Source organism: Cervus elaphus, chromosome 4 (assembly GCF_910594005.1).
Source record: "Cervus elaphus chromosome 4, mCerEla1.1, whole genome shotgun sequence".
In the NCBI taxonomy this organism is placed as follows: Eukaryota; Metazoa; Chordata; class Mammalia; order Artiodactyla; family Cervidae; genus Cervus; species Cervus elaphus.
Window position 1 is genome coordinate 63,376,815 of NC_057818.1, and position 144,179 is coordinate 63,520,993.

A 144,179-nucleotide genomic window follows, 5' to 3' on the forward strand; every position below is an offset into this window, starting at 1 on the left:
TAGTCAAGAATACAAGGGAAGAAAAGAGACCTACAAAATCAAGCCCAAACAATTAAGAAAACGGCAATAGGAACATATATATCAATAGTTACTTTAAATGTAAATGGATTAAATGCTCCATCTGAAAGACACAGACTGGCCAAATGGATGCACATTCAAGACCCATGTATATGCTGTCTACAAGAAACCCACTTCAAAGCTAAAGACACATATGGACCAAAATTGAGAGAATGGAAAAATATATTCCATGCAAATGGGAAGCAAAGAAAGCTTAGTAGCAATCTTCATATCAGACAAAATAGACCTTAAAATAAAGAATATTGCAAGAGATAAGGAAGGACACTACATAATGATCAAGGGATCATTCCAAGAGGAAGACATAAAAGTTGTAAATATCTATGTACACGACATAGGAACACCTCAATACATAAGACAAACACTAACAGACATAAAAGGAGAATTTGGCAGTAACACAATAAAAATAGGAGACATTAACACTCCACTCACACCAATGGACAGATCATCAAAACAGAAAATAAGAAAATACAAGTCTTAAGTGATACATTAGATTTGATGAATCTCATGGGTATCTTCAGGACATTCCATGTAAATACAGAGGAAGACACCTTCTTCTCAAGTGCACATGGAACATGCTCCAGGACAGACCACATCTTGGGTAAACAAATCAAACCTCAGTAAACTGAAGAAAATTGAAATTGTATCAAGCATCTTCTCCAACCACAACACTATGAGACTAGATATCAATTTCAAGAAGAAAAAAAAAAAACAAAAAACTGTAAGAAACACAAACACAAGGAGATTAAACAACATGTTTCTAAATAACCAACAGGTCACTGAAGAAATCAAAAGGGAAATCAAGAAATTTCTAGAAACAAACGACAATGGAAACAGGACAACTCGAAACCTATCGGACACAGCAAAAGGATTTGTAAGAGGGAAGCTTATAGCAATACAATCCTACCTCAAGAAACAAGAAAAACATCGAATAGACAACCTAACCTGACACTTAGAACAACTGGAAAATGAAGAACAAAAAAACCCCTAAAATTAGTAGAAGGAAATAAATCATAAACATCCGAGCAGGAATAAATGAAAAAGAAACGAAAGAAACAATTGTACAGATTAATAAAACTAAAAGCAAGTTGGAGAAGATAAACAAAATTGACAAACCTTTAGCCAGACTCATCAAGAAAAAGAGAAAGTGAAAGTGAAGTCACTTAGTGGTGTCCGACTCTTTGTGACCCCATGGACTGTAACCTACCACACTCCTCCGTCCATGGGAGTTTCCAGGCAAGAGTACTGGAGGAAGAGAGAGAGGAATCAAATCAACAAAATTAGAAACGAAAAAGGTGAGGTTGCAATAGAAAATGCAGAAATACAAAGGTGTATAAGAGATTATTATGAACTTAGAAAAGTTCAGTCTTCCAAGACACAAACAGGAAGAAATAGAAATTATGAACAACCCAATTACAAGCTCTGAAATGGAAGCTGTGATCAAAAATTTCCCAAATAACAAAAGCCCAAGACGAGGTGGCTTTACAGGAGAATTCTATCAAACATTCAGAGAAGAGCTAATGCCTGTCCTTCTAAAATTCTTTCAAAAAATTGCAGAGGAAGGAATACTTCCAAACTCTTATCGACGAGGCCACCATCACCCTGATACCAGAACCAAAGACAACACAAGGAAACTACAAGCCAATATCAGTGATTAACATAGATGCAAAAATCCTCAAAAAAGTTTTAGCAAACAGAATTCAGCAACACGTCAAGAAGCTCATACACCATGATCACGTTGGGTTTATTTCAGGGATGCAAAGATTCTTCAATATCCGCAAATCAATCAATGTGGTATACCATATTAACAAATTGAAAGACAAAAATCATATGATCCTCTCAATAGATGCAGAAAAAGACTCTGACAAAATCTAGGACCCATTTATGATTAAAACTATGCAAAAAAAGAGCATAGAAGGAATCTACATCAATGTATAGGATAAGCCTACAGCAAACATTATTCTCAATGCTGAAAAACTGAAAGCACTGCCCCTAAGATCAGGAACAAGACAAGGGAGTCCACTTTCATCACTATTATTCAACACAGTTCTGGAAGTCCTAGAGACAGCAATCAGAGAAGAAACAGAAATAAAAAGAGTCCAGATCGGAAAAGAAGTAAAGCTCTCACTGTTTGCAGATGACATGATACTGTATATAGAAAACCCTGAAGATAGTATCAGAAAACTGCTATAGGTAATTTATGAATTTAGCAAAGTCCAGGATACAAAATCAATACAAATGAAATCACTTTCATTTCTATATACTAACAATGAAAAATCAGAACAAGGAATCAATCCCATTCCCCATTGCAACAAAAAAAAATTAAATATCTAGGAATAAACCTATCTGAGGAGACAAAAGAACTGTGCACAGAAAATTATGACACTGATGAACAAAATCAAAGATGACATACACAGATGAAGAGATATTCCATGTTCCTGGGCAGGAAGAATCAATATTGTGGAAATGACTATACAACCAAACACAATCTACAGATTCAATGAGATCCCAATCAAATTACCAATGTCATTTTTCACAGAACTAGAACAAAATATTTTACAATTCATATGGAGACACAAAACACCCCAAATAGCCAAAAGCAGTCTTTAGAAAGAAGAATGGAGTAGGAGGAATCACCCTTCTTGACTTCAGATTATACTACAAAGCTACAGTCATCAGTACAGTATGTTACTGGCACAAAAACAGAAATATCCACCAATGGAACAAGATAAAAAGCCCAGAAATAAACATATGCACCTATGGGAACCTTGTTTTTGACAAAAGAGGCAAGAATACACCATGGGGCAAAGGCAGCTTCTTCAGTAAATGGTACTGGGAAAACTGGACAGCTACATGTAAAAGAATGAAATTAGAACACTTCCTAACACCATACAAAAAGATAAACTCAAAATGGATTCACGACCTAAATATGAGACCACAAACTAAAAAAACTCTTAGAGGAAAACAGAGGCAGAACACTTAATGATATAAATCAAAGCAAGATCCTCTATAACCCACCTCCTAGAGTAATGGAAATAAAAACAAAAGTAAACAAGTGGAACCTGATTAAACATAAAAGCTTTTGCACAGCAAAGGAAACTTTCAGTTCAGTTCAGTTCAGTCGCTCAGTCGTGTCTGACTCTTTGTGACCCCATGAATCACAGCATGCCAGGCCTTCCTGTCCATCACCAACTCCCGGAGTCCACTCAAAGTCATGTCCATAGACTCGGTGATGCCATCCAGCCATCTCATTCTCTGTCGTCCCCTTGTCCTCCTGCCCCCAATCCCTCCCAGCATCAGGGTCTTGTCCAATGAGTCAACTCTTCGCATCAAGTGGCCAAAGTATTGGAATTTCAGCTTCAGCATCAGTCCTTCCAATGAACACCCAGGACTGATCTCCTTTAGGATGGACTGGTCGGATCTCCTTGCAGTCCAAGGGACTCTCAAGAGTCTTCTCCAACACCACACTTCAAAAGCATCAATTTTTTGGCACTTAGCTTTCTTCACAGTCCAACTCTCACACCCATACATGCCCACTGGAAAAACCACAGCCTTCACTAGACAGACTTCTGTTGGCAAAGGAAACTATAAGCAAGGGGAAAGACAATACTCAGAGTGGTAGAAAACAATAGCAACTGAAGCAACGGACAACATATACAAGCAGCTCATACAACTCAATAACAGAAAAACATACAACCCAATCAAAAAGTGGGAAAAGACCTCAGCAGACATTTTTCCAAACAAGACTTACAGATGGCTAACAAACATGTGAAGATTCTCAACCTCACTCATGACTAGAGAAATGCAAATCAAAACCACAAGCAGATATCACCTCACACCGGTCAGAATGGCCAGTGGGGGTGGAGCCTCGCCTCCTCTCACCCCACTCCTTTCGGTTTGGGGCTCTGTTGGTCCTTCTGCCCAACTGTGCTTCCTTTCTCTGCTTTTCGCTGCCTTTAAATCTCTTTGATTTCCTCTGGAGCAGAGTTGCTTCCTGCCTGTTCTAAGTTAGTGTTTCTAACAACTTAAGGCAAAAGAGCAAGAATTTTGAGAGCCGCCTCGATGGGAAGCCAAGATGTTTTCGGCAAGGTGAAGAAAGGCAAAATTCAACAGCTCTTTGTGCAAGTGTGGGAAGATGGGTGTCTCATAAGTGCTGAAAAGTTGAATATAATCCCTCAGATGATCCGTTGGGAGGAAGCCTCAGTAATTGTAACCAGAGACCTGCTTACAATGAGGCAGCTGGCTTTTCCCTTAGGAAGTGATTCCAGAAAGAAACAGGGAGACCAGAATCCAGTGTCATCTATAACATAACCACAGAAATGATATGCCGTTACTCCTGCCACATTCTGCTGATACCAAGACTATTCTGGTAATTGTTGTCGCTGCTGGTGCTGCTGCTGCTGAAGAAACCGATTGCCCTCCTTCTAACAGAACTGAACAGGTTTCCAAGAAGCAGGACTTTTTATGCTAAACTGGGCAGGAAACTAGCCCAGAGGGGTGCGTCGAACACCTCAACTGCTCTGCCGTTCCCTTCCCAAGCACCTTCCCCCCTGCTGGCTTTCTTTCCTAACCTCCTTTTCCTCACCCAGTCTCTGAAAGGATATTCTGGAGAAGAGCAAACAAGACAGGAGAAAGAGAGTGCAACAGACAATCAGATCCCAAGAGAGTACACCTTTCTTCTTAAATGTGAGATTAGCAACTTCCCTGGTAGTCCAGTGGTTAAGATGCTGTGCTTCTTTCCACTGCAGATTATGTGCGTTCGATCCCTGGTGGGGGACTTAAGATCTCAGAGTTGAAATTCAATCATTTCTTACAGAGAAAGCATTAATCAGTACAATATAACGGTAAATGTATGTCAAGTTAATAAATTACTTATTAAAGAAAACGTGCTTAGGAACTTCCCCAGTGGTCCAATGGTTAAGACCCCACCATTCAATGCAGTGATTGCGGTTCCTTCCCTAGCAGGGGAATTAGGATCCCAAATGCTTTGGGCTGTGAACAAAAAAGAAAATATGTTTTTGAAGTATCTGTGAGTGGGGACAAATTCTAAGTAGGGCATATTGATACTGATTTTCATGATTAAAGCATCAATAGCTCAAATCTCATGGTTCCCTCCTGGAACCTCTGGTTCTGAATATGACTTTGGTCACTAAGAACTAGGAGAACATTCTCTAGGGAGTTGGCACTAAGGTGTACCTGCTCTTGCAGACTACAGTGGAAATTATGCGGGAATTTCTGTCTAACAGACATTGAGTCGTAACAGTATACACAGGGAGTATTTGCCTCAAGATACTTCTTGAGAAGTTCTATGACATTTCAGGCAATGTGGTATGAAAATTTCACCTCCATAAAATGACAAATGGAGAAATTCCCTCTCATTTTGAAAATCCCTCAAATTGAAAATCCTTCTCAGGTACTTTGGCTCCATTTCACTACTCATAATCTAAAGGGAGGCACAGTTCAGTGGTAAACTAATTTTTGGTAGAAAGACGTCTCATGGAGACAAACTACACAAGCAAACACATGAAACTCCCTTCCTTTCTTAGACCTCAGTATTTCCTACTGCTTCCATGTGAATCCCTGTCTGTCTCCAGGGACCAAGGGGAATAGAACCTTCCTCAAGCATTTCAAGAGTCTCTTTGGAGATGATCGGCATAAACTTTTAAATGTTGTTTTATCACTAGCAACTGAGCAATAAAGGTTTTCACATACAATCTCAGTTCCCCAAGCCTGTGTCACATCGAAGCTACAGGTGAAAAGATAATTGCAGTTCTGAGGGGATGTGAATCGCAGGATGACAAGCCCTTACCTGGGGGTCTGACTGCCTCCCTCCCTGTCACAGGGGCAGCTTGCCATGACCAGAACCATGAACCCACTATCCGGGCAATGGGAGGATGTCGAGAGAGTAGTTTCTCTTTCAGCCTGAGGGCAAGAATCTGCAAGAAACAGGTGCTTTGGGGAGTCTGGGTTCCTGACCATACAAGAGAAAGAAAGTGTTCTGACTCAAAGTAATCCAGGGCCGAAGCAACACGGGAAGGAGGAATACTTTTAAAAATTCAATGGAGCTATTAAAGAGAGATTAGGTGCTACACCAGATGTCAGTCCCCAACGCCTCCTAATGTATCTTAGTGTAATTCTTTTTGGAAAATATTTATTTGGCTGTGCCGGATCTTACTTGTGGAATATGGGATCTAATTCCTTGATGAGGGATCAAACCTAGGCCTTCAACCCCAACCTCCCCCACCCACCACCCACATTGGGAAGGAGGGATCTTAGTCACTGGGCCACCAAGGAAGTCACAGTGTAATTTTTGTGACAGTGATTTTTACTGTTGAATCCAAGCCACATGAAACCTGATGTTTAATGTAACTAGTGACTGGAATTGCATGGACAGATCTGAAATCATGGAGTACCTTACAGAAAACATGCATTTTTACGGTTACTATACGTGTGCCAATAGCAGCTCCATGATTAATAAAAAGAAATTAAAACTATGGGTTTGATCTGTCTTTAATAGAAACAGTGGATACAGTTCACAATTTTCTGCTTAGTCGATCAGTCGTGTCGGGCTCTTTGCAACGCCACGTATTGTAGCTCGCCAGGCTCCTCTGTCCATGGAAGTCTCCAGGCAAGAATACTGTCTCATTCTTCATTCAGTTCAGTTCAGACACTCAGTCATGTCCGACTCATTACAACCCCATGGACTGCAGCACGCCAGGCCTCTCTGTCCATCACCAACTCCCAAAGTCTATTTAAACTCATGTCCATTGAGTTGTGATGCCATCCAACCATTTCATCCTCTGTTGTCCCATCTCCTCCCACCCTCAATCTTTCCCAGCATCTGGGTCTTCTCAAATAAATCAGTTCTTTCCATCATGGGGTCAAAGTATTGGAGTTTCAACTTCAACATCAGTCCTTCCAATATTTAGGGCTGATTTCCTTTAGGATGGACTGGTTGAATCTCTTTGTAGTACAACGGACTCTCAAGAGTCCTCCAACACCACAGTTCAAAAACATCAATTCTTCAGGGCTCAGCTTTCTTCATAGTCCAACTCGCACATCCATACATGAATACTGGATAAACCATAGTCGTGACTAGACATAGCTTTGTTGGCAAAGTAATGTCTCTGTTTTTTAATATACTGTCTAGGTTGGTCATAACTATTCTTCCCAGGAGTAAGCATCTTTTAATTTCATGGCTGCAGTCACATCTGCACTGACTTTGCAGCCCCCCCAAATAAATCCTGCCACTGTTCCCACTCTTTTCCCATCTATTTGCCATGAAGTGATGGGACCAGATGCCATGATCTTAGTTTTCTGAAGGCTGGGCTTTAAGCCAAATTTTTGACTCTCTTCTTTCAGTTTCATCAAGAAGCTCTTTAGTTCTTCTTCGTTTTTTGCCATAAGGGTGGTGTCATCTGCATAGCTGAGGTTATTTTATTTCTCCCATCAATGTTGATTCCAGCTTGTACTTCTCCCAGCCCAGCATTTCTCAGTATGTACTCTGCATATAAGTTCAATAATCAGGGTGACAACATACACACCTGACGTACTCCTTCCCCTATTTGGAACCAGTCTGTTGTTCCCTGTGGAGCTCTAACTGTTGCTTCCTGACCTCTATACAGATTTGTCCAGAGGCAGGTCAGGTGATCTGGTATTCCCATCTTTCTAAGAATTTTCCACAGTTTCTTGTGAAGGTTACTGTTGGTTGTGGGTTAACACTTCATTCATTACAACCAACTGAAACACTAAAAACCATTAACTTCTACTAATAGCCTTGTGTGAATTTCACACATAGTTGACATAAAACCTTTAATAATCCATGATATGATCCATGATTAAATACATATCAAAAGTACAGAGAAAGATATTCTTTTTTCTGATTTTTACGGTGTACAAACAAAGCCTAGGAAACAATTAGTAAACATGATACACAGTACTTGTCTGCCTTTTCCAGGAAGGGTTTCCAATACATTTCTAGGTTATCCCAGAAGCTGTCTTTATTGCAACACTGTCAAGTAATATTCATGACTTGTGCTGAAATTATAAAGGTACATCAGTATTGTAGTGAACTGTGATGGTGTTCCTCTTTCAAATCAATTGGTAGACCTATTGAAAATTTATAACCAACTTCTGCCTTCCTTTAATACTTGAAGACATTCCATGATCACTTACATCATGGCAACCTCCCGATATTTAACATCAATGACAAACACCTCCATTTAGATGTTCATTGTCTACTTTACATTGTGGTATCCTTCATCTTCTAATGGAGGATAGATAGAAATGGTTGCAACACAATATGAAAAGGCTAATCTTTCAACCATAAACCATCCAAAACCCATGTTTGCATACACACTATAGAAGCGAAGCATAGTATGGATTATTTGAGCGTTGAATTACATTCACTTCTAATAATCTCAAATCACGTCATTATAAACAAGCATACATTGCTAAGAATTCTAACTTTCGTACCATCAATCCACATCTACGATTCATGCTGATATATCCATTTTCTGTGAGTTTTCACCATGGAGTACTCCCTACAGTAGTTCTCCTTCAGAGAAACTTCGGAAAAGAGGATTGATGAAATACTTTCTAATAAGCAGTCTCTTATGTTTCTTTACATTTGAATTTTGATTAAATATTTTCTACATATTTGTTACATCATTTTCATAGGTTTCTTGTATAAACTCCCAAGTTTTCTGATGCATGCTTATGACAAACCTTTCATCACTTCTTCCATTACCGGTGTGTGTTCTCAGCTGTTTAGTGAGATGACCCCTATGACTAAAGCCTTTGCCACAATCTTCATGCTTTTAAGGATTCTCTCCAGTATGCACTCGCAGATGTGCAATAAGATTGACGTTCTGATGAAAGGCTTTGCCATTTTGTACATTTATAAGGTTTCTCTCCACTATGAACTCGTAGATGATTAGTCAGAACTGAATTGTGATTAAAGGCTTTGCCACATTCTATACACTTATACGGTCTCTCTCCAGTATGAACTCGCAGATGTGTTGTAAGATTGAATTTTTGATTAAAGGCTTTGCCACATTCTGTACATTTATAAGGTTTCTCTCCAGTATGAACTCGCAGATGTTTAGTGTGTTTTGATTTGTCATTAAAGCCTTTGCCACATTCTATACACTTATACGGTCTCTCCCCAGTATGAATTCGCTGATATCCAGTAAGAGCAGAACTGTTTATGAAGGTCTTCCCACATTCTGGACACTTATAACGCTTCTCCCCCATATGAATTCGGTGATGTTTACTAAGATATGAACTCGCAATAAAGGCTTCCCCACATTCTGAACATTTACAACATTTCTCTCCAGTGTGAGTAAGCTGATGTTTAGTAAGAAGTGAGTGATGGACAAATGTTTTGTCACATTCTGTACATTTGAAAGATGTCTTTCCTGCATGAATTTTCCTACGTCTACTTAGATTGGATGAGGTACTAAAGAATTTCCTATGTATCTTACATTGGTGTCCTTTCTGTGAATTTTGAATAGTTTGCTCTTGTACAAGTTCTGAAGACTGATTAGAAGCTTTACCATATTCACTACAATTATAAGTCTTCTCTCCGGTGTGAATACTCTTTAGAGAAAGAACTGACATCTGATAAGAGATATTTCTGCATTCATTACTTTTAGAATCCCTGTGTGAAGATTCAGATCCCTGATGTTTCATAAGGTATGAGTCTCCGTCAACCTTATACCCAGTTTGATTGCTTGAATACCTTCTCAATCCACCATAAATACCCTTATAATTACTGGGGCTGGAACCCTTACTTAAGGCCTGACTAATTTTATTACACGTAGAAAGCTGTTCCGTATTAGTTATATCATGACATACATTGAACAATGGCGGTTGGACTACATCTCTTCCAATATCATCAACTCTATACATTGTGCAATGGAGAGGAAATATCTTTTGATGGAAGAATAATGACTTCCTGCTCACAGATCCCTCAAATTGAGTATATGGTGAGTTTTGTCCCTCATTTTTAAATTTCAGGTGTTCAGACATGCTTGAACCTATGTTTAAATGAAGGCTACGTTCAGAATTGTTTGAATGAGTATTTGCAGTAGAGACTAAATCACCTTCAAAATATACCACGTTTCCTTTCAGAGAACATGTATGTTTCTCAAGGTGAGGTGAATCTTCTCTTAAAAACTTACATTTCTCAGCAGATATTGAAGACTGAAATTGGTTTTTTCCACACTTTGACTCATGTTGCTCATTTCTTTTTGCACTAATGTTTGCCTTATGCATCACTGTTTCAATTTCTTTATGTCCATAAAAACATGTTTGTCTTTCATATGCCCTCGTATATTCCCAGTGTTTTATTAAATTGAAATTTCTGAGGTGAAATCTTTCATATATTCCTAGGTTTGCTTTTGGATACAAATCTTTTATCCTTGGCTTCTGTGGCATCAAATCACAGGTGTCTTGTGGAGACACACCTGAAAGATAGCAAATAATAAGTGATTTTACCTGCTCTTCCCAGGGAATATCCTTAAAGATTTAGAGAAAACTGATGAAACTTTCATTAGTTCAAAAATGAAATAGAGAAGGGAGGATAAACATGCCAGAGGATTAGGAGGACATGGACTTCTCTCTCCACAAAGGCATCAAGAATACATCAGAAATGGAACACTTCTCACAGAGCCCAGCTAGACACTAGCAGAGGCCCTTGGAAATCTACAAGGACAGTTACATTCCTGCTGATCCAGGTAGGACAAGAGAAAGAAGAAGGAAGAGGAGAGGACGTGGGATGGGGCCTGCAGCCCTGGGGGGACATGAAAGTGAGGAGCAGTCTGCACATCCAGGGAAGCCTCTCGTGGGGAGCTCAGTTTGGACAGGAGGAGAGCCTCATTCTCTGTGGGAGAGAACATGGCAACCCGCATGTGGCAGCAGGACAGGGTGAGACCTGCACACGGGGGCCTGACCCCAGCCCTGCCCACCCAGCCTGAGAGGCACGCCCACCGCTGCAGACAAGGGCTGGGTGCTGGAATGTGGGGTTCGGACAGCAGACCCAGGTAGAGGTCTGCGGTTGGCAGTGAGGAGACATCCTGAGGGGACGGGAGTGAGGGAGGGCTCTGTAAACGGGATGCTTGTGGAGGAAGCCTGAACCACCACAGAGCAGAGCACAAATCTCTGGACCAATCTCTGCACCAAGGTGTAGGCACCAGAAGGATGACTAACGAGGTGCCTGTAGCCTTCAAAACAGAGACTACAAGCAGAAAACTGGACAAAATGAGATGGCAAAGGAATGTGTGACAGAGGGAGAAGCAGGCTAAGAACCTACAGGAAGCACTAAATGAAGAGGAGACAGGCAATCTAAGGATTACTTCTCGCTTTAAGTCATCTGAAGTGGAGACACCAAACATTTTCACAAATCCTAGCTGCCTAATAATTCTTTAGTCCACTTCTTGTCCAACATGTTTCCAAGAATGTTCTATTAGATGCTTCAATCTAAAAATAATAAATGATATTGACAGAGAACTATTCATAAAGTGAAGGACACTTTATGGAAGAAAGGACACTTTGTTATAGGAAAATATCTGAAGAAGCTCATTACACATAAGAGAAACTTAATAATTTCTTGAGAAATTAAATGAGAGACTTTGAAAATATGCTTGAAACACTGGGAATTCTACTCATTGCTCTGTGGAGACCTAAATGGGAAGGAAATCAATAGAATGGGAAAGACTAGAGATCTCTTCGAGAAAATTAAAGATACCAGAGTAATATTTCATGCAGAGATGGGCACAATAAAGGATAGAAATGGTATGGGCATTACAGAAGCAGAAGATGTTAACAAAAGGTGTCAGGAATATGTGGAAGACCGACACAAAATATCTTAATAACCATGATAACCAGGATGGCATGATCACTCACCTAGACACAGACATCCTGGAGTCTGAAATCAAGTGGGTCTAAAGAAGCATCATTACCAGCAGAGCTAGTGGACATGATGGAATTCCAGCTGAGCTATCTGAATCATAAAGATGATGCTGTGAAAGTGCTGCACTCAATATGCCAGCAAATTTGGAAAACTCAGTAGTGGCCACAGGACTGGGAAACATCAGTTTTCATTCTAATCTCAAAGAAAGGCAATGTCAAAAAATGTTAAAAAGATCACAAAATTGCACTGATGTCACACACTAGCAAAGGCAGGCTCAAAATTCTCCAAGTAAGGCTTCAACAGAATGTGAACTGAGAAATGCCAGATGGTCAAGCTGTATTTAGGAACGGTAGAGAAACTGGTGATCAAATAGCCAATATCCCTTGGATCACTGAAAAAGCAATAGAGTTCCAGAAAAACATCTGCTTTGGTTTTATTGACTATGCCAATGCCTTTTACTGTGTGGATCACAACAAACTGGAAAATTCTGAAAGAGATGGCGTTGCCAGACCACCTTACCTGCCTCCTGACAAATCGCTATGCAGGTCAAGAAAAGACAGTTAGAACCAGACATGGAACAACGGACTCGTTCCAAATTGGGAAAGGAGTATGTCACGACTGTATACTGTCACTCTGCTTATTTAACTTATAGGCAGAGCACATGATGCATGAGCCCTGGGTGATCCCAGGGTTGGGGAGATTCCCTGGAGAAGGGAAAGGCTACCCACTCCAGGATTCTGGCCTAGAGAATTCCATGGACGGCATAGTCTGTGGGGTCGCAAAGAATCGGACATGACTGAGCACCGTTCACTTTCACTTTTCATCATGCTAAATGGTGGACTGGAAGAAGCACAAGCTGGAATCAAGATACAGGGAAAATATCAACAACGTCAGATATACAGATGACACCATGCTCATGGCAGAAATCAACGAGAAACTGAGGAGTCTCCTGATGAAACTGAAAGAGGAGAGTGAAAAGCTACCTTCAAACTCAACATTCAAAAAACCAAGATCATGGCATCCAGTCCCATCACTTCATGGAAAATAGTTGGGAAAACAATGGAAACACTGACAGACTTTATTTTTCGGGGCTCCAAAATAACTGCAGATGTTGACTTCAGCCATGAAATTAAAAGATACTTGCTCCATGTGAGAGATTCATTTTCTGGGTAGGTTGATAAGTCTAGGGATCCCCAAGGAGAGAGAGGTCTGGAATACTCAAGGAGGAAGAAAGGACAAACTTTTTACTTTCTTTCCTCTATATTCCTTAGGATTATGTAACAATAATATATTCTGCCTGAGCACAGTCTCTGCATTAAACCTTCTGGCTAATTCTGATCTTAAAATTTAAATTATGAAATAGGTCTGGTGAGGCCTTTACAAGCTCCAGACATTCTTTGGATTCATTGGAAAGTATGTAACTCCATTGCTAACACTAGCAACGGGGTATTCTCACTGCCCCCTTCTGATGTCTATGTCAGAAGCTTTCTCTATCTCCTTTATACTTTAATAAAACTTTATTACACAAAAGCTCTGAGCGATCCGGCCTCATCTCTGGCCCCGGATTGAATTTTTCTTCTCCAGAGGCCAAGAACCCTGGCGCCTTTGCATGATTCAGCAACAGCCTTTCACTTGGGAGTAAAAGTATGAGCAACCTAGACAGCATATTAAAAAGCAGAGACGTTACTTTGCTGAAAAAATGTCTGTCTAGTCAAAGCTATGGTTTTTCCACTAGTCATATATGGATGTGAGAGTTGGACCATAAAGAGAGCTGAGTCCCAAAAACCTCATGCTTTTGAACTGAGGTGTTGGAAAAGACTCTGAGTCCCTTGGACTGCAAGGAGATCACACCACTACATCCCAAAGGAAATCAGTCCTGAGTATTCATTGGAAGGACTGATGCTGGAGCTGAGGCTCCGATAATTTGGCCACCTCAGGCAAAGAACTGACTCACCAGAAAAGACCCTGATGCTGGGGGAAATTGAGAGCAGGAGGAGAAGGGAACAACAGAGGATGAGATTGCTGTATGCATCACGGACTTGATGGACATGAGTTTGGCCAGGCTCCAGGTATTGGCGATGGAGAGAGAAGCCTGGTGTGCTGCATCAATGGGGTTGCAAAGAATGGGACACGACTGAGAGACTGAATGAACTGGCTGATCGGTATAATTGATTCTTCTTGGTGTACAGTAGTACAAAATTATAAAGCAGCTGTATTCCAATTAGAACTTTTTAAAAAGATTTCTTTATATAATCTAGAAATTCTTATAATTGGAATCAACCGTTAAGAATATGGGTGGAAAATGTGTTAAGCTTTTATGCCAATTTATTTTAAAATTTGATGAGGTAATTGAGTATATTAACATACTTAGTATTTTAGAATGGGGCCAAATGCACTTAAGATATTTTATATGAAATCATATAAGGAAAAGAGAAACTTTGAAGTAAACCTTTGATTTTCAGCAGGTTTTGCTTTCTGCCGTGAAAAATTACTTGAATTTGAAATTTATTTAGAAGGTCCTATATCTAGCTCCCAGTGGATAGGAAGTTATAAATCAGAAAACAAAAACCTGTCCCTAGTATTCCTAGGAGTTTAGCAGTTTGTCTACGACTTCACTCACACATTTTTGTCTAGAGGTAGAAACTTTAAAAGGACCGTCATACAGTTACTCATAAATGGCACAGTTTTCCTAGGATCCCCAAGAAATGGAAGAGCAACCAATGAATGCAGTTTGTGACAAGCCAAGAGGAGACTTTTAGCTCACACTGTGACGGAAAAAAGGAATCACTGGAGATCAATTCATGAATGATTTCAGAGACAGAATGGGGCAGGTGATCCATTTCTTTGACAGTAGCAGAAATAAACCTAGGTTTTCCCAAATCATTTCCAGTGAGGCACATCTTCCTAAACCATGTGACAAAGGCTGACTTCCTCACTGCTCCTTGGACCTCTCATCTGACTCATCATCTCCATCCACTCACACCTACCTGGGTGTATGGCTGCTGTCTCCACTCTCCTTGTACTCCTGGGATTGTTCAGTTGCTCCAGAAAGGTGACCGGATTCCGCCCAGAGACTACAAGTCCTGTTCATCAGAGAAAGGAATGTTTGTGTTCTTAGAGATTCATCCGTGCCCAATCCTATATGTATTCAGGTGAGACGAGAATGCATGGGAGAATGTTAATACAGCCTAGAAAATGATTTCCCCAAATACTTTATTCAAAGCACCTCTAGAATACTAATAAATACATAACAATCAAATCCTGAGATTTTGGTCACCTGCTGCTAAGGCAAAAGTAAGTGTGTAAATGTGAAATTAACAGAGCGTGCAACTATTTAATCCCACAGAACGTATACAATTACCACTCACCTAGAACGAAGCAGGCAGAGTACATCAGGGAAGACAAAGCTGACCAGCATAGCAAACCATCATGAAGCCTTCCTGTCTAAATTCACAGACACTCACTTCGCCCTAGAGAGCAGAGATCTGAAACCACTGTGGGAAGCAGACAATTTCAGAAGACATTCTAGAAATGAAGGAACCAAAACCTCGTTGGTAGGTAAGCGATTCTGGAAGGAAGTTCTCCTCACCCAAGGAGGCCAGGTTCTTGTAGTTCTCTAACATCACCTCCCTGTACAAGTCCCGCTGACCGAGGTCCAGGCATTCCCACTCCTCTTGAGTGAAGTCTATGGCCACATCCCGGAACGTCAGCCGTCCCTGGAATACAAAGTACAGATGCCATGGAGCCGTGGGAAGACTTCTTTATGTGACCCAAGATGGAAACAGCAAGTTCAGAGACCTGGTTTTCCTTTACGAAAGTGCCTGCTATTACACAAGAATATAATTTTTACACAGTAGTATCTTCACCATATTTTTAACCCCAGAAAAAGAGGATGACATATGACCCATAAACTACTACAGAAAATATTATGACTAGGAAGAAGAATTATAAAATAATCAAGAATTATAAAATAAATATTGGCATACTTATTTTTGACTGTTGTACTCATGTGACACAGGATAAATTGTCTATTCAAAAAAAAAAAAAACAAAAAAACCTGGAAATATTTTTAAAAAACACATTCCAATCCAAACATTCTGGAGTGGGACCAATGTGCCACATTTTTAACAAGCTTATTTCAACTACTAATGCTGAAAATTCTGCTCCATGAATGACCAATTTGAAGAGCTATTAGGTAGAATAGTAAGGAAAGAATTCATCCTTAACTTTGAACTTTAAGTGTTCTACAGATTTTACAGGTCTCATAGTAGTAACCTTGGTAGCAAGAATAATTTTAACTATTTAGTATCTACTATATATGCAGGTCAGGAAGCAACCGTTAGAACTGGACATGGAACAACAGACTGGTTCCAAATAGGAAAAGGACTACAATATATAGTCAAGGCTGTATATTGTCACCCTGTATATTTAACTTATATGCAGAATACATCATGAGAAATGCTGGGCTGGGAGAAGCACAAGCTGGAATCAAGATTGCTGGGAGAAATAAAACAACCTCGGATATGCAGATGACACCACCCTTATGGCAGAAAGTGAAGAGGATCTAAAAAGCCTCTTGATGAAAGTGAAAGAGGAGAGTGAAAAAGTTGGCTTAAAGCTCAACATTCAGAAAACTAAGATCATGGCATCTGGTCCCATTACTTCATGGGAAATAGATGGGGAGACAGTGGAAACAGTGTCAGACTATTTTTTTCGGCTCCAAAATCACTGCAGATGGTGATCGAAGTCATGAAATTAAAAGATGCTTACTCCTTGGAAGGAAAGTTATGACCACCCTAGATAGCATATTAAAAAGCAGAGACATTACTTTGCCAACAAAGGTTGTCTGGTCAAGGCTATGGTTTTTCCAGTGGTCATGTATGGATGTGACACTTGGACTGTGAAGAAAGCTGAGCGCCGAAAAATGAATGCTTTTGAACTGTGGTGTTGGAGAAGACGCGTGAGAGTCCCTTGGACTGCAAGGAGATCCAACCAGTCCATCCTAAAGGAAATCAGTCCTGGGTGTTCATTGGAAGGAGTGATGCTGAAGCTGAAACTCCAACACTTTGGCCACCTCATTCGAAGAGTTGACTCACTGGAAAAGACCCTGATGCTGGGAGGGATTGGGGGCAGGAGGAGAAGGGGACGACAGAGGATAAGAAGCTGGATGTCATCACCAACTCCCGATGGACCTGAGTTTGAATAAACTCCGGGAGTTGGTGATGGACAGGGAGGCCTGGAGTGCTGGGATTCAAGGTGTTGCAAAGAGTCAGACTCCACTGAGCGACTTAACTGAACTATCTTTCTGGCAGTTTTTCAGAGTCTTCAATGTGCAAGAGAAATAATTTAAAATCAATAATGTTGCCCTTGCACCCTTTAGAAGATATTTTAACAAACAATTTTTAAAATGGCAGAGCTGAAATTTTACATTAGTTTATGGACTCTAGACTGTCATAAAACACAGCCAAATATAAAGAGACAACTCTACTGAAAGTTTACAGAAATTTCTGTATTCCTACATAGTACTAAAAGCAAGAAATTGTTAGTCACCCAGTCATGCCCTATTCTTTGAAACCTCAAGGACTGCAGCTTATCAGGCTCTTCAGTCCAAGGGAATCTCCAGGCAAGAATACTGGAATGGGTGGTCATTCCCTTCTCCAGGGAACCTTTTAGAAGACAGGAAAAAAAAAAGAAAGAACTTCATAGCATGGGAATCTCACAGAAGCACAGGAGCCAATGAACATCTGAGTTCATGGTGTAAGAAGTACATGGGAAAATGTATTACCACTGCCAGGTATTTTGACAACATTATGAAAAGCATGATCTCAATCTACTATGAAAAATATTCACTTTATGCTCTTCCACTGCATATATTGCTCCCAAGATCTGTAACCTAATAGCATACGTCATAGTAAGTTTTTCTTCTTGAAGCAGGAGAATCTCTGGTACTTTTTTGATTTCTGAAAATTTTTTGAGAAATTCTGGACCACTGAGTTCATTCTATTTATAAGGGCATTTTTTTACTCCTGTTCTACAGAACTGAATTGCATCTCCACCTAAACTCATCAGGGCATTTCCCTACTTCCCTGGGACCCCAACACGAACTACATTCCAATGGGAATCTCAGATACCAGTGAATTCCCGTGTTCATTTCTCACAAAGGGAAGTCATTAATTCTTCTTGAGAATTCATCATGCTGTACAGAAAGCCAGAATAGAATGAAGAAAAGGCTGTGGGACACAAGGGAGAAGCAGCCTAAGAGCCGGGCTTCACCGTTATAAGAAATAAAGGAAAAAAGACGTTGACAACAACAAACCCCCCAAGGGAGAAAAATTAGAATCGGAGAGTAAAGGTGTGCAGCTTCTCAGCCCAGCCCTTTCAGGAGGAAAAGCAGACACAGCCCCCGACCCAGGACAGGACGTTCACCTGAGAAGCTGCCATTTCCTCCTCTTCTTCCTCCTGCTCTGCATCTTCTTTGGGCATATTATGTCCCAAACTCGCATACATGCTGAGAAAATACCTTTAAAAGCATCCACACAGCTCTTTCACCTTCAGCTGCTGCCGTGAAAAAGAAGAGAACGTCTTCTTTCTCTCTCCCTTTTCTGAGCTCTTTTCTGGCTTCCTTGGTCCCAGAGCTGTAGTGGGTAATCAAGATTAAGCTGATATGCTAATCACCTCCTGGGTTTGGTGCTCACTTTCCCCAGAATCTTTCCAGACCACCCGGAGAGTTCTCTTTCTTTTCGCATTAGAGAGACCAAGCCCCAGAACAATTGACAGGAGACAAGGGACCCAACTTCTGGGCTACCTGACTCTGCCTCTGAGGGTCTTTGAAACAATGCAGCAGGAAGACCCGCTTCCAGGAGCCCTGAGCTTGAGCCATCAGCTCTGCCTGCCCCAGAGCTCCGGAGCAAGTGTTGAGAGCGGGATCTTCTAGAAACAAGGAACTTCAGCCTGATTCCGGGGGAGGGGCTCTTTCTCGGATGGGTGTGGCCCTGCATGGCCTGTGCCCTTGGTGGAGGCGAGGGGAGGGGTGAGTGTTTGGTGGGAATCACCTGGGGGCCCTGGGTTCCTGCAAGGCTTTGCTCTCAGGATTCTAGGAAAGATGGCCTGAGTCCTTAGTTTTGATTTGTGTCTTACTCCCCTCTGTAACATGGGGACACAGGTTTGCACAAAATGATTTGCACTCTGACCACCTCTCTTCAGGTGGCAGGTCTGCTACAGCAAGACCAGGAGCCGGGAGGTGTTTCCATTACAATTTCTTTGAGAATAAACCAGGGGCAGCAGTGGACGTTGGGTTAACAGTGTGTATGTGCAGGGACAGGTGCATTTGAAAATGATGCCCTAAAGTCTATCCGGTGACCAACCAAGGAAACAATGATGGGTATTAAGTCATAAGTGAACTTACCCATAAATTAACACATGAAACAGATTCTCTGGTGGCTCAGAGAGTAAAGAGTCTGCCTGCATGTGGGAGACCCGAGTTTGATCCCTGGGTCTGGAAGATGCCCTGGAGAAGAAAATGGCCACCCTCTCCAGGATTCTTGCCTGGAAAATCCCATGTAGCCTGGCGGGCTACAGTCCATGGGGTTGCAAGGAATCAGACATGGGCTCAGCGACTTCACCTTCACTTTCTTCACCAACAGAAAAATGTTGCTGCTCTACTTCATGTTTGTATTTCCAGGTTTTATGAATCATTCGCTACAGTTTCTTCTCTGTTCTTTATGGAGAGTTCTCTTTTCTGACATCTTTAAAGGATAATTGACTAACGAAAAATTAAAGATAGGAGCATATCCATTTTTCTAGTAGTATATATTCTAAAAAATAATCACTGTGCATGCACCAGTACGACTATCTTAGATGATTTAGTTTCACAGCAGAATTGAGACTAAGGTACAGAGATGTCCCATATACCTTTTGTTCCCTCACGAGGACAATCTCCCTACTTATGTCCCCACCAGTGTGTACATTTGTTACCACTGATGAATATACATAGACATAAAATGAAGTTTCTAGTTTCACCCTATGTTTCTCTTCTAGGGGTGTTCACTCTAGGGCTGGGCAAATGTATGTGTCCATTGCAAAACCTGTGTCCATTACAACAGTTTAACACAATCATTTCATGATCCTGAACTCAGGGTATTCATAGCCCCTCCTTTGCCACAAAGAGCAACCACTGACCATTTTAATCTCTACAAAATTTCCGAATGAATTCTCAGGTGGCTCCAGGTAAAGAATCCACCTGCCAATGCAGGTGACTTGAGTGATGGGTTCAATCCTTGGATAAGGATCCCCTGAAAGATCCCCTGAAAGAAGAAATGGCCTCCCACTCCAGTGTTTTTTCCTGGGAAATGTCACGAACAGAGGAACCTGGCAGGCTACAGTACATTGGGTCCCACTCAGACATAGTGGAACACATAAGAACATTCACCTACACCAAAATGCCATGTTGTAAAAATCCTACTTCTTGTGGCATTTTCAGATGGACTTCCTTCACTTAGTAAAATGCATGGAATTATTGTCTATGCATTTTATACCTTGAAAGCTTAATATAAAAAAGCTTAATATCTATGTCTGCAGCTCTAGTCCTGTTCATTAAAGAGTATCATCAATAACATTTTCTAGATTCCATATGTACATATGTCAAAACTTTTTTTCACAAATATAGAGATTAGACCTGTGGACACAGCGGGAGAATGAGAGGGGGCCCAATAGAGAGAAGAGCCTTGACATTTATTCACCACAATGTGTAAAACAGGTAGCAGGTGGGAAGCTGCTCCATAGCACAGAGAGCTCAGCGCGGGGCTCCGTGATGGCTAGAGGGGGGAGACGGAGATCGCGGGAGGGAGGTTCGAGAGAGTAAAGTTTGTTCTGGATAAGGAAGATGAAAGTGTTCCTGTGTATTTCCTCTTATTTAATTTTTTGTGTGCAGTTACAGTGTATAATGTGTTTGTTTAATTATGTCCTGTGTTTGTGGATTATAAGGAATGTTTGTAATCTGTTTAATAGAGAATGAATGTAAAAATTGTTTGAACTACTTAGAAATATAGGCAGAGCCATTGACTGCTTTTATAGAACTAGGTGTTCTCATTATCGCGAAGTAAGTTGATAGGTGGGTTATAACATGTTGTGTAGTTTTACCTTAGAGAGGTGTTGCCCCTAGAAAAGAAGAATTTGTATTGATCGAGACATGTAAGAAGGGAGAGGTAGAAAGTTCAGGACATTGAGTTACATTTATTTGCCATAAAATTTTCTTTCATTTGTCATAAACCTTTTTAATACTTTTGTATTCATCATTTCATTTGCCATTTCTTATACCTTTCTATTAAAAGCATATATTTTACTTTTCTTTAGCAACTATGAAGTGTCTTGTATGTTAGTATTTTATAGATTGTTAAATATGTTTATTAAATCATATTATATTATATACATAAATATATATTTATATTTATATTTATTAATAGCTTAAAATCTTTTTAGTTTTTCTCTAAGAAAAACTTTTTGTAAGAGTAAGTTAATGTTCAGAAATTAATGTTTTAAAATCTTACTTCATTTGGAAATGACCTAGTTGTTTAATAAACTTTTATTATTTAGTTTCGTATAACTCTAGAAACTTAAGTTACTCCAATCTTAAGAGATTGTTTTAGATTATAATAATAGATTATTCTATTAAAAATATAATTATTTTTAATAAAGCTTATCTAAAAGTTTTCATCTCACTTATATATTTGTATATATATATATATATATATAAAGACTTACCTTTTTGTTGACAAATTTAGCTTACCTTAAACCAAGGCATAATAAAAGTATTATATAATGTTATTGACTTAAGACATGTCTTAATTAGATTAACAAATAATTATATTTAAATAAACATATTTAATATTGAATATTTTTCAGTTCATGTGAAGTTGAATTTAAATAGAGCTTATTAACTTCATATTATCCAAAAACAAAGACATATATTGAAACATAGATAATTTTAGGTAGATAGGCATAGTTCTCCATTTGAAATTTAAAATATCTTTCTTTTTTTATTTATTTATTTTGAGTTCCACCAATTTGTTAATGGCTGGAGTCCTAGATAGAGTGGGCTGTGTATCCCAAGGACATGATAAGAGTTAACTTAAGGCTTTTTCTTAGGCCTATTTTTGTTTCTCAGGCAGAACTGGAGCTCCAAAAAAGTATTTTAACAAGTTAACCTTTTCCTAACTGCACGTGCAAGAAGAACCGGTTTTGCAATTTCAAAAAAGATTTTATTTTAGTCAGCTTTCTCCAGAGTCTAAAGAACATCATGGCCATTCAGTGTCAAAAATATTATTTCTCCTTTTTGTAGCTATAGTATATTATTAATGATATGTACATGAGGGAATTGCTGTCACATAGGAAGTAAAGCCTTGGCTACAAAATTTTGACAAATACTAGGACTGTTATGGAGAAGGCAATGGCACCCTATTTCAGTACTCTTGCCTGGAGAATCCCAAGGATGGGGGAGCCTGGTGGGCTGACATCTATGGGGTCGCATAGAGTCTGACACACCCGAAGTGACTTAGCAGCAGCAGTAGCAGGACTGTTAAGCATACCTTGAGGTAACAGAGTCTACTGAAATCTTTTATGAGGCCCGATATGATTAGGATAAGGGAGAGAGAAAGTGAATCTCTCCCGGTCTAAAGGGTGTAAAGGTATATTAAAAAAGCAATCTTGTGAATCAGTAATAATAATGTGCCAATTTTGAGGAATAGTAATAGGTGATGGGATCTCTGGTTGTAATGCACACATAGGTTTCATAAAAGAATTAACTTTTCTAAAGTCTGTTAAGAGACACCATTTGTTAGATTTCCTTTTTATAACAAAAATAGGAGAGTTCCAAGAAGGGCAAGATTCCTCAATATGTTTCAATTTTAATTGTGTGTTTATAAGTTCTTTAGTAGCTTGTAATTTTTCTTTCACAAGGGGCCATTGCTTTGTCCAAATAGGCTCATAATTTTTCTCAGTTGTTTTAATAATTGTTTTGTTTGTTAAATGAGCAGTGGCCTCTAGGAAAAATGTGGAATGTATATCTGAGTTTGCCATTGCATAAGTAAGTCCTTTCCTATTAGATTAAGGGGTGCATCTATCACATAAGGTCTTAATGTTGTAGGTTGGCCTTTTGGTCTATCATATGGGTAGATTTGAATATTTTGATAAATTTCTTGAACTTTGGTTTGAGAAATTCCTGCAATTTGCAAGAGACCTTTTGTATAGGTCAGGATTTGGGCCATAAGTGTTTGGAAATAATAGTAATATTAGATTCAGTGCCAAGGAGACCAGAAAATCTTTTACCATTAATTTTGATATTTATATTTGGTAGGGCATATTCAAATACCAATGATGTCCATAAGGATTGTTTTTGACCTGTATTGCCAAATCTGCCTGTCCATACAATATTAGAGGAGTTAATAGAAATGTAAGGCAAAAGAAGTAATCGAGCAATTTTGTCCCCCCTTTGGAATTGCCATAGAATCTGAGCTGACATCATAATTTGAATCTCTCCTTTATAATTTGAATCAATTATTCCAGGGTGAACAGTAATTCCTTTAGAAGCCAAATTAGATCAGCCAAGTAAAAGACTGAAGGTTTGTGGGGGCAGGGGTCCAAAAAGTCCAGTAGGTACTCTAGAAGGGACTGCTTAAGGGTAAAGGAAAAAATCATTTAGGGCTGGCATATTAATGGCAGCACTGCTGGACGTTGAGGGTTTGAGGGAAAAGATAGAATTTGACCCTGGTTTTTGTTGTAGGGGACCTAGGGGTGTCCCCTGTTTGGAGTCCACTATTCCAGGAATGGAATAGGTTTTCCTTCAATATCAAATTTAAATTTACAATCTTTGGCCCAATGCATTCCTCTATGGTAGCAAGGGCGAATTTTTAGAGGTTTTTATTAGCCTTCTTAGGGCAGTCCCTTTTTAAATGGTTTTTATCTCCATATGTAAAGCATCCTTCATTTCCCTTTTTAAAAGGTAGTAGCCATTGTTTCAGCTAGTAGTTACATCTTTTGAGTTTTTGATCCTAGATTGTGACAAGCCTTCAAATAATCAGTAATAGTCCTAGTCTCACAAATTGCAGCTATAGCTCTTTGACATTTCTGATTTGCATTCTCTCTCTTTTTTTTTTTTTTTTTGATTTGCATTCTCTTAAACAAGTAATTTCTCTAGCTGTTTCTTGGTTTCTTCTCCGGTTATAGCATGGGAAATAGCAGCTTCTAATCTAGCTAAAAAATTAGCATAACTTTCATTAGATTCCAACGAAGGAGAGACTTTTGGAGTTGCAACCGTTGGCAGAGGAGGAGCATTTGGAGCAGCCGGGGCAGGACTAGTAAGAAAACTTTGAGATATTTTGTATTATTGGGCCTTTTGTAAAGTTTTATCATTTAATTTATACTTATGTAATAAGTGTTCTGTCTGTTGCTGAATATTGGAAGGGCTAGAATGTACCTTGAAATGGCAGAATTACAGCTTTAATGAGAGCCCATGGGGGCTAGATATCAGCTGGAATATTTTTTCCTTGTTTGGCGGCTCATTTAACATTTTCTTTGACGCGGAGCCAAATTTCTAAATCAAAACTGCATTTATCAGGGAACTAAGGATTATGTTCAACTACTGTTTGAAGGCAAGCCTCTATTCATTGGCGTGAAACCAGAAGTCCCTGAACTTTAAACAAATGGTGAAGTAAAGTATAAAAATGATGGGGCTTTCCAGCTGTTTGACCCATGTATTAGTACTTACCGACCTCAATAGGTCCCTGAGTCACTCCGCTCAATATGCCACGTATACCAGTGTCCCTGTTTCTTGGCGCCATTTGTTGTGGTCCTTTAATGGACCAGAACCTGGTGGTATGGAGTCGATGATAAAAAAGTAAAAGAGAGAAAGAGGCTGATATTCCCTGGTTTACGCAGAGGACCAATAAAGCCCTTGACGCAGGACTTGCATCGCTCATGAAGGTACCAGGCGCCCTCTCGAGGGGGTCTTAGAAGCCCGGGCAGAAAAGTGAGCACGATGGGTCTCCACGCTCCGGAGAGTCAGCCAGAAAAAGAGAGAGAGAGAGAGAGAGAAAGAGAGAGAGAGAGAGAGAGAGAGAGAGAGAGAGAGACAGAAAGAAAAAAGACCCGGGAACCTAAGCTCTGATGGAGCAAAGGTGCTTTAATGGTTTTTCTATGAATATATATAGGCTGTGGTACAAGAAACTTCTTTCGGGAATGATAGAGATCAGAAAAGCAAACGTACAGCAACCGTTACCAAGGGAACAAGGGGTAATGTTAGTCACAAGGTCAGGAGACAATCCAGATCTCAAGAAAGGGGAGCAAGACTAAGCACTTTTGTCCTAAAATGAATGTTTACTAAAGGAGATGCAAGCCTGCCTCACACAATGACCTCAGTCCCTGGGAGCAGCATGCTGTTCCGCTTGAAGAGGGACAAAGGACTCATGAGAGACAGCAAGTAGGAATCCTCCCATCAAACATTCCCTGACACCGGGAAAAATATCAATAACCTCAGATATGCAGATGACACCACCCTTATGGCAGAAAGTGAAGAGGAACTTAAAAGCCTCTTGATGAAAGTGAAAGAGGAGAGTGAAAAGTTTGGCTTAAAACTCAACTTTCAGAAAACTAAGATCATGGCATCTGGTCACATCACTTCATGGGAAATAGATGGGGAAACAGTGGAAACAGTGTCAGACTTTATTTTTTGCACTCCCAAATCACTGCAGATGGTGATTGCAGCCATGAAATTAAAAGACGGTTACTCCTTGGAAGGAAAGTTATGACCAACCTAGATAGCATATTAAAAAGCAGACACATTAAGAAAGCAGGAGTCGCAATACTCATATCAGATAAAATAGACTTTCAAATAAAGGACGTGAAAAGAGACAAAGAAGGACACTACATAATGATCAAAGGATCAATCAAAGAAGAAGATATAACAATTATAAATATATATGCACCCAACATAGGAGCACCACAATATGTACGGCAAACACTAACGAGTATGAAAGAGGAAATTAATAGTAACACAATAATAGTGGGAGACTTTAATACCCCACTCACAACTATGGATAGATCAACTAAACAGAAAATTAACAAGGAAACACAAACCTTAAATGACACAATGGACCAGCTAGACCTAATTGATGTCTATAGGACATTTCACCCCAAAACAATCAACTTCACCTTTTTCTCAAGTGCACACGGAACATTCTCCAGAATAGATCACATCCTGGGCCATAAATCTGGTCTTGGAAAATTCAAAAAAATTGAAATCATTCCAGTCATCTTTTCTGACCACAGTGCAGTAAGATTAGATCTCAATTACAGGAAAAAAATTGTTAAAACTTCAAACATATGGAGGCTAAATAACACACTTCTGAATAACCAACAAATCATAGAAGAAATCAAAAAAGAAATCAAAATATGTATATAAATGAATGAAAATGAAAACACAACAACCCAAAACCTATGGGACACTGTAAAAGCAGTGCTAAGGGGAAGGTTCATAGCATTACAGGCTTACATCAAGAAACAAGAAAAAAAACCAAATAAATAACCTAACTCTACACCTAAAGCAATTAGAGAAGGAAGAAATGAAGAACCCCAGAGTTAGCAGAAGGAAAGAAATCTTAAAAATCAGGGCAGAAATAAATGCAAAAGAAACTAAAGAGACCATAGCAAAAATCAACAAAGCTAAAAGCTGGTTTTTTGAAAAAATAAACAAAATTGACAAACCATTAGCAAGACTCATTAAGAAACAAAGAGAGAAAAACCAAATTAACAAAATTAGAAATGAAAACGGAGAGATCACAACAGACAACACTGAAATACAAAGGATCATAAGAGACTACTACCAGCAGCTCTATGCCAATAAAATGGACAACTTGGATGAAATGGACAAATTCTTAGAAAAGTATAACTTTCCAAAACTGAACCAGGAAGAAGTAGAAGATCTTAACAGACCCATCACAAGCAAGGAAATCGAAACTGTCATCAAAAATCTTCCAGCAAACAAAAGCCCAGGACCAAATGGCTTCACAGCTGAATTCTACCAAAAATTTAGAGAAGAGCTAACACCTATCTTACTCAAACTCTTCCAGAAAATTGCAGATGAAGGTAAGCTTCCAAACTCATTCTATGAGGCCACCATCACCCTAATTCCAAAACCAGACAAAGATGCCACAAAAAAAGAAAACTACAGGCCAATATCACTGATGAACATAGATGCAAAAATCCTTAAGAAAATTCTAGCAAACAGAATCCAACAACATATTAAAAAAAATCATACACCATGACCAAGTGGGCTTTATCCCAGGAATGCAAGGATTCTTTAATATCTGCAAATCAATCAATGTAATACACCACATTAACAAATTGAAAGATAAAAACCATATGATTATCTCAATAGATGCAGAGAAAGCCTTTGACAAAATTCAACATTCATTTATGATTAAAACTCTCCAAAAAGCAGGAATAGAAGGAACATACCTCAACATAATAAAAGCTATATATGACAAACCCACAGCAAGCATCACCCTCAATGGTGAAAAATTGAAGGCATTTCCCCTGAAATCAGGAACAAGACAAGGGTGCCCACTCTCACCACTACTATTCAACATAGTGTTGGAAGTTCTGGCCACAGCAATCAGAGCAGAAAAAGAAGTAAAAGGAATCAAGATAGGAAAAGAAGAAGTGAAACTCTCACTGTTTGCAGATGACATGATCCTCTACATAGAAAACCCTAAAGACTCTACCAGAAAATTACTAGAGCTAATCAATGAATATAGTAAAGTTGCAGGATATAAAATTAACACACAGAAATCCCTTGCATTCCTATATACTAACAATGAAAAAACAGAAAGAGAAATTAAGGAAACAATACCATTCACCATTGCAACAAAAAGAATAAAATACTTAGGAGTATATCTACCTAAAGAAACAAAGGACCTATACATAGAAAACTATAAAACACTGATGAAAGAAATCAAAGAGGACACAAACAGATGGAGAAACATACCGTGTTCATGGATTGGAAGAATCAATATTGTCAAAATGGCTATTCTACCCAAAGCAGTCTATAGATTCAATGCAATCCCTATCAAGCTACCAACGGTATTTTTCACAGAACTAGAGCAAATAATTTCACAATTTGTATGGAAATACAAAAAACCTCGAATAGCCAAAGTAATCTTGAGAAAGAAGAATGGAACTGGAGGAATCAACCTGCCTGACTTCAGACTCTACTACAAAGCCACAGTCATCAAGACAGTATGGTACTGGCACAAAGACAGAAATATAGATCAATGGAACAGAATAGAAAGCCCATAGATAAATCCACGAACCTATGGACACCTTGTCTTTGACAAAGGAGGCAAGGATATACAATGGAAAAAAGACAACCTCTTTAACAAGTGGTGCTGGGAAAACTGGTCAACCACTTGTAAAAGAATGAAACTAGAACACTTTCTAACACCATACACAAAAATAAACTCAAAATGGATTAAAGATCTAAATGTAAGACCAGAAACTATAAAACTCCTAGAGGAGAACATAGGCAAAACACTCTCCGACATAAATCACAGCAAGATCCTCTATGACCCACCTCCCAGAATATTGGAAATAAAAGCAAAACTAAACAAATGGGACCTAATGAAACTTAAAAGCTTTTGCACTACAAAGGAAACTATAAGTAAGGTGAAAAGACAGCCCTCAGATTGGGAGAAAATAATAGCAAATGAAGAAACGGACAAAGGATTAATCTCAAAAATATACAAGCAACTCCTGCAGCTCAATTCCAGAAAAATAAATGACCCAGTCAAAAAATGGGCCAAAGAACTAAACAGACATTTCTCCAAAGAAGACATACAGATGGCTAACAAACACATGAAAAGATGCTCAACATCACTCATTATTAGAAAAATGCAAATCAAAACCACAATGCGGTACCATTACACGCCAGTCAGGATGGCTGCTATCCAAAAGTCTACAAGCAATAAATGCTGGAGAGGGTGTGGAGAAAAGGGAACCCTCTTACACTGTTGGTGGGAATGCAAACTAGTACAGCCGCTATGGAAAACAGTGTGGAGATTTCTTTAAAAACTGGAAATAGAACTGCCATATGACCCAGCAATCCCACTTCTGGGCATACACACTGAGGAAACCAGATCTGAAAGAGACACGTGCACCCCAATGTTCATCGCAGCACTGTTTATAATAGCCAGGACATGGAAGCAACCTAGATGCCCATCAGCAGATGAATGGATAAGGAAGCTGTGGTACATATACACCATGGCATATTACTCAGCCATTAAAAAGAATTCATTTGAACCAGTCCTAATGAGATGGATGAAGCTGGAGCCCATTATACAGAGTGAAGTAAGCCAGAAAGATAAAGAACATTACAGCATACTAACACATATCTATGGAATTTAGAAAGGTGATAACGATAACCCTATATGCAAAACAGAAAAAGAGACACAGAAATACAGAACAGACTTTTGAACTTTGTGGGAGAATGTGAGGGTGGGATATTTCAAAAGAACAGCATGTATACTATCTATGGTGAAACAGATCACCAGCCCAGGTGGGATGCATGAGACAAGTGCTCCGGCCTGGTGCACTGGGAAGACCCAGAGGAATCGGGTGGAGAGGGAGGTGGGAGGGGGGATCGGGATTGGGAATACATGTAAATCCATGGCTGATTCATATCAATGTATGACAAAACCCACTGGGAAAAAAAAAATAATAATAAAAATAAATAAATAAATAAATAAAAATAAATAAATAAAAAAAAATAAAATAAAAAGCAGACACATTACTTTGCCAACAAAGGTTCATCTAGTCAAGGCTATGGTTTTACCAGTGGTCATGTATGGATGTGACAGTTGGACTGTGAAGAAAGCTAAGCACCAAAGAATTAATGCTTTTGAACTGTGTGTTGGAGAAGACTCTTGAGAGTCCCTTGGACTGCAAGGAGATCCAACCAGTCCATCCTAAAGGAGATCAGTCCTGGGTGTTCATTGGAAGGACTGATGCTGAAGCTGAAACTCCAAAACTTTGGCCACCTCATGTGAAGAGCTGACTAATTGGAAAAGACCCTGATGCTGGGAGGGATTGGGGCAGGAGGCGAAGGGGACGAGAGAGGATGAGATGGCTGGATGTCATCACTGACTCAATGGACACGAGTTTGGGTGGACTCTGGGAGTTAGTGATGGACAGGGAGGCCTGGTGTGGTGCGATTCATGGGATTGCAATGAGTCGGACATGACTGAGCGACTGAACTGATGACTTATTATCAGATAGATAATCCAAAAGGACCTACTAAATAGCACAGGGAAGTCTACTGAACAAAGTGAAAGATCCTACATGGGAAAAACCCTGAAAAGGAATAGATATAGGTCTATGTATAACTGAATCAAGTTCCTGTAAACCTAAAACAAACACAACAATGGAAATCAACCCTACTTCAATAGAAAATAAAAATTGAGTTAGCCAAAACAAACAGACAAAACAGGAAGCGGGAAAAAATGCTACTAACCTGTGGCCACTTTTGGTTACTGAAAAACACAGTCAATACTGAATACTCCAGGCTAGGGGTAAAGAAGGAAAAAAATCTGTCCTCAACAAATATCCTCAGGTAGGCCCTGGAAAAAGAATCAAAACAGAGCAGGCCACCAAGAGGCTACTCTTGAGAGGTCAGTTTTACATTTCTTAAATATATATATATATATATCGAAAAAGTTTCAACCTCCTGAAATCTTAGAAAAATGCAAATCAAAATTACAATGAGGTATCACTTCTCACTGATCAGAATGGCCTTTGTTAAAAAGTCTACAAACAGTAAAGTCTGGAAAGGCTGTGGAGAAAAGGGAACCCTCCTACACTGATGCTGGTAATGTAAACTGGGAACAGCCACCAAGGAGTATGAGGCACACGTTCCTTAAACAAAGGAAAAGAGAATGAAATTATGACAACTGCCTAACCCCATACAAAAAAAGGAACTTGAAATCAATTAAATATCTAAATGATGGGATGATTACTCTAAATCTCCTGAGGAAAATAAATGCTTTGATATAAATCACAGCAAGTTCTTTTTGGAACTACCACTTAGAGAAATGAAAAATAAAACAAAAGTCAACAAAATGGATCTCATTGACCTTTAGGAAACCCTAAAGGAAAGAAAAAGTCAACCCTCAGAATGGGAAAAAAATGTAACAAACAAAGACCTATATGGACTTCATCTCCAAAACATGTAAACTGCTCATACAGCTCAAACTCATATGGAACAGCTAAACAAGAGAAATTTTTTTGCCCAAAAGTCTGAATACAACTTATATGTTATTTTAAAAAAGAATCCTTCTAAATTATATTTTTTAATTGTGTCTGTGCACATGTAGAAAGCAACTATTTTAGACCCTGGCATGGGTTCCAAGCCAGGAGATAAACACAGAAAATGGAAAAAATCATTCCTAAAAAGCTCTAATGAAAAATTAAAATGAATAAGCATTTTTATCCCAGTTGAGAAATTTAGCATGTATTAACAAATTGCTTATATATATAGACAAGATAGCAAGGCTGTAACCCTTTCTTTCAAACAAAAGTAATCTTACTTTATAAGTAAAGAAAAAAAATTAAAAGTTGTAAAATATTCAAAGACTCACTGACATATCAACTAAACCTTTGTGATTAAATTATACCATGGTTCAAACACCCCTTGAAGGAAGTAGACAAAAAACCTAGCGATTACTTTTTCTAGAAGTAATCTGAAATATATGAACAAAGCATTTTCATAGATCTGGGATACCTGCTAATTATCTCCTTCTTACCAAATATATGTTCATTCAAGCATGTTATATTATATCTTTTAGACAAAGTCATAGATGATTTTGATATAAAACTGATCAGAATGTAAAAATATAGGAGACCAAGGATTTTGGCTCCTATGGAGTTGAAGGAGCCAAATCAAGCTGAATTCTAACTACATATCTGGTTCATAAATGGCCATTGTGAATGGCACAGAGGTGAAACAGCCATGTAAGAAATCTTAGTGAAGATTGAACTTAAAGCATTATACAGATTTTACAGGTTTAATAGATTACAGATTTTACAGGTTTAGTAGATTTGTAAACCTAGAAAAAAACAATCCTTTAGACTATTTATATACTATATATCTAACAGTTTTTTTTTTACTTTTCAATCTTGAATGAGCCATATAAATAATTTTAGATCAATAATAATGCTATCCAAAATTGTTTTGAATATTTGGTCAAATATTCAGGAAATGGTAGAGCTTGGGACTTACTTCAGTGGATCTGAGCTTGAGTTTCTCTAAAAAGAACAAAGGCAGCACACAGATAATTCTAATGGATGTTTTACCCAAATGAGGTAACCGGCAAAAATATCAGAAACAGAAAAAACGAATCATTTAATGTTAACATTTTCATGCACACATACATACACTACTTAGGAACTATATACATATTAAAAGTGATAGAGAAAACCTATTCATGTCAATAAAATCAAGAGTAGATTTCCCTGTTTGAATCTTATAATTTATTTCTGGTTGATTCTTTTTTAAACATGCTAGGGCAAAAACACATGATGGTATGATATAAATTAGAGCTCTTGCTTCTGAACGTTTTATTCTTTAGAAAATCTCTATCACTAGTGTTGAGTGCTATTTTAGATTTAACAGAGTTGAACATATATTAGTAATAAGATTCTTGTAAATATTATAGAAAATACAAAGATGTGAAAAGAATTCTATTTTGGGAATATGTTGTTCAGTTGCTCACTCGCGTCCGACTTTTTGCGACTCCATGGACTGCAGCACGCCAGGATTCAGTCTGTCACTGTTTCCATTGTTTCCCCATCTATTTGCCATGAAGTGATGGAACCGGATGCCATGATCTTCATTTTTTGAATGCTGAGTTTTAAGTCAGCTTTTTCACTCTCCTCTTTCACCTTCATCAAGAGTCTCTTTAATTCCTCTTTGCTTTCTATCATAAGGGTGGTGATACCTGCATATATGAGTTTACTGATATTTCTCCCTGCAATTGCGATTCCAGCTTGTACTTCATCCAGCCCGGCATTTCGCGTGCTATACTCTGCATATAAGTTAAATAAACAAGGTGACAATATACAGTCTTGATATACTCCTTCCCCAATTTTGAACCAGTCCATTGTTCCATGTCTGGTTCTAATTGTTGCTTCTTGACTTCCATAAAGGTTTAGAAGGGGGCAGGTAAGGTGATCTGATACTTCTGTCTCTTTAAGAATATTCCACAGTTTATTGTGACCTACACAGTCAAAGGCTTCAGCGTAGTCAGTGAAGCAGAAGTAGATGTTTTTCTGAAATTCTCTAGCTTTTCCTATGATCCAGTTGGTGTTGGCAGTTTGATCCATGGTTCCACTGCCTTTTCTAAAACCAGGTTGTGCACCTGGAAGTTCACATACTGTTGAAGCCTAACTTGAAGGATTTTGAGCATTACTTTGCTGGCTTGTGAAATGAGTGCAATTGTGCAGTAGTTTGAATATGAGTGCTGAGTATATTAAAAATGGAAATAATCAGACCTGAGCTTAAGTAATGAAAACTCACAAAACTCAAGAACCCTACTAAACACAGGTGAGTGTTCATTTTTCCAAAGCAAACAGAAGAAAACACGGATTTCTCATTAACTGTGGCAGCTTATTCACACTCCTCACTAAATCGTTCAAAGATTTTTATTAAAGATAAAGAGAAAAAGTATGAACATTTAGTGCTGGAATCTCAGAGAACCACCTGAACCAATGGAACATGAGGTGTAATGGGATAAATGTTAGCAGTGATCTGAATCTCTCCTGAAAAAATATCAGTTTTATGCAAATTCCACTTCATATATAACTTCCAATGTTCTGTATATTAAAAGTACAGTTAAGCATGAGTCCTTCCTACCAATATAGAGAAGAGTATCTCACATTTTTCTTCTCCATTTTCCCCGCAAACTTTCTGTAGAATTCTGAACCACTGAGGCAATTCTATTTATAAGGACATTTTCTTAATCCTTTTCTAAATGTCTGAAGTTGCGCCTGCATGTAAATTCATCACTAATTTCCCCCTACTTCTCTAAGATCCCAAGACTGAAGCACATCCCAATAGGATTCTCAGAACCTATGCCTCCCTGGGTTGATCTCACACAAAGGAAATGTTTTCACCAGTTGAGAGTCAATTCATGTTGAGAATCTGTCATACTCCATAGAAAGCCGGGATACAGACAATGCAGAAAAGACTCTAGGACCAAAGGAGACGTAGTCTAAAGAGCCGGTCTTCACTACTATAAGAAAAAAAGGAAAAAATAAGTTGATAACAAATGCCCTGGGCAGAAATATTAGAAGCAGAGAAGTAAAGGTTTGCAGATTCTCAGTCCAGGAATTTCAGGAGGAAAAGCAGACACAGCCCCAGACCTGGGACAGGACATGTACCCGAGAAGCTGCCATTTCCTCTTCTTCCTCCTGCTCTGTCTTCTCTGGGGATGTTATGCTGCAAATTCACACCTGTGTCTTGAGATACGTTCAAAGGCATCCGGACAGCTCTTTAACCTGCAACCACCTCACCTAGACAGAAGGACCTTGAAAAGCTGAAAAGACGCACCTCTCCTGTTCTGTCTCAGGAAATATTCAGGAACAATCACTTCCTACCTGGAGACCAGCCTGCGAATTTACTTGTTGAACACTCCCCACAGAGAGCTCCTAACCCTCTGCTCACACAGACCATGTGAGCTGACTGACTTCCCTGGTCCAAATCCAGCTAGACCAATGCTGCTGCCTCTCCTCGGACTGAAGCCGGGCCTCAGCTCTCACAAATGGACCAGGAGCCACGTTCTTAAGCCGGGCTCCCCCTCAGAATCCCCTGGAGCACTTCCTACACACCACACTGATGCCCCCACAGGACCAAGAGAACTCTGTGGGGAGGTCGCTTACTGACACTGGTCACGTGACCCTGATGGGAAACAGATGGAAACCACTTGGCTAAGGATTCTTTCTGAATCATTTCAGTGAATACAAATCACTCAACAACAGGGCCCCACTCTAAGAAGCTACGAATCTGCAGGTCTGAGGCGCAGAAATGAGTCTTTACCAGGCTTCCCATGTGTTCTGATGTTTCTTCCCCAAGCCCACATTCAGACACCCAGAGCTCAAGCCCTCACACTCAGCACACCTGAGACCTCTCTGTAGGGGAGGATTTAGAATGGGAACTTCTGAGGGAGGTCAAGGCTAGAATCAGGCAGAGAAAGTTCCAGTACTTGGGGTAAGTGACCCTGGGTGAAGTGCTGTGGGTTCCTCAGGCTGAGTGTGGATGGGTCCATTCAAACCAGAGGAGCAGGATTCTGGTGAGCTCTGAGGGTGTCACTGAAGGGGGGCCTGTGCAGTAGACACTGGGGTTCAGCAAGACTGCTGGTCTCAAGGAAGGGGGTGATCTAGGGCAGGTGCTCCCAGGACTGGCTGGTGTGAGTTCAAGGACCTGCAGGCTGCCTGCTCCCCAGACAGATGCTGAGTACAAAGGATGAGAACAAAGATGCTGAGAACAAAGGACAACTGAAGCAGGTGAGTTCATGACTCTGGGTCCTGAGAGAATTCACAGCAAGCTCTGAGTGACGTCATGGATAGAAGTGAGCAGAGAAAGAGGCAGTAATTGGGGCTCAGGTTTTTATAAGAGGCCCTGGGTGAAGTGCTGTGGGCTCCCCAGGCTGTGGGTGGATGGGTCCATTCAGACCAAAAGGACTAGGATTTTGGTGGCTCTGTGAGGGTGGCATTGAAGGGGAGCTTGTGAAGTAGCCCTGGGGTTCAACAAGCCTGCTAGTCTTAAGGAAGGGGGTCTTCTGGTGCAAGTGCTCACAGGACTGGCTGGTGTGAGTTCAAGGACCTGCAGGCTGCCTGCTCCCCAGACAGATGCTGAGGCAGCAACAGCATGGAGCAGTTCAGGGGAGCTCTCAACAGTACTGTGTATGATCCTTCTTATTAGAACCATCACAATGTCCCTGCAGTTTCAGAGAGAGGGAAAAGTACAAAGGAGAAATGATGGGAAATACATGATCAAATGATTTGAGGCTTAAGGGCAGTAAGGAAACTAACTGTTACAGATGCCATCCCACTGTGCTACCAAAGATTTCACTGTTATGTGCTCTTCCCTGCAACCTTAAATAAGATGGGAGAGGTTAATGGTGGAGGTAGGTTAACACTTCATTCATTCACACCAACTTTACCACAAGAAGCCATTCAGTTTTATTGATTAACATGTATGAACATCACACACAGTCAGAATAAAGCCTTTTATACTCCATTGTGTAACTTTGATTAAAAGACAGATTGCAAGCATAAACAATATTCATTCCTCTGATATAATGATCTGACAACTGTGATTTCTATGGTTACAAAATGGAGACTAATCATTTAAGAAAGAAGACTTACAATAATTACAGGAATTTTCTGGGAAGGGTTTCCCATACATTTTAGGGTATCAGAGGTTATTTGAAATATGTTAAACTTTCATAATTTCTGCTGATATTATAAAACACATCAAGATTTCAGTGAACTGTCATTATATTAACCTTTAAAAGCATAACTTAATAATTTACATCTTTAGTATGTGGAATTATTCCCTGAACACTTACATCATGGTGACCTACAGGGATGTGTGACATGGATGACAAACACCACCATTTAGATGTTTACTGTACATGTTACATTACTGTGTCCTTAATCTTCTAATGGAGAATACATATAAATGATTTCTCCCTAGATAGAAGGGCTTCTCTCATCTTTGAGGTACCAACTATCAAAAACATAAGTTTGCATGCACACTAGAAATGAATCATACCTTGGAGTAAGTAGAGAGTTGAATTACATTCATTCTCAAATAATCACAAATCATGTCAGTATAAACAAGGATACATTGCTAATAATTGTACCTTTATAAACATCAACCTTTCATCTTGTGATCCACACTAACATATCAATTTTCTATCTGTTTTAACTGTTGATTACTATCTATAGTACTTCTCTGTAAGAGGAACTTCGGAAAACAGGATTGATGTAAAGTTTTCTAGTATGGATTTTCTGGTATTTATTTAGATTTCATTTTTCATTAAACCATTTTCTACATTTTTTTCTTTTACATTTCTACATCATTCCATGTCTTTCTTATATAAATGGTCTCGTGTTTTCCAACGTGTATGTTTAGGACAAACTTCTTCCATCACTTATTTCATTATGAGGGTTTCTCTCCAGTATGTGCACTGAGATGCCTAGTGAGATGACTGCTATGCCTAAAGGCTTTTCCACATTCTTTACATTTATAAGGTTTCTCTCCAGTATGAATTCGCTGGTGTTTAGTAAGAGTTGAGGATTGACTAAAGGCTTTTCCACATTCTTTACATTTATAAGGTTTCTCTCCAGTATGAATTCGCTGGTGTTGAGTAAAGCCATAGCACCGGCTAAAGGCTTTGCCACAATCCTTACATTTATAAGGTTTCACTCCAGTATGAATTCGCTGGTGTTTAGTAAGAGTTGAGGATTGACTAAAGGCTTTTCCACATTCTTTACATTTAAAAGGTTTCTCTCCAGTATGAATTAACTGATGCTGAGTAAAGCCATAGCGCTGGCTAAAGGCTTTGCCACAATCATTGCATTTATAAGGCTTCTCTCCAGTATGAATTCGCTGGTGTCTGGTAAGAGTTGTGTTTTTATTAAATGCTTTTCCACATTCTTTACATTTATAAGGTTTCTCTCCAGTATGAATTCGCTGGTGTTTAGTAAGAGTTGAGGATTGACTAAAGGCTTTTCCACATTCTTTACATTTAAAAGGTTTCTCTCCAGTATGAATTAACTGATGTTGAGTAAAACCATAGCTCTGGCTAAAGGCTTTGCCACAAACCTTACATTTATAAGGCTTCTCTCCAGTATGAATTCGCTGGTGTTTAGTAAGAGTTGAGTTTTTATTAAATGCTTTTCCACATTCTTTACATTTATAAGGTTTCTCTCCAGTATGAATTCGCCGGTGTTTAGAAAGAGTTGAGGATTGACTAAAGGCTTTTCCACATTCTTTACATTTAAAAGGTTTTTCTCCAGTATGAATTAACTGATGTTGAGTAAAGCCATAGCACTGGCTAAAAGCTTTGCCACAATCCTTACATTTATAAGGTTTCACTCCAGTATGAATTCGCTGGTGTTGAGTAAGATGTGAGTTTGTATTGAAGGCTTTCCCACATTCTTTACATTTATAAGGTCTCTCTCCAGTATGAATTCACTGGTGTTGAGTAAGACCATAGCGCCGGCTAAAGGCTTTGCCACAATCCTTACATTTATAAGGTTTCTCTCCAGTATGAATTCGCTGGTGTCGAGTAAGATTTGAGTTCTGATTAAAGGCTTTGCCACACTTTGCACATTGATAAGGTTTCTCCCCAATGTGAATTTGCTGATGTTGACTAAGAGTTGAGAAATAGATAAACACTTTGCCACATTTGCTACATTTATAAGGTTTCCTGCCAGTATGGATTTGCTGATGTTGACTAAGATTTGAACTCTGATTAAAGGCTTTGGCACATCCTGCACACTTGAAAGGTTTGCTTCCTGAACGTGTCTTCCTGTGTTTACTTATATTAGATGAGTTACTGAAGACTTTCCCACATTTATTACGCTTGTAATGTTTCTGTGGATTCTGAATTCTCTGCTGCTTAATCAGATTTGAAGACTGATTAGAAACTTTACCATATTCACTACAATTGTAAGTTTTCTCTCCACTATGAATACTCTTATTTAGAGAAAGATCTGATGCTTGATAAAAGATATTCTTACATTTACTACTTTTAGAATCCTTGTGTGAAGACTGAGCTCCCTGATGTTCCATAAAGTTTGAGTCTTGTTCAAAGTTATGCCCAGTTTCATTGTATGAAGAGACCTTCACTCCATCATGAATAATTGTGTAATTATTGGAGCTGGAGGTCTTAATTAAGGTCTGACTCATTTTCTTACACATGGAAAGTTCTTCCCTATTAACCATATCATGGGATGTATTGAACAATGCTGGTTGGATTACCTCTCTTCCATTATCATCAACATTATACATCTTGGAATGGGGAGAAAATATCTGTTTCTGGAAAAATAATGACTTCCTAATCACAGATCCTTCAAATTGATTACATTGTGAGTTTTTCCCATCATTTTTAGATTTCTGGTTTTCAGACATGTTGAAATATATGTTGAATCGAAGCCTATGCTCAGAGTGGTTTGAAGGAGTATGTACAGTAGAGACTGGAGGACCTTCCAGATTTTCCACATTTCCTTTCAGAGAACAAGTATGTTTCAAAAAACAATGTAAATTTTTTCTGAAAAACGTACACTTCTCAGCAGATGTTGAAGACTGAAATGAGGGTTTCCCCCAATTTGACTCAAGTAGCTCATTTCTTTCTACAGTAATGTCTGCATTATGTGTAACTGTCTCAATTTCTTTATGTCTATGTAAACATCCTCTCTGTCTTTCACACGCCCTTGTATGTTCTGAGTCTTTCATTAATTGCAAGTTTCTGAGGTGAAATCTTTCATATATTCCTAGGTTTGCTTTTGGGAACAAATCTTCTACCCTTGGTTTCTTTGGCATCAAATCCTGGGTGTCTTGAGGAGATATAGCTGAAAGATACCAAAGAAGTTGCCAGAGGATTAGGCAGACATGGACTTCATCTCTCTCCACAAATGCATCAAGCATACATCAGAAATGGAACACTTCTCACAGAGCCCAGCTGAACACTAGCAGAGGACCTTGGAAATCTAAAAGGACAAGAAAGATTCCTGCTGAGCTAGGTAGGGCAAAAGAAAGAAGAAAGAAAAAGAACAGGAAAGGAAATGGGATGGGGCCTGCAACCCTGGGGGGATCTGAAGAGGGGAGAGGTCTCCACCTCCGGGGAAGGCCCTCACTCGGGGAGCCCAGCTGGGACAGAAGGGGAGCCTCATCCTCTGTGGGAGGAGAACACGGCAGCAGTCAGAGGCAGCAGGACAGAGGAGACCTGCACATGGGGTACTGCCCCCAGCCCTGCCCACCCAGCCTGAGAGGGTGTCCACCACTGCAGACAAGGGCTGGGTGCTGAAATGGGGGGTCTGGAGAGCAGACCCAGGCAGAGCACTGCTGTGGGCTGTGAGACGTCCTGTGGGAATGGCAGAGAGTGAGGAGCTCTGCAAACAGGAATGCTTGGGGAGGAAGCCTGAACGACCAGAGAGCAGAGCGCCATTGCTGAGTCACGCCCCAAGCGAAGACCCACCATTGTTTGTAGCCTCTCTCCCCCTGTGCTGGCCCCTCCTCAGCAGGCATGAGGAAGGGCTCCATTAGGGTGGGTGCTCTCATGAACCCAGCTGTTGCCTCTTCCTCTGCGCCCCTCACTTCCAGGGTAGACTGGTGGACTCTGGGAAACCTCGGGAGCAGCGGCCCTGTAGTTTATCCACATGCCCAGAGCGGGCTGAAGCACTGCTGAGCCCCAGGGTCTGGCAATTTAAGGAAGTAAAGCTGATATCTCCAGTGGAAGTTGCACAAACTCGTTTCTATACCATCACAGCTGTCTTTGTAAACTCAGCACCTTTAGAACGTCTGAGTGGACAAGGACGGCTCCCCCAGTCACAGCAGGTGTAGCTGTAGCAGCTATAGACTTCGTGGGCTCCCACACTAGGGGGCAGGGCCAGGCCGGAGTCTGAGCTGCCCCCACAGCACCACAGCAGGTCCAGCTCCATGATGAATGCAATCCTGGGCCCTGACTTCAAGGATCTATGCTGGTGACCTGGTGAAAACAACATCTGAGAGGCACCAGGGCCATGTGCCAGGATACCCATGGTTGAGGTGGGGCCAAGGGCAGTGCCAACCAGGGTCACCCGAGACTCACCCAATGGGTGAAAGTGACACACAGAGCACATCCCAAGGGGAACATCCCCAGAGCAGCAATCCTCAGGGGCTTCTCTCCCGGGTGTGTGCTCCAATCCCACCTGCCTCCACACAGATCAGGATCACAGCGAAGAAACAGATCTGGGGGCTCTTTTCCACAAACCAGGGCGCAGACCCACCACAGACAGGGCAGTGACAGCCACAGAGCGAAGGGGAAGTTCCCCTCAATATCCAGGGCAGGCTCGGGTCACAGAAACAGCAGTCAAAAGTCCATCAAGGGGGTTAGGGCACAAACCTCTGGACCAACCTCACCCACCAGGGGACAGACACCAGGAACAACAGGAACTAGAATCCTGCAGCCTGCAGAACGGAGACCACAAACACAGAAGATGTGACAAAATGAGAGGACAAAGAAGTGTGTTGTAGAGGAAGGAGCAAGATCAAAACCTGCTTAGATAAAAACTAAGTGAAGATGAGAGAGGCAATCAAATGATTACTTTTTGCTTAAAGTCCTCTTAAATTGAGACACCAAACATTTTCACAAGGGCTAGGTGCCTACTAATCCTTTCATTTACTTCTTATCACCTGTGTTTTTATTTGAGAATGTTGTATTAGATGTTTGAATCTAAAAATCATAAATGATATGACACAGAACTAATGTCCTAGCAAGTGAGGACATATAAGACAGAGTCCAGGGAAGCTCGGGATGAACAAGATAAATTAACAAAGTAGTAGTTCTTAAGAAATTAAATAAGAAGTGAGACTTTAAAAATATGATGGATCTAAAAATAAAAAAAATATGATGGAAACACATGGGACTCTACTCAGTACTCTTTGGAGACCTAACTGGGGAGGAAATCTAAAACAGAGTGGCTATATGTATGTATAATTGATAATGTTTTCTGTACAGCAGCAGAACTTTGTAAAACAGCTACACTCCACTAAGAATTTAATAAAAAGATTTCTATATTTTATCGAAAAATCTTACCATTTTGAAACAACCATTACAAATATGGAAAATGTTCTAAGTTCTATATGCCAATTTATTTTAAAATTTTTTGAGGTAATTGAATATATTAAAGTGTTTTACCATTCAGGAATTGGGACAAATACACTTAGGTATTTAACATGAGTTCGTATAAAGAGAAGAGAAACTTTAAAGTAACCATGAGGCTTTCATTTTCCCATTTTAGGGAGGTTTTGCTTTATGCAGTGAAGACATTACTTAAGTTTGAAATGAATAAGGGCATATCTGCAGTTTCCAGTGGATTGGAAACTATAAATCAGAAAAACAAAACAAAACAAAACAAAAAAACAAACCTGTCCCAACTATTCCTAGGACTTTGGCAGTATGTCTATGACTCCACTTACACAGTTCTGTTTAAAGGTAGCAACAAACTTTAAAAGGAGTATCATATAGTCACTCAGAAGTGTGCACAGTTTTCCTAGGATCGCCAAGAAATGAAAGAGCAGCCAACTCATGCAGGTTGTCACAGGCCAAGAGGAGAATTTTAGTTCTCACTGTGAGTGAGAAAAGCAATCACTGGAGATGAATTCATGAATGATTCAAGAGACAGAATGGGGCAGGTGATAGCCATCTATGACAGCAACAGAAATAAACCCAGACTTCTCCAAAATCATTTCCACTGAAGCAGATCTTCCCAAACCACATGATACAGGATGACTTCCTCACTGATCCTCACAGAATCAACCATAAGTATATAGAGCCACTCTGTTTTAGATTTCCTTCCCAGGCAGGTCTCTCACTGTACCTCTCACCTGAGTCATCGGCTCCATCCATTCACACCTACCTGGGTATATGACTGTTGTCTGCATTCTCCTTATATTCCTGAGATCCTTCATTTGCTCCAGAAAGGTGACCAAGTCTGGCTTAGAGACCACAAGACCTGTTCATCAGAGAAAGGAATATTTCTTGTGCTAGAGATTCATCAGTTACCAATCCAATATGTATTCAGGCGAGAAGAGAACACATGGGTGAATGTTAAAACAGCCCAGAGAATGATTCCCCAGATGCTCCCCCCCGCCCCCCAAATACTTTATTGAAAGTACCTATATAATGCTAACTAATACAAAATGTTAGGTCCTGAGATTCTGGTCAAGTGCCACTAAGGCAAAAGTAAGTAGTGGAAATGTGAAATTAAGAGAACGTACAACTATTTGATACCACAGAACTTACACAATCACCACTGCCCTAGAAGGAGGCAGATTACATAAAGGAAGACAAAGGTTACAAGCATTATGAATCATCATAACGAAGCCTTTCTTTCTAAACTCACAGATACTCATTTCCACCTACAAAGCAGAGATCTCAAACAAATGTGCGGAGCAGAAACTTTCAGAAGACATTCTAGAAATGAAGGAACCAAAACCCTGAGGTTTAGATAAGCGATTCTGGAAGGCAGTCGTCCTCACCCAAGGAAGCCAGGTTCCTATAGTTCTCTACCATCACGTCCGTGTACAAGTCCCGCTGACCGAGGTCCAGGCATTCCCACTCCTCTTGAGTGAAGTCTATGGCCACATCCCGGAAGGTCAGCCGTCCCTGAAATACAAAGTACAGAGGGCATGGGGCCGTGGGAAGACTTCCTAATGTGACCCATAATGGAAACAGCAAGTTCAGAGACCTGGTTTTCCTTTAGGCGAGTGGCTGCTAGTACACAAGAATATAACTTTTACACAGTAGTATTTTCTTTTTTGGGTGTTAATTCTAGAAAGTCTTGTAGGTCTTCATAGAACTATTTAACTTCAGCTTCTTCAGCATTACTGGTCGGGGCATAGACTTGGATTACCGTGATATAGAATGGTTTGCCTTGGAAATGAACAGTGATCATCCTGTCGTTTTTGAGATTGCATTCAAGTACTGCATTTCAGACTCTCTTGTGGACTATGATGGCTACTCCATTTCTTCCAAGGGATTCCTGCCCACAGTAGTAGATATAATGGTCATCTGAGTTAAATTCACCCATTCCAGTCCATTTTAGTTTGCTGATTTCTGAAATGTCGATGTTCACTCTTGCCATCTCCTGTTTGATTGCTTCCAATTTACCTTGATTCATGGACCTAACGTTCCAGGTTCCTATGCAATATTGCTCTTGACAGCATCGGACCTTGCTTCCATCACCAGTCACATCCACAACTGGATGTTGTTTTTGCTTTGTCTCTGGCTCTTCATTCTTTCTGGAGTTATTTCTCCACTGATCTCCAGTAGCATATAGGGCACCTACCAACCTGGGGAGTTCATCTTTTTGCCATTTCATACTGTTCATGGGGTTCTCAAGGCAGGAATACTGAAGTGTTTGGCCATTCCCTTCTCCAGTGGACTACATTTTGTCAGAACTCTCCACCAGATTTGGGTGGCCCTGCACAGCATGGCTCATAGTTTCATTGAGTTAGACAAGGCTGTGATCCATGTGATTAGATTGGTTAGTTTTCCATGATTGTGGTTTTCAACCTGTCTACCCTCTGATGGAGAAGGATAAGAGGCCTATGGGAGCTTCCTGATGGGATAGACAGACTGAGGGGGAAACTGGGTGTTGCTCTGATGGGCAGGGCCATGCTCAGTTATTCTTGAATCCAATTTTCTCTTGATGGGTGGAGCTGTGTTCCCTCCCTGCTATTTACCTGGGTCAAGCTATGGTTGGTTTCCCTGATGGCTCAGATGGTGAAGCATCTGCCTGCAGTGTGGGAGACCTGGGTTTGATCCCAGGGTTGGGCAGATCCCCTGGAGAAGGAAATGGCAGCCTACTCCAGTACTCTTGCCTGGAAAACTCCATGGACAGAGGAGCCTGGTAGGCTATAGTCCATGGGGTCACAAAGAGTAGGACACGACTGAGTGACTTCACTCACTAAACTATGGTTGAGGTAATGAAGATAATGGTGACCTTCCTCAAAAGATCCCATGCATGCACTGCTAGTCTGTGCCCCCCACCCTGCAGCAGGCCACCACCAACCCTTCTAGAATTAACACCCCCCAAAAATGTACTTTTCATTTTAGGGAACTGTAATGCAAAAGTAAGAAGTCAAGAAACACCTGGAGTAACAGGCAAGTTTGGCCTTGGAGTACACAATGAAGCAGGGCAAAGGCTAATAGAGTTCTGCCAAGAGAATGCACTGGTCATAGCGAACAGCCTCTTCCAACTACACAAGAGAAGACTATACACATGGACATCACCAGATGGCCAAAACTAAAATCAGATTGATTATATTCTTTGCAGCCAAAGATGGAGAAGCTCTATACAATCAGCAAAAATAAGACTGGGAGCTGACTGTGGTTCTGATCATGAACTCCTTCTTGCCAAATTCAGACTTAAATTGAAGGAAGCAGGGAAAACCACTGGACCATTCAAGTATGACCTAACGATTATACAGTGGAATGGGAAATAGATTTAAGGGACTAGATCTGATAGACACAGTGCCTGATGAACTATGGATGGAGGTTCATGACATTGTAAAGGATGATCAAGACCATCCCCAAGAAAAAGAAATGCAAAAAAGCAAAATGGCTGTCTGAGGAGGCCTTACAAATAGCTGTAAAAAGAAGAGAATCCAAAAGCAAAGGCGAAAAGGAAAGATATACCCATTTGAATGCAGAGTTCCAAAGAATAGCAAGGAGAGATAAGAAAGCCTTCCTCAGCAATCAATGCAAAGAAATAGAGGAAAACGACAGAATGGGAAAGACTAGAGATCTCTTCAAGAAAATGAGAGATACCAAGGGAACATTTCATGCAAAGATGGGCTCGATAAAGGACAGAAATGGTATGGACCTAACAGAAGCAGAAGATATGAAGAAGAGGTGGCAAGAATACACAGGAGAACTGTACAAAAAAGATCTTCACAAGCCAGATAATCATGATGGTGTGATCACTCACCTAGAGCCAGATATCCTGGAATGTGAAGTCAAGTGGGCCTTAGAAAGCATCACTTCGAACAAAGCTAGTGGAGGTGATGGAATTCCACTTGAGCTATTTCAAATCTTAAAAGATGATGCTGTGAAAGTGCTGCACTCAATATGCCAGCACATTTGGAAAACTCAGCAGTGGCCACACGACTGGAAAAGGTCAGTTTTCATCCCAATTCCTAAGAAAAGCAATGCCAAATAATGATCAAAGTACTGCACAACTGCACTCATCTCACATGCTAGCAAAGCAATGCCCCAAATTCTACAAGCCAAGTTTCAACAGCGTGAACCATGAACTTCCAGATGTTCAAATTGGTTTTAGAAAAGGCAGAGTAACCAGAGATCAAATTGCCAACATCTACTGGATCATCGAAAAAGCAAGAGAGTTCCAGAAAAACATCTATTTCTGCTTTATTGACTATGCCAAAGCCTTTGACTGTGTGGATCACAATAAACTGTGGAAAATTCTGAGATGGGAATACCAGTCCATCTGACTTGTCTCTTCAGAAACCTGTATGCAGGTTAGGAAGCAACAGTTAGAACTGGACATGGAAGAAGAGACTGGCTCCAAATGGGAAAAGGAGTATATCAAGGCTGTATATTGTCACCCTGCTTATTTAACTTATATGCAGAGTATATCATGAGAAACACTGGGCTGGAAGAAGCACAAGCTGGAATCAAGATTGCCGGGAGAAATATCAATAACCTCAGATATGCAGATGACACCACCCTTATGGCACAAATGAAGAGGAACTGAAAAGCCTCTTGAAAGTGAAAGAGAGGAGAGTGAAAAAGTTGGTTTAAAGCTCAATATTCAGAAAACTAAGATCATGGCATCTGGTCCCATCACTTCATGGGAAATAGATGGGGAAACAGTGGAAACAGTGTCAGACTTTATTTTTGGGGTCTCCCAAATCACTGCAGATGGTGATTGCAGCCATGAAATTAAAAGACGCTTACTCTTTGGAAGGAAAGTTATGGCTAACCTGGATAGCACATTTAAAAGCAGAGACATTACTTTGCTAACAAAAGTCCCGCTCGTCAAGGCTATGGTTTTTCCAATAGTCATGTATGGATGTTAGAGTTGGACGGTGAAGAAAACTGAGTGCCGAAGAACTGCTGCTTTTGAACTGTGGTGTTGGAGAAGACTCTTGAGAGTCCCTTGGACTGCAAGGAGATCCAACCAGTCCATCCCAAAGGAGATGAGTCCTGGGTTTTCATTGGAAGGATTGATGTTGAAGCTGAAACTCCAATACTTTGGCTACCTCATGCGAAGAGCTGACTCATTGGAAAAGACCCCAATGTTGGGAAGGATTGGGGGCAGGAGGAGAAGGGAAAGACAGAGGATGAGATGGCTGGATTGCATCACCGACTCGATGGACATGGGTTTGGTTAGACTCTGGGAGCTGGTGATGGACAGGGAGGCCTGGCGTGCTGTGATTCATGGGTTCACTAAGAGTCAGACATGACTGAGCGACTGAACTGAACTGAACTGAATATATCTTTCTGACAGTTTTTCAGAGTCTGCAATGTGCAACAGAAATAATTGAAAATGAATAATGTTGCTGTTGTGTCGTTTGACAAATATTTTAACAGACATTCTTTAAAGGGCAGAGCTGAAATTTTATTTCACTTGATGGACTCTAGACTTTAATAAAACACAGACAAATATACAGACACAACACTAATGAAAGTTATTAGAAACTTCTGTATTTGTAAATCATACTAATAATGAGAAAAATGTTAGTTACTCCGTTGTGTCCTACTCTTTGGGACCCCAGGGACTATAGCCTGCCAGGCTTCTCTGTCCATGGGCGTCTCCAGGCTAGAATACTGGACTGAGTAGCCATTCCCTTCTCCAGGGGATCTTATGGGAAAAAAAAAAGAAACAATTCGATGTAATCATGCTAAAATGTTTATACACAGAGACGTATACTACAATGAGACTACATACTCAGTAATAGTAATAGAGAAAAACTGTCATGTCAACAATATCAGGAAAATTTCTAACTGATTAAAAATGTACATAAATATTTGAGGATGATATTATTTTAATTTTTAAAAATAGACTAGGGTACAGACATATACAACAACATAAAATAAAGTGGAGCTCTGGTTCTGAATTTTTAAATTTCCTGGAAGCCTGTATCATTTGCACTGAACTATATTTTAAAATTTGACACAGGGGAAGAAAAGAAAAACAAAAAACAACCAACCACTTAACACTGTTGAACTTAGATTAGCACTAACATGATTCTTGTAAACATTTTGGAAAATACAGAAATAGGATGAAACTATGTGTGTGATGTGAGCGTGGAGTGGACTGGAAATGATAAGACCGAGGCTTGAGTGATGAAAACCCCCACTCCCCAAACCCAGCATCTCTCCTAAACACATGCGAGTGTTGTCAACTACAAGCTGGCACTTGCCAAGAGTATTGCCAGCAACCGAACGACAACAAGGGCGTTTGTCATCTGCCTCTGTGGAAAATGAACCCTATGGTGCTTCAAGTGCTGACTTCAATCGCCCCCGAGGGAGTTCAGGCTGCACTGAGGCACTCTGCTCCAGGGAATCTGGTGGAACAGGTCTTTAGAGAGTTAGGTATTTTCAGGAGCTGATTCCATGATCCCAATCCTTGCATCTCTTCATATCTGTGTGGGCTGGGCTTAGTCACTTAGTTGTACTCTGTCTGTGGGCATTCTCCAGGCAAGAATACCAGAGTGGGTTGCCACGCCCTCCTCAAGGGGATCTTCCCAACCCATGGATCAAACCAAGGTCTCCCGCATTGCAGGCAGATTCTTTAGCATCTAAGCCATCAGAGAAGCCCCTTCACATCTAGAAAAGCACTAAATCACTGAACGGCGACATCAGCTCCTCACGACTGGCAGAAAAGCTTTTCTAAAGTAAATGCTTGACTGCACTGAACTCCCCCTTCACTAAAATCTTATATACTGACCTTCCCCGCTGCCTCTTTAGTGCAGTCTCTCAGAGTTATCTGAGGTGCTGTCTCCTGGGTTGCTGTCCTTATTTTGCTCTAAATAAAACTTAACTCACAATTCTCAAGTTGTGTGTCTGTTTTAGCCAACAGTGTTCATTGTTCAAAGCGAAGAGAAACCAAGATGATAAAGAGTTTCCCCACTAACTGTGATAGTTGCACATATCCCTCAGTTTTTCTTTCCAAGACCCTTTCTGAAGACAGGAAAAAAAAAAAAAAAATTTCACTGGAATCACACAGAAGCACCTGAACCAGTGAACATCTGAAGTCATGGGATAAGAAGTACATGGAAAAATGCGTTATCACTGCCAGGTATTTTAGCAATATTATGAAAACCATGATCTCAATCTACTATGAAAAATATCCGTTTTATGCAAATTCTACTGCATATATACCTCGCATGATCTGGAAACGAATAGTACATTTAATAGTAAGTTTTTCTTATCGATATAGAGGCTAGTCATTGTACTTTTTTCATTTCTGAAAATTTTCTGAAAAGTTCTAAACTGCTGAGTTCACTCTACTTTAAGGGCATTTTAAACTCCTGTTCTAAAGAACTGAATTGCATCCACATGTAAACTCATCATGGCATTTCCCCGACTTCCCTAGGATCCCAACGCCGAACCACATTCCAACGGGAGTCTCAGACACCTGTGTTCATCTCTCACAAAGGGAATATATTCACCAGTTGAAAGTCACTAATTCATGTCGAGGATTCATCAGGACAGAAAGAAGAAAAGGCTGTGGGACACAAGCGAGAAGCAGGCTAAAGAGCCGGTCTTCACGATTATGAGAAAAAAAGACAAAAGAGGAAGTTGACAACAAATCCCCAGGGAGAAAAACTGGAATCAGAGAAGTAAAGGTTTGCGGATTCTCAGTCCAGGCATTTCAGGAGGAAAAGCAGACACAGCCCCAGACCCGGGACAGGACGTTTACCTGAGAAGCTGCCATTTCCTCCTCTTCTTCCTCCTGCTGTGTCTCTTCTGGGGATATTATGCAGCAAAAACACGTCTACGTATTGAGAAAACAGCATCCACACAGCTCTTTCACCTGCAACTGCTGCAGTGAAAAAGAAGAAAGAGTTTCCTTGTTTCTCTCTCCCTTTCCCGAGCTCTTTGGTCACTTTCTCTGTTCCTGAGCTGTAGTGGGTAATCAAGATGAAGCTGCTATGCTAATCATTTCCTGGGTTTGGTGCTCATTTTCCCCACTCTCTTTGCAGACTACCCCTGCTGTTTGTTCTCTTATTTTTCACATTAGAGAGAACAGGCCACAGAACAATTCACAAGAGAACATGGACCCAACTTCCGAGCAACCTGACTCTGACTCTGAGGACTTTTAAAACTATGCAGGAGGCAGACCTTCCAGGAGCCCTGAGCTTGAGCCCTCAGCTCTGCCAGCCCCAGAGCTCTGGAGGGAGGATTTAGGGCGGGAACTTCTAGAAACAAAGAACCTCAGCCTGATTCCCTGGGGAGGGGCTCTTTCTCGGATGGGTGTGGCCTGTGCCTGTGCCCTTGGGGGAGGGGAGGGGAGGGGTGAGTGTTTGGTGGGAATCACCTGGGGGCCCTGGGTTCCTGCAAGGCTTTGCTCTCAGGATTCTAGGAAAGATGGCCTGGGTCCTTAGGTTTGTTGTTGTTGTTTTGACTCCCTTCTGTAACCTGGGGACACTGGTTTTCACAAAATGATTTGCACTGTGAACACCTCTGTGCAGGTGGGGGGCCTCCTACTTCAGAGACAAGGGGCCTGGAGGTGTTTCCATCACAGCTTTCTTTAAAAATAAACCAGAGGCAGCAGTGGACCTTGGGTTAACAGTCTATGGGCAGGGACAGATGCCTTTCAAAATGATGCCCTAAAAGCTATCTGATGACCAACCAAAGGAATAATGATCAGTGTTATGTCATTAGTGAACTTACCCATAAATTAATACATGAAAGGGATTCTCTGGTGGTTCAGATGATCAAGAGTCTGCCTGCAAAGTGGGAGACCCAGGTTTGATCCCTGGGTCAGGAAGATCCCCTGGAGAAGAAAATGACAACCTTCTCCAGTATTCTTGCCTGGAGAATCGATGGATGGAGGAGCCTGGAGGGCTACAGTCCATAGGGTTACAAAGAGTCAGACACGACAGAACAACTTCACTTTCACTTTCAACACAGAAAAATGTTGCTGCTCTACCTCATGTTGGTATTTCTAGGTTTTATGAATCATCTGCTACAGTTTGTTCTCTGCTCTTTTTAAATAGCTCTATTCTCTCACATCTTTAAGGGGTAACTGAGTAAGGAAAAATTAAATAGAGGAGCATATCCATTTTTCTAATAGTGTCTATTCTAAAAAATATTCAGTGTGCATGCACCAGTACCAATATCTTAGATGATTCAGTTTCACAGCAGAAATGAGAGTAAGGTACAGAGATTTCCCATATACATCCTGTTCCCACACATAGACAATCTCCCGACTTTTCTTTCCCCACCTGAAGATACCTTTGTGGCACTGATGAATCTACGCAGACATTACATAAAGTTTCTAGTTTCACCTCATGTTTGTCTTTTAGGGATGTGTACAGACATCCTGGAATGTGAAGTCAAGTGGGCCTGAGGAAGCATCACTCCAAACAAAGCTAGTGGACGTGATGGAATTCAAGCGGAACTATTTCAAATTTTAAAAGATGATGATGTGACAGTGTTGCACTCGATATGCCAGCAAATTTGGAAAACTCAGCAATGGCCACAGGACTGGAAGAGGTCAGTTTTCATTCCAATGGCAATGCCAAAGCATGCTCAAACTACCACACAATTGAACTCATCTCACAGGCTAGCAAAGTAGTGTTCAGAATTCTCCAAGCCAGGCTTCAACAATACGTGAACCACGAGCTTTCAGATGTTCAAGCTCATTTTAGAAAAGGCAGAGGAGTCAGCTCTCAAACTGACAATATCTGCTGGATCATCGAAAAAGCAAGAGATTTCTGAAGAAACATCTATTTCTGCTTTTTTGACAATACCAAAGCCTTTGACTATGTGGATCACAATCATTGTCACTTTCATTTAACTTCTATGCAGAGTACATCATGAGAAACGCTGGGCTGGAAGAAGCACAAGCTGGAATCAAGACTGCCGTGAGAAATATCAATAACCTCAGATATGCAGATGACACCACCCTTATGGCAGAAAGTGAAGAACTAAAGATCCTCTTGACAGTGAAAGAGGAGAGTGAAAAAGATGCCTTAAAGCTCAACATTTAAAAAATGAAGATCACGGAATCTGGTCCCATCACTTCATGGCAAATAGATGGGGAAACAGTGGAAACAGTGACAGACTTTATTTTGGGGGACTTCAAAATCACTGCAGTCATGAAATTAAAAGATGCTTACCCTTTGGAAAGAAAGTTATGACCAACCTAGACATCATATTAAAAAGGAGAGACATTACATTGCCAACAAAGGTCTGACTAGTTAAGGCTATGGTTTTTCCAGTGGTCATATATGGATGTGACAGTTGGACTATAAAGAAAGCTGAGCACCCAAGAATTGATGCTTTTGAGCTGTGGTGTTCGAGAACACTCTTGAGATTCCCTTGGACTGCAAGGATATCCAACCAGTCAATCCTCAAGGAGATCAGTTCTGGGTTTTCATTGGAAGGACTGATGTTGAAGCTGAAACTCCAATACTTTGTCCACCTGATGTGAAGAACTGACTCATTGGAAAAGACGCTGAGGCTGGGAAAGATTGAAGGTGGGAGGAGAAGGGGACAACAGAGGATGAGATGGTTGGATGGCATCAGCAACTCATTGGATATGAGTTTGAGTTAACTCTGGGAGTTGGTGATGGACAAGGAGGCCTGGCGTGCTGTGGTCCATGGGGTCACAAAGAGTCAGACATGACTGAACAACTGAACTGACTGACTCTACGAATTTATAACTTGTGTTATAAAGTTGGGCGAATTTATAACTTGTGTCCATTACAACAGTTTAACACAATGATTTCATGGTCCTGAACTCAGGATATTCATAGCCCCTCCTTTGAAACCCATGGCAACCCCTGACCATTTTAATCTCTTCTACATTCCCAACTAGATTCTCAAGTGGCTCTGTAGTAAAAAGTCCACCTGCCATTGCAGGTGACCCAAGTGATGTAAGTTCAATTCTTGGGTAAGGAATTCCCTCGAAAAAGAAATTACCACTGACTCCAGTGTTCTTTCCTGGAAATCTCATAGACAGGGTTACTTGGCAGGCTACAGCCCATTGGGCCCCAAAGACTCAGACACAATGGAGCACATAAGAACATTTAGCTACACCAAAATACCATATTGTAAAAATCATACTTTTTGTAGCAATTTCCGATGGGCTTCCTTCACATAGTAAAATGCATGGAATGATCGTCCATGTATTTTACACCTTGAAAGTTTAATATAAAAATGCTTAATATCTGCCCTTCTAGCCTGCTTATTAAATAGGCTCACCAACAACATTTTCTAGATTCATATACATATATATATATATACATTAATACCATATTTTCATGAATATAGAGATTAGACCTGTGGACACAGCAGGAGAATGAGAGGGGGCCCAATTGAGAGAATAGCCTTGACATTTATTCACCACAATGTGTGAAACAGGTAGCAGGTGGGAAGCTGCTCCGTAGCACAGAGAGCTCAGCGCGGGGCTCTGTGATGGCTAGAGGGGTGAGACGGAGATCGCGGGAGGGAGGTTCAAGAGAGAGTGGGTGTACATATACCTATGGTGATTGGTGAAGTTGTCCAGCAGAATCGAACACAACATTGTAGAGCAATTATATTCCAAAACATATCTATTCATCTCAAAAGAAAAAAGAAAAACCAGACATAATGCAGTGCTAAGAACCCCCCTGAAAGTGCGGGGCCCTCGGGCCTCATCCCTAGTCCAGAATACCCCACGCGCTCTGGGAAGAGGAAGCCTGTGCGCCTCAGCTGGTGAGGCTGGGTGGGAGGGCGACTTGGTCCTTTAGATGGGCATGAGGCAAAGAGAGATGCTCAGCATCGCTAAATGATAAGAAATGCAGAGCAAACCGACAGTGATACATCACCTCCTGACAGTCAGAATAACAACTATCAGAAAGCCCACTAATAATGTCATAAACGCGGAAGAGGCTTGGAGATCAGGGAACCTCCTGAATGGCTGGAGGGAATGTAAGCGGGTGCAGTCACTTGGGAGGACAGTGTGGAAGTTCCTTAAAAAACATAACCTTCTGACATTAAAGGAAATGAATTCCCAGAATAGTAGACAAAATAGATTAATTGACAAATTTATAAGATTTGCAGTTTTAGTAAACCATCTGCACTTCTGACATGAGCAGTTGTGGTCTAGCATTTTTAAATCCTTTGAGTAAATGTGTATGAATACACACACACTCACATGTTCCTTCTGTTTCTCACTGCTAGCATTTATACCTTCAGATATTTATTTATTCTATTCAATGTATGTTATATAAATTATATAACATATATATTTTCAGATATTTATATATTGCCTTCAATGTATGTCAAAGCCATGAGAAAACTGTTCCTTTAAGCCAAGGCAAGAAACATGTGGTAAGAATTAAACAGGGTCAAATATTATAAATCTTCGTTCAGAATTTTACCATCATGGCTTTTAAGTATTCTTGTGACAAATGTTAAATTTACATTTGCTTAAATGAGCCCATGAAAAGTCTTACTTAGCTCAACAGAAGAACAAAGGACAACTGAAGCAGGTGAGGTCATGACTCTAGGTCCTGAGAGAATTCACAGCAAGCTCTGAGTGAGATCAAGGATAGAAGTGAGCAGAGAAAGAGGCAGTAATTGGGGTTCAGGTTTTTATAAGAGGCCCTGGGTGAAGTGCTGTGGGCTCCCCAGGCTGAGTGCGGATGGGTCCATTCAGACCAAAAGGACTAGGATTTTGGTGGCCCTGTGAGGGTGGCATTGAAGGGGAGCCTGTGAATAGGCCCTGGGGTTCAGCAAGCCTGCTGGTCTCAAGGAAGGGGGTCTTCTGGTGCAAGTGCTCACAGGACTGGCTGGTGTGAGTTCAAGGACCTGCAGGCTGCCTGCTCCCCAGACAGATGCTGAGGCAGCAACAGCATGGAGCAGTTCAGGGGAGCTCTCAACAGGACTCTGTATGATCCTTCTTATTAGAACCGTCACAATGTCCCTGCGGTTACAGAGAGGGAGATAAGTACAATGGAGAAATGATGGGAAATACATGATCAAATGATTTGAAACTTAAGGGCAGGAAGGAAACTAATTGTTACAAACATCACCCTTCTATGCTACCGAAGAGTTTCTCGTTAGGTATTCTTTCCTGCAAGCTTCAATTGCTAGGCTAACACTTCATTCATTACACACCAACATTTACACAAGAAACCATTCAGTTTTATTGATTAACATGTATGCTTATCACACACAGAACAAAACCTTTTACACTCCGCTATGTCACTTTGGTTAAAATACAGATTATAAGCATAAACGATGATGATCTTTCCTCTGATACAATGATCTGAGAACTGTGATTTCTACGGTTACAAAAGGGAGGCTAATCATTTAAGAAGACGTACACTAATTACAGACTTTTCTTGGAAGTGTTTTCCGTACATGTCTAGGGTAGCAGAGATGTCTTTAATTGAAATATGTCAGCTGATATTCATGACTTCTGTTCATATTATAAAATACATCAAGATTTTAGTGAACTGTCATTATATTTTACTTTAAAAGCAAGTGATGCAACTATTGAAAATGGACATCTTAATCTGTGGAATTATTCCCTGAACACTTACATCATGGTGACTTACAGGGATGTGTGACATGAATGACAAACACCACCATTTAGATGTTCACTGTACATGTTACATTCCTGTGTCCTTAATCTTACAATGGAGAAAAATTATACCTTTCTCATCTTTGAGGTAGCAACCATCAAAAACATAACTTTGCATGCACACTAGAAATGAAGTATAGCATGGAGTAATTTGAGAATTCAGTTACATTCATTTTGGTTTTCAAATAATCACAAATCATGTCAATATAAACAAACATACATAGCTAGTAACTGTACATAGCTAAACATCACCTCTTCATCTTGTGATTCATACTAACATATCAATTTTCTATTTTAACTATGAATCACTATCTACAATATTTCTCCCTAAGAGGAACGTCAGAAAACAGGATTTATGAAATACTTTCCAGTATGCATTTCCTGATATTTATTTAGATTTGATTTTTTTACTTTCCTACATTTTCTTTACGTCATTCCATATCTTTCTTATATAAATAAGTCTTTTGTCTCCTGAATCTTATGTTCAGGACAAACCTCTTCCATGTCTTACTTCATTACTAGGGTTTCCCTCTAGAACATGCTCTCTGATGTCCAGTGAGGTGAGACAGCTGATTAAAGCCTTTGCAGGTTTCCTTACATTTATGAGATTTCCTTCAGTATGAATTATCTGATGGTAAGTAAGATCAATGTGCTGGGTTAAAGTCTTTGTCACAATCCTTACATTTATAAGCCTTCTCTTGTTTCGTAAGAGTTGCATAGTGACTGAAAGCTTTTCCACATTCTTTATATTGTTAAGGTTTCTCTCCAGTGTGAATTCTCTGATGGCGAGTAAGACCTCTGCGGTGCCTAAAGCCTTTGCCACAATCTTTACATTTATAAGGCTTCTCTCCAGTATGAATTCGCTGATGTTGAGTAAGAGTAGAGTGTTGACTAAAGTCTTTTCCACATTTTTGACATTTATAAGGTTTCTCTCCAGTGTGAATTCTCTGATGGCAAGTAACACCTGAGTGCCAGCTAAAGCCTTTGCCACAATCCTTACATTTATAAGGCTTCTCTCCAGTATGCGCTCTCTGATGGGCTATAAGGCCAGAGTGCCGGCTAAAGCCTCTGCCACAGTCCTTACATTTAAAAGGCTTCTCACCAGTATGAACTCTCTGATGGTGCATAAGGCCTGAGTGCCGGCTAAAGTCTTTGCCACAATCCTTACATTTAAAAGGCTTCTCTCCAGTATGAATTCTCTGATGGTACATAAGGCCTGAGTGCCGGCTAAAGTCTTTGCCACAATCCTTACATTTATAAGGCTTCTCTCCAGTATGAGCTCTCTGATGGGATATAAGGCCTGAGTGCCGGCTAAAGCCTTTGCCACAATCCTGACATTTAAAAGGCTTCTCTCCAGTATGAACTCTCTGATGGTACATAAGGCCTGAGTGCCGGCTAAAGTCTTTGCCACAATTCTTACATTTAAAAGGCTTCTCTCCAGTATGAACTCTCTGATGGTACATAAGGCCTGAGTCCCGGCTAAAGCTTTTGCCACAATCCTTACATTTATAAGGCTTCTCTCCAGTATGAACTCTCTGATGGTACATAAGGCCTGAGACCCGGCTAAAGTCTTTGCCACAATCCTTACATTTATAAGGCTTCTCTTCAGTATGAATTCGCTGGTGTTTACTAAGAGTTGCGTATTGACTGAAAGCTTTTCTACATTCTTGACATTTATAAGGTTTCTCTCCAGTGTGAATTCTCTGATGGCAAGTAAGATCTCTGCGTTGAATAAAGCCTTTGCCACAATCCTTACATTTATAAGGCTCCTGGCCAATATGGATTCGCTGATGTTGACTAAGTTTTGAACTCTGATTAAACGCTTTGTCACATTCTGTACATTTGAAAGTGTTCCATCCTGTAGGAATTTCCCTATGTTTACGTAGATTGAGTGTGTTAGTAAAGACTTTCTCACGTTTCTTACACTTGTAGTTTTTCTGTGGATTCTGAATACTCTGCTGTTGAATAAGTTCTGAAGACTGATTAGACACATCATATTCACTACAATTGTAAGTCTTCTCTCCAGTATGTGTACTCTTATTTAGTGAAAGACCTGATGCTTGATAAAAGATATTCCTACATGTATTACTTTTAGAATTCTTATCTGAAGATTGAGGTGCCTGATGTTTCCTAAGATCAGAGTCTTGTTCAATGTTATATCCACTGTCATTGCATGAACAGTTTCTTGTTCCATCATAAATACTCTGGAATCTATTGGGGTTGGAGCTCGTACTTAAGGCCTGACTGGTGTTATTACACATGAAAAGTTGTTTTATATTAACCCTACCATTATATGTATCAAACAGTGATGGCTGAATTAAGTCTCTTCCATTATTATCAACATTACACATTTTGGATTGGAGAGAACCTGTCTGTTGGTGGAAGAATAATGACCTGCAGCTCACAGACCCCTCAAGTTGATTATATTGTGAGTTTTCTCCATCATTTGTAAACTTCTCCTTTTCAGACGTGGTTGAATGTATGTGTAATCGAAGTCTATGTTCAGAGTGGTCTGAACGAGCATTTGAAGTAGAGACTGGATGACCTTCCAGATTTTCCACATTTCCCCTCAGGGAACGTGTGTGTTTCAAAAACTGATGTGAGTCATTGCTTACAAAGATACAGTGCGCGGCAGACGGTGATGACTGAATCGGGTGCTTTCCCCAATTTGACTCCCAGTGCTCATTTCTTCTGAGAGTCATGTCCACAGTATGTGAAACGGTCTCAATGTCTTTATGTCCATGTAAACATTCTCTCAGTCTGTCACATACCCTTGTATGTCCCCAGTCTTTGGTTAAATGTTCATTTCCGAGGTGAGCTCTTTCATATAGGTTTGCTTTTTGGATTGAATTTTCAAACCTTGGATTCTCTGACATCAAACCATGGGTGTTGTGAGAAGACACAGCTGAAAGATACCAAGTAAAAGCTTTCTTATCTACTATTCTCAGTGAATATCCCTGAAGATTTACAGAAAATGGGGACCCAAGGATCAAGATGCCAGAGGATGAGGCAGATTGGAGTTCATCTCTCTCCACAAATGCATCAAGAATACATCAGAATTGGAAGAATTCTCACAGAGCCCCCTCTGAACACTAGCAAAGAACCTACACCACCTAAAAGGACAAGAAAGATTCATGCTGAGCCAAGTAGGACCAAAAAAGAAGAAGGAGGAGGAAGAGGAGAGGAACTGGGATGGGACCTGTAACCTTGGGGGGATCTGAAGAGAGAAGAGGTGTCCACATTCAGGGGATGCTCTCACTAGGGGAGCCCAGTTTGGACAGAAGGAGAGCCTCATTCTCTGTGGAAGAGAACATGGCAACCCACGTGTGGCAGAGGGGAGTGAGAGCTGCAGATGGGGTGCTGACCCCTGCCCTGCCCACCCAGCCTGAGAGGGTGTCCACCTCAAGGGTGTCCACCACTGCAGACAAGGGCTGGGTGCTGGAATGTGGGCTTTGTAGAGCACACCCAGGCAGAGGACTGCGGATGGCCATGAGGAGACATCCTGAGGGGACAGGAGGGAGGGAGGAGCTCTGCAAATGGGATGCTTGTGGAGGAAGCCTGCACCACCAAAGCGCAGAGCACCATTGTTGAGCGAGGCCCAAAGGGAAGAACCCCACCGCAGCCTCTCTCCCCCGTGCTGGCCCCTCATCCCTGGCAGTAGGGAGGACCACCACCCGGGTGGGCTCTACTGAGGCCCAGCCACGGCCTCCCCCATGCCCCTCCTCCCCCGTCAGCAGACCCCTGTGCCCTGGGGCAGCCTCTGGAGCAGACACCAGTGGGTGGGCCACATGCTCAGATGGAGCTGAAAGCACAGCTGAGCCCCAGGGTTAAGGAAGCAAAGCTGAGATCTCTGCTCGCAGCTGCACTAACCATGCTTTTACACAGGCAACCGGCTTTGTCAGCTCAGCCCCTGAAGAGCATCTGAAGGACAACGGGGATGCCCCCAGTCACAGCAGGTGTGGCTTTAGCAACTGTAGACTTTGTGGGCTCGGACACGAGGGGACGCGGCCAGGCCGGAGTCTGAGCTGCCCCCACAGCACCACAGCACCTGGGACCTAGGCCCTGAGTTCAGGGGATCTATGCTGGTGACCCGGGGAGAACAACATCCGAGAGACCCCAGGGCCGTGTGCTGGCATACCCATGGGTGAGGTGGGGCCAAGATCAGGGCCAACCAGGGTCACACGAGACTCACCCAATGGGTGAAAGTGACGCACAGAGCACGTCCCAAGGGGAACATCCCCAGAGCAGCAATCCTCAGGGGCTTCTCTCCCGGGGGTGTGCTCCAATCCCACCTGCCTCCACACAGATCAGAATCACAGTGAAGAAACAGATCTGGGGCCTCTGTTCCACCAACCAGGGCGCACACGCAGCACAGACAGGGCAGTGACAGCCACAGAGGGATGGGGAAGCGCCCCTCAATATCCAGGGCAGGCTCGGTACAGCAATCAAGTGCCCATCAAGGGGATCAGGGCACAAACCTCAGGACCAAACTGAGCCCCTAAAGGGCAGGCACAGGAAACAAGAGGAACTAGGATCCTGCAGCCTTCAGGGCAGAGACCACACACACAGAAAACGTAATAAAACCAGGGGACAAAGAGTATGGAGCAGAGGAAGGGGCAAGATAATAAGCTACAAGAACCACTCAATGAAGCGGAGACACGCAGTCTAATGATTACCTTTTGCCCTAAGTCGTCTTAAATGGAGACACCAAACCTTTTCAGAAATACTAGGTGCCTTCAAATTCTTCAACCCACTTCTTACCACTTGTGTTCTACTGGAACACATTCTATTAGATGTTTGTATCTAAAAATCATAAATGATATTGACATACAACTAATTAGAACCTGAGGGCCATCAGAAACTGATAACAAATTGGATAAATTAATAAAACCTGGGGCAGCTGATAAAAAACAAGGTGGTAAAGTCTTAAGCAATTAAATAAGAAGTGACATTTTAAAAAACGTGTGGGGATCACAGAGAACTCTACTCAGTTCCCTGTGGAGACCCAAAGGGAAGGAAACCTAACAAAGAGTGGCTGTTTATACGTATACTTCATTCTCTTTGCTCTACAAGAGCACAACATTGTAAAACAATAAGGATTTAAATCCAATAAGGATGTAAAGGACTTAAAAGGACTTCTTTATATGATCTAAAATGTTAATAGTTTCAAACAACCATTACAAATACGGTGGAAAATGTTCTAAACTATTTTGCCAATTTATTTAAAAAATCTTTGAGTTAATTGAATACATTAAAGTATTTTACCATTGAGGAATTGTGGCAAATGCACTTCAGATATTTAAAATGAGTTCACATAACGAAAAGTGAAACATTGGTGTAACTCAGAGATTTGCATTCTCTCATTTTATGGAAGTTTTGCTTTACACACTGAAATGAGTTTAAAATTTATAAGGTCATATTTGTAACTTCCAGTCTTTTAGAAAATATAAATCAGAAAATAAATTCTGTCTCCAATATTCCTAGAGTATTGATAGTTTGTTTACAATTCCACTCACACATTTCTTTCTAGAGGTAGAAACAAACTTTAAAAAGAGCATCTTATATTTATTCATCAATGGCAGTTTTCATAGGATCCCCAAGAAATTAAAGAGCAGCCAACCCATGCAAGTTGTCACAAGCCAAGAAGAGAATTTGAATTCTCACTGTGGATGAGAAAAGTAATCATGGAGCTGAATTCATGAACGATTGAGAGGCAGAAGGAGCCAGGCAATGTCCATCTATGACAGCAACAGAAATGAACCCAGAGTTCTCCAAAATCATTTCCACTGGAGCACGTCTTCCCAAGCCACAGGACAAAGGCTGACTTCCTCACTGCTCCTGGGACCTCTCACCTGAGTCATCAGTCCATCCATTCACACCTACCTGAGTATGTGGCTGTTGTGTCCGTTCTCCTTACATCCCAGGGAGTCTTCATTTGCTCCAGAAAGGTGACCAGGTCCGGCTTTGAGACCACAAGACCTGTTCATCAGAGAAAGGAATATTTGCTTTGCTAGAGATTCATAAGTTTCCAATCCAATATGTATTTGGGTGAGAAGAGAACACTCGGGTGAATGTTAATACAACCTAGAGGATGATTCCCCCAAATACTTTATTGAAAGCACCCTTACAACACTAACTAATACATAAAAATCAGATCCTGAGATTCTGGTCAAGTACTACAAGGCGAAAGTAAGTAGTGTAAATGTGATTTTAAGAGGAAGGTGTCACTATTTAATACCATGGAACTGATTCAATCAGCACCATGCTAGAGTGAAGGAGGCAGATTACATCAAGGAAGAAAAAGGTTAGAATCATACTGAATCACCATGAAGGCTTTCTTTCTAAACTCACAAATACCCATTTCCTGCTAGAAAGCAGGGATCTGAAGGTGTTGGTGGAAGCAGAAAATTCCAGGAGACATTCTAGAAATGCAGGAACCAAACCCAGTGCTGGAAAAGGGATTCTGGAAGGCAGTTATCCTCACCCAAGGAGCCCAGGTTCCCGTAGGTCTCTAACATCACATCCCTGTACAAGTCCCGCTGACCGAGGTCCAGGCATTCCCACTCCTCTTGAGTGAAGTCTATGGTCACATCCTGGAACATCAGCCGTCCCTGAAATACAAAGTACACATGCATGTACTTTGGGGTCACAAAGAGCCAGACACAACTGAGATCGCAAAGAGTCAGACAGGACTGATGACTGAATGACTGAACTGAGTGACTGACTGACTGTCATATGGCCAAGAGAAGATTTCCTAACCTGACCCTAAACGAAAGCAGTAATTTCAGAGAACTGATTTTGATTTAGCGTAGTTTCTGGTATCACACAGTAACATTTTCTACCACATTTTTAACCCCAAGAAAAGAGGATATGATTCACAAGAAACTATTCTGATGTGGAAGAGAAATTATAATGTATTCAGATCAACACTGGCATATTTATTTTTGAGTGTTGTATTCGTGTGACCCAGGATAAATTGTCTACCAAAAACCAGGAAACATTTTAAAAAGCAGATTCTGATCAAAGAGTTCTGGAGTGGAGGAATTGTGCCACATTTTTACCAAGCTTATTTGAACTAGTAATATTGCAAATTCTGCTCCACAAATGACCATTCTGAACAGCAATGGAGGAGAATAGTAGGGAAGAATTCACACTTAAATCTGAACTTTAAGTCTTTTACAGATTTTACAGGTCTAGGATAGTAACCTTGCAGCAAGAATCATTTTAACTATTTAGTATATACTGTATATCTTTCTGACAGTGTTTACAGAATCTTGAATGTGCAACAGAAATAATAGCTCCTCTGTCCAGAGGATTCTCCAGGAAAGAATACTAGAGTAGGTACCTATTCCCTTCTTCCAAAAATCTTAAAAAAATTAAAAAAAAGAGATCAAATCATGTTAACAGGTTTGTGGACAGAGACATAAACTAAAATGGGACTATATATTAATAGTTAATAGGGAAAAGTCCTCATGTCAATAAAATAAAATTTTTCAACTTATTAAAAATGTACATAAATATATGAGGATGATATTATTTTATTTATTTAAATAAACTAGAATACAGACATACAAAATGATGTAACATAAAGTAAAGCTCTGGTTCTGAATTTTTTAATTTCCTGAAAATCTATATCATTTCCAAAGAGCTATAGTTCAAATTTTAATAAAGTTGAACACAGATTAACACTAATAAGATTCTTATACACATTTTGGAAAATACAAAAATGTGATGTGACTGTGTGATGTGAGTGTGGAGCGTACCTGGAAATGATCAGACCTGGGCTTGAGTGAGAAAAATCTCCTAAACCCAGCACCTCTACTAAACACAGTCATCTTCCAAAGCAAAGAGAAACTTAAGAGCATATGGGATTCCCCCATTAACTGTGATAGTTTAGGCACATCCCTCACTTTTTTCCCCCAAGACACTTGTTAAAGACAAAAGGAAAATACATGAGCTGCGTTGCATGGGAATCTCACAGAAGTACCTAAACCAGTGACCATCAGAGTCATGGGGTTAGAAGTACATGGAAGAATGCATTTCCACTGCATGGGTATTTTGGCAATATTATGGAAACCATGATCTGAATCTATCATTAAAAAATGTTAGTTTTAAGCAAATTTCACTTCATATATACCTCCCGTAACATGTAGCCTAATACCACATTTAATTAGTAAGTCTTTCTTATCGACACAGAGGAAGAGGATAGTCTCAACTGCATTTTTTTATTTTTGAAAATATTCTGAAAAAAAATCTGGACCACTGAGTCCATTCTATTTCCAAGGGCATTGCCTTTTACTCCTGTTCTAAAGACCTGAAGTTGCATCCAGATATAAACTCATCACGGCACTTCCCCTACTTCCCTAGGATCAACACAGAACAACATTCCATTGGGAATCCCTTATACCAGTCCCTCCCCGTGTTGGTCTTTCACAAAGGGAATATGTTCAACATTGAAACTGATGGAACAATGTTGAGAATTCATCATGCTCTATAGAAAGCCAGGATACACACATTGAATAACAGGCTCTGGGACATAAGCAAGAAACTGTCTAAAGAGCCAGTCTAGCCATCCGCTCATTTTAACCAGTTTTCTCCAGAGTCTAAAGAATGTCAGGGTCATCCTGTGTCAAAAAGCCATTATTTATTTCTGTAGTCTTAGTTTTACAGCTAAAATATAGACCAAATAATGCTCAAATTGACTCTGATATCAGGGGCATTTCAGCTGATAAAAATTTTGGACTGTCCCTCTGGTGGGAAGTGAGGTCTTTGTCCAATGAGGAGAATCTGAAGGATTAAGGGAATTTGCAGGAGTGGGGGAAGCTTGGTCCTTCCCAGCCCTGAGAAACAGGGGTAGTCAGAAGGGAATTCTTTAGGATGTTCAGCAGTGGGGGAAGCTTGCTTCCCTCTCCACCTGAGAGATAAGCTTCCTTAGAAGGGGATTCTTTAGAATGATAGGACAATTTTTGATCCTTCAGGCTTTTGAATATAGGAGAAAGACCTGGACCAAAGGGAACCTCAGAATCGTTTCTTAGAGACCATGTGGATATGAAGGATCGAGTAGGGGTCATCTAGGAAATCTGATGGAGAGAGACAGAGGGGCACAGGAGACAGGGAGGCAACAGAACACAAGGAAATTCTGAGTCTTTTCCCTTCCTTTGGCAAAACCTGGTATGCCATTCAGAGGCCATTTCTGGGGGGTCCCCCGTTTGTATAGGAGCCAGGCCTTTTGGAGGGTCAACATTTCCCAGTTTCTGAGAATGGAGCCAAGGGTTGAGTATGAGAGAGCCTCCTGGGATGAGAGAGAACCCACTCTTAGCCCACCTACCATCGAATGGGCGAACTGAGTCACTGGCTGACAGAAAGGCGACCCTTTTCCCCCAGTGGTCTCTCTGTGTGACTGACGCACAAAGTGGCCGAGCAGCCCAGCAGTTGCGTCCAACAGTGAGACGAGACCTGTGAGAACCCTGCAGCGAAGCCACCAGGTGACATGGGCAGAGAAAGACAGAGATGCCCGGGAGCAACCAGGTGACTCACCGTTTGGTGATTCCCTGAAACATGGAAGGCACTCTTGGGATGGCTCAGAGGCAACACCCAGGCTCCTGTAAATCAATCCAGACCAGAAGGGAAAGAAGTGAAAGTGACAGGGAAGAAGGCTGAGGAATCCGCCTTACAATACATCTAGGAGGCGGTGGCCCAGAGACAATGGTCTCTGTTTTGCTTCAACCACTAGGTGCCTGACATGGTGGAAGGAAGTTGTCTTCCTGGGGGCCTGATCCATTCTGTGTCCCCCCTATCCTCACATGGGAGTCTTTCTGGGGCAGGCACCCTAATGGCTTTTATGTGTCTGACCTGCGCCCACACAATATTGGTTCGCATAGTCCTCACTTGCAAAAAAGACAAAGGAGAGACCCTCACCCATTCAAGTGGCAGCCACTTTGGGTGCAGTGGGCAGTGAGGCCTTTACAACACACCAGAGGGTAACCCTGGCCAGAGTTCCTCAGTTGCTGCCACAGCACTTGCTGTTGGCAGCGGGTCCCTATGAGGAAGGAGAAGCGAGGAGGCGGGGAAGAGACTCTAAGTCCCCAAACAAGCCACCAAAAATGTCATGGTCTGGGTGCGAGTTGGAAAAGAATTTCCAGACATGAGACAATAAGGGTCTGGTTTTTTAGTTTCTGCATTCTAAGACCCTCCTTGGTTGTATCTGTTCTTCACTCATTGGGTAACCACAACCTTGGCAGAAAGAATCATTTTAACTATTTAGTATATACTCTATATCTTTCTGATGGTTTTTATCAGAGTCTTGAAAGGACAAGAGAAATAATTAAAAATCAGGAAAGTTGCTCTTGTACCTTTTGGCACATATTTTAACAAACAGCCATTAAACGGCAGAGCTTAAACTTTACTTCAGTTTATGTACTTTAGACTTTAGCTAATAAAACACAGGCAGATTCACAGAGACAACGCTAAGAAAAGTTGATAGAAGCTTCTGTAACTGTAAAGAATACTGAAGACAGAAAAGGTTTAGTCACTCAGTCATGTCTCATTCTCTGTGACCCCATGGACTCTAACTGGCCAGATTCCTCTGTCCAAGAAATCCCTAAGCAGGAATACTGGAATGGGTAGTCATTCCCTTCCCCAGAAGTTCTTCAAAAAACAAAGCAAAAAGAAAAGAAGAAGAAAAAATTGATCAAGTCATGTTAATGTTTTCATACATACAGTCCAGTTCAGTTGCTCAGTCGTATCCGACTCTTCGAGATCCTGTGGCCCACAGCACGCCAGGCCTCCCTGTCCATCACCCACTCTCGGAGCCTACTCAAACTCATCTCCACTGAGTACAGACATACACTCAAATGGGGCTATATGCTCATTAGGAGGAAGAGAGAAAATTTTTCATGTCACTAAACTCAGGTAATTTTGAATGGATTAAAATGTACATAATGTGAGAGGATGATCTTCTTTATTTGCACTGAACTGTATTTTAATTTTAATACAGTTGAGCATAGATTAGGACTAATTAGATTCTTGTAAACATTTTGGAAAATACAAAACTGTGATGACACTCTCTGATGTGAGCATGGAGTGTACTGGAAAAGATCAGACCTGGGCTTGGGATGAAAACCCCCACTCCCAAAACCCATCTCTGCTCAACACACCTGAGTGTTCATCTTCCAAAGCAGAAAGAAAGTAAGAAGACATGGAGTTACTCCATTAATTGTGAGAGTTTAGGCATATCCCTCACTTTTTTCTTTTCAAGACAGTTGTTCAAGTCAAGTAAAAAAAAAACAAATTCATAGCATGGGAATCTCACAGAAACATCTAAACCAGTGAACATAAGTCATGGGGTAAGAAGTACATGGAGGAATGCATTATCACTGCATAGGTATTTTGGCACTATATGGAAACTATGACCTGAATCTATCATTAAAAAATGTTAGTTCAGGAACTCTGTGATGATCCAGTGACTAAGACCCTGAGCTCCCAATGCACAGAGCTCTGGTTCTTTCTCTGATCAGCAAACTAGATACCACATGCTGTAGCTAAGAGTTTACATGTCACAACCAAAGAACCTGAAAATTACAAGGATGACTGAAGATCCTACCTGCCACAAGAAGACCCAGTGCAGCCAAATAGATAAATATTTTTAAAATGTGTTGTAAGCAAATTTCACTTCATATATGACTTCCCTGATCTGCAGCCCAACGTTGCAGTCCTTTAATGGCCCAGAACCTGGTGGTCCGGAGTCGACAATAAGAAAGCAAAAGACAGAAAGAGGCTGATATTCCCTGGTTTACGCAGAGAACCTATAAAGCCCTTGACACAGGGCTTGTACCCCTCATGAAGGCACAGGGCATCCTCTCGAGGAACTCTTGAAAGCCCGGGTGAGAAAGTGAGCTCGGCCGGTTTCCACGCTCCAGAGAATTAGCCTGAGAGGGAGAGTGAGAGAGAGAGAGAGAGAGAGAGAGCGAGAGAAAGAAAGAAAGACACAGGGACCCAAGCTCTCATGGAACAAGGGTGCTTTAATGATCGTTGTGTGAGCATATACAGGCTGTTAAGGAATTTCTTTGACAATAATAAAGATCAGAAAACCAAACGTATAGTAACCATTACCAAGGAAAGAAGGAATTAACAATGGTCATAAGGTCAGAAGAAAACCTGTATCTCAAGAGGGATGGTCGTGACTAGACAGATTTACTGAAGGGAAAGAATTTACTGAAAGAAATCCATGCAGGCGATTCATCTCATTTATCTCAGTCCTGAGAGCAGAACTGAACTGGTGTTAGAGTATAATATGACTTTTACACAGCAATATTTTCTATTACAATCCTAAGCTAAAAAAGGATGAGAAATGTACCACAAACCATTTCAGAAACTATTCTGATCTGGAAAAGAAATGATAAAATAATAAGCACAACATTGGCATATTTATTTTTGAGTGTTGTATTTGTATGACACAGGATGAATTTTCTATCAAGGAAACAGGGAATATTTTTAAAAAGCATACTCTGACCCAAGAGTTCTTGAGTGGGACAAATGTGCCATTTCTTTTAGCAAGCTTAACTTTTTTCCTTAGTATTGTTAACAAGCTTCTTTTAACTAGTGGTATTCAAAATTCTGCTCCATGAATGGCCATGTTGAATAGTAATGAAATGCAATAGTAAGGTAAGCATTCATCCTTACTTTTGAACTTCAAGTGTTTTACACATTTTACAGTTCAAATATGATAGCATCCTCAGTAGCAACAATCATTTTAACTATTTAGGATATACTATATATCTTTCTGAGAGTTTTGACAGAGTCTTCCAATTATGTTGCTGTTCCACCTTTTTGCAAATATGTAGCAAACATTCCTTAAACAGCTTAAATTTACTTCACTTTATGTACTCTAAACTTTAACTAATAATACACACACGAATACATAGGGACAACTCTAAAGAAAGTTCATAGAAGTTTCTCTAACTGTAAAGAATACAATAACTGATCAAATCATATGAACATTTCCATGCATACATATATTAAAATGGAACTATATATTCATTTCACTAAAATGAAACAATCGAAGGCCATGGAAAATATCTAAGAACAGTTTTCAAAGGTTAGAATCAATACAAATCTTCATGAAATGATGATGGCTTTTAAATAAGCCCTAGGTTTCTGCCTGCACACACAGATGCACACATAAACACACTTCAGGTAAAAGCAACCTTCCATAAGTAACAGATCTTTTGGAAGAAACATTTTTAATCCACCTTTAAAAAAAAACAAAACTCGTGTATTTTAGCATTTATGGTAAAACAAACATTTAAAAATTGTGCATGAATGTGTGCTAAGTCACATGAATCACGTCTAACACTTTGCGACCCCATGGACTGTAGCCATCCAGACTCCTCTGTCCATGGGATTTCCCAGGCAAGAATACTGGAGGGGGTTGCCATTTCCTTCTCCAGGGGACCTTCCTAACCCGGGGATCAAACCCAGTTCTCCTGCATTGGCAGGCAGATTCTTTACCACTGAGTCACTTGGGTTCACTGAAAACAAATGTTTCTCTTTAGTAACAATGACCAAAAACACAATATGAGAAACAGTCTACATTTTATTAGCAAATATACCATGACACCTATTTAGAACACATTTCCAGACCTATGTGAAGAAACTGTAAACCTTTACTGAAGCACATCAAGTCTGAAAACCGCAAGTTTTACTTGGAAGATGTGGTGACATAAAGACTTCAGTGACTCCAAATTCAGAACAATTCAAACTCAAAACAAACATGGATATTTCAAGTATAAGTCTCAGCTGTACCTAGGAGAGCCAACATAATTTTGAATTTAAAAATGAAAAAAAACAAAAAAAAACAAAAAAAAAAAAAAAAATGAAAAAAACATAAATCGAGGGAAATTACAGATTTCTGTAATTACAATCTGTAAATCTGTAATTCTGCCAAATTACGGATGAAGTTATAACTGTATAGACTAGTAAAACTTCAAAATAGATGAAGCAAAATAGTTACAAGGTAGTGAAAGAAGCTCACCTAAAGAGAGACTTAGACATTATTTTGAAAAATACAAGGTAAACACAACAAAATATTTTTTCATGTTGAAACAGGTGAGGTATTCCAAAGTAACAAAAATCAGAGGGGAAAAAAAAGTCAAAGGGCATAAAGGAAAGATTTAGGTTTCAGCGTTGTGTAATAAAGAATTTAGGGGAAAAAAGAAAAGAATTTAGGGGCTTGCCTGATGCTCCACTGGTGAGAAATTGGCCTGTCAATGCAGAGCACACGGGTTCCATCCCTGGTCAGGGTAGATCCCACAAGCCTCGGAGCAACTAAGCTAGTGTGCCACAACTGCTGAAGCCCACATCCTCCAGAGCCTGCCAGGGATTAATACAACGACTGAACCCGGGCCTTAGAGCCAGAGCTCCACAACAAGATAGTGGCCCCTCCTAATCACAACAGAGAAAGCCCAAGACCATCAGCAAAATCCCAGTACAGCCAAAACCAAATAAATACCAAAACAAAACAACAACAAAAAAAGAATTTGGCAGGCTTTGGTCCCCAGGTTCTGGAAGTTTGTTAACTACTCTTGGAATTTAAGTTTTGTTTTGTTTTGTTTTGTTTTTTCTCTTCGAATGTCCTTAGTGAGTGCAGTGGCTTTACACTCCCCGTGGGCCCTGATAATTTATGCTAGCAACATGACCTACGGTTGGCCCCTACTTTAATAATGAGATGACTCAGGTTGTGAGGCTGGGCATTTCACAAAGACCAACGAAGTGACTAGAGGTTTGGGGCTTTGAGCCAGGTGGGCTTATTAGTCCAACCTCTAAAGAGGGGAGAATGCTGGAGATGTTATCAACTACGGCTATGTGGCTAAACCCCAATAAAAACTCGGGACTTAAAAGCTTGAGTGAGCTTCTCTGCCCGGCAATACTGTTTTCTGTCACACATGCCAGGACGGCAATGGGTCCCTTGGCATGATGACTATGGTTAAGTCCAAACAAACCCATCCAGAAGTTAAGAAGCTTATCAAGTCCAAAGAAACAGCATTTCGGGAGAGACAGAACAAACACGGACTGTGCCTCTTACCTGGGAACGAGTCATTTCTGACTCCTTGCTTTCCTCCTCCTCTGGTCTTCCTTCTCAGGTAAGATCAGTCTTGGGAAGTGACCCGAGTGTTGAAAATAGGCTGTTCAATACTTAGAAAACCACAGCGAGCTCCCTGTAACACAGCCCCACACAGAGGGAGGATCTCAACAGGTACAAATCACAATCCTCCACGGCCACTGACACAGCAGGGATTCTGGAACACAGAATCAAACGAGGTGGTTTTAGTTTTATTCTTTTCTTCAGAACTCGCGGCCCTTCCTATGAAAACCACGCGTTCTAGGCTGACCCTCCCCTTCAAACCATAGGCGAGACCCTGACCAAACTCCATACAGAATAGAGCCTCCTTCACCTCTTCGTGGATCAGGGACCTAGGGGTTTGGTAATGCAGGACTTTTAAGCAGCGGTCTCTACAAACTAGAAGGCAGAACTGCCAGAGAAGGACATGGACTTTAGAACGATGCTAACAGGAAGCGGACGTGGGCCCCAGGGACCCGGCAGCTAAGCTAACGGACCTCAGAACTTCTCACGGTGATGCGAGGACACACTGGGGATGGGACAATGGGGGCGGTAACTTGAACGTCCACAGAGACCCCCGAAACCCACGTGTGAAGGACAACAGGCCGTGGGACTACGACATCCGGGTTTTAAAGGAACAAACAAACTCACCAGAACTCTCTGTCGCTCATTTAAACGCAACTCCGGTCTGCAGGCTACTGCGCACGCGCGGGTAGAAAATCCGGTACAGAGGAGGTGAGTGCGCTAAGCCGCGGCCAACGAGAGGCGACGTAAGGGGGGAGCGTGGGAAGAGGCCGGAAGCGAAGGTACGTAGGGGCGGGGCCAGTGGGGGCGGAGCCTTACCTCCCTTCACCCCTCCCCAGTCCGTTTTGGGTCTGTTGGTCCTTCTGTCCAGCTGTGCTTCCTTTCTCTGCCTTTTGATGTCTTTAAATCTCTTTGACTTCCTCTGGAGCAGAGCTGCTTCCTGCCTGTTCTAAGTTAGTGTTTCACACAACTTAAGGCAAAAGAGAAGAATTTTGAGAGCTGCTTCTATGGGAAGCTGAGATGTATTCAGCATGTTGAAAAACCGGGAGAATTCAAAAGCCCTTTGTGTGAGTGTGTGAAGATGGGTGTCTCCTCAGTGACAAAAAGTAGAATGTAACCACTCAGATGATCCGTTCGGAGTGTCATGTGAGTGGATGCTCCTCGGCTGTGTCTCGAGACAACAAAGATTTCGAGTGTCACAGCTCTCGGGTCTTGGACAGACAGTGTTATAGCTGTTAGACAAGGATGACTTCCCCTCTGCTCCTTGGATCTCTCATCTGAGTTCATTCCTACCGACCTGGGTATATGTCTGTTGTCTCCATTATCGTTATACTCCTGGGATCGTTCAATTGCTCCAGAAAGGTGACCAGGTCAGGCTTAGAGGCCACAAGACCTGTTCATCAGAGAAAGGAAGGTATTGGAGTTTCAGCTTCAACATCAGTCCTTCCAATGAACACCCAGGACTAATCTCCTTTAGGATGGACTGGTTGGATGTTCTAGCAGTCCAAGGGACTCTCAGGAGTCTTCTCCAACACCATAGTTTAAAAGCATTAATTTTTCGGTGCTCAGCTCTCGTCACAGTCAACTCACATCCATACATGACCACTGGAAAAACCATAGCCTTGACCAGACGGACCTCTGTTTGGCAAAGTGATATCTCTGCTTTTTACCATGCTATCTAGGTTGTTCATAACTTTCCTTCAAGGAGTAATCATCTTTTCATATCATAGCTACAGTCACCATGTGCAGTGATTTTGGAGCCCCAAGAAAGTAATTCTGACACTGTTTCCACTGTCTCCGTATCTTAGTTTTCTGAATGTTGAGCTTTAAGCCAAGTTTTTCACCCTCCTCTTTCACTTTCATCAAGAGTTCATCAAGTTTAGTTCATCTTCACTTCCTGCCATAAGGGAGGTGTCATCTGCATATCTGAGGTTATTGATATTTCTCAGGCATGTTTCTCCCGACAGAAGGATCAACAGATCCCAAAACGGACAGGGGCCGGGCCAGGGGAGATAAGACTCCGCCCCCTCTGGTCCCGCCCCTACACAATTGCGCTTCAGGGCTCGTCCCACCCACTGCCCTTATTTCAGGGCTCCTTGGCCCTGGCGTAGCCCAGTCACCTCCGTCTGTACTGCTTCCTCCGCCTGCGCGGGCGCAGTAGCCTGAAGACCCGGAAGTGAATGTAGACTAGCTTTGGAGGAGTTCCAGTGAATTTGCTATGTTTGTTTGTTTAAAACCCGGATTTCGTAGTCCCACAGCCTGTTGTCCTCCACACGTGAGTTTCCGGGGTGTCTTTGGACGTTAAAGAAGTCTCTTGAGATTCCCCTGGACTACAAAGAGTTACAGCCAGTCAATCCTAAAGGAAATCAGTCCTCAATATTCATTGGAAGGACTGATGCTGAAGCAGAAACTTCAATACTTTGGCCACCTTACGCAGAAAACTGACTCATTTGAAGAGCCCCTGATGCTGGGGAAGATTGAAGGCAGGAGGAGGAGGGAACGACAGAGGAAGAGATGGTTGGATGGTATCACGGACTGGATTGACATGAATTTGAGTTAGCTCCTGGAGTTGGTGATGGACAGGGAAGCTTTACCTGCTGTGGTCCATGGGTCGCAAAGTGTCAGACACGACTGAGTGATTGAACTGGTGGAGGTTAAAACTACTGTCCCCACCTTCCCGCCCCCGGTGTGTCCCAGCATCGCTCTGAGAGAAGTTCTGAAATCCTTTATCTTAACTGCCAGATCCCTAGGGCCCACATCACATTTCTGGTAGTATCGTTCTAGGATCCATATCCTTCTCTGGCAGTTCTACCTTCTAACGTGTAGGCGCCGCTGCTTCAAGTCCTGCATTGCTCAACCCCTCCGTCTCTGATCCATGATGAGTTGGATGAGGCTCTATTCTGTATGCAGGTTGGTCAGGGCCTCGCCTATAGTGTGAAGGGGAGGGTCAGCATAGATTATGTGGTTTTCACAGGAGGGGCCGCGAGTTCAGAACAAAAGAATGAAACTGAAAACCACCTCGTTTGCTTCTGTGTTCCAGAATGCTGGCTGTGTCCGTGGCCGTAGAGGATTGTGATTTGTACCTGCTGAGATCCTCCCTCTGTGTGGGGCTGTGTTACAGGGAGCTCGCTATGTTTTTCTAAGCATTGAATGGCCTGTTTTCTGGGGTCACTTCACAAGACTGATCTTACCTTAGAAGGAAGCCCAGAGGAAGAGGAAAGTAAGGAGTCAGAAATGACTCGTTCCCAGGTAAGAGGCCTATATTTGTTTCTTTTGTCTCTCTTTCCTGAAATGCTGTTTCTTTGGACTTGATAAGCTTCTTAACTTCTGAATGGGTTTGTTTGGACTTAACCATAGTCATCATCCCAAGGGACCCATTGCCCACCTGGCACATCAGTGTGACAGAAAACACTATTGTCAGCCAAAGAAGCTCACTCAAGCTTTTAAGTCCCAAGTTTTTATTGGGGTTTAGCCACGTAGCCGTGGTCGATAACATCTCCAGCATTCTCCCCTCCTTAGAGCTTGGACTAATAAGCCCACCTGGCTCAAAGCCCCAAACCTCTAGTCACTTCGTTGGTCTTTGTGAAATGCCAGCCTCACAACCTGAGTCATCCCATTATTAAACTAGGGGCCCACCATAAGTCATCTTGTTAGCATAAATTATCAGGGCCTACGGAGAGTAATAAAGCCACTTCAGACACTAAGGAATTTACAAGAGTGAGAAAACTTAAATTCCAAGAGTAGTTTAAAAACTTCCAGACCCTGGGGACCAAAGCCTGCGAAATTCTTTTTAACTTTTAGTATTTATTTAGTTTTGGCTATACTGGGATTTTGCTGATGGTCTTGGGCTTTCTCTGTTATGATTAGGAGGGGCCACTATCTTGTTGTGGAGCTCTGGCTCTAAGGCCCGGGTTCAGTCGTTGTATTAATCCCTGGCAGGCTTGGAGGATGTGGGCTTCAGCAGTTGTGGCACACTAGCTTGGTTGTTCCGAGGCTTGTGGGATCTTCCCTGACCAGGGATGGAACCCGTGTCCCCTGCACTGACAGGCAGATTTCTACCCACTGGAGCATCAGGCAAGTCCTTAAATTCTTTATTACGCAACGTTGAAACCTTAATGTTTCCTTTCTGGCTTTGATTTTTTTTTTCCCCTGTTATTTTTGATGTTACCTTGGAATACCTCACCTGTTGCATGATTACAAAATATTATGTTGTGTTTAAGACTTCTATTTTATTGTTCAAAATAATGTCTAAGTCTCTCTTTAGGTGGGCTTCTTTGACTACCTTGGAAGCTATTTTGCTTCATTTCTTTTGAAATTTCAACTAGTTTATACAGTGATAGCTTCATCTGTAATTTGACAGTTCCCTTTATTTAGGTGTTTTTGTTTTTTATATTCAAAATTATGTTGGCTCCCCTAGATACAGCTGAGACTTATATTTGAAATATCCATGTTTGCTTTGAGTTTGATTGTTTTGAATTTGCAGTCACTGAAGTCTTTCTATCACTACATCTTCCAAGTAAAGCTTGTGATTTTCAGACTTTATGTGCTTCAGTAAAGATTTACAGTTTCTTCACATAGGTCTGGAAATGTGTTCTAAATAGGTGTCATGGTATATTTGCTAATAAACTGTAGACTGTTTCTCATATTGTGTTTTTAATTCCTGTTACTAAAGAGGAAGAATTGTTTTCAGTGAACCCAGGTGGCTCAGTGGTAAAGAATCCGCCTACCGATGCAGGAGACCTTAGTGTGATCCCTGGGTTTCGAAGGTCCCCTGGAGAAAGAGATGGCAACCCTCTCCAGTATTCTTGCCTGGGAAATCCCATGGACAGAGAACACTGCATGGCTACAGCCCATGGGGTCAAAAAGAGTTGGACATGATTGATGTGACTTAGCACGCAGTCATGCACAATTTAGAATTTTTTTTTACCATAAATGCAAAAGTACGCATGAGTTTTAAAAAAGGTAGATTAAAAATGTTTCTTCCAAAAGATCTGTTACTTATGGAAGATTGCTTTTCCCTTAAGTGTCTTTATGTGTGCATCTGTGTGTTCCGGCAGAAACCTAGGGTATATATGAAAGACATCATCATTTCATGAATATTTTTATTTATTCCAACCTTTGAAAATTGTTCTGACATATTTTCCATGTCCTTAGATTGTTTCCTTTTAGTGAAATGAATAAATAGTTCCATTTTAGTATATGTATACATGAAAATGTTCAAATGATTTGATCAATTCTTTTTCTTGTTATTTATATTCTTCACAATTAGAAAAACTTCTGTGAACTTTCTTCAGAGTTCTCCCTTTGTATTTGTCTGTGTATTATTAGCTAAAATTTAGAGTACATGAAGTGAAAGAAACTTAAGTTGTTTAAGGAATGTTCACTATATATTTGCAGAAAGGTGGAACAACAACAGTATTGATTTTAAATTGTTTCCGTTGCACATCCAAGACTCTATAAAAGCTATCAGAAAGATATATAGTATATAGTACATAGTTAAAATGATTGTTGCTACTGAGCATGCTATCTTACTAGAACTGTAAAATTTGTAAAACACTTGAAATTCAAAAGTCAGTATGAATGCGTACATTACTTATTATTATAAGTACTTATCGTACTTCATTACTGTTCAAAATGGTCATTCATGGAGCAGAATTTTCAACATTACTAGTTAAAAGAAGCTTGCTAAAAATACTAAGAAAAAAATAAGCTTGTTAAAATAAACGGCACATTTGTCCCACTCAAGAACTCTTGGATCAGAGTGTGCTTTTAAAAAATATTACCTGTTTCCTTGATAGACAATTCATCCTGTGTCATACAAATACAACACTCAAAAATAAATATGCCGGGAATTCCTAGGTTGCCTAGTGGTTAGGACTCGGTGCTTTCATGGCGGGGTCCCAGGTTCATTCCCTGGTCAGGGAACTAAGATCCCACAAGACAGGTGGTGTGTCCAAAAAAAAAAAAAAGAGCCAATGTTTTTCTGATTATTTTATCATTTCTCTTCCAGTTCAGAATAGTTTCTGAAATGGTTTGTGGGTCACATCTCATCATTTCTTGGGTTAGGAACTCGGTAGAAAATATTTCTCTGTAAAAAGTATACACCAAACACTCTCCTATATCGAAACCAGTTCTGTGAGCTTCTTTTGTCATCTTGGGGCACGTTAGGAAGTCTTCTCACGGACACATGTCATCTGTACTCTGTATTTCCAGGACAGCTGGTGTTCCAGGATGTGACCATAGATTTCACTCAAGAGGAGTGGGTTGCCTGGACCTCAGTCAATGGGAAGTGTACGGGGACATGATGTTAGAGAACTATAGGAACCTGGCCACTTTGGTTGAGGATAGCTTCCTTCCAGAATCTCTTATCTGCTCTCAGGGTTTTGGTTCCTGCATTTCTAGAATGTCTCTTGGAGTCTTCTGCTTCTTTTAACACCGTTTCAGATCCCTGCTTTGTATGGGAAAATGGGAAGTTGTGAATTTAAAAAGAAGACTTCATGATGATTTAAATATTTTTCTTCCTTTATGTAAACTGCCACTTCTAGGTTAGTGCTAATTCTATAAGTTCTGTGATATAAAATGGTGTCACCCCCTCTTCAAATCAAATTTCCACTACTTACTTTTGCCTTGTAGTATGTGACCAGAATGTCAGGATCTGATTTTTATGTATTAGTTAGTGTTGTATAGGTGCTTTCAATAAAGTATTTGGGGAAATCTTTTTCTAGGCTGTCTTAACATTCTACCATGCGTTCTCTTCTGACCTGGATACATATTAGATTGGAAAGTGATAAATCCCTAGCAAAACAAATATTCCATTCTCTGATGAACAGGTCTTGTGGTCTCTAAGGTGGACCTGGTCACTTTTCTGGAGCAAATGAAGGATCCCAGGAGTATAAGGAGAATGGAGACATGGCCATGTACCCAGGTGTGTGTCAATGGATGGAGCCGATGGCTCAGGTGAGAGGTCCAAGCATCAGCGAAGAAGTCATTCTTCATCCTGTGTTTTCGGAAGATCTGCTTCATTGGAAACGATTTTGGAGAAGTCTGGATTCATTTCTGTTTCTGTCATAGACGGCTATCACCTGCTGCCTTCTTCCTGTTAAACCATGATGAAATCTTGTCTGGTGATTACCTTTCTCTTTCACAGTGAGAACTAAAATGCTCTTCTTGGCTTGTGACAACCTGCATGAATCTGGTTGCTGTTTCATTTCTTGAGAGTCCTAATAAAACTGTGCACATTTCTGAGTAACTATGGTGTTCCATTTGTCGAATATCAGGTCTTTCTATAAAGATACTCCTATTGGAGAGAAGACTTAGAATTGTGGTGAATATGGTAAAGATTCTAATCAGTCTTCAGAACTTATTCAACAGCAGACTCTTCTGAATCCACAAAAAGAAAACGGGAGCAAGTGTCTTTCCATGTCATGGCTACAATAACCATCCAGAGTGATTCTGGAGCCAGACGAAAGTAATACTGTCACTGTTTCCACTTTTCCCCCATCTATTTGCCATGATGCGATGGGACTGGAGGCCACAATCTTAGTTTTTCTGAATGTTGAGTTTTAAGACAACTTTTTCACTTTCTTCTTGCACCCCTATCAAGAGCTTCTTTACTTCCTCTTTGCTTTCTGCCATTAAAGTGGTATTATCTGCGTATCTGAGATTGTTAATGTTTGACAAGGAAATCTTGGCTCCACCACTAAAGAAAGTGAAGGTTGGTTGCACAGTCCTGCCCCACTCTTTGCAACCCCATGGACTGTAGCCCACTAGGCTCCTCTGTCCATGGGATTCTCCAGGCAAGAATACTGGAGCAGGGTGTCATTCCCTTCTCCAAGGGATCTTCCTGACCCAGGAATTGAACCCCAGTCCTCTGCATTGCAGGCTGATTCTTTACCAGGCGAGCCACTAGGAGAGCCCTACTACTAAAAAGCCTTTTGTAAATGCAAGTCTCTGGGCCCAGGTGAAACAAAGCCAGCTCTTCAGAAGCCATGGGCTATTTCCTACTCCCCAACTGCTGGTGGGGGTGGGGTGGAGGGCGAGGGGCGATGTGAGAGGAGTCCAGCTGCCTCATCTCCCATCTCTTATAGTATACAAGGAATTAGGATGTGAACATCGAGGAAGCAGGATTACTTCCGGATATCTAGATGCATATGAAAGAAATTATTTCAATAAGCCTGGACACTTGCTTCTTACCATACAGAGAAGATCACTAGATCTCTTCATGTGAGGGATCTTTTTTTAATTATTGTAACCTTTAATAATCAGATTACCTGCCCCTTGCTGCAAACTTGTATAGTCTCTCTCCTGCCCTGCCTCCTCAGAGTCAGCTGTCTCAAAATCACTTACCATGCTGTCTCCTGGGGTCAAGACCGAGCATTCCTACCAAATACAGCCTTATTCTCAACTTTGAGCTTGCATGTCTTTTTTTCTCAGCCGAGACTTGTGTCACTTATTACTTAACACAGGTCATTATTTCCTTTGTTGGTCATCAGATATGCAATTAGGGCATCATTTTCGCAGACATTTCTCCATTCCCATACACACTTTTGGGCTTCCCAGGTGGCACTACTACTAAAGAACCCGCTGGTCAGTGCAGGAGGCCCAAAGACCTGGGCTTGATCCCTGGGTCGGGAAGATCCCCTGGAGGAGGAAATGGCACCCCACTTCAGTATTCTTGCCTGGGAATTCGCATGGACAGAGAGGCCTTGTGCACTCCAGTACAAGGGGTCACAAAGAGTCAGACATGACTAAGCGTCTAGGCACACACATTTTTAATCCAGTGTTCACTGCTGCCCCTAGTTTATTTTCAAAGAAAGTTGTGATGGAAATACCTTCAGGCTTCTGGTCTCTGAAGCTGGAGGTCCCTCACCTGCAGGCAGGTGGTCACAATGCAAATCATTATATGAAAAGCTGTGTCCCCCAGGCTGCAGAGGGGAGTGAAAAAAACTAAGTACTCAAGGTATCATGGGGCCTCCAGGTGGCGCTAGTGGTAAAGAACCCACCTGCCAATGGGGAGATGTCAGAGATGCAGGTTTATCCCTGGGTTAGGAATATCCGCTGGAGAAGGGCATGGCAACCCACTCCAGTATTCTTTCCTGGAGACTCCCCATGGGCAGAGAAGCCAGGGAGGGCCACACTCCATGGATTCCCAAAGAGCTGGACACTACTGGACAACTTAGCATGCAGCAGGCAGGGTATCTTTGGGAAGAATTCTGAGAGCAAATCCTTCCAGCAACCCAAGGCCCCAGGTGATTCCCACCAAGCAGTCACTCACCATCACTTCAGTTCAGGTCGGTTCAGTCTCTCAGTCGTGTCTGACTCTTTGTGACCCCATAAACCACAACACGCCAGGCTTCCCAGTCCATCAACAACTCCCGGAGTCCACCCAAATGCATGTCCATTGAGTCGGTGATGCCATCCAACCATCTCATCCTCTGTCGTCCCCTTCTCTTCCCACTTTCAATCTTTCCCAGCCTCAGGGTCTTTTCCAATGAGTCAGCTCTTCGCATCAGGTGGCCAAAGTATTTCAGTTTCAGCTTCAACATCAGTCCTACCAATGAACACCCAGGACTGATCTCCGTTAGGATGGACTGCTTGGATCTCCTTGCAGTCCAACGGACTCTCAAGAGTCTTCTCCAACACCACAGTTCAAAAGCAGCAATTCTTCTGTTCTCAGCTTTCTTTATAGGCCAACTCTCACATCCATACATGACCACTGAAGAAACCATAGCCTTGACGAGACAGACCTTTGTTGACAAAGTAATTCTGCTTTTTAATATGCTATCTAGGTTGGTCATAACTTTCCTTCAAAGGAGTAAGCGTCTTTTTGTTTCATGGCTGCAATCACCATCTGCAGTGATTTGGGAGACCAGATAAATCAAGTCAGCCACTGTTTCCACTGTTTCCCCATCTATTTGCCATGAAGTGATGGGACCGGAGGCCATGATCTTGGTTTTCAGAATGTTGAGCTTTAAGCCAACTTTTTCACTCTCCTCTTTCACTTTCATCAACAGGCTCTTTAGTTCTTCTTCACTTTCTGCCATAAGGGTGGTGTCATCTGCATACCTGAGGTTATTGATATTTCTCCTGGCAGCTTGTGCTTCCTCCCACCCAGCATTTCTCATGATGTACACTGCATATAAGTTGAATAAACCCAGTGACAATATACACCCTTGATGTACTCCTTTTCCTATTTGGAACCAGTCTGTTCTTCCATGTCCAATTTTAACTGTTGCTTCCTGACCTACATACAGGTTTCTCAAGAGGCAGGTCAGGTGGTCTGGTATTCCCATCTCTTTCAGAATTTTCCACAGTTTATTGTGATCCACAGAGTCAAAGTCTTTGGTACAGTCAAGAAAGCAGAAATAGATGTTTTTCTGGAACTCTCTTGCTTTTTTGATGATTCAGCAGGTGTTGGCAATTTGATTGCTGATTCCTTTGCCTTTTCTAAAGCCATCTTGAACATGTGGAAGTTCATGGTTCACGTATTGCTGAAGCCTAGCTTGGAGAATTTTAAGGATCAGTTTACTAGCGTGTGAGATGAGTGCAATTGTGCAGTAGTTTGATCATTCTTTGGCATTGCCTCTCTTTGGAATTGGAATGAAAACACCCCTGCTGAGTTTTCCAAATTTGGGGCCTTATTGAGTGCAGCACTTTCATAGCATCATCTTTTAGAATTTGAAATAGCTCAAGTGGAATTCCCTCACCCCCACTAGCTTTGTTTGTAGTGATGCTTGCTAAGGGCCCCTTCCCATTGCAGGATGTCTGCCTCTAGGTGAGTGATCACACCACTGTGATTTTCTGGGTCATGAGGATCTCTTTTGTACAGTTCTCCTGTGTATTCTTGCCACCTCTTCTTCATATCTTCTGCTTCTGTTAGGTCCATACCATTTCTGTCCTTTATTGAGCCCATCTTTGCTTGAAATGTTCCCCTGGTATCTCTAATTTTCTTCAAGAGATCTCTAGTCTTTTCCATTCTATTGTTTTCCTCAGTTTCTTTGCATTGATTACTGAGAAAGGCTTTCTTATCTCTCCTTGCTATTGCTTGGAACTCTGCATTCAAATAGGTCTATCTTTCCTTTTCTCCTTTGCTTTTTGCTTATTTTCTTTTCACAGCTATTTGTAAGGCCTCCTCAGACAGCCATTGTGCTTTTTTGCATTTCTTTTTCTTGGGGATGGTCTTGACTCCTGTCTCCTGTGCAATGTCACAAACCTCTGTCCATAGTTCATCAGGCAATCTGTCTATCAGGTCTAGTCCCTTAAATCTATTTCTCACTTCCACTGTATAGTCATAAGGGATTTGATTTAGGTAATACTTGAATGGTCTTGATGAAAATGAAAGAGGAGAGTGAAAAAGTTGGCTTAAAGCTCAACAATCAGAAAACTCAGATCATTGCATCCAGTCCCATCACATCATGCCACATAGATGGGGAAATGGTGGAAACAGTGGCTGACTTTATTTTTCTGGGCTCCAAAATCACTGCACATGGTGATTGCAGCCATGAAATTAAAAGATGCTTACTCCTTGGAAGAAAAGTTATGACCAACCTAGACAGCATATTAAAAAGCAGAGACATTACTTTGCCAACAAAGGTCCATCTGGTCAAGGCTATGGTTTTTCCAGTGGTCATGTATGGATGTGAGAGTTGGACTATAAAGAAAGCTGAGCACCGAAGAATTTGTTATAGCCATGCTTTCCAGGAAACAAACTCACTCAGAAGGACAATACAGATAGTAGATTGCAGTTTATTACACTAGCGGGCCCAAGGCAGAGTCTCCTCTTAGTCCAAACCCACCTCCCCAATCCCTTGATGCTTACAAAGGAAGGGTAAATACAATCACAATAACCCCATCATTCATGTGTTATGTATTCAAACAGTTAATAATCAATAAGCCCGCGGTTACATTCCAACCAGTTAATAACCAATATAAGCCTGTGCTTACATTCTGATAGATACTCTGGAGGCAGGGGTGATTAGTGTCTGTTTTCTCTTAGGTGATCAGTAACCTGGATATGATCTTCAAGGTTCCCCTCTCCAGAGCGGGTCTTATCCTTCCATTGTTGTTCCCACAGGCACTAAGCAGAGAGTTCAGAGCCCACTGGAGAGGTGGCCGAGCATGATCAGCACAGACAGGCCTGAGATGGAGTCCAGGCCCTATGAATTCCTTCTTCATTCCCCCCTCTTGGTGCTCTTAACTCATATTATGAGCATTCTTCATAGGGATATATTGCACCCTGGCTCTCCAACTGCCAATTAGGGAGAATGACATCAACCTTCGGGTTACAAAGTTCATAATACATTGTAAAATTCAGGGTCCACGAATCAGAATTATCAAGGCAACTTTAATGGTGGTATATACAGTTTTCCACCAATCGCTCTTCACCCAAGATAGGACCGAAGTCCAGAAAGGAATGTTCTCATTTGACATTGCTTTTACCTGGTTTTTCATGTCATCTAAAGTAGTTGATACATTGTCAGATAAGTCAGGAATGTGTACACAACATTCAACCTTAATTATAGCACAGGTCCCTCCCTGAGCTGCTGTGAGTATGTCCAAAGCCATTTTATTATGAATTACTGCTTTTCTCATTTAGATTTGCTCTTCATTTAAGGCTTGGATGGCTTCTGTTCTATCTAGGAGGGCCTGTTTGTGAAATTAGTCAAGGCCTCTACTTTAATCATAATATATTTGTTGTCCCTACAGAGGGCACGAAAAAGGCAGCAATATACTCATACCATTGAAACACAGATCTTGTCCACCTAGCATGTAAATAAGGTCGATTTACTGGGGCTTGTTGTAGGTTAGGCTTTTGTTACACTGGCATTTATATCAAATGTAACCCCATGACCCAAGTTTATTGACTGTAGGTCTTACACCAAGAGAGCAAGGAGAGGTTATGATTGACAAGAGAGAGGAAAGTCTCTTTGTCATCCCAGAAAAGAGCAGAGTGGTTTAAAATCTGCTTGGCAGAGTGGTGACACCCACCAAGGAAGTCCATCCTTCACAGACAGAGGCATAGTCCTACATACCCAGAAGTTGTAGGTGTTGTGGAAGCCCACGTAGGAACGTGCCCATGAGGTGATGACATTGTCCTGAGATGAGACAGAAGTTAAATTCAAAATCACGTTGATGAAGCCAAGCAGCAGGAGTTGATTGTGCGGCTTCATCCTGAAGGGGCTTGTCTGGGATCTTCTTTTCCTTCTTCTTAAGGATGGTCTTAGTCTCTTGAGGATCAATGTGGTCCCTCTGTGCAGTCCACTCAGCGTTTTCTGAGTCTGCCTGGTATGCTCTCTTCACCCTCGTATGATGGATCAAGGGACAATACCTGCAACTTTAACTGCAGTAGGGGTAGTTAGAATAACATAAGGGCCCTTTCACCAACGGGCTAGCAAATCATGTTTCCAATCTTTGACCCATACTTGGTCACCAAGTGTAATCTCATGAATCTGTTCCCCAAGGGGGAACAGCACCCTTTCTTGTACAAACTTAGTTACCCGATTTATTACCTTACCCAGTTCCATCTGCTGTGAAATCCTATCACCCCTTACCTGAGGCAAATTTGTTGACACCTGTTTTATTATGGGAGGAGACCTCCCATATGCAATTTCGTATGGAGAATAGCCTTGGGACTGTGGGGTCATCCTTAGTCTGAGCAGAGCCCTCGGAAGCAAGTCCACCCAGGAGCAGTCAGTCTCTATGATCCACCTGGAGAGTCTCTAAGTGTCCGGTTGACTCATTCTACCATCTCAGAACTCTGGGCCTATATGCAGTGTGCAGTTTCCACTTGATGTTTAAAGTTTTGCTTATTTGTTGTACTAACTCAGTTACAAAAGCCGGGCCATTGCCTGATCCAATGCTGGTAGGAAATCCAAATCTGGGAACTATTTCCCTAAGCAGGCACCGGGCTGCTTCTGATGTTCTTTCAGTCCAGGTAGGAAAAGCTTTTACCCATCTTGGGAACGTACATACCATGACCAGCAGATAATGGTAGTATCAGTGAGGTTTCATTTCAGTGAAGTCCACTCCCAGGTGGTCAAGGGGCAGCGTGCCTTTCAGCTGAGTACCGGAGGATTTTGTCTGCATCCCCGAGAGGCAGCATTCACCTGTGAGCAGGCAGCATGGCCTAGGTGGGTCGCTTGGTGTGTCTGGCTTACCAGAGTGTGTGCCAGCTCCTCCAGTACTAATAATTTGCCACTTGGCAATTCCCACCATCTCTTTTCAGTGTTGATGGTCCCTTCCGCTTTGGCTAACCTGACAGCCATTGTCCTTGTTTTATCAGGCTAGTGCCATCAGTATATAGGACCCAATTAGGGTCTGGAACCTTGAGCCCTTCTTTAAAACAAACCCCAGATACCTTACCTCCTCTTTGTAGATCTGTGCCTTCTTCTTTGACACCCGGTAACCTGCTTCCATCAATAGCTGGAGCAGTGCATTTGCCCTTTTCCAGCATTTTTCCTTGGTCTCAGGCAGCCAGCAGCAGGTCATCCCCATATTGTAGGAGCCGACATCCATCCTCTTCCGGATGGAATGAGTCCAGGTCAGAAGCCAAGGCTTCCCTAAGGATGGCTGGGAAGTTTTTAAACCCTTGTGGGGGAGTCCAGATGAGCTGTTGTTTGGTGCTCCCGACTGGATCTTCCCATTCAAAGGCAAAGATGGGCTGTGACGCTGGTTGAGGCGTATGCAGAAGAAGGCATCCTTGAGATCCAGGCAAGTGTAAACTTTAGTCCTCGGTGGGAGGAGGCTAAGTAAGGTATAGGGGTTTGGAACAGTGAGGTGTAAAGTCACAGTAGCCTGGTTGACTAGGCTGAGATCTTGTACAGGCCTATGGTCCTGTCCTCCTTCCCTTTGGACTGTCAGGATTGGCATATTCCAAGCCGACTGGCACTCTACTAGAAAGCCTGCTTGTTTCAATCTATTGATGTGGGGCAGTATGCCAGCTCAGGCCTCTATCCATAGCGGCTACTGGCACTTTCTAACTGGGATGGTGCCTGGTTTGACTTCTATTATCACTGGGGCGTGATGTTTAGCCAGTCTGGGGGGAGGGGGGGTTGTCTTCCGCCCAGACCTCAGGGAATAATTGAGTTAACTCTCTCTCATGCTCTTCCGGCCTAGCCGGTTCTTCCTTCGGAGGCTCATGCAACCTCCACTCATCTTGGGGTGGTATTGAGAGAGAGGGCAAATAAGTCATAGAGCCCATCCAGAAGGTGGGCCTCTCCTCAGGGGAGAAAGTCACTTGTGCTCCTAGTTTGGAGAGCAAGTCTCTTCCCAACAGGGGTACTGGGCACTCAGGAATGTAGAGGAATTCATGAATCACTTGGTGCCCCCCGCCATGTGACATTTTCTGGGCTGGCAAAACGATTTAATCATCTCTTCTCCCGATACCCCAGTTACAGCGGTAGTCTTTTTGGACAGAGGTGCCACAGGTTTTGTTACTACCGACAGTTCTGCTCCTGTATCCACTATGAAGTCAGTGTTTTGGTCCCCCACTTTTAAGGTTACCATGGGCTCTGAGGGGCCTGATATCTCTAAGCCCTGGCAGCCCTAGTTAATTTCCAAGTCAGTTTGCCCCACAACTACAGGAACTTCCTCTTCCTTCCTTGCCTTAGGACATTCATTCTTCCAGTGGCCAAAAGCTTGCACCGGGCACACTGGTTTGGCTGTAATGGGGACCGGGGCCTCCCTTGGGATGGCTGAAGGACTGTCCTGTCCCTGGGGCAGATGAGGTTTTCTGGAGGGCCCGAGATAAGACTTTCCCAGACCAGCAGCTAGCACTGTAAGTCTCTTGTCTGTTCTCTTTGGTTCCCTCCAGCTCTCTGGCAGAGCGCGGTCTCTGCTTAATTCCAACGTCTCCCTCCCCTTCTAGTCAGTCCTCACCGGGAGAGGCGGGTATAGCTTGGGCGGTTCGGTTGGAGCGGGATCCTGGAAGTGTTGGCCAGAGGCTTCTGTCACTGGGATCGGAGCTTGCCAAAACGGCGGCTCTAGGACCTCCGGGAGAGCTGGCGGCAGAGCAGCGGCTGCTGCAGGAACTTCACCGGCCCTGGATCGGGCATTAAGGCGGCCTCCGGTCCTGGTGAAGCAGGCGCGTCACTATCCAGCATGGGGGAGGGGGCAGGTCATCCCCTTCCAAATCCTGTAGAATTTCCTTTTTTATCATCAGTCAATTCTTGTGCCATTAATCATTTTCCCTTTCCCTTCTGGATACAGAACCTTGCTCAAGTAGGAGGGTCTCAAGCTAACCCTAGCCATGGAGATTGATCCAATAGATGGAGATTGATCCAGGTGTCCTGGCTCTCCTGTCACTACTGTATAGATTGCTTCCACTATTTTTGAGTTCATTGTGTTCTCTGGTGACCATCCTACTCCCAGAGAGGGCCATTCGACCACAGAGTATGTGGAGGTGGTTAGGCTTCATCTTCACCCCATAGTCTCCTCCTAATCCCTTTAAATTTTTAATCATGCACTCCAATACAGTTGCCTTAGATTCACTTCCCTCCATCTTGCTTACCTTCTCGGACCTTCTTCTACTTTTCCTTTTCGTTCTGTCTACGAAGTTCTCAGTACCCTATGTACTTCTGATATTTCCACTCAGTGACACTTAAATTGCCATTCTGCCTCCTTCCTAATTGGTGTGAGAAGAGCCTTACCTGCCAGATCCCAGAGGGAGAAGGGGGATCGGCGTGTCTTAACCCGCCGGGCAGCACAGCCGAACCAGAACATCACATGGTCCAAGACAGTTTCTCCCTTAAAGTCCATCTGCCTTGGTGGGCTTGATCAGGTGCGGATGAAAACACAGATGGGTTAAATATCCCATGTCCCAGGCCATCTCCGGAAAAGCCAATTCATACTCACTTCTGTATCCCCCTCCTTCTTGCCTAACAATTCCGAGGGGGTCAAGAATTTCACAGCAGACAGGACACCTCCTGGGGGAGGGCAGAATATGAGCATACAAGGACCAGTTTCCTATCCTAAAAATCCCCTGGCGATCACTTGGTAATAACTTTCCCCGAGACAGTGTGGACACACCTCCTAAATGACCTTCACAAATTACCTTTCTAAACCCTAGCACGCTCGCCGACCTGTGTAGCAAGCAGTCGCCGCCTGCCTATTCCAGGCTCCTGTGGGTCCCCGCTCCTTCTAGTCCCTCCCAGGAGGGTGATCAGACCCCTTCTTCCACCCTGCCAGGTGGGTTCCTCCTCACCTGAGCGCTCACTTCCCCTGCTGCCATCCACTACCTGCTAACGTGAAAGGTCAGGGCGTTGAGAAGCAGAATCCTTCCAGAGGGGCGAGGCGCCTTCCCCCTTCTAGGAGATTCAAGCTACAAAGCCTCGGGGTGGCCTCAAATGAGACCAGTTTCCTCAAAGTGAGGAGTTTCCCGGCCCATGCACCAAATGTTATAGCCTCGATCTCCGGGAAACAAACTCACTCAGAAGGACAATACAGATAGTGGAGCGCAGTTTATTACACCGGCGGGCCCACGGCAGAGTCTCCTCTTAGCCAAGGGCCCTGACCAGCATTTGTGAAAATCTTTATATCCCATGTGTATGTGTCCAAACCCACCACCCCAATCCCTTGATGTTTACAATTGAAGGGTAAATACAATCACAATAACCCCATCATTCATGTGTTATGTGTTCAAACAGTTAATAATCAATAAGCCTGCGGTTACATTCCAACCAGTTAATAACCAATAAGCCTGTGCTTACATTCTGATAGATACTGTCCAGAGGCAGGGGTGATTAGTGTCTGTTTTCTATTAGGTGATGAGTAACCTGGATATGATCTTCAAGGTTCCCCTGTCCGGAGGGAGTCTTATCCTTCCATTGTCGTTCCCACAGGCACTAAGCAGAGAGTTCAGAGTCCACTGGAGAGGTGGCCGAGCACGATCAGCCCTGACAAGCCCGAGGTGGAGTCCAGGCCCTATGAATTCCTTTAATTGATGCTTTTGAACTGTGGTGACTCTTGAGAGTCCCTTGGACTTCAAGAATATCCAGCCAGTCTATGGTAAAGGATATCTGTCCTGGGTGTTCATTGGAAGGACTGATGTTGAAGCTGAAACTCCAATACTCTGGCCACCTGATGTGAAAAGCTGACTCATTGGAAAAGACCCTTATGCTGGGAAAGATTGAGGGCAGGAGGAGAAGGGGAGGACAGAGGATGAGATGGTTGGATGGCATCACCGACTCAGTGGACATGGATTTGGGTGGACTCCGGGAGTTGTTGATGGACTGGGAGGCCTGGCGTGTTGCGTTTTAATGGGGTGGCAAAGAGTCGGACATGGCTGAGTGACAGAACTGAACTGAACTGAATGGATTAGTGGTTTCCTCTTCTTTCTTGCATTTCAGTGTGAATTTGGCAATAAATAGTTCATGGGCACAGATACCAGGTCTTGGAGAGCCACACCCATCCTAGAAGGAGCCCCTCCCCAATCAATCAGACTGACATTCTTTGTTTGCATAAGTTCCCACCCTAAATGCTCCCTTCCTGAGGTCACAGAGGTGCTGAGCTGCAGCTCTTGGCTCTTGGACCTGGGTCTCCCTCTTACATTGTTTCAAAAACCCTCACAGGCTGGGTCAGGTAACCTGGTAGTTCTGTCTGTTATGTCTTGGGAATTGTACTGTGGCCTGCACTCTGTAAGGCAGAAAGAAAGGAGAAGAACTCGCAGGGGTGATCTGCATAGAGAAGGCAGGAAAGGTAAACACCAAACACAGGATGTGATTAGCATATCAGGTTAGTCTGGATTATCCGCTGCAGACCAGGAAGGAGAAAGTAACAAAGGAGCTCTGAAAAGGCAAAGGGAAACAAGAAAACTATTTCTTCTGGATCATTGCAGCAGTTACAGATTCAAGAGTTGTGTGGATGCCTTTAAAGTTATCTACTTAACGCCCAGATGTGAGTTTTTGATAAAAATCCCCAGAGGAGACACAGAGCTGGAGGAAGAAGAGGAGGAAATGGCAGCTTCTCAGGTAAATGTCCTGTCCCGGGTTTGGGGCTGTGTCTGCTTTTCCTCCTGAAACGCCTGGTCTGAACATCTGCAAACCTTCAATTCTCTGCTTCTAAGTTTTCTACCTAGGGTGTTTGTTGCCAACTGCTTACTTTTTCCAGTTTTTCTTGTATTAGAGAAGACTGGCTCTTTAGACTGTTTCTTCCTTATGTCCCAGAGCCTGTTATCCAATGTATGTATCCTGGCTTTCTATAGAGCATGATGAGTTCTTAACATTGTTCCGTCAGTTTCAATGTTGAACATATTCCCTTTGTGAAAGACCAACACGGGGAGGCACTGGTATAAGGGATTCCCAGTGGAATGCTGTTCTGTGTTGGGATCCTAGGGAAGTAGGGGAAATGCCATGATGAGTTTATATCTGGATGCAACTTCAGGTCTTTAGAACAGGAGCAAAAGGCAATGCCCTTGGAAATAGAATGGACTCAGTGGTCCAGATTTTATTCAAAAATAAAAAATGTAGTTGAGACTATCCTCTTCCTCTGTGTCAATAAGAAAGACTTACTAATTAAATGTGGTATTAGGCTACATGACACAAGAGGTATATATGAAGTGAAATTTGCTTCAAACTAACATTTTTTAATGATGGATTCAGATCATGGTTTCCATAATATTGCCAAAACACCCATGCAGTTGTAATGCATTCTTCCATTTACTTCTAACCCCACGACTCTGATGGTCACTGGTTTAAGTACTTCTGTGAGATTCCCATGCGACGCAGCTCATGTATTTCCCATTTGTCTTTTTGTGTGTGTGTGTGTGTAATAAAGTTTTACTAAAGTATAAAGGAGATAGAGAAAGCTTCTGACATAGGCATCAGAAGCGGGCAAAAGAGTGCCCCCCCATTTGTCTTTAACAACTGTCTTGGGGAAAAAAAAGTGAGGGATGTGCCTAAACTATCACAGTTAATGGGGAAATCCCATATGCTCCTAAGTTTCTCTTTGCTTTGGAAGATGGCTGTGTTTAGTAGAGACGCTGGGTTTGGGGGATTTTTCTCACTCAAGCCCAGGTCTGGTCATTTCCAGGTACACTCCACACTCACATCACAGAGTCTCATCACATTTTTGTATTTTCCAAAATGTGTATAAGAATCTTATTAGTGCTAATCTATGTTCAACTGTGTTAAAATTTGAACTATAGCTCTTTGGAAATGATATAGATTTTCAGGAAATTAAAAAATTCAGAACCAGAGCTTTACTTTATGTTACATCATTCTGTATGTCTGTATTCTAGTTTATTTAAAGAAATAAAAATAATATCATCCCATTATATTTATGTACATTTTTAATAAGTTAAAAAAAACTTTATTTTATTGAAATGACAACTTTTCCCTATTCACTATTAATAAGTATATAGTCCCATTTTAGTATATGTCTGTGTCCCCAAACCTGTTAACATGATTTGATCACTGTTTTTTTATCTGCTTTTTTAAGATTTTCAGAAGAAGGGAATAGGTAGGTACCTACTCTAGTATTCTTTCCTGGAGAATCCTATGGACAGAGGAGCTATTATTTCTGTTGCACATTCAAGATTCTGTAAAAACTGTCAGAAATATGTACAGTATATACTAAATAGTTAAAATGATTCTTGCTGCAAGGTTACTATCCTATAACACCTGTAAAATTTGTAAAAGACTTAAAGTTCAGATTTAAGTGTGAATTCTTCCCTACTATTCTCCTTCATTGCTGTTCAGAATGGTCATTTGTGGAGCAGAATTTGCAATATTACTAGTTCAAATAAGCTTGGTAAAAATGTGGCACAATTCCTCCACTCCAGAACTCTTGGATCAGAATCTGCTTTTTAAACATGTTTCCTGGTTTTTGGTAGATAATTTTTCCTGGGTCACACGAGTACAACACTCAAAAATAAATATGCCAGTGTTGATCTGATTACATTATAATTTCTCTTCCACATCAGAATAGTTTCTTGTGAATCATATCCTCTTTTCTTGGGGTTAAAAATGTGGTAGAAAATGTTACTGTGTGATACCAGAAACTACACTAAATCAAAATCAGTTCTCTGAAATTACTGCTTTCGTTTAGGGTCAGGTTCGGAAGTCTTCTCTTGGCCATATGACAGTCAGTCAGTCAGTCAGTTCAGTCATTCAGTCATCAGTCCTGTCTGACTCTTTGCCATCACAGTTGTGTCTGACTCTTTGTGACCCCAAAGTACATGGCATCTGTACTTTGTATTTCAGGGGCGGCTGACATTCCAAGATGTGACCATAGACTTCACTCAAGAGGAGTGGGAATGCCTGGACCTCGGTCAGCGGGACTTGTACAGGGATGTGATGTTAGAGACCTACGGGAACCTGGCCTCCTTGGGTGAGGAGAAGTGCCTTCCAGAATCCCTTTTCCACCACTGGGTTTGGTTCCTGCATTTCTAGAACGTCTCCTGGAATTTTCTGCTTCCACCAACACCTTCAGATCCCTGCTTTCTAGCAGGAAATGGGTATTTGTGAGTTTAGAAAGAAAGCCTTCATGGTGATTCAGTATGATTCTAACCTTTTTCTTTCGTGATGTAATCTGCCTCCTTCACTCTAGCATGGTGCTGATTGAATCAGTTCCATGGTATTAAATAGTGACACCTTCCTCTTAAAACCACATTTACACTACTTACTTTCGCCTTGTAGTACTTGACCAGAATCTCAGGATCTAATTTTTATGTATTTGGCAAATAAAGTATTTGGGCAAATCATCCTCTAGGTTGTATTAACATTCACCCGAGTGTTCTCTTCTCACCCAAATACATATTGGGTTGGAAACTTAAGAATCTCTAGCAAAACAAATATTCCTTTCTCTGATGAACAGGTCTTGTGGTCTCAAAGCCGGACCTGGTCACCTTTCTGGAGCAAATGAAGACTCCCTGGGATGTAAGGAGAACGGACACAACAGCCACATACTCAGGTAGGTGTGAATGGATGGACTGATGACTCAGGTGAGAGGTCCCAGGAGCAGTGAGGAAGTCAGCCTTTGTCCTGTGGCTTGGGAAGACGTGCTCCAGTGGAAATGATTTTGGAGAACTCTGGGTTCATTTCTGTTGCTGTCATAGACGGACATTGCCTGGCTCCTTCTGCCTCTCAATCGTTCATGAATTCAGCTCCATGATTACTTTTCTCATCCACAGTGAGAATTCAAATTCTCTTCTTGGCTTGTGACAACTTGCATGGGTTGGCTGCGCTTTAATTTCTTGGGGGTCCTATGAAAACTGCCATTGATGAATAAATATAAGATGCTCTTTTTAAAGTTTGTTTCTACCTCTAGAAAGAAATGTGTGAGTGGAATTGTAAACAAACTATCAATACTCTAGGAATATTGGAGACAGAATTTATTTTCTGATTTATATTTTCTAAAAGACTGGAAGTTACAAATATGACCTTATAAATTTTAAACTCATTTCAGTGTGTAAAGCAAAACTTCCATAAAATGAGAGAATGCAATTCTGAGTTACACCAATGTTTCACTTTTCGTTATGTGAACTCATTTTAAATATCTGAAGTGCATTTGCCACAATTCCTCAATGGTAAAATACTTTAATGTATTCAATTAACTCAAAGATTTTTTAAATAAATTGGCAAAATAGTTTAGAACATTTTCCACCGTATTTGTAATGGTTGTTTGAAACTATTAACATTTTAGATCATATAAAGAAGTCCTTTTAAGTCCTTTACATCCTTATTGGATTTAAATCCTTATTGTTTTACAATGTTGTGCTCTTGTACAGCAAAGAGAATGAAGTACACGTATAAATAGCCACTGTTTGTTAGATTTCCTTCCATTTGGGTCTCCGCAGGGAACTGAGTAGAGTTCTCTGTGATCCCAACACATTTTTTAAAATCTCACTTCTTATTTAATTGCTTAAGGCTTTTTTATCTTGTTTCTTATCAGCTGCCCCAGACTTTATTAATTTATCTCATTTGTTATCAGTTTCCTATGGCCATCAGTTTCTAATTAGTTGTATGTCAATATCATTTATGATTTTTAGATACAAACATCTAATAGAATGTGTTCCAATAAAACACAAGTGGTAAGAAGTGGATTAAAGAATTGGAAGGCACCTAGTATTTCTGAAAATGTTTGGTGTCTCCATTTAAGACGACTTAGGGCAAAAGGTAATCATTAGACTGCGTGTCTCCGCTTCATTTAGTGGTTTTGTAGCTTATTATCTTGCCCCTTCCTCTGCTCCACACTCCTTGTCCCCTGGTTTTATTACATTTTCTGTGTGTGGTCTCTGCCCTGAAGGCTGCAGGATCCTAGTTCCTCTTGTTTCCTGTGCCTGCCCTTTAGGGGCTCAGTTTGGTCCTGAGGTTTGTGCCCTGATCCCCTTGATGGGTACTTGATTGCTGTAACCGAGCCTGCCCTGGATATTGAGGGGTGCTTCCCCATCGCTCTGTGGCTGTCACTGCCCTGTCTGTGGTGGGTCTGCGCCCTGGTTGGTGAAACAGAGCCCCCAGATCTGTTTCTTCGCTGTGATCCTGATCTGTGTGGAGGCAGGTGGGATTGGAGCACACCCCGGGAGAGAAGCCCCTGAGGATTGCTGCTCTGGGGATGTTCCCCTTGGGACGTGCTCTGTGCATCACTTTCACCCATTGGGTGAGTCTCGTGTGACCCTGGTTGGCACTGATCTTGGCCCCACCTCACGCATGGGTATGCCGGCACACGGCCCTGGGGTCTCTCAGATGTTGTTCTCCCTGGGTCACCAGCATAGATCCCCTGAACTCAGGGCCTAGGTACCAGGTGCTGTGGTGCTGTGGGGGCAGCTCAGACCCCGGCCTGGCCCCGTCCCCTCGTGTCCGAGCCCACAAAGTCTACAGTTGCTAAAGCCACACCTGCTGTGACTGGGGGCGTCCCCCTTGTCCTTCAGATGCTCTGCAGGGGCTGAGCTGACAAAGCCGGTTGCCTGTGTAAAAGCGCGGTTAGTGCAGCTGCGAGCAGAGACCTCAGCTTTTCTTCCTCAACCCTGGGGCTCAGCTGTGCTTTCAGCTCCATCTGAGCATGTGGCCCACCCACAGGTGTCTGCTCCAGAGGCTGCCCCAGGGCACAGGGGTCTGCTGACGGGGGAGGAGGGGCATGTGGGAGGCCATGGCTGGGCCTCAATAGAGCCCACCCGGGTGGCGGTCCTCCCTACTGCCAGGGATGAGGGGCCAGCACGGGGGAGAGAGGCTGCGGTGGGGTTCTTCCCTTTGGGCGTCACTCAACAATGGCGCTCTACGCTTTGGTGGTGCAGGCTTCCTCCACAAGCATCCCATTTGCAGAGCTCCTTCCTCCCTCCCGTCCCCTCAGGATGTCTCCTCATGGCCAACCGCAGTCCTCTGCCTGGGTCTGCTCCCCAAAGCCCACGTTCCAGCACCCAGCCCTCGTCTGCAGTGTTGGACACCCTTGAGGTGGACACCCTCTCAGGCTGGGTGGGCAGGGCAGGGTCAGCACCCCATCTGCAGCTCTCACTCCCCTCTGCCACACGCGGGTTGCCATGTTCTCTTCCACAGAGAATGAGGCTCTCCTTCCGTCCAAACTGGGCTCCCCCATGAGGGGCTCCCCCGGATGTGGACACCTCTTCTCTCTTCAGATCCCCCCAAGGTTACAGGTCCCATCCCAGTTGCTCTCCTCTTCCTTCTCCTTCTTTATTTTTGGTCCTACCTGGCTCAGCAGGAATCTTTCTTGTCCTTTTAGGTGGTGTCGGCTCTTTGCTAGTGTTCAGAGGGGGCTCTGTGAGAATTCTTCCAATTCTGATGTATTCCTGATGCATTTGTGGAGAGAGATGAACTCCAATCTGCCTAATCCTCTGGCATCTTGATCCTTGGGTCCCCATTTTCTCTAAATCTTCAAGGATATTCACTGAGAATAGTAGATAAAAAAGCTTCTATTTGGTATCTTTTAGGTCTGTTTTCTCACAACACCCATGGTTTGATGTCAAAGAATCCAAGGTTTGAAAATTTAATGCAAAAAGCAAACCTGTATGAAAGAGCTCCCCTCGGAAATGACCATTTAACCAAAGACTGGGGACATACAAGGGTATGTGACAGACTGAGAGGATGTTTATATGGACATCAAGAAATTGAGACCGCTTCACATACTGTGGACATGACTGCCAGAAGAAATGAGCACTGGGAGTCAAATTGGGGAAAGCACCCGTTTCAGTCATCACCGTCTGCTGCGCAGTGTATCTTTGTAAGCAATGACTCACATCAGTTTTTGAAACACACACGTTCCCTGAGGGGAAATGTGGAAAATCTGGAAAGTCATCCAGTGTCTATTCCAAATGTTCGTTCACACCACTGTGAACATAGACTTCGATTACACATACATTCAACCACGTCTGAAAAGGAGAAGTTTACAAATGATGGGGAAAACTCACAATATAATCAACTTGAGGGGTCTGTGAGCAACGGGTCATTTTTCTTCCACCAACAGACAGGTTCTCTCCAATCCAAAATGTGTAATGTTGATAATAATGGAAGAGACTTAATTCAGCCATCACTGTTTGATACATATCATGATAGGGTTAATATAAAACAACTTTTCATGTGTAATAACACGAGTCAGGCCTTAAGTAGGAGCTCCAACCCCAATAGTTTCCAGAGTATTTATGATGGAGCAAGAAACTGTTCATACAATGACAGTGGGTATAACATTGAACAAGACTCTGATCTTAGGAAACATCAGGCACCTCAATCTTCAGATAAGGATTCTAAAAGTAATACAGGTAGGAATATCTTTTATCGAGCATCAGGTCTTTCACTAAATAAGAGTACACATACTGGAGAGAAGACTTACAATTGTAGTGAATATGATGTGTCTAATCTGTCTTCAGAACTTATTCAACAGCAGAGTATTCAGAATCCACAGAAAAACTACAAGTGTAAGAAATGTGAGAAAGTCTTTACTAACGCACTCAACCTATGTAAACATAGGGAAATTCATACAGGATGGAGTACTTTCACATGTACAGAATGTGACAAATCATTTAATCAGAGTTCAAAACTTAGTCAACATCAGCGAATCCATATTGGCCAGAAGCCTTATAAATGTAAGGAATGTGGTGAAGGCTTTAGCCAGCACTCAAGTCTTACTTACCATCAGAGAGTCCATACACGGGAGAAGTCTTCTAAATGTAAGGATTGTGGCAAAGCCTTTAAACAGTGCTCATGTCTTCATAAACATCAGGTAATTCATGCTGGAGAGAAACCTTATAAATGTCAAGAATGTTGAAAAGCGTTCAGTCAATATGCAACTCTTATTAAACACCAGCGAATTCATACTGGAGAGAAGCCTTATAAATGTAAGGATTGTGGCAAAGGCTTTATTCAACGAAAAGGTCTTACTTGCCATCAGAGAATTCACACTGGAGAGAAACCGTATAAATGTCAAGAATGTGGAAAAGCTTTCAGTCAATATGCAACTCGTAATAAACACCAGCGAATTCATACTGGAGAGAAGCCTTATAAATGTAAAGATTGTGGCAAAGGTTTTATTCAAAGCAAAGGTCTTACTTGCCATCAGAGAATTCACACTCGAGAGAAACCTTATAAATGTCAAGAATGTGGAAAAGCTTTCAGTCAATACGCAACTCTTATTAAACACCAGCAAATTCATACTGGAGAGAAGCCATATAAATGTAAGGATTGTGGCAAAGGCTTTATTCAACGCAAAGGTCTTACTTGCCATCAGAGAATTCACACTGGAGAGAAACCATATAAATGTCAAGAATGTGGAAAAGCTTTCAGTCAATATGCAACTCGTAATAAACACCAGCAAATTCATACTGGAGAGAAGCCTTATAAATGTAAGGATTGTGGCAAAGACTTTAGCCAGGCCTCAGGCCTTATGTCCCATCAGAGAATTCATACTGGAGAGAAGCCTTATAAATGTAAGGATTGTGGCAAAGGCTTTAGCTGGCACTCAGGTCTTACTCGCCATCAAAGAATTCACACTGGAGAGAAACCTTATAAATGTCAAAAATGTGGAAAAGCTTTCAGTCAACGCTCTACTCTCACTCAACACCAGCGAATTCATACTGGAGAGAAGCCTTATAAATGTAAGGATTGTGGCAAAGACTTTAGGCGCCACGCTGGTCTTACTCGCCATCAGAGAATTCACACTGGAGGGAAAACTTGTAAAGAAGGTGGTAAAGTTTTCAGTCACTATGCAACTCTTATTTAACATGAGCGAATTTATACTGAAGAGGAGCCTTATAAATGTAAGGACTGTGACATAGACTTTAACCCAGCACATTGGTTTTACTTACCATCAGATAATTCATACTGAAGGAATTCTCATAAATGCAAATAAACCTGCAAAGGCTTTAATCAGAGCTCTCATCTCACTGGACATCAGAGAGCATGTCCTGGAGGGAAACCCTAGTAATGAAGTCAGACATGGAAGAGGTTTGTCCTGAACATACAGTTCAGGAAACCCAAGACTGTTTATATAAGAATGACACGGAATGACGTAAAGAAAATATAAATAAGTATTTACAAAAAATCAAACCTAAATAAATATCAGGAAATGCATACTAGAAAGTATTTCATAAACCCTGTTTTCTGACGTTCCTCTTAGGGAGAAATATTGTAGATAGTGATTCATAGTTAAAATAGACAGAAAATTGATATGTTAGTATGGATCACAAGATGAAGAGGTGATGTTCAGCCATGTACAGTTACTAGCTATGTATGTTTGTTGATATTGACATGATTTGTGATTATTTGAAAACCAAAATGAATGTAACTGAATTCTCAAATTACTCCATGCTATACTTCATTTCTAGTGTGCATGCAAAGTTATGTTTTTGATGGTTGGTACGTCAAAGATGAGAGAAGCCCTTCTTTCTAGGAAGAAAACATTTATAATTTTCTCCATTATAAGATTAAGGACACAGGAATGTAACATGTGCAGTGAACATCTAAATGGTGGTGTTTGTCATTCATGTCACACATCCCTGTAAGTCACCGTGATGTAAGTGTTCAGGGAATAATTCCACAGATCAAAGTACATTTTCAATGTACATTTTCAATAGTTATGTCACTTGCTTTTAAAGTAAAGTACAAAGACAGTTCACTAAAATCTTGATGTATTTTATAATATCAACAGAAGTCATGAATATCAGTAGCCATGTTTCAGTTAAAGACATCTCTGCTACCCTAGAAATGTAGGGAAAATCCTTCCCAGAAAAGTCATGTAATTATTGTATGTCTTCTTAAATGATTAGCCTCCCTTTTGTAACCATAGAAATCACAGTTCTCAGATCATTGTATCAGAGGTATATTATCATTGTTCATGCTTATAATCTGTATTTTAACCAAAGTTACATAGCGGAGTGTAAAAGGTTTTATTCTGTGTGTGATAAGCATACATGTTAATCAATAAAACTGAATGGTTTCTTGTGTAAATGTTGGTGCGTAATGAATGAAGTGTTAGCCTAGCAATTTAAGATTTCAGGAAGGAATACCTAACGAGAAACTCTTCAGTAGCATAGAAGGGTGAAGTCTGTAACAATTAGTTTCCTTCCTGCCCTTAAGTTTCAAATCATTAGATCATGTATTTCCCATCATTTCTCCATTGTACTTTTCCCCCTCTCTGTAACCGCAGGGACATTGTGACGGTTCTAATAAGAAGGATCATACAGAGTACTGTTGAGAGCTCCCCTGAACTGCTCCATGCTGTTGCTGCCTCAGCGTCTGTCTGGGGAGCAGGCAGCCTGCAGGTCCTGTGAGCACTTGCACCAGAAAACCCCCTTCCTTGAGACCAGCAGGCTTGCTGAACCCCAGTGCCTATTCACAGGCTCCCCTTCAATGCCACCCTCACAGAGCCACCAAAATCCTGCTCCTCTTGGTTTGAATGGACCCATCCACACTCAGCCTGGGGAGCCCACAGCACTTCGCCCAGGGCCTCTTATAAAAACCTGAACCCCAATTACTGCCTCTTTCTCTGCTCACTTCTATCCTTGACCTCACTCAGAGCTTGCTGTGAATTCTCTGAGGACCTAGAGTCATGAACTCACCTGCTTCAGTTGTCCTTTGTTCTTCTATTGAGCTAAGTAAGACTTTTCATGGGCTCATTTAAGTAAATGTAAATTTAACATTCATCACAAGAATACTTAAAAGTCATGATGGTAAAATTCTGAACTAAGATCTGTAAAATCTAACCCTATTTCTTAGCATATGTTTTTGTAAGGCTTAAAGGAACTGTTTTCTCATGGCTATGACATACGCAATGCAATATATAAATATCTGAAAGTATATATGTTATATAATTTATATAGCATACATTGAACACAATAAATAAATATCTGAAAGTATCAACACTAGCAGTGAGAAATACAAGGAACATGTGAGTGTGTGTGTATTATTACACATTTACTTAAAGAATTGAGGAATGCTAGACCACAACTGCTCATTTCAGAGTTGAAGATGATTTACTAAAAACTGCAAATCTTATAAATTTGTCAACTAATCTATTCTGTCTACTATTCTGGGAATTCATTTCCTTAAATGTCAGGAGGTTACATTTTTTAAGGAACTTCCACACTGTCCTCCCAAGTGACTGCATCAGCTTACATTCCCTCCAGCCATTCAGGAGGTTCCCTGATCTCCAAGCCTCTTCCGCGTTTATGACATTATTAGTGGGCTTTTTGCTATTCTGACTGGCATGAGGTGATACGTCACTGTAGTTTTGTTCTGCATTTCTTATTATTTAGCGATGGTGAGCATCTTTCTTTTGTGTCTTGCCCATGGAAAAGAGCAAGTTGCCCCACCCAGCCTCAGCACCTGTGGGGCACAGGCTTAGTCTCCCCACAGCACGTGGAGTGTTCCTGGGCCAGGGATGATGCTCGAGGGCCCCACACTGTTAGGGGGATTCTTCAGCACAGGGTTATCAGTCTGTTTGTTTATGTTTGAGATGTATATAAATTGGAATTTATATTGAGATGTATATAAATTGAGATGTATATAAATTTACAATGTTGTGTTAGATTCCGCTGGACAACTTAATCAATCCCCATAGGTATATGTACACCCACTCTCTCTTGAACCTCCCTCCCACGGTCTCCGTCTCCCCCCTCTAGCCATGACAGAGCCCCGCGCTGAGCTCTCTGTGCTATTCAGCAGCTTCCCACTTGCTACCTATTTTATACATTGCGGTGAATATATGCCGAGGCTCTTCTCTCAATTGGGCCCCCTCTCATTCTCCCACGGTGTCCACAGGTCTAATGTCTATATTTGTGAAAATATTGTATTAACATATATATATATATATATATATATAATCTAGAAAATATTATTGATGATCCTATATAATGAGCAGGACTAGAGCTGGAGACATAGATATTAAGCATTTTTATATTAAGTGTTCAAGGTATAAAATACATGTACAATAATTCCATGCATTTTATTAAGTGAAAGGAGCCCATCTGAAAATGCCACAAGAAGTCGGATTTTTACAACATGCTTCTGTTAGGGGAAGCACACTGATTGAAAGCACCCACCCTGGCCAGGCACCATAATAACCATTTGCATGAGTTGTTTCATGACAAGAGATCCTGATAAGGAATACGGAACTAATAAGCCACTGCCAACCGGATGAGTTCAGGAAAGGTCACAAGGAAACACTGCGTGTCTGCCCACTTCCCAGAATCCCTCTAGCTAGCATCCATCTTGGCTGAGAGATGCGTGCACCACCAGGAAAGGCTCTGAATTAGAAATGATTGGCCAAAGATCACCCGGAAACTAATCCCATCACCATAAAAACGCAAGACTGCGAGCCACACGATAGAGCAGTTCTGCTGGGTTCCCTTACCTACTGCTCTCCCCCCTGGTGCACTTTCCCAATAAAGTCTCTTACTTTGTCAGCACATGTGTCTCCTCAGACAATTTCTTTCTGAGTGTTAGACAAGAGCCCAGTTTCGGGCCCTGGAAGGGGTCCCCATTCCTGCAACAGTTCTGGGCTTGGTCTCTCTAATGTGAAAAGAAAGCGAACTCTCCGGGTGGTCTGCAAAGAGAGTGGGGAAAGTGAGCACCAAACCCACGATGTGATTAGCATATCAGCTTAATCTTGGTTACCCACTACAGCTGAGGGACAGAGGAAGCCAGAAAAGAGCTCAGAAAAGGGAGAGAGAAAGAAGACGTTCTCTTCTTTTTCACGGCAGCAGCTGAAGGTGAAAGAGCTGTGTGGATGCCTTTAAAGGTATTTTCTCAGCCTGTATGCGAGTTTGGGACATAATATCCCCAAAGAAGACGCAGAGCAGGAGGAAGAAGACGAGGAGATGGCAGCTTCTCAGGTAAACGTCCTGTCCCGGGTCGGGGGCTGTGTCTGCGTTTCCTCCTGAAAGCTGGGCTGAGAAGCTACACACCTTTACGCTCTGATTCTAGTGTTTCTCTCTGGCGGTTTGTTGTTGTCAACGTCTTCTTTTTCCTTTATTTCTTATCATGGTGAAGACCGGCTCTTAGCCTGCTTCTCCCTTGTGTCCCACGGTCTTTTCTTCATTCTATCCTTGCTTTCTGTAGAGCATGATGAATTCTCAGGATGAATTAGTGACTTTCCTTTTTGAGAAATGAACACGGTGGGGTAACTGGTATCTGAGATTCCCATTGGAATGTGGTTCATGTTGGCATCCTAGGGAAGTAGGGATATGCCATGATGAGTTTACATGTAGATGCAATTCAGTTCTGTAGAACAGGAGTTTAAAAAAAAAAAAAAATGCCCTTATAAATAGAATGAACTCAGCAGTCCAGAATTTCTCAGAAAATTTTTAGAAATAAAAAAAGTACCAGAGGCCATCCTCTGTTTCAATAAGAAAAACTTACTATGACATGTACTATTAGGTTACAGATCATGGGAGGTATATATGAACTGCAAATTGTATAAAACTAATATTTTTCATAATAGATTAAGATCATGGTTTTCATAATATTGCCAAAATGCTTGGCAGGGATAATACATTTTTCCATGTACTTCTTACCCCATGGCCTCGGATGTTCACTAGTTCAGGTGCTTCTGTGAGAATCCCATGCTATGAAATTCTTTTTTTTTTTCCTTTTTCCTGCCTTCACAAAGGGGTATTGGAAAGAAAAAGTGAGGGATATGGGCAACTGTCACATTTAGTGGGGAAACTCTGTATCATCTTGGTTTCTCTTTGCTTTGAACGATGAATACTGTTGGCTAAGAAAGATGCACAACTTGAGAATTGTGAGTTAAGTTTTATTTGGAGCAAAATGAACACAGGAGCCCAGGAGACAGCACCTCAGGTAACTCTGAGAAACTGCTCCAAGAGGCGGTGGGGGAAGGTGGGTGTACAAGATTCAGTGCAGTCAAGCGCTAACTTGACAAAAAGCATTTCTGCCAGTCATGAGCAACTGATGTCACCGTTGAGTGATTTGGTGCTTTTCTAGATATGAAGGGGCTTCCCTGATGACTCAGATGCTAAATGCGGGAGACCTGGGTTTGATCCATAGGTTCAGAAGATCCCCTGGAGGAGGGCATGGCAACCCACTCTGGTATTCTTGCCTGGAGAATCCCCATAAACAGAGGAGCCTGGTGGGCTACAGTCCATGGGGTCACAAAGTGTTGGATACAACTGAGTGACTAAGCCCAGCACACACAGATATGAAGAGATGCAAGGATTGGAATCCTGAAATCAGTTCCTGCAAATAGCTAACTCTCTTCAGACGAGTTCCACCAGATTCCCTGGAGCACAGAGTGCTTGAATCCAACGTGAAGTCCCTCAGGGGAGGTTGAACATCAACAGTTTCAGCACCAGAAGGTTCATTCTTCACAGAGGCAGATGGGAAACGTCCTTGTTGTTGTTGTTCAGTTGCTGGCAATGTTCTTGGCAAGTGCCAGTTTGTCGTTGACAGTACTCACATGTGTTTACTAGAGATGCTGGGTTTTGGGAGTGGGGGTTTCCATCACTCAAGCCCAGGTCTGATCATTTCCAGTAAATGCATGCTCACATCATAGACAAAGTTTCATCCTCTTTCTGCATTTTCCAAAATGTTTACAAGAACCCTATTAGTGGTAATCTATGTTCAACTGTTCAGTTTTAAAATATAGCTAAGTGGAAACAATACAGACTGTCAGGAAATTCAAAAATTCAGAACCAGAGCTCCACTTTATTTTATATTATTGTGTATGTCTGCACACTAGTCAGTTTTTAAAAATTAAAATAATATCATCCTGAAATATTTATGTACATTTTTAGTCAGTTAAAAATGTTCCTGATTTCATTGACATGACACTTTTTCTCTATTACTGAGTATATAGTCCCATTGTAGTATATCTCTAGATGCATAAACATGTTAACAAGATTATATCGATTTTTTTCTCATTCTTCTTTATTAAGATCCCCTGGAGAAGGGAATGGCTACCCATTCCAGTATTCTTGCCTGGAGAATCCCATGGACAGAGGAGCCTGGCAGGCTACAGTCCTTGGGGTGCAAAGAATAGGAACACTTTTCTTGCTTTTAGTATTATTTAGGAATACAGAAATGTCGGTAAACTTTCCGTACAGTTGTCTCTGTATATTTGTCTGTGTTTTATTAAAGTCTAGAGTCCATAAACTGATGTAAAGTTTCAGATCTGCCATTTAAAGAATGTTTGTTAAAATACTTTCGAAAAGACACAACAGCAGCATAATTGATTTTAAATTATTTCTGTTGCACATTCAAGACTCTGTAAAACTGTCAGAAAGATATATAGTAGATGCTAAATAGATAAAATGATTCTTGCCACCAAGGTTTGTATCCTATGAGACCTATAAAATCTGTAGAACACTTAAAGTTCAAAGTTAAGTATGAATTCTTTCCTTACTATTCTACTTCATAGCTGTTCAAAATGGTCATTCATGAAGGAGAATTTTCAACATTACTAGTTCGAATAAGCTTGTTAAAAATGTGGCGCATTGGGCCCACTCCATCACGTTTGGATTGGAATGTGCTTTTTAAAAGTATTTCCGGTGTTCTTTTTTTGATAGTTTATCCTGTGTCACATAAGTACCACACTCAAAAATAAATATGCCAATATTTATTGTATAGTTCCTGATTATTTTATAATTCCTCTTCCAAGTCATAATAGCTCCTGTAGTAGTTCGTGGATCACATCTCATCCTCTTTCCTTGGGGTTAAAAATACAGCGAAAATATTACTGTGTAAAAATTATATTCTGTGTAATAGCAGGCAGTCTCCTAAAGGAAAACCAGGTCGCTAAACTTGCTGTTTCCATCATGGGTCACATTAGGAAGACTTCCCACCGCCACATGGCATCTATACTTTGTATTTCAGGGACAGTTGACATTCCGGGATGTGGCCATAGACTTCACTCAAGAGGAGTGGGAATGCCTGGACCTCGGTCAGCGGGCATTTACACAGACGCGATGTTAGAGAACTACGGGAACCTGGGCTCCTTGGGTGAGGATAACTGCCTTCCAGAATCCTTTTTCTGCCCACTGGGTTTTGGTTCCTTTATTTCTAGACTCTCTTCTGAAATTTTCTGCTTCCCACAATAGTTTCAGATCTCTGCTTTCTAGGGGAAAATGGCTATCTGTGAGTTTAGAGAGAAGGGCTTCATGACGATTCATTATGCCTGTATCCGTCTTCTTCCTTGATGTGCTCTGCCTGCTTCATTCTAGGCTAGCGGTAATTGTATAAGTTCTGTGGTATTAAATAGTTGCACCCTCTCTTAATTTCACACTTACACACTTACTTTTGCCTTAGCGGTACGTGACCAAAATCTCAGGATTTGATTGTCATGTATTTGTTAGTGTTGTAGAGGTGCTTTGAATAAAGTATTTGGGGAAATCATTTTCTAGGCTGTATTAACATTCTCCCATGCATTCTCGTCTCACTGGAATACATATAGGATTGGACACGGATGAATCTCTAAGAACACAAATATTCCTTTCTCTGATGAACAGGACTTGTAGTCTCTGGGCTGAATCTGGTCACCTTTCTGGAGCAACTGCACGATCCCAGGAGTATAAGGAGAGCGGAGACAGCAGCCATATACCCAGGTAGGAATGAATGGATGGAGATGATGAGTCAGATGAGAGGTCCAAGGAGCAGCGAGGAAGTCATCCTTCCCTAGGTGGTTTTGGAAGACCTGCTTCAATGGGAATGATTTTGGAAAACCTGGGTTTGTGTCCACTGCTGTCATAGAAATGTATCACTTGCCTATTCTGTCTCTTAAATCATTCATAAATTCCTCTCCAGTGGTTACTTTTCTCCATCATAGTGTGAACTAAAAGTCTCCTCTTGGCTTCTTACAAACTGCATTCATTGGTTGCTCTTCCATTTCTTGGGGATCCTAGGAAAACTGTGTCCATTTCTGAGTAACTGTATGACAGCCCTTTTAAAGTTTCTACCTCCAGACAAAAATGTGTGAATGAAGTGGTAGACACACTGCTGAACTTCTAGGAAAACTGGGGACGGGTTTTGTTTTCTCATTTATGGCTTCCTATCCACTGGGAACTGGAGATAGGACCTTCTAAATAAATTTCAAATCCAAGTAATTTTTTCACTGCAGGTTTCAAGCAAAACCTGTCAAAAATCAAAGAATGCACATCTCAGGTTTACTTCAAAGTTTCTCTTTTCCTTATATGAATTCACATGAAATATCTTAAGTGTATTTGGCCCCATTTTGAAATGCTAAGCTACCTTAATATATTCAATTACCTCACAGAATTTTAAAATAAATTGGCATAAAAGCTTAGCATATTTTCCACACATATTATTAATGGTTGATTCAAACTATAAGAATTTCTAGATTATATAAAGGAAAAATTTTTTAAAGTTCTAATTGGAATACCCCTGTTTTACAATGTTGTACTACTGTACACTGAAAAGAATCAATTATACCTGTCAGTTCATTCAGTCTCTCAGTCGTGTCCCATTCTTTGCAAACCCATTGACTGCAGCACCCCAGGCTTCTCTCTCCATCACCAACACCTGGATCCTGGTCAAACTCATGTCCATCAAGTCCGTGATGCATACAACCATCTCATCCTCTGTCGTCCCCTTCTCCGCCTGCCCTCAGTTTTTCCCAGCATCAGGGTGTTATCCAATGAGTCAGTGCTTTGCAAGAGGTGGCCTAATTATTGGATCCTCAGCATTAAGTCCTTCCAATGAATGCTCAGGACTGATTTCCTTTAGGATGTAGTGGTGTGATCTCCTTGCAGTCCAAGGGACTCAAGAGTCTTCTCCAACACCTTAGTTCAAAAACATCAGGTTTTCAGGACTTAACTTTCTTTATGGTCCAAGTCACATCCATACATGACTAGTGGAAAAACCATAGCTTTGACTAGACTAACATTTGTCAGCAAATTAACGTATCTGCTTTTTAATATGCTGCCTAGGTTGCTCTTAGTTTTCCTTCCAGGGAGCAAGCATCTTTTAATTTCATGGCTGCAGTCACAATCTACAGTATTTTTGGAACCCCAAAAAATTAAGTCTGTCACTGTTTCCATTGTTTGCGCACCTATTGGCCATGAAGTGATGGGACTGGATGCCATGATCTTGGTTTTTTCAATCCTGAGTTGAGGCCAGCTTTTCACTTGCCTCTTTCAGTTTCTTCAGGGGACTCCTCAGTTTCTCTTTGCTTTCTGCCCTTTGGATGGTGTCGCCTGTATATCTGAGGTATTTGATATTTCTCTCTGCATCTTGATTCCAGCTTGTGCTTCTTCCAGCCCACCATTTAGCATGATGAAATGTCAAAGATGGAAGTGAAAGTTGCTCAGTCATGTCTGACTCTTTGCGGCCCCACAGACTATACCATCTATGGAATTCTCTAGGCCAGAATACTGGAGTGGGGAGCCTTTCCCGTCTCCAGGGAATCTTCCCAACTAAGGACTCCTGCATGATGTACTCTGCATATAAGTTAAATAAGCAGGGTGACAATATACAATCTTGACATAATGCTTTCCCAATTTGGAACCAGTCCGTTATTCCATGTCTGGTTCTAACTCTCATTTCTTGACCTGCACATAGATTTCTCAGGAGATGGGTAAGGTGGTCTGGTATCCCCATCTCTTTAAGAATTTTCCAGAGTTTGTTGTGATCCACACGTTCTAAGGCATTGGCATAGTAAACAAAGCCAAAGCAGATGTTTTTCTGGAACTCTCTTGCTTTTTCAGTGATCCAAGGAATGTTGACACTTTGTTCTCTGGTTCCTCTGTCTTTTTGAAATACAGCTTGAAAGTCTGGAAGTTCTCAGTTCACATTCTGCTGAAGCCTTGCTTGGAGAATTTTGAGACTTTCTTTGCTACCATTTGGAATGAGTGCAATTGTGCGGTCATTTTAAGAAATTTTGGCATTGCCTTTCTTCAAGATTAGAATGAAAACTGACCTTTTCCAGTCCTGTGGCCACTGCTGAGTTTTCCAAATTTGCTGGCATGTTGAGTGCAGCACTTTCACAACATCATCTTTAAGATTTGAAATGGCTCAACTGGAATTCCATCGCCTCCACTAGCTCTGCTGGTATTGATGCTTCCTAGACCCACTTGATTTCAGACTACAGGATGTGTGTCTAGGTGAGTGATCACACCATCCTGGTTATCACGGTCATTAGGATATTATGTATAGCTCTTCCATTTATTCCTGACACCTTTTGTTAAAGTCTTCTGCTTCTGTTAGGTCCATGCCATTTCTGTCCTTTATTGTGCCCATTTTTGAATGAAATATTCCCCTGTTATCTTTAATTTTCTTGAAGAGATCTCTAGTTTTTGCCATTCTACTGGTCTCCTTCCCATTTAGGTCTCCACAGAGCAATGAGTATAATTCCCAGTGTTTCAAGCATATTTTCAAAAGTCTCTCTTTCTTAAGAACTAGTAGTTATATTAAGTTTATCTTACCTGTAATCAGTTTCCTAGATATTGTCCTATGTGTCTTCAGCATCTGATTAGTTATCTGTCAATATCATTTATTATTTTCACATTGAAACATCTAATAGAACATTTTCAGAAACATGTGTGACAAGAAGTGGACTAAAGAATTATTAGGCAGCTAGGATTTGTGAAAATGTTTGGTGTCTCCACTTCAGATGACTAAAAGCGAGAAGTAATCCTTAGGTTGCCTGTCTCCTCTTCATTTAGTGCTTCCTGTAGGTTCTTAGCCTGCTTCTCCCTCTGTCACACATTCCTTTGCCATCTCATTTTGTCCAGTTTTCTGCTTGTAGTCTCTGTTTTGAAGGCTACAGGCACCTCGTTAGTCATGCTTCTGGTGCCTGCAGCTTGGTGCGTGAGATTGGTCCAGAGATTTGTGCTCTGCTCTGTGGTGGTTCAGGCTTCCTCCACAAGCATCCCATTTATAGAGGCCCTCCCTCACTCCCGTCCCCTCAGGATGTCTCCTCACTGCCAACCGCAGTCGTCTGCCTGGGTCTGCTTTCTGAACCCCACAATTCGGCACCCAGCCCTTGTCTGCAGCGGTGGGCGTGCCTCTCAGGCTGGGTGGACAGGACAGTGGTCAGGCCCCCATGTGCAGGTCTCACCCTGTCCCGCTGCCACACGCGGGTTGCCATGTTCTCTCCCACAGAGAATGAGGCTCTCCTCCTGTCCAAACTGAGCTCCCCGACGAGGGGCTTCCCCAGATGTGGAGACCGCTCCTCACTTCGATGTCCCCCCAGGGCTGCAGGCCCCATCCCACTCCTCTCCTCTTCCTTTTCCTTCTTCTCCCACTTCCTCTCCTCTTCCTTTTCCTTCTTCTTTCTCTTGTCCTACCTGGCTCATCAGGAATGTATCTGTCCTTGTAGATTTCCAAGGGCCTCTGCTAGTGTCCAGCTGGGCTCTGTGAGAAGTGTTCCGTTTCTGATGTATTCTTCATGTGCTTGTGGAGAGAGATCCTCTGGCATCTTGATCCTTCTGTCTCTATTTTATTTTTAAACTAGTGAAGGGTTCATCAATTTTCTGTAAATCTTTAAGGAGGTTCACTGAGAATAGTAGGCAAAATTACTTGTGATTTGATATCTTCCAGCTATCTCTCCATAAGACACCAGGATTTGATGCCAAAGAAACCAAGGATAGAAGATTTGTTTCCAGAAGCAAACCTAGAAATATATGAAAGATTTCACCTCAGAAACTTTAATTTAATAAAACACTGGGAATATACAAGGGCATATAAAGACAGAGAAAATGTTTATAGGGACATAAAGAAATTGAGACAGTTACACATAATGCTAACAGTAATGCAAAAAGAAAAGAGCAACATGAGTCAAATTGGGGAAGACACCAATTTCAGTCTTCAACATCTGCTGAGAAGTGTTAGTTTTTAAAAAAAGGTTTACATCAACATTTGAAACATACATGTTCTCTGAAAGGAAACGTGATATATTTGGAACATGATTTAGTCTCCACTGCAAATACTCATTCAAACAATTCTGAATGTAGACTTCATTTAAGCATACATTCAAGCATGTCTGAACACCTGAAATTTAAAAATGAGGGGCAAAACCCACAATATACTCAATTTGAGGGATCTGTGAGCCAGAAGTCATTATTCTTGTAGCAAACGATATTTTCTCTCCATTCCATGATGTATAATGTTGACGATAATGGAAGAGATGTAATCCAGCCAGCATTGCTCAGTACGTATCATGATATGGCTAATATGAAGCAACTTTCCATGTGTAATAAAATGAGTCAAGCCTTAAATAAGAGCTCCAGCCCCAACAATTACAAGAGTATTCATGATGGTGTGAGAAGGTATTCAAGCAATGAAACTGGGTGTGAGGTTGAAGGAGACTCACACTTTATGAAACATCAAGGACCTGAATCTTCACACAGGGATTCTAAAAGTAGTAAGTGTAGAACTACCTTTTATCAGATATCAGGTCTTTCTCTGAAGAAGAGTATTCATCCTGGAGAGAAGACTTATAATTGTAGTCAATACTGTAAAGCTTCTAATCAGTCTTCAGAACTTGTTCAACAGAGAACTATTCAGAATCCACAGAAAGAATACAAGTGTCAGATACGTGGGAAAGACTTTAGTAACTCGTCCAATCTAAGTAGACATAGGAAAGTTAGTATAGGAAGAAAACCTTTCAAATGTACACAATGTGGCAAAGCATTTATCTGTCACTCACTTCTTCTTTTTTTTTTTTTTCTTTTTTTCTTTATTAGTTGGAGGCTAATTACTTCACAACATTTCAGTGGGTTTTGTCATATATTGACATGAATCAGCCATGGAGTTACATGTATTCCCCATCCCGATCCCCCCTCCCACCTCCCTCTCCACCCGATTCCTCTGGGTCTTCCCAGTGCACCAGGCCTGAGTACTTGTCTTATTCATCCCACCTGGGCTGGTGGTCTGTTTCACTATAGATAATGTACATGCTGTTCTTTCAAAACATCCCACCCTCACCTTCTCCCACAGAGTTCAAAAGTCTGTTCTGTACTTCTGTGTCTCTTTTTCTGTTTTGCATATAGGGTTATCATTACCATCTTTCTAAATTCCATATATATGTGTTAGTATGCTGTACTGTTCTTTATCTTTCTGGCTTACTTCACTCTGTATAATGGGCACCGGTTTCATCCATCTCATTATAACTGATTCAAATGAATTCTTTTTAATGGCTGAGTAATATTCCATGGTGTATATGTACCACAGCTTCCTTATCCATTCGTCTACTGATGGGCATCTAGGTTGCTTCCATGTCCTGGCTATTATAAACAGTGCTGCGATGAACATTGGGGTGCACGTGTCTCTTTCAGATCTGGTTTCCTCAGTGTGTATGCCCAGAAGTGGGATTGCTGGGTCATATGGCAGTTCTATTTCCAGTTTTTTAAGAATATCCACACTGTTTTCCATAGCGGCTGTACTAGTTTGCATTCCCACCAACAGTGTAAGAGGGTTCCCTTTTCTCCACACCCTCTCCAGCATTTATTGCTTGTAGACTTTTGGATAGCAGCCATCCTGACTGGCGTGTAATGGTACCGCATTGTGGTTTTGATTTGCATTTCTCTGATAATGAGTGATGTTGAGCATCTTTTCATGTGTTTGTTAGCCATCTGTATGTCTTCTTTGGAGAAATTCTGTTTAGTTCTTTCGCCCATTTTTTGATTGGGTCATTTCTTTTTCTGGAATTGAGCTTCAAGAGTTGCTTGTATATTTTTGAGATTAATCCTTTGTCTGTTGCTTCATTTGCTTTATTTTCTCCCAATCTGAGGGCTGTTTTTTCACCTTACTTATAGTTTCCTTTGTTGTGCAAAAGCTGTTAAGTTTCATTAGGTCCCATTTGTTTATTTTTGCTTTTATTTCCAATATTCTGAGAGGTGGGTCATAGAGGATCTTGCTGTGATTTATGTCGGAGAGTGTTTTGCCTATATTCTCCTCTAGGAGAGGTTCTGATCTTACATTTAGATCTTTAATCCATTTCGAGTTTATTTTTGTGTATGGTGTTAGAAAATGTTCTAGTTTCATTCTTTTACAAGTGGTTGACCAGTTTTCCCAGCACCACTTGTTAAAGAGGTTGTCTTTTTTCCATTGTATATCCTTGCCTCCTTTGTCGAAGATAAGGTGTCCATAGGTTCATGGATTTATCTCTGGGCTTTCTATTCTGTTCCATTGATCTATATTTCTGTCTTTGTGCCAGTACCATACTGTCTTGATGACTGTGGCTTTGTAGTAGAGTCTGAAGGCAGGCAGGTTGATTCCTCCAGTTCCATTCTTCTTTCTCAAGATTACTTTGGCTATTTGAAGTTTTTTGTATTTCCATACAAATTGTGAAATTATTTGCTCTAGTTCTGTGAAAAATACTGTTGGTAGCTTGATAGGGATTGCATTGAATCTATAGATTGCTTTGGGTAGAATAGCCATTTTGACAATATTGATTCTTCCAATCCATGAACACAGTATGTTTCTCCATCGGTTTGTGTCCTCTTTGATTTCTTTCATCAGTGTTTTATAGTTTTCTATGTATAGGTCTTTTGTTTCTTTAGGTAGATATACTCCTAAGTATTTTATTCTTTTTGTTGCAGTGGTGAATGGTATTGTTTCCTTAATTTCTCTTTCTGTTTTTTCATTGTTAGTATATAGGAATGCAAGGGATTTCTGTGTGTTAATTTTATATCCTGCAACTTTACTATATTCATTGATTAGCTCTAGTAATTTTCTGGTAGAGTCTTTAGGGTTTTCTATGTAGATGATCATGTCATCTGCAAACAGCGAGAATTTCACTTCTTCTTTTCCTATCTGGATTCCTTTTACTTCTTTTTCTGCTCTGATTGCTGTGGCCAAAACTTCCAACACTATGTTGAATAGTAGTGGTGAGAGTGGGCACCCTTGTCTTGTTCCTGATTTCAGGGGAAATGCCTTCAATTTTTCACCATTGAGGGTGATGCTTGCTGTGGGTTTGTCATATATAGCTTTTATTATGTTGAGGTATGTTCTTTCTATCACTGCTTTCTGGAGAGCTTTAATCATAAATGAGTGTTGAATTTTGTCAAATGCTTTCTCTGCATCTATTGAGATAATCATATGGTTTTTATCTTTCAATTTGTTAATGTGGTGTATTACATTGATTGATTTGCGGATATTAGAGAATCCTTGCATTCCTGGGACAAAGCCCACTTGGTCATGGTGTATGATTTTTTTAATATGTTGTTGGATTCTGTTTGCTAGAATTTTGTTAAGGATTTTTGCATCTATGTTCATCAGTGATATTGGCCTGTAGTTTTCTTTTTTTGTGGCATCTTTGCCTGGTTTTGGAATTAGGGTGATGGTGGCCTCATAGAATGAGTTTGGAAGCTTACCTTCTTCTGCGATTTTCTGGAAGAGTTTGAGTAAGATAGGTGTTAGCTCTTCTCTAAATTTTTGGTAGAATTCAGCTGTGAAGCCATTTGGTCCTGGGCTTTTGTTTGCTGGAAGATTTTTGATGACAGTTTCGATTTCCTTGCTTGTGATGGGTCTGTTAAGATCTTCTACTTCTTCCTGGTTCAGTTTTGGAAAGTTATACTTTTCTAAGAATTTGTCCATTTCATCCAAGTTGTCCATTTTATTGGCGTAGAGCTGCTGGTAGTAGTCTCTTATGATCCTTTCTATTTCAGTGTTGTCTGTTGTGATCTCTCCATTTTCATTTCTAATTTTGTTAATTTGGTTCTTCTCTCTTTGTTTCTTAATGAGTTTTGCTAACGGTTTGTCAATTTTGTTTATTTTTTCAAAAAACCAGCTTTTAGCTTTGTTGATTTTTGCTATGGTCTCTTTAGTTTCTTTTGCATTTATTTCTGCCCTAATTTTTAAGATTTCTTTCCTTCTGCTAACCCTGGGGTTCTTCATTTCTTCCTTCTCTAATTGCTTTAGGTGTAGAGTTAGGTTATTTATTTGGCTTTTTTTCTTGTTTCTTGATGTAAGCCTGTAATGCTATGAACCTTCCCCTTAGCACTGCTTTTACAGTGTCCCATAGGTTTGGGGTTGTTGTGTTTTCATTTTCATTCATTTCTATACATATTTTGATTTCTTTTTTGATTTCTTCTATGATTTATTGGTTATTCAGAAGCGTGTTATTTAGCCTCCGTATGTTTGAATTTTTAACAATTTTTTTTCCTGTAATTGAGATCTAATCTTACTGCACTGTGGTCAGAAAAGATGACTGGAATGATTTCAATTTTTTGAATTTTCCAAGACCAGATTTATGGCCCAGGATGTGATCTATTCTGGAGAAGGTTCCGTGTGCACTTGAGAAAAAGGTGAAGTTGATTGTTTTGAGGTGAAATGTCCTATCGATATCAATTAAGTCTAGCTGGTCCATTGTGTCATTTAAGGTTTGTGTTTCCTTGTTAATTTTCTGTTTAGTTTTTCTATCCATAGTTGTGAGGGGGTATTAAAGTCTCCCACTATTATTGTATTACTGTTAATTTCCTCTTTCATACTCGTTAGCGTTTGCCGTACATATTGCGGTGCTCCTATGTTGGGTGCATATATATTTATAATTGTTATATCTTCTTCTTGGATTGATCCTTTGATCATTATGTAGTGTCCTTCTTTGTCTCTTTTCACATCCTTTATTTGAAAGTCTATTTTATCTGATATGAGTATTGCGACTCCTGCTTTCTTTTGGTCTCCGTTTGCGTGTCACTCACTTCTTACTCAACATCAGATTACTCACACTGGAGAGAAATGTTATAAATGTACAGAATGTGCAAAGCCTTTATTCCCAGTTCAAATCTTAGTAAACATCACCGAATTCATATGGGGGAGACGCATTATAAATGTATAAAATGTGGCAAGACCTTTATGAACAGTTCTGCTCTTACTAGACATCAGCGAATTCATACTGGGGAGACCATATAAATGTACAGAATGTGGCAAAGGCTTTAAGCGGAACTCAACTCTTACTCATCATCCGTGAATTCATACTGCAGAGAAGCGTCATAAATGTAAAGGATGTGACAAAGCCTTTATCTCTTGCTCACAGCTGACTCGACATCAGCGAATTCATACTGCAGAGAGATCTTAATCATTGTGTGAGTGTGGCCAAGCCTTTATTTGGAGTTCAGCTTTAACTGCACATCATCAAATCCATACTGCTGCTGCTGCTGCTGCTAAGTCGCTTCAGCCGTGTCCGACTCTGCGACTCCATAGACGGCAGCCCACCAGGCTCCCCCGTCCCTGGGATTCTCCAGGCAAGAACACTGGAGTGGGTTGCCATTTCCTTCTCCACTGCATGAAAGTGAAAAGTTAAGTCGCTCAGTCATGTCCGACTTTTAGCGACCCCATGGACTGCAGCCTACCAGGCTCCTCCATCCATGGGATTTTCCAGGCAAGAGTACTGGAGTGGGCTGCCATTGCCTGCTCCGCAAATCCATACTAGGGAGAAACGATATACATGTACAGAATGTGGCAAAGCCTTTAATCAGAAATCAATGAGCACTACACAGCTGCGAGTTCATACTGGAGAGAAACCTTGTAAATGTGCAGAATGTGGCAAAGGCTTTAGTCACAGTGGCTGTCTCTCTAAACAGCTGAACGCACACACTGGAGAGAAACCCTAGTAATGGAACAAGTGATGGAAGGGGTTTGTCCTAAACATACATCAGAAAACACTAGTGTTTAATACAAGACACCTATGGAGATGGTGTAACAAATACGTAGAAAGGTATTTAATAAAAAATCAAATGTAAATAAACATAAGAGACTGCATATTAGAAAGTATTCCATCAATACTTCTTTTCTGAAGTTTCTCTGAAGGAGTATTACTGTAGGGAGTACTCCATAGTTAAAACTCACAGAAAATGGATATATTAGCATGGATCATGAGATGAAGAGTGATGGTTAGAAAGTTAGAATTATTAGCAATGTATGCTTATTTATAATGATGTGATTTGAGATTATTTGAAATGAATGCAATACAACTCTCAGATAATCCATATTATGCTTTGCTTCTAGTGTGTATGCAAACATGGGTTTTTAATGGTTTATGCTTCTAAGATTAGCCTTTTTATATTGAGCTGCAGCCATTTCTATCTATTCTCCATTAGACGATGAAGGATACCATAATGTAAAATGGACAATGACCATCTAAGTGGAGGTGTTTGTCATTGATGTGAAATATCCCTGGAGGTTATCATGATGCAAGTGATCATGGAATCTTTCCATGTCTTAAAGTAAGACAGAAGTTGGTTATAAATTTTCAATAGTTATATCATTTGATTTGTAAGAACACAATCGCTTTTCACTACAATATTGATGGATCTTTATAATACAAACACAAGTCATGAATGTTACATAACAATGTTGAAACAAAGACAGCTTCTGTGATAACCCAGAGATGTATTAGAATCCCTTCCTGGAAAAGACATGTAATTAGTGTATATCATATTGCTAAGTGTTTCCTAGGCTTTGTTTTGTAAGCCATAAAAATCAGAACCCTCACATCATTATTTCAGAAAATGAATATCTTTCTCTGTACTTTTGATGTGTATTTAATAGTGGATCATACTGTAGATTTATTTCAACTGTGTGAAATTAACACATGGCTATTAATAAAAGTGAATGGTTTGTAGTGTTTTGGTTGATGGCAATGAATGAAGTATAACCCAGCAGCAACATTAAGCTCTCCCACCTTATTTAAGGTTATAGTGAAGAGACCATAACAAACTATTTGGTAGCACAGAGAGATGGCATATGTAGAAATTAGTTTACTTGCTGGTTTTATACCTCTCATAACCTCATATATTTTTCATCATTTCTGTGTTGCATCTCCTCTCCCATTTTGTAGCTACTCAGACATTGTGACGGTTCTCATAACAAGGATCATACAGAGTACTGTTGAGAGCTCCCCTGAACTGCTCCATGCTGTTGCTGCCTCAGCGTCTGTCTGGAGAGCAGGCAGCCTGCGGTTCCTTGAACTCACACCAGCCAGTCCTGTGAGCACCTGCACTAGAAGGCCACCTTCCTCGAGATCAGCAGTCTTACTGAACCCCGGGTTCAACTTCACAGGCCCTCCATTCAGTGACACCCTCACAAAGCTCACCAGAATCCTGCTTGTCTCGGTTTGAATGGAGAAATCCAACTCAGCCTAGGGAGCCCATAGCACTTCACCCATGGTCAGGTATAAAGGCTGAACCCCAAGTACTGGTGCTTTTTCTGCCTGATTCTGGCTTTGACCTCTCTCAGAAATTCCTGACCTAAATCCTACCCTACAGAGAGGTCTCAGGTGTGGTGCGTGTGAAGAGTCGACCTCAAGGCTCCTGGATGTTGGATTGCAGGGAGAAACATCAGAACAAGCAGGGGATTTGCTGATGACTCCTTTCATGGCCCCACTGTAGACCTGCAGATTCATAATTTCTTAGAGTGGGGACCTGAACTCCAAGGGTTTGTATTCACTGAAATGGTTCAGAAAGACTCTTTAGCCAAGTGGTTTCCATCTGGTTTCCCATCAGGATCACATGGCCAGTGTTAGGAGATGACCTCCCCACAGAGTTATCTGTTGGTCCTGTGGAGCATCAGTGTGGTGTGTAGGGAGGGGAGGCTCGGTTTAAGGACGTGGCTTCTGGCCCACCTGTGAGCGCTGAAGCCTGGCTTCAGTCTGAGGAGAGGTCATAGGGTTGGTCTCCCTGGATTTGGACAGGGGAAATCAGTCACCTCACATTGTCTGTGTGAGCAAGGTGTTAGGAGCTCTCTGTGGGGAGAGAATAATCAAGAAATAAGTTCACAGGCCGGTCTCCAGGCAGGAAGTGATTGTTCCTGAATCTCTTCTGAGACAGGTCAGGATAGGTCAGTCTTCTCAGCTTTTCAAGGTCCTTCTGTCTGTAGGAGCGGTGGTTGCAGGTTAAAGAGCTGTGTGGATGCCCTCAAAGGTATTTTCTCAAAACTCAGAAATGCGTTTGCAGCATAACATCCTCAGAGAAGACAGAACAGGAGGAAGAAGAGGAAATGGCAGCTTCTCAGGTCAATATCCTGTCCTGGGCCTGGGGCTGCATCTGCTTTTCCTCCTGAAATGCCTGGAATGAGAATCTGCAAGCGTTTAGCTCTCTGCTCCTAATTTGTCTTCCTGGGCATTTCTATCATCTTAATTTTCTCCATTTCCTCTTGTAATAGTGAAGACCAGCCGTTTAGACTACTTCCTTGTGTCCCAGAGCCTTTTCTCCATAGTCTGCATCCTCACTTTCTATGGAGCATGATGAATTCTCAACGTGAATCCGCGACTTTCAACTGTTGAAAATATTCTTTTTGCGAGAGATCAGCATGGGGAGTCACTCCTATCCTCCTTCCCACTGGGATGTGGTTTGGTGTTGGGATTTTAGGGACTTTGGGAAATGCAGTGATGACTTACCACCTGGATGCAATATAGATATTTAAAACAGAGTCTGAAAGTGCCATGATACATAGAACCAATTCTCTTCTCTCCACGGGATTTTCCAGGCAAGAATTCTGCAGTGGGTTGCCATTTCCTCCTCCAGGGGTTCTCTCATCTCCGACATCGGACCTGCATCTCCAGCATTGGCAGGCAGATTCTTTACCACTGAGCCAGCTGGGAAGCCCAGTGACTCAACTCAGTGGTCCAGAGTTTTTCAGAAAATGTTCAGAAATAAAAAGAAAACTAGGAGATGCTGTCATTTGCATTACTAAGACTTCCTAGTTCAAATGCATTATTAGGATACTAAACAGGGGTATATATGTGAAATGAAATTTGCATAAAGTTGACATCTTTAAATGTTAGATTCAAGTTATAATTTCCTTGTTAATTCCAAAATGCCCAGGCAGTGATAATGCATCTTTCATGTGATCCATTTACACCATGACATCTGATGCCCACTGGTTCTGGAGATTTCTCTCTGACATCATGAGGCTATGAAGTTCATACTTCTTTCCTCTCTCTTTAAACGAGGTTGTGGAAAAAAGGAATAAGGAATGTGTGGAAACACTCATAGTTAATGGAAAAACTCGCCATCTTCTTGATTTCTCTTTGCTTTAGAGAATGAACACTCACCTGTGTTGACTATAGATACCAGGTTTTGGGAGTGGCGATTTTCATTACTCAAGCCCAGGTGTGGTGTTTCCAGTACACGCCACGTGCATATCACAGACACAGTCTTCTGACCACATTTTTGTATTTTTTCAAAATATTTGGTTCTGGTGGTTTAGTCGTTAGTCATGTCTGCCTGTTGTGATTCCATGGACTGCAGCCCACCGGCTCCTCTGTCCGTGTAATTTGCCAGGCAAGAATACTGGAGTGAATTGACATTTTCTTCTCCATCAAAATATTTACAACAATCATATTGGTGCTAATCTATTTTCAACTGTGGCAAAACATACAGCTCAACAGAAATGATAGTTTTTCAATAAAGAAAAGTGTCAGAACCAAAAGCTCTAACTTACCTTATACTGCTGTGTATGTTTGCATGCTAAAGGTATTTAAAATATACAAAGAATATCCTTCACAAGTAGATGTGTATATTTTAATCCATTAAAAATAATCTTCATTTCTTTAACTGACATGAATAGATTTACTTTAATACTCTTAGTAAGTATATTTTAATGTATGTCTGTGTGCATGAAATGTTGAAATTATTTTTTCTTGCTTTAGTATTCTCCCCAGTGATATAGTTCTTTTTAAAAACCACACTTATTTATTTCTTTGGCTTGGTTGTGTCTTACTTGTAGCATGGAGGATCTTGGAGCCATGTGGGAGATTTTGCTGCAGCAGCAAATTTTAGTTGTGGAATGTGGGATCTAATTCTCTAACCAGGGATTGAACCCAGCCCCCTGCATTGGTGATTCTGAAAGCTGGTATTTAAGGATTTTGGAGCAATCCAAGGGAGAGGACTTAGTTCCTGGACCACCAGGGAAGACACTATGGTTTGGACAGTTGCCTGGCATCACCGACTCAGTGGGAGAAGTTTGAGCAAGCTCTGGGAGATGATGAAGGACAGGGAACTCTGGTGTGCTGCAATCCATAGGGTTGCAAAAGGTTAGACACTACCGAGAGACTGAACAACAAGTCACGTCTGTACATGACTACTGGAAAAACCATAGCTATATTTGCTGAAAATAAAATGTCATATGGTAAACATCATAATTTCTGTAGCATTTTCAGATGGGCTTCTTTCACCTAGTGATATACATAGAATGACTGCATATGTGTTTTATGACTTGAAAGTTTAATATCAAAGAAACGAACAACCCACTCAATAAATGGACAGAAGTCCTAATCCTCCAAAAGGAACATTTACATGGGGAAAGGCTACATGCAATATGCTCAACATCACTAACTAGAGAAATGCAAATCAAAACTACAATGAAGGAGAACAAGATATCGAAGGAGTAGGTGGACGTGGAATACATCTCTCTCCACGGATACATCAGGAATACACCTTCAGACACGGAAGTGCATGGACAACTCCAGCTGAGAGCGGACAGGAGTACCTGACCAGTGGAAAGGAATATACAGAACCACGCAAAACTCGACAGGATCAAGGAACTAGGGGGAAAACAGGAGTGTTAGTAGGACTGGACCTGCCCTTGGTGGGTGGGGGAACTGAAGCAGGGGTCTGCTCCCCACAATGGGGCAGTTGTCTGAGTCAGAGAAGAAACAGTTAAGGCTGAGAGTGAAACAGGTGATCTGTGGCAGCCTAAAGGGAATGAGAATCAGACAGTCCTTGCTGCAGCCATGCGTGCCTCAGACAGGGATGCAGGTGCCCTGGAAGGTGCAGCGGCTGGGAGCTGGAGTTTAGGGATTGCAGAGCAATCCCAGGGCGAGGACTGCTGTTGACTGCGGAGAGAGGGATGCAGGAGATGTGAGGGGGGAGACTGTGGTGGGAAATTCCTGTGGAGGAAAGTCAGGAAGCCATGGAAGCAAGGCGGTAACTGCTGAGTCAGTCACACATAAGAGGTGGAGCCATCACCATAGCCTCTCTCTCCCCACACACCGGCATCCGCAGCTGAACAATAGAGAATCTGGCCCATCAATCGCGCCTGACCTCTGAACTACAGGGTAAGACCCCAGCCAGGGCGGCCCCTCCATGTGCCTGACCCGCTGAAGAACAGAGAAGGACCCCAGGCAATGGAGCCCTCTAAGTGTCTGAACAGGCAGAGCTATGGGGAAAGACTGACCAGAGAGGCCTGCTGATCACCAGCTACAAGAGCCTCAAAAAAAGACTGTGATAGGGCCGTGACTCCTGCGGCGGAGGCAGTTCGTGTCCCTCCACACTTGGCATCACCAGGGTCCCTACAAGCCAAGCAGCTGCGCCCCCTTCACACTCAACTCTCACTGGGGCAGAGCTGCCACAGGCCAAAAGACAGTGTCCATGCACACAGGGTCATTTTGTCCTGTCCAACTCTTTGTGACCCTGCAGACTGTGTCCTGCCAGGCTTGTCTGTCAGGGGTTCTCCAGGCAAGAATACTGGAGTGTCCTGGCCAATACTGGTTGCCGCACCCTTCTAGAGTACTGCATTTCCTGCTGCTCCAGCCACCAACTCCCCTGAGTACCTGGTGCTGCCAGAACCCCTGAGACCCAAGCAGCTGCAGCACCTCCACAGCTGGCCCTCACCGGGACAACCCAAGTCCTCCAGGGTAGCCTCAGGAGCAAACCCCAGTGGATGACCCACAGGCAGAGGTGAGATAAAAAACACAGTTGAAACCCAGGGGGCAGTGTGCCTAAGGAAGACCCAACACTTTCCCACCAGCTCTACAAGCTGCGGATTAAATCCACATGATCAACTAGGCCGACCTTGTCCATGCAATATATAAAAGGACATTGAGACCATCCACTAAAGAAAATGCAATAGTTCTGATAGCTATGGACCTTCAAAGCAAGAACACACAAGAGTAGGACAAGATTCGAATCTGAGCAGATCCCACATCTGGTCCAGAGATCAGCATAGTATGGGAGAGCATCCTAGGGATGCTCCTAGGGAGGTGAGGTCATCTGGGACTCCCAGCGAGGGAAAGGACTCTGACAGCAGTGACTCAAGAAAAATATTTATGATTCTTATGTTTTGACTTGTTCTGTAGATTCTTTTGAAATTTTTTTCTTTCCTCCCCGGCCCCCTCGCCCCCCCTCCCCAATCTGTTGTAGTTGTCAACTTCATTGGCACTATGAAATCTTATTAAGCTTTTTAGGTTTATTATTATTATTATTATTATTTCAGTCACATTTTTTATTCTTATAAACCTATGCCTCTACATTGGGCTTTAGCAGTTCTGTGGAATTTTACTTTTTTTCCCTCTCTCTCTCTCTTTTTAATTTTAATTTTTTTTAATTATGATTTTTTCTACATTTATTTATTTATTTGCTTTTCCTACTATTCTTTCCAACTTGCAGTTAATCCTTAATGTATATCAATCATTATCTACCTCTATTTAGCTTTGCATATTTATTCTTTCTTCTCTTTCTTTTCTTTCCTCTCAACATATTTGTTAGTTTTATTTTCATTTCTTTCTTCCCCCCTTGGTACCTTGCTTCAGTTTTCATTTCCAGTTTGTGCTTTAGTTAATTTTGTTCTTAACTAGTCAGTTTTCTCTTTTCCTTTGTTGGCTGAGTCAATCTACTGTACTTCATTTTTTTGGGGCTGTTTTGAGTTTGCCCCAGGGTGTATATGGATATGTGTATATTCCATACTGTAATTATTATTTGCCTGACTTTGTAGCTGCCATTTGCCTGCAGTTCATCTTGGGTTTATTGTCTTGGGGTATTTGTTTTAGTCTCACTTAATGTCATGACAAATCACATGTGGAAACTTCCTTCCTGACCAGAAATCAAGCCCTGAACGTTTGGAATGGAAGCACTGACTCCAGGAACCTAGACTACCAGAGAACTAACCCTAGGGAGTATCAAATAGTGAGAACTCACACAAAGGAAACGACTTGAATACAAGACCCAACCACCAGGAACACCCTGTGCAGGACACCTCATCCAAGCAACAAACAAAACACAAATACAAACCCAATCATCAGCAGACAGGATTGCCACCTCATTCCCCTTGCCTATCAGAGGAAAAACAACAAACAAAAAAACTCAGCACAACTCTCACCCTATAAGAAACTTACACAAACCACTGGACCAACATTAGGAGGGCAGAAACCAAAAGGAAGAAAGAATTCAACCTTGAACCCTGAGAAAAGAAGACCTCAAAATACAGTGAGTTAAAATAAAAAATAATGAAAAGACAGAGAAATAAGACACAAAAGAAGGAACGAACTAGAAACACAGAAGTCCAAATAAATGAGGAGGAAATATGCAAACTACCTGAAAAATAATTTAGAATAATGACAGTAAAGATGATGAAAAACCTTGAAAAAAAAAATGGAGAAAACGCTGGAATCAATTAACAAAGACTTAGAAGAATTAAAATGCTGGGTTGGAAGAAGCACAAGCTGGAATCAAGATTGCCGTAAGAAATATCAATAACCTCAGAGATGCAGATGACACCACCCTTATGGCAGAAAGTGAAGAGGACCTAAAAAGCCTCTTGATGAAAGTGAAAGAGGGAAGTGAAAAACTTGGCTTAAAGCTCAACATTCAGAAAACTAAGATCATGGCATCTGCTCCCATCACCTCATGGGAAATAGATGGGAGACAGTGGAAAGAGGGTCAGACTTTATTTTTGGGGGGGCTCCAAAATCAGTGCAGATGGTGACTGCAGCCATGGAATTAAGACGCTTACTCCTTGGAAGGAAAGTTATGATGAACCTAGATAGCATATTAAAAAGCAGAGACATTACTTTGCCAACAAAGTTCCATCTCGCCAAAGCTATGGCTTTTCCAGTGGTCATGTATGGATGTGAGAGTTGGACTGTGAAGAAAGCTGAGCACCGAAAAATTGATGCTTTTGAACTGTGGTGTTGGAGAAGACGCTTGAGAGTCTCTTGGACTGCAAGGAGATCCAACCAGTCCATCCTAAAGGAGATTAGCCCTGGGTGTTCACTGGAAGGACTGATGCTGAAGCTGAAACTCCAGTACTTTGGCTACCTCATGCGAAGAGCTGACTCATTGGAAAAGACCCTGAGGCTGGGAGGGATCGGGGGCAGGAGGACAAGGGAAAGACAGAGGATGAGATGGCTGGATGGCATCACCAACTCGATGGGCATGAGTTTGAGTAAAGTCCGGGAGTTGGTGATGAACAGGGACGCCTGGCGTGCTGCGATTCATGAGGTCGCAAAAAGGTGGACACAACTGAGCCACTGAACTGAACTGAGAAGAATTAAAGAATAAAGGCATAGAGACAACACAATTACTGAAATTAAAAATACTCTAGAAGAAATCAATAGGAGAATATGTGACGCAGAAGAACGAATCAGTCAGCTGGAAGATAAAATGGTTCTATTTTATCTTCAGAAATAGCTTCTGAAGAGAAGAATAAAGTAAAAGGAATGAAAAGAACTGAGGATAGTCTCAGAGACCTCTAGGAGAATATCAAACACACCGATATTTGAATTATAGGGGTTCTAGAAGAAGAAGAGAAAAGGAAAGGGTATGAGAAATTTTTTGAAGAGATTATAGTTGAAAATTACTCCTACATAGAAAAGAAATAGTCAACCAAGTCCAGGTGACACAAAGAGTCCCACACAGGAGAAACCCAAGGAGAAACACACCAACACATACTAATCAAACTAACAAAGACTAAACACAGAGACGGAATATTAAAAGAAGCAAGGGAAAAGCAATAAGTAACATACAAGGGAAAATCCCACACACGCAACAGCTGATCTTTCCACAGAAACTCTGCGGGGTAGAAGGGAATGGCAGGATATACTTAAATCACTGAAATGGAAAAATATACAACCAAGATTACTGTACCCAGAAGGATCTCATTCAAAATTTGTGGAGAAATAAAAAGGTTTTCAGACAAGCAAAGTTAAGAGAATCCAGTACCAGCAAACCAGCTTTTCAACAAATGTTAAAGGGACTTGTATAGTCAAGAAATACAAGGGAAGAAAAGAGATCTACAAAGTCAAGCCCAAACAATTAAGAAAATGGCAATAGGAACATATCTATCAATAGTTACTTTAAATGTAAATGGATTAAATGCTCCATCTGAAAGACACAGACTGGCAGAATGGATGCACATTCAAGACCCATGTATATGCTGTCTACAAGAAACCCACTTCAAAGCTAAAGACAAATATGGACCAAAATTGAGAGAATGGAAAAATATATTCCATGCAAATGGGAAGCAAAGAAAGCTTAGTAGCAATCTTCATATCAGACAAAATAGACCTTTAAATAAAGAATATTGCAAGAGATAAGGAAGGACACTACATAATGATCAAGGGATCATTCCAAGAGGAAGACATAAAAGTTGTAAATATCTATGTACACGACATAGGAACACCTCAATACATAAGACAAACACTAACAGACATAAAAGGAGAATTTGGCAGTAACACAATAAAAATAGGAGACATTAACACTCCACTCACACCAATGGACAGATCATCAAAACAGAAAATAAGAAAATACAAGTCTTAAATGATACATTAGATGAGATGAATCTCATGGATATCTTCAGGACAATCCATGCAAATACAGAGGAAGACACCTTCTTCTCAAGTGCACATGGAACATGCTCCAGGACAGACCACATCTTGGGTAAACAAATCAAACCTCAGTAAATTGAAGAAAATTGAAATTGTATCAAGCATCTTCTCCAACCACAACACTATGAGACTAGATATCAATTTCAAGAAGAAAAAAAAAAAAAAACCTGCAAGAAACAGAAACACAAGGAGATTAAACAACACATTTCTAAATAACCAACAGGTCACTGAAGAAATCAAAAGGGAAATCAAAAATTTCTAGAAACAAACAACAATGAAAACAGGACAACTCGAAACCTATGGGACGCAGCAAAAGGATTTGTAAGAGGGAAGCTTATAGCAATACAATCCTACCTCAAGAAACAAGAAAAACATCGAATAGACAACCTAACCTGACACCTAGAACAACTGGAAAATGAAGAACAAAAAAACCCCTAAAATTAGTAGAAGGAAATAAATCATAAACATCCGAGCAGGAATAAATGAAAAAGAAATGAAAGAAACAATAGTACAGATTAATAAAACTAAAAGCAAGTTGGAGAAGATAAACAAAATTGACAAACCTTTAGCCAGACTCATCAAGAAAAAGAGAAAGTGAAAGTGAAGTCGCTTAGTGGTGTCCGACTCTTTGTGACCCCATGGACTGTAGCCTACCACGCTCCTCCGTCCATGGGAGTTTCCAGGCAAGAATACTGGAGGAAGAGAGAGAGGAATCAAATCAACAAAATTAGAAATGAAAAAGGTGAGGTTGCAATGGAAAATGCAGAAATACAAAGGGGTATAAGAGATTATTATTAACTTAGAAAAGTTCAGTCTTCCAAGACACAAACAGGAAGAAATAGAAATTATGAACAACCTAATTACAAGCACTGAAATGGAAGCTGTGATCAAAAATTTCCCAAATAACAAAAGCCCAAAACCAGGAGGCTTTACAGGAGAATTCTATCAAACATTCAGAGAAGAGCTAATGCCTGTCCTTCTAAAATTCTTTCAAAAAATTGCAGAGGAACGAATACTTCCAAACTCTTACCGACGAGGCCACCATCACCCTGATACCAGAACCAAAGACAACACAAAAAAAGAAAACTACAAGCCAATATCAGTGATGAACATAGATGCAAAAATCCTCAACAAAGTTTTAGCAAACAGAATTCAGCAACACGTCAAGAAGCTCATACACCATGATCACGTTGGGTTTATTTCAGGGATGCAAAGATTCTTCAATATCCACAAATCAATCAATGTGGTATACCATATTAACAAATTGGAAGACAAAAATCATATGATCCTCTCAATAGATGCAGAAAAAGACTCTGACAAAATCTAGGACCCATTTATGATTAAAACTAAACAAAAAATGAGCATAGAAGGTAGAAAGTCGTCTCATGGAGACAAACTACACAAGCAAACACATGAAACTCCCTTCCTTTCTTAGACCTCAGTATTTCCTATTGCTTCCATGTGAGTCCCTGTCTGTCTCCAGGGACCAAGGGGAATAGAACCTACCTCAAGCATTTCAATAGTCTCTTTGGAGATGATTGGCATAAACTTTTAAATGTTGTTTTATCACTAGCAACTGAGCAATAAAGGTTTTCACATACAATCTCAGTTCCCCAAGCCTGTGTCACATCGAAGCTACAGGTGAAAAGATAATAGCAGTTCTGAGGGGACGTGAATCACAGGATGACAAGCCCTTATCTAGGGGTCTGGCTGCCTCCCTCCCTGTCACAGGGGCAGCTTGCCATGACCAGAACCATGAACCCACTATCCGGGCAATGGGAGGACAGCAAGTGAGTAGTTTCTGTTTCAGCCTGAGGGCAAGAATCTGCAAGAAACAGGTTCTTTGGGGAGTCTCGGTTGGTGACCATACAGGAAAAAGGAAGTGTTCTGACTCAAAGTAATCCAGGACCAAAGCAACACGGGAAGGAGGAATAATTCAAAAAACTAAATGGAGCTATTAAAGAGGGATTAGGTGCTACACCAGATGTCGGTTCTCAATGCCTCTTAATGTATCTTAGTGTAATTCTTTTTGAAAAATATTTATTTGGCTGTGCCGGATCTTACTTGTGGCTTATGGGATCTAATTCCTTGATGAGGGTCAAACCTAAGCCTCCAACCCCAACCTCCCCCACCCGCCACCCACATTGGGAATGAGGAGTCTTAGTCACTGGGCCACCAAGGAAGTTACAGTTTAATTTTTGTGACAGCGATTGTTACTGTTGAATCCAAGCCATATGAAACCTGATGTTTAATGTAACTAGTGACTGGAATTGCATAGATAGATCTGAAATCATGGAGTACCTTACAGAAAACATGCAATTTTAGGGTTACTATACGTGTGCCAATAGCAGCTCCATGATTAATAAAAAAAAAAATAAAACTATGGGTTTGATCTGTCTTTAATAGAAACAGTGTATACAGTTGACAATTCTGTGCTTAGTCGATGAATCATGTTGGACTCTTTGCAACGCCATGCACTGTAGCCCGCCAGGCTCCTCTGTCCATGGAAGTCTGTAGTCAAGAATACTGTCTCTTTCTTCATTCAGTTCAGTTCAGACCCTCAGTCATGTCCGACTCATTACAACCCCATGGACTGCAGCACTCCAGGACTCCCTGTCCATCACCAAGTCCAAAAGTCTATTCAAACTCAAGTCCATTGAGTTGTGATGCCATCCAAGCATCTCATCCTCTGTTGCCCCATGTCCTCCCACCCTCAATCTTTCCCAGCATCTGGGTCTTCTCAAATAAATCAGTTCTTTCCATCATGGGGTCAAAGTATTGGAGTTTCAACTTCAACATCAGTCCTTCCAATATTTAGGGCTGATTTCCTTTAGGATGGACTGGTTGAATCTCCTTGTAGTCTCCTTGTAGAATCTCTCAAGAGTCTTCTCCAACACCACAGTTCAAAAGCATCAATTCTTCGGGGCTCAGCTTTCTTCATAGTCCAACTCGCACATCCATACATGACTACTGGATAAACCATAGTCGTGACTAGACATAGCTTTGTTGGCAAAGTAATGTCTCTGCTTTTTAATATACTGTCTAGGTTGGTCATAACTATTCTTCCCAGAAGTAAGCATCTTTTAATTTCATGGCTGCAGTCACCATCTGCACTGATTTTGGAGCCCCCCAAAATAAATCCTGCCACTGTTTCCACTCTTTTCCCTTCTATTTGCCATGAAGTGATGGGACCAGATGCTATGATCTTAGTTTTCTGAAGGCTGGGCTTTAAGCCAAATTTTTGACTCTCTTCTTTCACTTTCATCAAGAAGCTCTTTAGTTCTTCGTTTTCTGCCATAAGGGTGGTGTCATCTGCATAGCTGAGGTTATTTTATTTCACTCATCAATGTTGATTCCAGCTTGTAATTCTTCCAGCCCAGAATTTCTCAATATGTACGCTGCATAGAAGTTCAATAATCAGGGTGACAACATACACACCTGACGTACTCCTTTCCCTATTTGTAACCAGTCTGTTGTTCCATGTGGAGTTCTAACTGTTGCTTCCTGACCTCTATACAGATTTGTCAAGAGGCAGGTCAGGTGATCTGGTATTCCCATCTTTCTAAGAATTTTCCACAGTTTCTTGTGAAGGTTTCTGTTGGTTGTGCATTAACATTTCATTCATTACAACCAACTGAAACACTAAAAACCATTCACTTCTACTAATAGCCTTGTATGAATTTCACACATAGTTGACATAAAACTTTTAGTAATCCATGATATGATCCATGATTAAATACATATCAAAAGTACAGAGAAAGATATCATTTTTCTGATTTTTATGGTGTACAAACAAAGCCTAGGAAACAATTAGTAAACCTGATACACAGTACTTGTCTGCCTTTTCCAGGAAGGGTTTCCAATACATTTCTAGGTTATCCCAGAAGCTGTCTTTATTGCAACACTGTCAAGTAATATTCATGACTTGTGCTGAAAGGTACATCAGTATTGTAGTGAACTGTGATGGTGTTCCTCTTTCAAATCAATTGATAGACCTATTGAAAATTTATAACCAACTTCTGTCTTCCTTTAATACTTGAAGACATTCCATGATCACTTACATCATGGCAACCTCCCGATATTTCACATCAATGACAAACACCTCCATTTAGATGTTCATTGTCCATTTTACATTATGGTATCCTTCATCTTCTAATGGAGAATAGATAGAAATGGTTGCAACACCATATGAAAAGGCTAATCTTTCAAGCATAAACCATCCAAAACCTATGTTTGCATACACACTATAGAAGTGAAGCATAGTATGGATTATTTGAGTGTTGAATTACATTCACTTCTAATAATCTCAAATCACATCATTATAAACAAGCATACATTGCTAATAATTCTAACTTTCTAAACGTCAATCTACATCTACGATTCATGCTAATATATCCATTTTCTGTGAGTTTTAACTATGGAGTACTCCCTATAGTAATTCTCCTTCAGAGAAACTTCAGAAAAGAGGATTGATGAAATACTTTCTAATATGCAGTCTCTTATGTTTCTTTACATTAGAATTTTGATTAAATACTTTTCTACATATTTGTTACATCATTTTCGTAGGTTTCTTGTATAAACTCCCAAGTTTTCTGATGCATGCTTATGACAAACCTTTCATCACTTCTTCCATTCCTAGTTTTCTTCCCTGGTGTGTGTTCTCAGCTGTTTAGTGAGATGACCACTATGACTAAAGCCTTTGCCACAATCTTCATGCTTTTAAAGTTTCTCTCCAGTATGAACTCGCAGATGTGTAGTGAGAATTGATTTCTGACTAAAGGCTTTGTCACATTCTGTACTTTTATAAGGTCTCTCCAGTATGAACTCGCAGATGATTAGTCAGAATTGATTTGTGATTGAAGGCTTTGCCACATCCTGTACATTTATAAGGTTTCTCTCCAGTATGAACCCGCAGATGTTTAGTGTGTTTTGATTTGTCATTAAAGCCTTTGCCACATTCTATACACTTATACGGTCTCTCCCCAGTATGAATTCGCTGATGTCTAGTAAGAGCAGAACTGTTCATGAAGGTCTTCCTACATTCTGTACACTTATAACGCTTCTCCCCCATATGAATTCGGTGATGTTTACTAATTTGAACTCGCAATAAAGGCTTTTCCACATTCTGAACATTTATAACATTTCTCTCCAGTGTGAGTAAGCTGATGTTGAGTAAGAAGTGAGTGATGGACAAACGTTTTGTCACATTCTGTATGTTTGAAAGACGTCCTTCCTGCATGAATTTTCCTATGTCTACTTAGATTGGATGAGGTATTAAAGAATTTCCTATGTATCTTACATTGGTGTCCTTTCTGTGAATTTTGAACAGTTTGCTGTTGTACAAGTTCTGAAGACTGATTAGAAGCTTTACCATATTCACTACAATTATAAGTCTTCTCTCTGGTGTGAATACTCTTTAGAGAAAGAACTGACATCTGATAAGAGATATTTCTGCATTTATTACTTTTAGAATCCCTGTGTGAAGATTCGGGTCCCTGACGTTTCATAAGGTTTGAGTCTCCTTCAACCTTATACCCAATTTCATTGCATGAATACCTTCTCAATCCACCATAAATACCCTTATAATTACTGGGGCTGGAACTCTTACTTAAGGCCTGAATAATTTTATTACACGTGGAAAGCTGTTCCGTATTAGCTATATCATGACGTACATTGAACAATGGCGGTTGGACTACATCTCTTCCATTATCATCAACACTATATATCGTGGAATGGAGAGGAAATATCTTTTGCTGGAAGAATAATGACTTCCTGCTCACAGATCGCTCAAATTGAGTATATGGTGAGTTTTGTCCCTCATTTTTAAATTTCAGGTGTTCAGACATGCTTGAACCTATGTTTAAATGAGGGCTACGTTCAGAATTGTTTGAGTGAGTATTTGCAGTAGAGACTAAATCACCTTCCAAATATACCACGTTTCCTTTCAGAGAACATGTATGTTTCTCAAGCTGAGGTGAATCTTTTCTTAAGAACTTACACTTCTCAGCAGATATTGAAGACTGAAATTGGCGTTTTCCACAATGTGACACATGTTGCTCATTTCTTTTTGCACTAATGTTTGCCTCATGTGTCACTGTCTCAATTTCTTTATGTCCATATAAACATGTCTGTCTTTCATATGCCCTCGTATATTCCCAGTGTTTTATTAAATTGAAATTTCTGAGGTGAAATCTTTCATATATTCCTAGGTTTGTTTTTGGATAGAAATCTTTTATCCTTGGTTTCTCTGGCATCAAATCACAGGTGTCTTGTGGAGACACACCTGAAAGATAGAAAATAATAAGTAATCTTACCTGCTATTCGCAGGGAATATCCTTAAAGATTTAGAGAAAACTGATGAATCTTTCATTACTTCAAAAATCAAATAGAGAAGGGAGGATAAACATGCCAGAGGATTAGGAGGACATGGACTTCTTCTCTCTCCACAAAGGCATCAAGAATACATCAGAAATGGAACACTTCTCACAGAGCCCAGCTAGACACTAGCAGAGGCCCTTGGAAATCTACAAGGACAGTTACATTCCTGCTGATCCAGGTAGGACAAGAGAAAAAAGAAGGAAAAGGAAGTGGAGAGGATGTGGAATGGGGCCTGCACCCCTGGGGGGACATGAAAGTGAAGAGCGGTCTGCACATCCGGGGAAGCCCCTCGTGGGGAGCTCCGTTTGGACAGGAGGAGAGCCTCATTCTCTGTGGGAGAGAACATGGCAACCCGCGTGTGGCAGCAGGACAGGGTGAGACCTGCACACGGGGGCCTGACCCCTGCCCTGCCCACCCAGCCTGAGAGGCACGTCCACCGCTGCAGACAAGGGCTGGGTGCTGAATTGTGGGGTTCGGACCGCAGACCCAGGCAGAGGACTATAGTTGGCAGTGAGGAGACATCCTGAGGGGACGGGAGTGAGGGACGGGGCTCTATAAACCAGATGCTTGTGGAGGAAGCCTGAACCACCAAAGTGCAGAGCACAAACATCTGGACCAATCTCAGGCACCAAGGTGCAGGCACCAGAAGGATGACTAACGATGTGCCCGTAGCCTTCAAAACAGAGACTACAAGCAGAAAACTGGACAAAATGAGATGGCAAAGGAATGTGTGACAGAGGGAGAAGCAGGCTAAGAACCTACAGGAACCACTAAATGAAGAGGAGACAGGCAATCTAAGGATTACTTCTCGCTTTAAGTCATCTGAAGTGGAGACACCAAGCATTTCCACAAATCCTAGCTGCCTAATAATTGTTTCGTCCACTTCTTGTCAAACATGTTTCCAAGAATGTTCTATTAGATGCTTCAATCTAAAAATAATTAACGATATTGACAGAGAACTATTCATAAAGTGAAGGACACTTTATGGAATAAAGGACACTTTATTATAGGAAAATATCTGAAGAAGCTCATTATACATATGATAAACTTAATAATTTCTTGAGAAATTAAATGAGAGACTTTGAAAATATGCTTGAAACACTGGGAATTCTACTCATTGCTCTGTGGAGACCTAAATGGGAAGGAAATCAATAGAATGGGAAAGACTAGAGATCTCTTTGAGAAAATTAAAGATACCAGAGGAATATTTCATGCAAAGATGGGCGCAATAAAGGACAGAAATGGTATGGGCCTTACAGAAGCAGAAGATCTTAAAAAAAGGTGTCAGGACTATGTGGAAGACCTATACAAAATATTTTAATGACCATGATAACCAGGATGGCGTGATCACTCATCTAGACACAGACATCCTGCAGTCTGAAATAAAGTGGGTCTAAAGAAGCATCACTACCAGCAGAGCTAGTGGACGTGATGGAATTCCAGCTGAGCTATTTCAAATTGTAAAGTTGATGCTGTGAAAGTGCTGCACTCAATATGCCAGCAAATTTGGAAAACTCAATAGTGACCACAGGACTGGGAAACATTAGTTTTCATTCTAATTTCAAAGAAAGGCAATGTCAAAAAATGTTAAAAAGACCACATAATTGCACTGATGTCACACACTAGCAAAGGCAGGCTCAAAATTCTCCAAGTGAGGCTTCAAGAGAATGTGTACTGAGAAATTCTATATCTTCAAGCTGGATTTAGAGAAGGCAGAGGAACCAGTGATCAAATTGCCAACACCCCTTCGATCACTGAAATAGCAAGAGAGTTCCAGAAAAAAATCTGCTTTGGCTTTATTGACTATGCCAATGCCTTTTACTGTGTGGATCACAACAAACTGGAAAATTCTGAAAGAGATGGTGATACAAGACCACCTTACCCTCCTCCTGAAAAATCTCTATGCAGGTCAAGAATCAGTTAGAACCAGACGAGGAACAACAGACTGGTTCCAAATTGGGAAAGGAGTATGTCATGACTATATATAGTCACTCTGCTTATTTAACTTATATGCAGAGCACATGTTGCAGGAGCCCTGGGCGGATCCCTGGGTTGGGACAATTCCCTGGAGAAGGGAAAGGCTACCCACTCCAGGATTCTGGCCTAGAGAATCCCATGGACGGCATAGTCTGTGGGGTCGCAAAGAGTTGGACACGACTGAGCAGCATTCAGTTTCACTTTTCATCATGTTAAATGGTGGGCTGGAAGAAGCACAAGCTAGAATCAAGATACAGGGAAAAACATCAACAACGTCAGATATACAGATGACACTATGCTCATGGCAGAAAGCAAAGAGAAACTGAGGAGTCTCCTGATGAACCTGAAAGAGGAGAGTGAAAAGCTGGCTTCAAACTCAATATTCAAAAAAACCAAGATCATGGCATCCAGTCCCATCACTTTATGGAAAATAGTTGAGGAAACTATGGAAACACTGACAAACTTTATTTTTCGGGGCTCCAAAAATACTGCCGATGTTGACTTCAGCCATGAAATTACAAGATACTTGCTCCGTGTGAGAGAGTCATTTCCTAGGTAGGTTGATAAGTCTAGGGGTCCCCAAGGAGAGAGTTCTGGAATACTCAAGGAGGAAGGAAGGACAAACTTTTCAGTTTTTTTCCTCTACATTCCTTAGGATTATATAACAATAATATATCCTGCCTGAGCACAGTCTCTGCATTAAACCTTCTGGCTAATTCTGATCTTAAAATGTAAATTATGGGAGTAGGTCTGGTGAGGCCTTTACAAGCTCCAGACATTCTTTGGATTCATTGGAGAGTATGTAACTCCATTGCTAACACTAGCAACGGGGTACTCTTTCTGCCCCCTTCTGATGTCTATGTCAGAAGCTTTCTCTATCTCCTTTATACTTTAATAAAACTTTATTACACAAAAGCTCTGAGTGATCCAGCCCCATCTCTGGCCCCGGATTGAATTTTTCTTCTCCAGAGGCCAAGAACCCTGGCGACTTTGCATGATTCATCAACAGCCTTTCACTTGGGAGTAAAAGTATGAGCAAACTAGACGGCATATTAAAAAGCAGAGACATTACTTTGCCGAAAAATGTCTGTCTAGTCAAAGCTATGGTTTTCCACTAGTCATGTATGGATGTGAGAGTTGGACCATAAAGAGAGCTGAGTCCTGAAAACCTGATGCTTTTGAACTGAGGTGTTAGAGAAGAGTCTGAATCACTTGGACTGCAAGGAGATCACACCACTACATCCCAAAGGAAATCAGTCCTCAATATTCATTGCAAGGACTGGTGCTGAAGCTGAGGCTCCGATAATTAGGCCACCTCAGGCAAAGAACTGACTCACCAGAAAAGACCCTGATGCCGAGGGAAATTGAGAGGAGGAGAAGGGAACAACAGAGGATGAAATTGCTGTATGCATCACGGACTTGACGGACATGAGTTTGACCAGGCTCCAGGTATTGGTGATGGAGAGAGAAGCCTGGTGTGCTGCATCAATGGGGTTGCAAAGAATGGGACACGACTGAGAGACTGAATGAACTGGCTGATAGGTATAATTGATTCTTCTTGGTGTACAGTAGTACAAAATTATGAAATAGCTGTATTCCAATTAGAACTTTTAAAAAAGATTTCTTTATATAATCTAGAAATTCTTATAGTTGGAATCAACCATTAATAATATGGGTGGAAAATGTGCTAAGCTTTTATGCCAATTTATTTTAAAATTCGATGAGGTAATTGAGTATATTAATGTAGTCAGCATTTTAGAATGGGGCCAATGCACGTAAGATATTTAATATAAAATCATATAAGGAAAAGAGAAACTTTGAAGTAAACCTGAGATGGGCATTCTTTGATTTTCAGCAGGTGTTGCTTTCTGCAGCAAAAAAAAAATTACTTGAATTTGAGATTTATTTAGAAGGTCCTATATCTAGCTCCCAGTGGATAGGAAGTTATAAATCAGAAAACAAAAACCTGTCCCTAGTATTCCTAGGAGTTTAGCAGTTTGTCTACGACTTCACTCACACATTTTTGTCTAGAGGTAGAAACTTTAAAAGGATCGTCATACAGTTACTCATAAATGGCACAGTTTTCCTAGGATCCCCAAGAAATGGAAGAGCAACCAATGAATGCAGTTTGTGACAAGCCAAGAGGAGACTTTTAGCTCACACTGTGACGGAAAAAAGGAATCACTGGAGATCAAGTCATGAATGATTTCAGAGACAGAATGGGGCAGGTGATCCATTTCTTTGACAGTAGCAGAAATAGACCTAGGTTTTCCCAAATCATTTCCACTGAGGCACATCTTCCTAAACCACGTGACAAAGGCTGACTTCCTCACTGCTCCTTGGACCTCTCATCTGACTCATCATCTCCATCCACTCACACCTACCTGGGTGTATGGCTGCTGTCTCCACTCTCCTTATACTCCTGGGGTCGTTCAATTGCTCCAGAAAGGTGACCAGATTCAGCCCAGAGACTACAAGTCCTGTTCATCAGAGAAAGGAATGTTTGTGTTCTTAGAGATTCATCCGTGCCCAATCCTATATGTATTCACGTCAGACGAGAATGCATGGGAGAATGTTAATACAGCCGGGAAAATGATTTCCCCAAATACTTTATTCAAAGCACCTCTAGAATACTAACAAATACATGACAATCAAATCCTGAGATTTTGGTCACCTGCTGCTAGGGCAAAAGTAAGTGTGTAAATGTGAAATTAACAGAGCGTGCAACTATTTAATACCACAGAACGTATACAATTACCACTCACCTAGAACGAAGCAGGCAGAGTACATCAGGGAAGACAAAGCTGACCAGCATAGCAAACCATCATGAAGCCTTCCTGTCTAAATTCACAGACACTCACTTCGCCCTAGAGAGAGAGAACTGAAACCACTGTGGGAAGCAGACAATTTCAGAAGACATTCTAGAAATGAAGGAGCCAAAACCTCGTTGGTAGGTAAGCGATTCTGGAAGGAAGTTGTCCTCACCCAAGGAGGCCAGGTTCCTGTAGTTCTCTAACATCACGTCCCTGTACAAGTCCCGCTGACCGAGGTCCAGGCATTCACACTCCTCTTGAGTGAAGTCTATGGCCACATCCTGGAACGTCAGCCGTCCCTGGAACACAAAGTATAGATGCCATGGGGCCGTGGGAAGACTTCCTTATGTGACCCAAGATGGAAACAGCAAGTTCAGAGACCTGGTTTTCCTTTACGAGACTGCCTGCTATTACACAAGAATATAATTTTTACACAGTAGTAACTTCACCATATTTTTAACCCCAGAAAAAGAGGATAACATATGACCCATAAACTACTACAGAAAATATTATGACTAGGAAGAAGAATTATAAAATAATCAAGAATTATAAAATAAATATTGGCATACTTATTTTTGACCGTTGTACTCATGTGACACAGGATAAATTGTCTATCCAAAAAAAAAAAAGCTGGAAATATTTTTTAAAAACACATTCCAATCCAAACATTCTGGAGTGGGACCAATGTGCCATATTTTTAACAAGCTTATTTCAACTACTAATGCTGAAAATTCTGCTCCATGAATGACCATTTTGAAGAGCTCTTAGGTAGAATAGTAAGGAAAGAATTCATACTTAACTTTGAACTTTAAGTGTTCTACAGATTTTACAGGTCTCATAGTAGTAACCTTGGCAGCAAGAATCATTTTAACTATTTAGCATCTACTATATATGCAGGTCAGGAAGCAACAGTTAGAACTGGACATGGAACAACAGACTGGTTCCAAATAGGAAAAGGACTACAATATATAGTCAAGGCTGTATATTGTCACCCTGTATATTTAAGTTATATGCAGAATACATCATGAGAAATGCTGGGCTGGGAGAAGCACAAGCTGGAATCAAGATTGCTGGGAGAATAAAACAACCTCGGATATGCAGATGACACCACCCTTATGGCAGAAAGTGAAGAGGATCTAAAAAGCCTCTTGATGAAAGTGAAAGAGGAGAGTGAAAAAGTTGGCTTAAAGCTCAACATTCAGAAAACTAAGATCATGGCATCTGGTCCCATTACTTCATGGGAAATAGATGGGGAGACAGTGGAAACAGTGTCAGACTTTATTTTTTTCGGCTCCAAAATCACTGCAGATGGTGAATGAAGTCACGAAATTAAAAGATGCTTACTCCTTGGAAGGAAAGTTATGACCACCCTAGATAGCATATTAAAAAGCAGAGACATTACTTTGCCAACAAAGGTCCATCTGGTCAAGGCTGTGGTTTTTCCAGTGGTCATGTATGGATGTGACACTTGGACTGTGAAGAAAGCTGAGCGCTGAAAAATTAATGCTTTTGAACTGTGCTGTTGGAGAAGATGCGTGAGAGTCCCTTGGACTGCAAGGATATCCAACCAGTCCATCCTAAAGGAAATCAGTCCTGGGTGTTCATTGGAAGGACGGATGCTGAAGCTGAAACTCCAATACTTTGGCCACCTCATTCGAAGAGTTGACTCACTGGAAAAGACCCTGATGCTGGGAGGGATTGGGGGCAGGAGGAGAAGGGGACGACAGAGGATGAGAAGCTGGATGGCATCACCGACTCCCGATGGACTTGAGTTTGAATAAACTCCGGGAGTTGGTGATGGACAGGGAGGGCTGGAGTGCTGGGATTCAAGGTGTTGCAAAGAGTCAGACTCCACTGAGCGACTGAACTGAACTATCTTTCTGACAGTTTTTCAGAGTCTTCAATGTGCAAGAGAAATAATTTAAAACCAATAATGTTGCTCTTGTATCCTTTAGAAGATATTTTAACAAACAATTTTTAAAATGGCAGAGCTGAAATTTTACATTAGTTTATGGACTCTAGACTGTCATAAAACAGCCAAATATACAGAGACAACTCTACTGAAAGTTTACAGAAATTTCTGTATTCCTACATAATATTAAAAGCAAGAAAATTGTTAGTCACTCAGTCATGCCCTATTCTTTGAAACCTCAGGGACTGCAGCTTGCCAGGCTCCTCAGTCCAAGGGAATCTCCAGGCAAGAATACTGGAATGGGTGGTCATTCCCTTCTCCAGGGAACCTTTTAGAAGACAGGAAAAAAAAAAAAAAAAAAACTTCATAGTTCACACATAGCTCACAGAAGCACAGGAGCCAATGAATACCTGAGGTCATGGTGTAAGAAGTACATGGGAAAATGTATTACCACTGCCAGGTATTTTGGCAACATTATGAAAAGCATGATCTCAATCTACTATGAAAAATATTCATTTTATGCTCTTCCACTGCATATATTGCTCCCAAGATCTGTAACCTAATAGCATATGTCATAGTAAGTTTTTCTTCTTGAAGCAGGAGAATCTCTGGTACTTTTTTGATTTCTGAAAATTTTTTGAGAAATTCTGGACCGCTGAGTTCATTCTATTTATAAGGGCATTTTTTTACTCCTGTTCTACAGAACTGAATTGCATCTCCACCTAAACTCATCACGGCATTTCCCTACTTCCCTGGGACCCCAACACGAACCACATTCCAATGGGAATCTCAGATACCAGTGAATTCCCGTGTTCATTTCTCACAAAGGGAAGTCATTAATTCTTCTTGAGAATTCATCATGCTGTACAGAAAGCCAGAATAGAATGAAGAAAAGGCTGTGGGACACAAGGGAGAAGCAGCCTAAGAGCCGGTCTTCACCATTATAAGAAATAAAGGAAAAGAAGATGCTGACAACAACAAACCCCCCAAGGGAGAAAAATTAGAATCAGAGAGTAAAGCTGTGCAGCTTCTCAGCCCAGCCCTTTCAGGAGGAAACGCAGACACAGCCCCCGACCCAGGACAGGACATTTACCTGAGAAGCTGCCATTTCCTCCTCTTCTTCCTCCTGCTCTGCGTCTTCTTTGGGCATATTATGTCCCAAACTCGCATACAGCCTGAGAAAATACCTTTAAAAGCATCCACACAACTCTTTCACCTTCAGCTGCTGCCGTGAAAAAGAAGAGAACGTCTTCTTTCTCTCTCCCTTTTCTGAGCTGTAGCGGGTAATCAAGATTAAGCTGATATGCTATCTTTCCAGAGCACCCCGAGAGTTCTCTTTCTTTTCGCATTAGAGAGACCAAGCCCCAGAACAATTCACAAGAGACAAGGAACCCAGCTTCTGGGCTACCTGACTCTGCCTCTGAGGGTCTTTGAAACAAGGCAGCAGGAAGACCCGCTTCCAGGAGCCCTGAGCTTGAACCCTCAGCTCTGCCTGCCCCAGAGCTCTGGAGCGAGGGTTGAGAGAGGGATCTTCTAGAAACAAAGAACTTCAGCCTGATTCCGGGGGAGGGGCTCTTTCTCGGATGGGTGTGGCCCTGCAAGGCCTGTGCCCTTGGGGGAGGGGAGGGGAGGGGTGAGTGTTTGGTGGGAATCACCTGGGGGGCCCTGGGTTCCTGCAAGGCTTTGCTCTCAGGATTCTGGGAAAGATGGCCTGAGTCCTTAGTTTTGGTTTGTGTCTTACTCCCCTCTGTAACATTGGGACACAGGTTTGCACAAAATGATTTGCACTCTGACCACCTCTCTTCAGGTGGCAGGTCTGCTACAGCAAGACCAGGAGCCTGGAGGTGTTTCCATCACAGCTTTCTTTGAGAATAAACCAGGGGCAGCAGTGGCCGTTGGGTTAACAGTGTGTATGTGCAGGGACAGATGCATTTGAAAATGAAGCCCTAAAGTCTATCTGGTGACCAACCAAGGAAACAATGATGGGTATTAAGTCATAAGTGAACTTACCCATAAATTAACACATGAAACAGATTCTCTGGTGGCTCAGAGAGTAAAAAGTCTGCCTGCATGTGGGAGACCCGAGTTTGATCCCTGGGTCTGGAAGATCCCCTGGAGAAGAAAATGGCAACCCTCTCCAGGATTCTTGCCTGGAAAATCCCATGTAGCCTGGCGGGCTACAGTCCATGGGGTTGCAAGGAATCAGACATGGGCTCAGCGACTTCACCTTCACTTTCTTCACCAACAGAAAAATGTTGCTGCTCTACTTCTTGTTTGTATTTCCAGGTTTTATGAATCATTCGCTACAGTTTTTTCTCTGTTCTTTATGGAGAGTTCTCTTTTCTGACATCTTTATTTTTTTACTTTTTTTCCAATTTCTCCTTTATTTATTTTTTTTTCCAGTGGGTTTTGTCATACATTGATATGAATCAGCCATAGATTTACACATATTCCCCATCCCAATCCCCCCTCCCATTTTCTGACATCTTTAAAGGATAATTGACTAACGAAAAATTAAAGATAGGAGCATATCCATTTTTCTAGTAGTATATATTCTAAAAAATAATCACTGTGCATGCACCAGTACGACTATCTTAGATGATTTAGTTTCACAGCAGAATTGAGACTAAGGTACAGAGATGTCCCATATACATTTTCTTCCCTCACGAGGACAATCTCCCTACTTATGTCCCCACCAGTGTGTACATTTGTTACCACTGATGAATATACATAGACATAAAAAAGTTTCTAGTTTCACCCTATGTTTCTCTTCTAGGGGTGTTCACTCTAGGATCTGGGCAAATGTATGTGTCCATTACAAAACCTGTGTCCATTACAACAGTTTAACACAATCATTTCATGATCCTGAACTCAGGGTATTCATAGCCCCTCCTTTGCCACAAAGAGCAACCACTGACCATTTTAATCTCTACAAAATTTCCGAATGAATTCTCAGGTGGCTCCAGGTAAAGAATCCACCTGCCAATGCAGGTGACTTGAGTGATGTGGGTTCAATCCTTGGATAAGGATCCCCTGAAAGATCCCCTGAAAGAAGAAATGGCCTCCCACTCCAGTGTTCTTTCCTGGGAAATGTCACGAACAGAGGAACCTGGCAGGCTACAGTACATTGGGTCCCACTCAGACACAGTGGAACACATAAGAACATTCACCTACACCAAAATGCCATGTTGTAAAAATCCTACTTCTTGTGGCATTTTCAGATGGACTTCCTTCACTTAGTAAAATGCATGGAATTATTGTCTATGTATTTTATACCTTGAAAGCTTAATATAAAAAAGCTTAATATCTATGTCTGCAGCTCTAGTCCTGCTCATTAAAGAGTATCATCAATAACATTTTCTAGATTCCATATGTACATATGTCAAAACTTTTTTTCACAAATATAGAGAATAGACCTGTGGACATAGCAGGAGAATGAGAGGGGGCCCAATAGAGAGAAGAGCCTTGACATTTATTCACCACAATGTGTAAAACAGGTAGCAGGTGGGAAGCTGCTCCATAGCACAGAGAGCTCAGCGCGGGGCTCCGTGATGGCTAGAGGGGGCAGACGGAGATCGTGGGAGGGAGGTTCGAGACAGTAAAGTTTGTTCTGGATAAGGAAGATGAAAATGTTCCTGTGTATTTCCTCTTATTTAATTTTTTGTGTGCAGTTACAGTGTATAATGTGTTTGTTTAATTATGTCTTGTGTTTGTGGATTATAAGGAATGTTTGTAATCTGTTTAATAGAGAATGAATGTAAAAATTGTTTGAACTACTTAGAAATATAGGCAGAGCCATTGACTGCTTTTATAGAACTAGGTGTTCTCATTATCGCGAAGTAAGTTGATAGGTGGGTTATAACATGTTGTGTAGTTTTACCTTAGAGAGGTGTTGCCCCTAGAAAAGAAGAATTTGTATTGATCGAGACATGTCAGAAGGGAGAGGCAGAAAGTTCAGGACAATGAGTTACATTTATTTGCCATAAAATTTTCTTTCATTTGTCATAAACCTTTTTAATATTTTTGTATTCATCATTTTATTTGCCATTTCTTATATCTTTCTATTAAAAGCATATATTTTACTTTTCTTTAGCAACTATGAAGTGTCTTGTATTTTATAGATTGTTAAATATGTTTATTAAATCATATATTTATATTTATTAATAGCTTAAAATCTTTTTAGTTTTTCTCTAAGAAAAACTTTTTGTAAGAGTAAGTTAAATGTTCAGTAATTAATGTTTTAAAATCTTACTTCATTTGGAAATGACCTAGTTGTTTAATAAACTTTTATTATTTAGTTTAGCATAACTCTAGAAACTTAAGTTACTCCAATCTTAAGAGATTGTTTTAGATTATAATAATAGATTATTCTATTAAAAATATAATTATTTTTAATAAAGCTTATCTAAAAGTTTTCATCTCATTTATATATTTGTATATATATATATAAAGAGTTACCTTTTTGTTGACAAATTTAGCTTACCTTAAACCAAGGCATAATAAAAGTATTATATAATGTTAATGACTTAAGACATGTCTTAATTAGATTAACAAATAATTATATTTAAATAAACATATTTAATATTGAATATTTTTCAGTTCATGTGAAGTTGAATTTAAATAGAGCTTATTAACTTCATATTATCCAAAAACAAAGACATATATTGAAACATAGATAATTTTAGGTAGATAGGCATAGTTCTCCATTTGAAATTTAAAATATCTTTCTTTTTTTATTTATTTATTTTGAGTTCCACCAATTTGTTAATGGCTGGAGTCCTAGATAGAGTGGGCTGTGTATCCCAAGGACATGATAAGAGTTAACTTAAGGCTTTTTCTTAGGCCTATTTTTGTTTCTCAGGCAGAACTGGAGCTCCAAAAAAGTATTTTAACAAGTTAACCTTTTCCTAACTGCACGTGCAAGAAGAACCGGTTTTGCAATTTCAAAAAAGATTTTATTTTAATCAGCTTTCTCCAGAGTCTAAAGAACATCATGGCCATTCAGTGTCAAAAATATCATTTCTCCTTTTTGTAGCTATAGTATATTATTAATGATATATACATGAGGGAATTGCTGTCACATAAGAAGTAAAGCCTTGGCTACAAAATTTTGACAAATACTAGGACTGTTATGGAGAAGGCAATGGCACCCTATTTCAGTACTCTTGCCTGGAGAATCCCAGGGATGGGGGAGCCTGGTGGGCTGACATCTATGGGGTCGCATAGAGTCTGACACAACCGAAGTGACTTAGCAGCAGCAGTAGCAGGACTGTTAAGCATACCTTGAGGTAACAGAGTCTACTGAAATCTTTTATGAGGCCCGATATGATTAGGATAAGGGAGAGAGAAAGTGAATCTCTCCCGGTCTAAAGG

At 41.2% G+C, this 144,179-nt stretch overlaps 5 protein-coding genes and 1 long non-coding RNA gene across 6 annotated transcripts; 2 read left to right on the forward strand and 4 right to left on the reverse strand.

Moving 5' to 3' along the window:
* Positions 1 to 8,886: 8,886 nt before the first annotated feature.
* On the reverse strand, positions 8,887 to 18,496 carry LOC122692858 (putative zinc finger protein 56). Its single transcript, XM_043900671.1, has 3 exons — positions 18,416 to 18,496; positions 15,579 to 15,705; positions 8,887 to 9,386 (listed from the first exon to the last, which is right to left on the reverse strand). Exons 1-3 carry the CDS (start codon positions 18,494 to 18,496, stop codon positions 8,887 to 8,889), a joined length of 708 nt encoding a protein of 235 aa, XP_043756606.1.
* A 17,748-nt stretch (positions 18,497 to 36,244) lies between these two features.
* Positions 36,245 to 50,830, reverse strand: LOC122689481 (zinc finger protein 708-like). Its single transcript, XM_043895944.1, is given in 5 exon segments — positions 36,245 to 39,670; positions 42,719 to 42,814; positions 43,341 to 43,467; positions 49,754 to 49,876; positions 50,728 to 50,830. Coding segments are annotated over 4 exon segments (2,655 nt in total). The 5' UTR covers positions 49,769 to 49,876; positions 50,728 to 50,830; the 3' UTR covers positions 36,245 to 37,253.
* A 4,339-nt stretch (positions 50,831 to 55,169) lies between these two features.
* LOC122689596 (zinc finger protein 2 homolog) lies at positions 55,170 to 71,540 on the reverse strand. Its single transcript, XM_043896188.1, has 5 exons — positions 71,403 to 71,540; positions 70,716 to 70,929; positions 62,118 to 62,244; positions 61,517 to 61,612; positions 55,170 to 58,538 (listed from the first exon to the last, which is right to left on the reverse strand). Exons 2-5 carry the CDS (start codon positions 70,728 to 70,730, stop codon positions 56,386 to 56,388), a joined length of 2,391 nt encoding a protein of 796 aa, XP_043752123.1. The 5' UTR covers positions 70,731 to 70,929; positions 71,403 to 71,540; the 3' UTR covers positions 55,170 to 56,385.
* A 1,843-nt stretch (positions 71,541 to 73,383) lies between these two features.
* Positions 73,384 to 98,039, forward strand: LOC122692859 (zinc finger protein OZF-like). The gene is given in 5 exon segments (XM_043900672.1): positions 73,384 to 73,685; positions 73,816 to 74,024; positions 91,973 to 92,099; positions 92,586 to 92,681; positions 96,700 to 98,039. Coding segments are annotated over 4 exon segments (1,662 nt in total). The 5' UTR covers positions 73,384 to 73,685; positions 73,816 to 73,925.
* Positions 98,040 to 101,907: 3,868 nt separating this feature from the next.
* On the forward strand, positions 101,908 to 109,879 carry LOC122690383. Its single transcript, XR_006340044.1, has 4 exons — positions 101,908 to 102,045; positions 105,044 to 105,169; positions 105,676 to 105,771; positions 109,724 to 109,879. It is a non-coding gene; the product is annotated as an uncharacterized LOC122690383 (long non-coding RNA).
* A 20,648-nt stretch (positions 109,880 to 130,527) lies between these two features.
* LOC122692860 (zinc finger protein 479-like) lies at positions 130,528 to 139,098 on the reverse strand (the record flags this gene model as incomplete). The annotated part of the gene is made up of 5 exons (XM_043900673.1): positions 130,528 to 130,826; positions 131,725 to 132,009; positions 136,466 to 136,561; positions 137,067 to 137,193; positions 139,063 to 139,098. Coding segments are annotated over 5 exons (843 nt in total), but the record flags the coding sequence as incomplete, so codon positions are not given.
* Between the last annotated feature and the right edge of the window lie 5,081 nt (positions 139,099 to 144,179).

Coding starts and splice junctions, on each gene's coding strand:
- LOC122692858 (XM_043900671.1), bottom strand. CDS start 18,496: ATGTATGCGAGTTTGGGACATAATATGCCCAAAGAAGATGCAGAGCAG. Junction 15,706..18,415: donor AGGAAATGGCAGCTTCTCAG/GTGAACGTCCTG, acceptor TTTGTATTCCAG/GGACGGCTGACGTTCCGGGA. Junction 9,387..15,578: donor CAAGAACCTGGCCTCCTTGG/GTGAGGAGAACT, acceptor GTAAATGTTCAG/AATGTGGGGAAGCCTTTATT.
- LOC122689596 (XM_043896188.1), bottom strand. Junction 61,613..62,117: donor CGGGAACCTGGGCTCCTTGG/GTGAGGATAACT, acceptor TCTGATGAACAG/GTCTTGTGGTCTCAAAGCCG. Junction 58,539..61,516: donor CACAACAGCCACATACTCAG/GTAGGTGTGAAT, acceptor GGTATCTTTCAG/CTGTGTCTTCTCACAACACC.